This window comes from Camelus bactrianus, chromosome 2, assembly GCF_048773025.1.
Source record: "Camelus bactrianus isolate YW-2024 breed Bactrian camel chromosome 2, ASM4877302v1, whole genome shotgun sequence".
Lineage (NCBI taxonomy): Eukaryota > Metazoa > Chordata > Mammalia > Artiodactyla > Camelidae > Camelus > Camelus bactrianus.
The window spans coordinates 81,985,022-82,095,118 of record NC_133540.1 but is presented as its reverse complement, the minus strand read 5'-3'; the positions used below and the strand labels follow the sequence as shown (position 1 = coordinate 82,095,118).

The window sequence follows — 110,097 nt, the reverse complement described above, 5'->3', positions numbered from 1 at the left end:
ATTTAGCCTGCTTAAAAAAAAAAAACCCAAAGAAACTTTATAACTAATACACTTTGAAAGAGAGAGGGTACACAATTTTATCAGCTTAACACAACTATTTTTTATCTTCCAATTCTTGTATATATGCATATGTATATTTTGTAACACTGACATAACAGCACATACATAAAATATTTCTCCATCTGAGATTATATATTTTTCAATGACCACATGTTTGGTATAATCATCATTTTTAATGGCTACCCATGAGTTAAATTAAACCACATAGAACCTTGCCTAGAACATTCGGCTAGCTGGTATCAACTAATTATTTTATATCAAGGTCAGGAACCATGGCAACCTCCCCTTCCTCAATCCATGAACCCTCTTGTGATGTACCAAACGAAGACCCTGTGATCACCTATCCTTTCCTCTGCTTTGCTTCTTTCTCACAACGCCTGTGGTTTCTTCTCTTTCTCCCGACACTGCTTTTTGTCTTCCGCAATGTTTTAACATCTCACTCTACCATCTTTCTCAGCTGATTCCACCGAGTCTTCCTTGCTTCTTTTTATCAAAATGTTCCTATACCTTCAACCTTTCACAGAATGCTCCCTCATCATCTTACTAAAGTCTGGATGTCCCTATCTAATACATCCCTTCATTGAAATCCATAATAATACTGAGTCAGAATTCTTCCAACTCCCAATTAAAAGCTTCCTAACATTTGTGTAGTCTTCCAACAATTACTACTGCACAATAGTATAAAAACATTACACTATTTTTAGTATATAGGCTCATGTCTCTACCTATACCACATATTGCCCCTCCTAATTCTAGCCTCTAGGTACTCCCCACCTTAATTGAGGTACTAGGCACCTGCTCAAAATAGACCTCTCTACCCGACTCCTATCTTTATTGTGGTCAATTTCAACATCCAAGTGGATAATCCACATCTAGCCTCAATTCTTCAAACTCATAAATCCAAATGACTTTAACTTCTACTCCACTCCCATTATCTCCTATCTGGACTGTTGGAAGAACCTCAAAATGATCTTCTTTCTCCAATATTGATGTCCTCTAGTCCATACTCCTGCACCTCTAAGTTCAAATATCTCTAATTTTCCACACCCTACAGAAGAGGTACTTAATCTACAGCCTAACAACTTGGATAGAAAAAAAAAATAGTCTTTATTTCCACTAACTTTTAACAGAAACTTACTATTTCTTTCCATTATAAAATAGGCAAAACAATAATAACCCAGTAACATAAGCTGTATCAGTGACTGTCACTAAGAGAAATAACAGATTTTTAAATTTCATTTAACAGCTGTTATATATGTTACAAAATATATTCATACTCACTACAACTTTGAAATTCTGTTCATAGACTCATTGCTATATCCTGTTATTTAATACGTTAAAAGAGAAGCACATTTATTACTACTTACAAATTTCAAAATATTTTGATACATATGTCGGTTCCTGTATAATTATATGTATTTTGTTTTATGCATCTAAAAACATTATGAGAAGTTCATAGCCTTTACCAAAGAGCCAAAGATGGCCATAGGCATGGCATAAAAAGAAATTAAGAGCCCTTCACCTGTAGGGTAAAGACAAAATCTATTTTCTAGATGTAAAAAAAATTTCATGATTATCTTCTATTTTCCATTTTAATCTCTCATCTTGGGTTCTTTTTGTTATTCTTCATTTTAGTTTTTTTAAAAGGTGCTTTTAGTGCTCTAAACGTTACAGTGCTCTAAACACACTGTAATGTTGCATGCACAAGTGAATCCCTCTGCAGGGAAGTTCTTCCCTCCTTATCACTTCAGCAAGTTTCCATTCTTGAAAACTGTTTTACCAACTGAGCATATTCTCAGTTTGTGCATACTGAATTTTCACTAAAATCTACTCTCATTGTTAAATATATAGTTTAAAAAATATAAAACAATACTTTTTTTCAGTATTGTGGCAGGCAGAATTCTAAAGTGGTCCTTCAACATCTTCTGCTCTAATCTCACTGTGAATACAATAAGATATTATACCCATGCTTATGGAACATTACATGGTTAAAGGAATTTTGAAGACATGATTAAGGTTACTAATCACATGACTTTGAGTTAATCAAAAAGGAGAATTTTTTTTTCCAGGTGGGTCTAAATCTACTCCTTTAGAAGTAGAGCATAGTCTCTTCTTTATAGCAGAAAAATCAAAGAGATTCCAAGTGTTAAAAAATGCAGTACTCCTGGCTTGAAGATGGAGAGGACCATTTGTCAAGAATGCAGGTAGCCTCTAGAAATTGAGGGTAATCCAAGCTGACAGGTAGCAAAGAAACACAGATCTTAGCCCTTCTGCAGTGAACTTAATTCTACCAACAGCCTGAATGAGCAGGCAAGTGACTCTTCACCACAGTCTCCAGATAGGAGCCCAGCCAAGTCCACACCTTGCTTTTAGCCTTTAAATACAAAGCCGAGAACAAAGCTAAGCCCACCTGAACTTCTAATCAACAGAATAAAAACAGATAAAAAATGGCTGTTGTTTTAAGTGATTAAGTTTGTAGTAATTTGTTATACGTTAACAGAAAATTGACAAACGTATAGAAATTTTGTTTATAAGCCATTTTGAACAATCTCCCATGCTCATTTTTTTAAACATTTTTTATTGATTTATAATCATTTTACAATGTTGTGTCACATTCCAGTGTAGAGCACAATTTTTCAGTTATACATGAACATATATATAGTCACATTTTTTTCTATATGAGCTACCATAAGATCTTGTGTATATATATCCCTATGCTATACAGTATTATCTTGTTTACCTATTCTACAATTTTGAAATCCCATCTATTCCTTCCCACCCTCCGCCCCCTTGGCAACCACAAGTTTGTATTCTATGTCTATGAGTCTGTTTCTGTTTTGTATTTATGCTTTGCTTGTTTTTTTTTTTAGATTCTACATATAAGCGATCTCATATGGTATTTTTCTTTCTCTTATTGGCTTATTTCACTTAGAATGACATTCTCCAGGAGCATCCATGTTGCTGTAAATGGCATTATGTTGTTGGTTTTTATGGCTGAGTAGTATTCCATTGTATAAATATACCACTTCTTCTTTATCCAGTCATCCGTTGATGGACATTTAGGCTGTCTCCATGTCTTGGCTATTGTAAATAATGCTGCTATGAACATTGGGGTGCAGGTGTCATCCTGAAGTAGGGTTCCTTCTGGATATATGCCCAGGAGCGGGATTCCTGGGTCACATGGTAAGACTATTCCTAGTCTTTTGAGGAATCTCCACACTGTTTTCCACAATGGCTACACCAAACTGCATTCTCACCAGCAGTGTAGGAGGGTCCCCCTTTCTCCACAGCCTCTCCACAGTTGTCATTTGTGGATTTTGGAATGATGGCCATTCTGACTGGTGTGAGGTGATACCTCATTGTAGTTATGATTTGCATTTCTCTGATAATTAGTGATAATTGAGCATTTTCTCATCTGCCTATTGACCATTTGTACTTCTTCCTTGGAGAACTGCTTGTTTAGGTCTTTTGCCCATTTTTGGATTGGGGTGTTTGGTTGTTTCTATTAAGTCATATGAGCTGCATGTATATTCTGGAGATCAAGCGTTTGTCGGTTTCATTTGCAAAAATTTTCTCCCATTCCGTAGGTTGTCATTTTGTTTTACTTATGGTTTCCTTTGTTGTGCAGAAGCTTGTAAGTTTCCTTAGGTCCCATTTGTTTATTCTTGCTTTTATTTCTATTGCTTGAGTAGACTGTCCTAGGAGAACATTTTTGAGATGTATGTCAGATAATGTTTTGCCTATATTTTCTTCTAGGAGATTTACTGTACCTTGTCTTATGTTTAAGTCTTTGATCCATTCTTAGTTTATTTTTGTGTATAGTGTAAGGGAGTGTTCTAACTTCATTGCTTTACATGCTGCTGTCCACTTTTCCCAACACCATTTGCTGAAGAGACTCTCTTTATTCCATTGTATATTCTTGCCTCCTTTGTCAAAGATTAGTTGATCAAAAGTGTGTGGGTTCATTTCTGGGCTCTCTATTCTGTTCCATAGGTCTAATATGTCTATTTTTGTACCATACCATGCTGTCTTGATGACTGTAGCTCTATAGTATTGTCTGAAGTCTGGGCTTTATTCCTCCAGCCTTTTTCTTTAGTAATGCTTTGGCAATTCTAGTTCTTTTGTGGTTCCATATAAATTTTATTATAATTTGTTGTAGTTCTGTGAAATATGCCCTGGGTAATTTGATAGGGATTTCATTAAATCTGTAGATCGCCTTGGGCAATGTGACCATTTTAACAATATTGGTTCTTCCAATCTAAGAGCATGGGATATCTTTCCATTTTTTAAAGTCTTCTTTAATTTCTTTCATCAATGTTTTATAGTTCTCCATGTATAATTCTTTCACCTCCTTGGTTAGATTTATTCCTAGATATTTTACTACTTTGGGTGCTATTTTAAAGGGGATTGTTTCTTTACTTTCTTTTTCTGTTGATTCATCGTTAGTGTAAATATCTGCAACTGATTTTTGAACATTAATCTTGTAACCTGCTACCTTGCTAAATTCTTTGAGCAGCTTTAGTAGTTTTTGTGTGGATCTCCTAGCGTTTTGTATATATAGTAACATGTCTTCGGCATACAGTGACAATTTTACCTCTTCTTTTCCAATTTGGATCCCTTTTATTTCTCTCTCTTGTCTGATTGCTCTGGCTTGGACTTCCAAGACGATGTTGAATAGGAGTGGTGATAGTGGGCATCCTTGTCTTGTCCCAGATTTTAGTGCGAAGCTTTTGAGTTTTTCACCGATGAGTACTACGCTGGCTATAGGTCTCTCACATATAGCTTTTATTATGTTGAGATATGTTCCATCTATACCCACTTTGGTGAGAGTTTTTATCATAAACGGGTGTTGAATTTTATCAAATGCTTTTTCTGCATCTATTGAGATGATCATGTGGTTTTTGTCCTTTCTCTTGTTGATGTGATGTATTACATTGATTTGCATATGTTGAACCACCCTTGTGTCCCTGGGATGAACCACACCTGTCATGATGTCTAATCTTTTTTATGTGTTGTTGGATTCTATTTGCTAATATTTTGGTGAGGATTTTGGCATCTATGTTCATCAGTGATATTGGCCTATAATTCTCTTTTTTGGTAGTGTCTTTGCCTGGTTTTGGGATCAGCGTGATGGTGACTTCATAGAATGAGTTTGGGAGTATTCCCTCCTTTTCATTCTTCTGGAATAGTTTGAGAAGGACTGGTATGAGTTCTTCTTTGTATGTTTGGTAGAATTCCCCGGTGAAGCCATCCGGTCCTGGACTTTTTTTTGTAGGGAGGGTTTTTAATTGCTATTTCAATTTCATTTCCACTGATCAGCTTGTTCAAGTGGTCAGTTTCTTCTTGATTCAGTCTTCGTGGACTGTATGTTTCCAGAAATTGTCCATCTCCTCTAGGTTATCCAGTTTGGTTCCATATAGTTTTTCATAATACTCTCATATGATATTCTGTATTTCTAATTTATTTGTTGTAATTTCTCTGTTATCCTTTCTTAGTTTGCTAATTTGTGCCCTCTCTTTTTTCTTCTTTGTGATTTTGGCCACAGGTTTGTCGATTTTATTTACTTTTTTTAAAAAATCAGCTTTTAGTTTGATTGATTTTTCTATGGTTTTTCAAATCTCTATTTTATTTATTTCCTCCCTGATCTTTATCATTTCCTTCATTCTGCTGCCTTTTGGGGTTTTTTGTTCTTCTTCTTCTAGTTCTTTTAGTTGGTGGGTTAAATTGTTTATTTGAGACTGTTTTTTTTTGAGGAAGGCCTGTATTGCTATAAACTTCCCTCTTAGCACTGCCTTTGCTGTGTCCCATAAATTTTGTGTCGTTGTGCTTTCATTGTCATTTCTCTCAAGGTATTTTTTAATTTCAGCTTTGATTTCCTCGTTGACCCATTGTTTTTTTAATAGCATATTGTTTAATCTCCATGCTTTCCTCTTTTTCCTCCTTTGTTTCTCTGTTGTTGATTTCTAGTTTAATGGCATTGTGGTCAGTAAAGATGCTTGAGATAATTTCTATCTTCTTAAAATTGTTGAGGCTTCTTTTGTGCCCAAGTACATGATCAATCCTGAAAAATGTTCTATGTGCACTTGAAAAGAATGTATATCCTATTTTTGGGGGGGGTGTAATGCTCTGAAATTATCCACCAAATCTAATTTTTCTATTGTATTATTTAGTTTCTCTGTTGCCTTGTTTATTTTCTGTCTGGAAGATCTGTCTAGTGATGTTAATGCAGTGTTAAAATCTCCAACTAGAAACCTCCTAGAGGAAAACATAGGCAAAACATTATCTGACATACATTTAAAAAATTTTCTCCTAGAAGAAATAAAAGCAAGAATAAACAAATGGGACCTAATGAAACTTACAAGCTTCTGCACAGCAAAGGAAACCAGAAATAAAACAAGAAGAAAACCTACAGAATGGGAGAAAATTTTTGCAAGTGAAACCGACAAAGGCTTGATCTCCAGAATATATAAGCAGCTCATACAACTCAGTAAGAAAAAAATAAACAACCCAATCCAAAAATGGGCAGAAGACCTAAACAAGCAATTCTCCAAGGAAGACATACAAATGATCAAAAAGCACATGAAAAAATGCTCAATATCACTAATTATCAGAGAAATGCAAATCAAAACTACAATGAGGTATCACCTCACACCAGTCAGAATGGCCGTCATTCAAAAATCCACAAATGACAAATGTTGGAGAGGCTGTGGAGAAAGGGGAACCCTCCTACACTGCTGGTGGGAATGCAGTTTGATGCAGCCACTATGGAAAACAGTGTGGAGATTCCTCAAAAGACTAGGAGCAGACTTACCATATGACCCAGGAATCCCACTCCTGGGCTTGTATCCAGAAGGAAATCTACTTCAGGATGACACCTGCACCCCAATGTTCATAGCAGCACTATTTACAATAGCCAAAACATGGAAACAGCCTAAATGTCCATCAACAGGTGACTGGATAAAGAAGAAGTGGTATATTTATACAATGGAATACTACTCAGCCATAAAAACCGACAACATAATGCCATTTACAGCAACATGGATGCTCCTGGAGAATGTCATTATAAGTGAAGTAAGCCAGAAAGAGAAAGAAAAATACCATATGAGATCGCTTATATGTGGAATCTAAAAAACAAAAACAAACAAACAAAAACAAAGCGTAAATAAAGGACAGAAATAGACTCACAGACAGAGAATACAGACTTGTGGTTACCAGGGGGGTGGAGGGTGGGAAGGGATAGACTGGGATTTCAAAATTGTAGAATAGACTACACTGTATAGCACAGGGAAATATACACAAAATGTTATAATAACTCACAGAGAAAAAACTGTGACAATGAGTGTGTATATGTCCATGAATAACTGAAAACTTGTGCTGAACACTGGAATTTGACACAACATTGTAAAATGATTATAAATCAATAAAAAATGTTAAAAAAAAAAATCTCCAACTAGGATTGTATTCCCATCAATATCCCCCTTTATCCCTGTTGGTAATTGTTTTATGTATTTAGGTGCTCCTATATTGGGTGCATATATATTAACAAGTGTAATATCCTCATCTTGTATCATTCCTTTAATCATTATAAAATGTCCTTCTTTAACTTTATTTATGGCCTTTGTTTTAAAGTCTATTTTTTCTGAAATCAGTACTGCAACACCTGCTTTTTTGGCTTTTCCATTTGCATGGAATATCTTTTTCCATCCTTTCACTCTCAATCTGTATGTGTCCTTCTCCCTAAAGTGGGTCTCTTGTATGCAGCATATTGAAGGTTCTTGCTTTATTATCCAGTCTGCCACTCTGTCTTTTGACTGGAGCATTTAGTCCAATAACATTTCCAGTAATTAATGATAGATGTGTGTTTATTGCCATTTTGAACTTGTCTTTGCAGTTGACTTGGTATTTCCTCTTTGTTCCTTTCTTCTTCCTTTTGTGGTTTGGTAATTTTCCTTTGTATTATCATGGATTTTACTTAGTTTTTGTGATTCCCTTGTAAGTTTCTGGCTTGTGGTTACCCTTTTCTGTAACTCTATTAGCCCTCTACTATATCTCAAACCCATCTTACCGAAAACAAAAAAATTTGTAAAAGAAAGAAATAAAATACTCTAAGAAAAAAAATACTTGCTTCCCTATCCCACTCTTAATGACTTAGATGCCTTCTTTTACAATTTTGTGTTTATTTTATTTGTAAATCATGAGTTATCATTTTTCCAGTTATGAGTTTCTCATATCTGTAGCATCCTGCTTCTTTTCTATTTAGAGTAGACCTTTCAATATGTCTTTTAGCATGGGTTTAGTGTTGCTAAACTCTTTTAGTTTTTGTTTGTCTGTGAAATTCTTTATCTCTCCTTCTATCCTAAAGGATAGCCTTGCTGGATAAAGTATCCTAGGCTGCATCTTTTTTACATTCAGGACTTTGAATATATCTTGCCACTCCCTTCTGGCCTGTAGTGTTTGTGTAGAGAAATCAGCTGAGAGCCTTATGGGGGTTCCCTTGTAACTCACTCTTTGCTTTTCTCTTGCTGCCTTTAGGATCATTTCTTTATCCTTGACTCTGGCCATCTTGATTATGGTATGCCTTGGTGTGGGTCTGTTTTGGTTCTTCCTGTCTGGGACCCTTTGAACTTCCTGTACTTGGATATCTGATTCCTTCTTTAAGTTTGGGAAGTTTTCAGTCATGATTTCTTCAAAAACCTTTTGAATTCCCTTTGATCTTTCTTCCCCTTCTGGGACCCTTATTACGCGAAGATTGGCACACTTTATATTATCCCATAGGTCCCTTATGTTGCTTTCATTTGTTTTTATTTGTTTATCTTGCAGTCGTTCTGATTGGGTGCTTTCTGTTGTCCTGTCTTCTAGGTAACTATTTCGTTCCTCTGCATTATCTAGTCTGCTTTGCACAGCCTTTAGATCCGTTCTCATCTCAGTCAATGAGTTTACCAGTTCTACTTGGCTCTTTATAGCTTCGATTTCATTTTTGACATATTTTATATCTCTAAACACTATGTCTTTTAGTTCCTTCAGTACTTTGATCACTCCTTTTTTTAAATCTTGATCTAGTAGGTTATCGATATCTATTTCATTGATCATTGTTTCAGGGAATTTCTCTTGGTCTTTTAATTGGGAATGGTTTCTCTGCTTCTTCATCTTGCTCATCTCTCTCTGGCACTCTGGCTTACAGAGTATCAGTTATTTATTGTGGTCCTTAAAGGAGTTTATTTATTTATCTATCTAATGCCTATGTAGGGATAAAAGTTAAAAAATAAAAAAGAGAGAGAGAAAGAGAGTTTTAAAAGAAGGGAGAAAAAAAGTTGAAAACAGTGTATAATAATTATAGAGGTGTAATTTGAATCAGACTAGCATTCAAGTTGAGACATCTTTTTTAAAAACCCTTTTAAAAGAAGGAAAAAAGATCAGAAAATGATATTTGAAACCTATTTATAATCAATAACAGGAGATCAAAGCCAAAAGAAATAAAAATGAAATCAGGTGGATTTTAAAAAAAAAATAATATAAATACTTAAAAAAATTTAAAAGGAATTAAAACTAGAAGCATATACAATTGTTTATAAAGAAAAATTTAAAAAGGAATTAAAACTAGAAGCATATACAATTTTTTAGAAAGTAGAAATTAAAAAGGTAATAAAAAATAGAACAGGCAGAAAAAGATATGATAAAGAGGGAGTTTTGAAAAATGGGAGAAAAAAAGGTTTGAAAACAGTGTATAATGAATAATTGAAGAGCAAGTTGAAGCAGAATAGCAATCGGGCTAAGACGTCTCTTAAAAACCTTTAAAAAAGGAGAAAAGAGGAAAAAAAACATTTGAAACCTGTGTATAATCAACAGGAGGTCAAAACCAAGAGAGAGAAAAATGACATGACGTGGATTTTTTAAAATAATAATATTTTTTAAAAGAAAAATTTAAAAGGGATTAAAACTGAGAGGATATATAATTGTTTGAAAGGTAAAAATTTAAAAAGTAATGGAAAATACAACAGGTAAAAACAGATTTTTTAAAAAGGGGGGGAGGGGGTGTTCTCCTGGAGACTGTGTGCTCTTACGGAGAAGTCTTTCTGTCTTCGCCCTGTTTCGCGAACTCAGCTTGCTGTTTTCATAGGCCCTCTGTTGGCGCCCTCATCTGTGCTGCTCCCAGTGCCCGTCGCCAAGCAGATCGTGCCTCCTCCCAGCACAGCATTCCTGCTGGAAAAGCGAGGGACCACCTGCCATCTCCCAGTGCCTGTTGCTCCGCAGCTCCACGCCGCTGCGCGCTCCGACCCAAGTCAGCGCTCCCCAGGCGGACCCTGGGAAGACTGCAGAACAGCCCCGCCGCTGCTCCGTGTCTAAATTCAGCTCGTTTGTCCTGGCGGCACGAACTCTGCAAGGCACCACGGCAGAAGGATCCTATCTGACTGCGGCTGCAAACAAGTCACTGTCTGGCCTTTGAGGGTGCCAAGCCCCCAGGCGCAGATTCAGGCCTGCAGATTCACCCCCCACCCCCACCTGGATGCCAAGTGCTGGAGGATATGGCAGCTGCACCTGAGCCCCAGCTCTCCTCACCAAAAACCTTCCGTGGGTTTTCAGAGATGGGGTATGCACCCTTCCCCCCAGGGCACATCAGCTGTGCTGTTTTACGGAGAGCCCAGGTTGTTCTGCCCTGTGCACCCACTCATCCACGTTGCGCAGCACCCTGCAGTCCCCCAGGGCTGCCTCAGCGCAGCCGTCCCTGTCCCCGTCCTCTGCCCGCTCCTGCAGCCTGTCCTGGCCCCCAGCTCCCACCTCGGGTCTCGGGCTGGGTGTTGCAGGGACCCTCTGTGCCCATTTAACTTAGTTCTATCAGTCAAGGGCTGCTCCGTACAGATCCGAGCCTCGGAGGCTCCCCCTCCTTCCCATTGGCCTCTCCGTTGGAGAGGGGGAGACCCAGTGAATGAGCGCCAGTCCTCCTTTGCGCGTCCCTCCCTGCGGGACCGGTTCCACACTGTTTTGCCTTTTCGTCTCTCTTTTTGTCCTTTCTCCTACCAGATTTTTGGCATCTTTGTCTTTTGAAGAGGACAATGCTCTGTTGGAGTTCCGCAGGTGCTCTGGTTGGCTGGGTGGGTCCGTGGATGTGAGTCTTGGTGTATCTGTGGGAAAGGCTGAGCTACGAGCGTCCTACTACTCCACCATCTTGGCCCCATCTCCCCATGATCATTTATTAATTGTAATTATATGTTTCTGTTTTGCCAAAAACTTCTTTTCAAAAGAAAAGAGAAACTGAAATATGAATTTAAATGTTGATTGTCAAATTGACTAAAGGAAAGATTCACCACATGTTGAATGTCAAAGTGTTTGCAGAGGTGCTGATAAGTGCATTCATTCAAAGACATCACAGTTTCTGGCCTCAAATCTTTCACTATCTAACAGGAGAAACATTTTGAAATTAAGCAAAACTAAAACTAAATGCCTGCTTGAAGGGAAAGCATGGGTCGAGGGTTGTTTGGTTGGTAGGGAAATTAAAAGAAAACATCCAGGAGCAGTTATCTTAGAATGTAGGCTTTCAGAGTCTACGGACCCTGTGTAGTCAGATCCTAACTAAATGACTTGAACCTTTCAGTGAGGTGGATTTTGAATTGAGAACTGCACTACAAAGAAAGGAAACAATATTTTAGGCATGCGGGCAAAGACACAATGAGGAGAAAAGGATCTGATCAACAGAAAAGGAAACTCAAAGACGCTGCTGTAGCTACAAAGGAAAGCGCATGGAGAGTCAGGGAAGCCCTTGAAAGAGGCAATGGCACAAATATGTTTTCATTTTCCCACGTTAAAGCTGGATTCCCCTTTAAGCAGACACAAATGAATTACTGGGCAGACATAATGAGTACACGTACCACCGCAGCAAGAAAAGTGAGTCAAGGAAACCCACTACGGAAATCTCGGATCTTGTTTCACACTTGCCTCTGACAGAAATAAAGGCAGGGCCTTAAGACCAGACTGTACTGACTCAGAACAGAGTGCCATCTCTTGAAAGACAAACAAAAACTGCTCCAAGGGTGTTGCTTAGGTTTTGGGCACAATATTATTTCTCATTTAATTAGCCAGAACCAGGAAATTCTTACTTCCTGCAACAAAGATTCTCAAGTGATTCTTTACCTCAAACCATACTGTTGGTTAAAGTTTACCCATCCCAACTTGTTAAACTAGTTTATTTTAAGTCCTTAAGTATTCTCTCTTTATCCAGTTTCCAAGTCTGAAAGAATGCCCAGGATGCTACTCATTTGACAAGAAATCACAAAGCAGCACAGAGGCAGAAGAGTCTGCATTCTCAACGGCGTATGATGTACCAGTAAGTTTATTATTTTTTACATTTAAAAGACTTGTTTCAGATTTGTGGTTTCCAATTCAGGAAATTATTCTGAATTGTAAATTCAAAAGTTTTTTTCTCTATTGTTGAAGAAAATAACAACAGTAATGTTAATATTCTTATTTCAGGAAACAATGCTAATGATTTTTTATTTAAGATTTGGTAAGTTTAACATGTTGGATTTTAATTGGAATATTTAATGTGAAAATGACATAATCACAGAGAAAGGAGGAAAAACAGAGAGGCTGAGGTAAAATTGTGTAAATTTGTAGGTGTGGAATGATGGAGAAAGTAAGAAGGTGTTTTCTCACCCTCAACTCAGAGTTTAGAATACATAATGCTGTTTCTGATCTTTCTAAATTATGCATTTGATACACTGAAAATGGAAGAAATACATAAGTTGTATAGAAAGTACTGTATTTTAATCCCCATTGTGAAACTGATAAATGTAAGTAAAACTTCAAAAAATAAGAATTTTAATGTCCTTTGAGAAATCATTTGCCTTTTAAAATAAAAAATTAAAGAACAATATAAGAATAATTTGTACATAAGACTATAAAAAGTGAGAAGCAAATACTTCTAAGATTTTTGTTTTTAATGTATTTGGAAGGAAGTCTCTAGAAAATAAATCTTAAATGTTTTTAGCCCCCACTCCCCTGTCTGATCTATTCTGTATTTTTCTACACCTTGAACATTAATTCTTCATATACAAATATGATGTTAATGAGTGCAAGTTGCTCAAGGTAATAAGGGAATTACAAATGTCTTTTCTAATGACTTTTAACTAGAGTTGCACTCTTTTCTTCACTGGTAATAATATAATATTGTATATAAAACTCAATAAAATACACGTGGATTTCTGGATCACAGTCTCCCCCATTAGTTACAATTCCTTATAATCATTCAAAATGTTCCCCTTGAATGACTAGCTCAGGGGCAGACCATTTGACTAAAAATGTTCCCCCTTCTCCCTGCTCACCTTAGAGGCACAAATTAAGGTTTAGGTTGCTAAAAAACAAATTAAACAAAAACAACTTTTCACATTTAATTGATATTACTTCTAGAACTAGCACCCATTAGGATATTCTTTTCAAATGGACAATAATAGAAACAAAATGATAATTACTACTACTATTATTTTTATTTCAAAATATCTCTAATCTGCAGGGTGAAAATGGTGATTCCACACCAATAAAGAGAATTTAGTTAATCTATTTTTTGCTCTTCAGTATCTTTAATAGTCATGCATTTACTCAAGAACTGCTATGTACCAGTCACCATTTTTGGCATTGGAGGGATAGGGATAAATAAACATACAGTTTTAATTCAGTTTCTTTTAAGGCTTATGTAAATGTCAATTCTGGTTAAATGTTATAGCTGGTTAAAGGCAAAATAAATCTACCAGAAAGGTAAGGAGAGAAATGAAAGTGATGTAAAGGGAGAGAGACAGGAAAAATAGACTGAAGTAAAAAGCTGGGAAAGTAAAAGACCTTCATCTGGTCAATAGACTAAGGAACCATTTAGACCTCTCCATTCCTATTACTTTCCATTTTCAAGATTTTCAAAAATTTTCCCTCCAGATCTAACTAAAATCCTTAAAAACTCGATGGTCCCAATCCCTACTCAGATAAATTTTTGCCATATTGCCTTTGGCTTTCTTTGGCTTTGAGGCTCACAGGAATAGTAAGGGATGAGTGTGCTGGGCTGAGTGGAAGAGGTGTTGTTGAAAAGCTATCTCTACTCTCCATGGATAATCCATGCCCCAGTGTAGTTAAGTCTCAGAGGGTTTTCTCCATTTGGAATATACAAATAACCCTTTATTTATTAGTTCTTGTCACCTGTGACTATTATGAAGAAAATATATCATACTTTTTGTTGTGCCTGCCAGTACCAATTAGAATGCCTGGCACATACTATGTTAGTTGAACGATTTAATTGTTCATCAAATTTACTTGGGACTAATTCCCAACTAACAACTCATCAGCTACTGGTTGTTTGGATTTTCCTCATTAACTTAAAATTCACTTACCTAGAATTCATACTACCTTTAAAGACTCTTTTTTACACAGAAATACTTTATTTTTCTAGTAAGCCACTCTGTATTTAGACATAGTGATATATAGAGTTGTAAATATATTTATAATACTTAGTCCTTTTTTTCTTTCTTAAAAGTGAATAACTATGAAACAGATTCCTTGAATTATTGCATTCCTACAATGAGTTTCTAAAAAATTGTACAATTCTCTGCCTCAGAAATATCTTCTTTTTTAAAAAATTGAGATATAATTGACATATATCATTATAGTTTCAAATGTACCATATAATGATTTGACATTAGTATATCTTGTGAAATGTTCACCCCAATGTCACACTGACACCTGTTATCATACCTAGTTACAAATTTGTTTCCTTGTGATGGAAATTTTAAGATTTACTCCCTTTGCAATTTTCAAATATACAATGCAGTATTATTAACTGAAACCATCATGCTGTACATTACAACCCCATGACTTATTTACTTTATAACTGTAAGTTTGTACCTTTTGACCCCTTTACCCATTTTGCCCATCTCTTACCCCAACCTCTGGTAACCACCAAGAGTCTCTTCTTGTAATAACACCCATTAGTGGATTTTAAGTTATTTCCCACATTAATTGTTAAAATCAAGTTTGGATTTTATAGAAATGGCATAAAAGGACTCTGTCAAGTGAAAGCATGTCACTGTAGAAAACAGTGACTTTAATGACTTTAATTTGAAAAGCAAACCTGTCATTATAATGAGAGGCTTCCCTCAGCTTCTGTAATAGCATCTGAGGCTCTAGGAATTCAGCATTGTGAATGTACTCCTAGGACTGGATGTAAAACAATGAAAAGATAGATGGCCCCCAAACTGAATAAGAGTAATTAATATCTCTGAATAGCATAACTTCAAGTTTATAAATACACTTAAAGCTTTTTCAGAACACATACATATATTAAACATATATACCTAGATGTAAGACATGTATACACGTAGTAAGACTTAAGACACTATGTTTTACCTATGATTAAGTAGTTTACAGGAAAATGCCATGATAAATTGTTTTTAATTTAAGTGGCTTCTATTTTTAAAATTTTTCAATCATGTTAAAATTGATACATTATAAATAACACTGTAATAATGAACATCCTTCTGGCTAGTTTTTGCACATATTCAAAATTATTTCCTTAGGATAAATTATCTTCTGCACTTTCACAATTTCTGGAATGTGCTACATCCAAACATTTTTTTCATTGAATAGTGTCTATATCCCTGGAAAATTGAAATATAGTTCTTTCTTCAGAACACAGAATTTTTTACAGCCTTCTCAAGGGTTTATTGTTGAGGATTTAGTTTTTGTCCTCCTCACTCCTCGATGCCACCCCAGATCATTACTCTCCACACCCTTGTGAACTGTCTTGTTATGTGAAGCTCAAACAATGCTGCTCACCACCCCTTTCCTTCTTCACTACTGTCCTCATAGACCCATGATAATGCCTTCTACTTATTAAAGACTGACACTCGCCTCCCTATCTCATTCTCTTCTCCAAGTCTTACATTTACCCAAGGTAGCCTCAGTTCCCATGTGGTTGACTTCCAATGTTCTCGTCATTTGTTCCCTTAATTATCTCATCTCTGTAATCTTCTCTTGAAATATTACTTTCATGCCCACACCCTAGATTTTGTCATGACTTGCAGTTATTCTCTCTGAATCATAACTTTGGACAACTATCACTATCCTAACCTTCCTTCTTACAGTCTTAGTTACTTCTAATGCATAATGCATCAGCTTTTAAAATTATTATTCATTGGCTCTTCCAATCTATGAATTCTTCATATACTTCAGCTGTCATCTCCACCAAACACACACGCACACACACACACACAGAGTCATCTTTGTTCCTCTTGTGATCCTTAGATTCATCATTCCAACAAATTCAATGTCTTAAATTCCATTTAACTCTCTTGTCCCATATTTCTTTTATCATTCATACCTGGATAAATTCTACAGAGTCTGTAACTATCTGAACAATGGCTCATCTCTGCCCAGACAGACCACTGAGGAACACTACAAATGTGCAGGAAGTGCCAGTTCTTCTGAGCCCTCAGCTCCACGTGCTATTTCTACTACCTTCCTTTAGTCTATATTCCTGTTTTCCACAATGACTATTTTCAACTTCTCCAGCCTCCTCAAACTTTCAATTCTCATCACCTGTCCTCTCATGTTTCTGCTACTTCAAGGAAATAATGTGGTGATCAGTTAGGTGAGAATTCCTTCAACTTCCTGACAACAAAGCAACAAACCTACTTACATCCATTCATACTCTCAAGAGGATGCCTACAGTTTGTTCAAGTTCTCCAATCTATTAGGTTGAACCATATGAAAATGTATATGACCACTTTGTCCTACACAAATAGTACACAAATATGTGTGAACTTAATAGTTTAGGATTTATGATCCTTCAGATATGCTCTCAACTCACAACTTCAGGACCTCTACTGGCTAGTTACACCATTGTAAGTATACTCAAAACTTACCCACTCATAAGGAAAAATGTTCATCAACCCCATACACCTTGATAACTTGTCTCTTTTCCTATCCATAATCTAATTCATGAAAAAAAATGCTGATATCCACTGTCTCAGCTTCTCAGTTTCAATTATTCTCCAAACCCCTGATGTTTGGTTTATAACTCCACTATTCTGTTCCTTTACCTGTCATGGTCATCGTGATTCACTACTGCTTAATCTAATGGATATTCTAAATTTTTAAATCATATTTGATTTCCAAACACCATTTGACACTGTGGATCAATCTCTCCTTGAATATCTTTCATCCTTTGTTTTCATATCATACTCATTTTCCTCCTTATTTCCTCTGTGGTTTTCAGGCTTCTTCATTTTTTGTCTATCTCTTAAAGGTTAGCCTTCTTTAGGATCATTCTCTGAGTCTTCTACTATTTCAACTAAAAAATATTCTTGAGCATCTACCACATTCCATGTGCTGAAAATACAATGATGAATTTGACAAAGTCTTGGCATTTTAAAGTGGTAAAGTAAAATTGCCAGATTGAAAGGAATGCATATTTAATGGAATATTCATGGTAAGTTAACCTACTCCTTTTCATATTTGTAACATATAACTTCCAATTTGTCATCTGACTTTTATTTATGAAAAGTTGATACATAGAAGATTTGATGCTATTGTTAGCTTGCCTTCCTTTTTAAAGTAGTCAAATTATTTAGTTTTTCCCTTTGTAATTTGTGCCTCTATATGTCATTTTTAGGAAATGGAGCTGTCATTCATAAATATGATGACAAAGAGTCAAAATAAGCCAAGATCATGAGGAATTAACTTGTCTAATCTCCTAGCTCCAAGAAGTTTATAAGCAAAGGCAATAAATAACTCAAAACAGTGAAAACTATATACTTCATATAAGTAAGGCAGTTTTTAAAAGGAGAGTTCTCCTCCTCATGTGATGTTTAAATAGGATAAATTTATTTTAGTTTTTTTGAAGAGTGTTGATAAAATACAATACTTAAGTTTCCCTATAGGAATAAATAATGTACAATGATTATTTTATAGACTTATAAAAGAATATTTTGTAGCCTGAAAGTACTATTGCCTAATCCATCCACAATGAATCTTGTTTCACAAATTGACAACACAGGCTATATTCTTCTTGCCAGTTCATTAGTCATCTAAGGAGAAATGCCTTCCAAATTTCCTAGGTATTGACATATTACTGAGCTAAAATGTAATCTCAATTTTCATGTTTGGTAAATGAACTCGACAGAAAACTTCAAATCATACTTAGGGATGATAGAGAGTAAATACAGAGAAAATTTTTTACGCCAACCAAGTAACAGTAAGATGAGCTCAGTGCTATTTCAACAATAACATAAAAAGGTACTCAAGTATTACTAAAGACAAGACTTGTAACTGAGCACGCGGTAGACGCACAAAGGAAACATGATCTCTGGTAAGTGGAAGAAAGAAAACAGTAAGTAGTAACAAATAGGATACAATTTAGAATTTAATCAATATTTAGCACAGGTATAATCAATGTACTTTAGCAGCATTATCTAAAAGATCAGTACTCACATTGCTAGCAATGTATGAGATGACTTTAGGTAGGATTTATTTTATATTAGAGAATATTTTATATTAGAGGTATATTAGAGAAGGTAAACTACTATATCAAACTCAGTATTTGGTAGGTATCATTGCTTAGGGGTTGGCTATCTTAAAATACGAGTCCATTTTAAAAATTTAAGGAAATCAATTTAGGGGTATTAGTGTTTATGGCAAAAATTGTGGTGATTGAAGCTGAAATTTGTAAAAAAAAAAAAAACTTTAACAATTCAAAGAAAGAACAGTTAATTTCAAGCAGGACAGAAAATCAACACTTAAAATAGAGCATTTGGATGAGGTCTCAGAGATAAGTATATTTTTTATAAGTAGGGAAACAGGTCAAGGCAATTCTAGGCTGGGATTATTAGACTAAGAATGTAGAATGCCTCCTTAGTTAATGTAATAGGTGTTTTGTTCTCTTTTGTTTTGTTTTTGAGTAGGCTGATAGCCTCAAGAAGAATGCAAAACACAAGCCCCTCTTTTTAGAACAAATGCTTATTTTATCGGTTTATTATAGAGGGTATTTACATGCTTCAGCAGTCATAAAAAATGTATCACAAAAAGGCAGGAAAAAATTCTACGAATAATTTGATTTTTAAATTTCAATGTTGCTATTGCTATTGTCACTTTTTTTTTTTTCCTGGAGAAAAGATGTTTACACTGCACTAAAAAAAATTAAGTTTTCCTTTGTTTTTTGGTGGGATTTGCTCAAGTGTGATGTTTTTGTTTTTGTTTTTTTTACTTTTTTTATTGAGTAATAGTTATTTTTAAATGTTGTGTCAAATTCTAGTGTAGAGCACAATTTTTCAGTCATACATGAACATATATATATTCATTGTCACATTTTTTTCTCCATGAGCTACCACAAGATCTTGTATATTTTTCCCTGTGCTATACAGTATAATCTTGTTTATCTATTCTGCATTTTAAAATCCTAGTCTGTCCCTTCCCTCCCCCTGCCCCCTTGGCAGCCACAAGTTTGTATTCTATGTGTGAGTCTGTTTTTGTTTTGTATTTCTGTTTTTTGGGTTTTTTTAGATTCCTCATATAAGCAATCTCATACGGTATTTTTATTTCTCTTTCTGGCTTACTTCACTTAGAGTGACATTCTCTAGGAACATCCATGTTGCTGTAAATGGCGTTATGTTGTCAGTTTTTGTGGCTGAATAGTATTCCATCGTATAGATATACCACCTCTTCTTTATGCAGTTGTCTGTTGACGGACATCTAGGCTGCTTCCATGTATTGGCTGTTGTAAATAGTGCTGCTATGAACATTGGGGTGCAGGTGTCATTTTGAAGTAGGGTTCCTTCTGGATATATGCCCAGGAGTGGGATTCCTGGGTCATATGGTAAGTCTATTCCTAGTCTTTTGAGGAATCTCCATACTGTTTTCCACAGTGGCTTTCCTTGCTTCCCTATCCCACTCTTAATGACTTAGATGCCTTCTTTTACAATTTTGTGTTTATTTTATTTGTAAATCATGAGTTACCACTTTTCCAGTTATGAGTTTCTCATTTCTGTAGCATCCTGCTGCTTTTCTATTTAGAATAGCCCTTTCAATATTTCTTTTAGCATGGGTTTAGTGTTGCTAAACTCTTTTAGTTTTTGTTTGTCTGTGAAATTCTTTATCTCTCCTTCTATCCTAAAGGATAGCCTTGCTGGATAAAGTATCCTAGGCTGCATCTTTTTTTCATTCAGGACTTTGAATATATCTTGCCACTCCCTTCTGGCCTGTAGTGTTTGTGTAGAGAAATCAGCTGAGAGCCTTATGGGGGTTCCCTTGTAACTCACTCTTTGCTTTTCTCTTGCTGCCTTTAGGATCATTTCTTTATCCTTGACTCTGGCCATCTTGATTATGGTATGTCTTGGTGTGGGTCTGTTTTGGTTCTTCCTGTCTGGGACCCTCTGAGCCTCCTGTACTTGGATATCTGATTCCTTTAGGTTTGGGAAGTTTTCAGTCATGATTTCTCCCAATACCTTTTCAATCCCCTTTGATCTTTCTTCCCCTTCTGGAACCCCTATTATACATAGATTGGTATGCTTTATATTATCCCATAAGTCCCTTATATTGTTTTCATTGTTTTTTATTTATCTTGCAGTTGTTCTGATTGGGTGCTTTATATTGTCTTGTCTTCTAGGTAACTAATTCGTTCTTCTGCATCATCTAGCCTGCTTTGTACAGCCTTTAGGTCAGATCTCATCTTCAGCAAATGAGTTTACTAATTCTACTTGGTTCTTCTTTATAGCTTCTATTTCATTTTTGACATATTTTATATCTCTAAACACTATTTCTTTTAGTTCCTGCACTACTTTGATCACTCCTTTTTTGAAATCTTGATCTAGTAGGCCATCAGTGTCTATTTCCTTGATTGTGCTTTCAGGGGATTTCTCTTGATCTTTTAATTGGGAGTGGTTCCTCTGCTTCTTCATATTGCTCATATTTCTCTGGCACTGTGGCTTAAGGAGTATCAGTTATCTAATTCTTCTGGAGACAGTGTGCTCTTAATGATTTTATTGAGAGGTCTTTGTGTCTTTGCCCTGTTTTGTGAACTCAGCTTGCTGTTTCCAGAGGCCCTCTGTTGGTGCCCTCGTCTCTGCTGCTCCCAGTGGCTGTCAGCTAGCAGACTGCGCCCCGTCCTAACACTAGGTCAGGAGCTGAGCTCTTACCCGATGGGTGGGCGGGTCACTCCCCCTCCTGATGCCACAGTCAGATGCTGTGCACAGGGGGAGGCAGGTGGGAGGATTGCACCCCCTCCCAGCACCATGGTCAGGTGCTGCATTCCTACCAAGAAGGCATGTGGCCGCCTGCCCTCTCCCAGCGCTGGGTGCTCCGCTGCCCTACGCAGCTGCCTGCTCCACCTCGGGTCAGCACTCCGAAGGCGGGCTCAGGGAAGATCACGGAACAACCCCGCCCCTGCTCCATGCCAAATCTCAGCTCCTTGTTTGTCTTGGCAGTGCAAGTTCTCTGAGGTGCCAAGGCAGAAAGATCCTATCTGCCTCAGGCTGTGAACAAGTCTCAGTCCTGCCTAGGTTGCAGAGCCCCCGGGTGCAGATTAAGGTCTCGGCCCCACCCCCACCCCCACCCAGGCCCTGCGCACAGGAGGAGATGGCGACTGTGGCTGCACCCTGCCTCTCTTCTTGCGAGAAGCGTCAGTAATGGCGCAGGTCTGAGGAGACAAAGTCTACGACGTCCCTCCCCCCCAGGGCACACCAGCCATGTTGCTTTGCTTTTTTGCAATTTATGGGGGACTGAGGTTGTTCTGCTCTGTATCCCCTCCCAGCCGCAGTGCGCAGCACCCTGCAGTCCCCCAGGGCTGCCTCAGTGCAGCCACCCCAGTCCTCCGTCTGGCTCGGGTGGCCTGTCCGGCCCCAGCTGCCAGCTTGCGTCTCGGGCTGGGTGTCGTTTAACTCAGTTCTGTCGCTCAAGGGGTGCTCAGGGCAGATCTGAATCTCAGAGGTTCCCTCTCTGTCCTGCTGCCCTCTCATTTTAAGAGGAGACACCCAGCAAATGAGCACAAGTCCTCCTTTATCACTCCCTCCCCGCAGGACTGGTCCCGCACTGTATTGCTTTTTCTTCTTTTTTCCTTTTCTCCTACCAGATTTTTGGCGTCTTTGTCTTTCAAAAGGGCAATGTTCTGTCAGAGTTCGGCAGGTGCTCTGGTTGGCTGAGTAATTCTGTAAATGTGAGTTTTGGTGTATTTGTGGGAGAGGGTGAGCTACGAGCGTCCTTATACTCCACCATCTTGCTTCTCCTCTGCTACTGTCATTTGTAATAATTACTGCAATTAAATATTGTTTTGGCAATAACTACCTGAATTTATCAATTCTTTCAAGTTTATACAAGTGAAATCTTCTATAATTCTTGCAATTCAAGCTAAAATACCAACTCTCCGGTAAAATGTCCATGTCTTCTCTGGAAATTCTCTCCTTTATTAAAAACTAGTAAGTTAAAATCCAGATTACTGAAATGCTTGCAATACAAGATAAAGTTTAGAGCACATATCATGGAAAAAAAAAAACTGGGTTTGGGGCCAAGTCTGATAACGGTAACAACAAGTGAGCGCTTGCTATCTCTTTTATTCTTAGAATATCTCTGTAGGGATCATCTGTATTTTACAGATTAATAAACTCAGCCTCTAATAGATGAGATGCAAAGTCATTCTGCCTGAAAACAACCAGGCCCTTTCCACCATACATGCCACCTCTCTTCAGACTGCTGCGCCCAAAGCAACCTCTTAAAGAAAAAAGTAACGTGAGAGAAATACTCTTATTTTCTGTTGAAGACTATGTGAGATAAACAGGATTGCTAGAAGAAGTGAAATATCATGTAAATGCATAAAATATTATATAACTTTGTCTTCAAATATCTTTTTAAAAGCCTGACCCATAATAGTGAACAATGCATGCATTAAGATGCAATCCAATAAACAGGTAACTTATCAGCTTCTTTCTTGCCCATGAGATAACAGTAACCTAGAGAAAACTTTATTATTGTATGATAGATCACATAAAAACCAGATTATACAGGTGAGTGGGATACTGAGAAAACCATCTGGGAAATTAAGAGAAAGTGGGAAACTCTTCTCTTAATTATCTAGGTAATTGTCTTAATTCTTGATTTCCTTTTCTCAGACTGATTCTGACAAATTGTAGAAGGATATGCCTAGAACCCCATCTTTTTGCTCTATATCCTATACTCCCTTCACTTAAATTTTATTGTCTATGCAGAAAACACAACAATGCAGTTCAATGAATTAACCAGAATTTATTGCCCACTTTGGGCCAAACACTGTGTCAAACATTCCTGTTGTTACAGGAAGAAAGGCAGAGAAGACAGGCATAGAATTGACATAGAAAAGGCACAACTGGGGTGGGAGATGGGTTAGTGGGAGCTTATGGATGCTCTCTTCTGATTATTTCTTTCTCAGTAAAATGAGATGAAGGCCATCAGCTGAGGGTGAGGATGAAGGAAGAGTTATTGGAGATTTGAGAAGAGAAAGTATGAAACAATTGTTTCTCACACTAGAAGAAAGAGAGAGGAACTAAATTAGTAAGATCGCCAGGAAGCACTGAGGGCTAACTAGATGTTAGTGATCCTGTGTTTAAAATGAGACTCATAAGCATGTTGAGCATTTTTTCCCAGCCACATTTATGTAAATGCAAAGTAGTTAGAAAGTTGTATTTAACCAGGGTTGGAATTTTGCTACATGATTATGACAAAGTAAGAGAGGACTGCAGGACTGAGGGTGTACACCAGGGAATGAGTCCAATGAGGGACCATAGGATTTATGGTACGTAAGAGGGCAATGCGAACACGAGGGTGTTGGGAGACAGTGAAAAGATAGTAGGCTCAGTCGATTTTAAGTCCCAGTGGGATTGAAGTCAGGGTACTAAGACAGTGAGCTCGAAGGATAAGTGGTGGAAGTTGAAGAGTTAGATGATTAAAATTTAGATCATGGAGAAATTGAAGCTCTTGGTAATGGCTAGATACAGAGCCTGAGTATGAGAGTGGGCAGCTGAGGCAGAGAGAAGGACAAGGTCATTGGCACAAATAGCCAGAACAGAAAATAGAATGTGAACAATACAACAAAATAGACAGCAACAAAGCTGTATAGGAGACTTCAAGAGAGTTGCTAACTGGGGTGGGACTGTGAAAGGAATTAACCTTTAAAGGAAGGAAAAGGCATTAGAGCAGAGCACTGAAAGGTTTCCAGAAATGGAAAATCTAGCTGCTGGGGAAAAGGAGGTTAAAAATACAGAGGAAGAGAGGACATTTTAGGCAGAGGAGATGTTGTGAGCAAAACAGGGGTGGCTGGACGTAAGGAACAGAATAGCACATGTGAAGGGAAGAGAACTCAAAAGTTAGACACAGCAAATGGAGGACTTTTCTTTTAAAATGTAAATTAAAATAGATAAACAACAAGGACCTACTGTAGGGCACAGGGAACTACATTCAATTTCCTGTAATTAGCTGTAATGGAAAAGAATCTGAAAAATATACATGTGTGTATGTATATTTATAAGTGAATTGCTTTGCTATACACTTGAAACTAACACTGTTAATCAACTACACTTCAAAAAAATAAGAATATAAAAAAATGTAAGTTATATCACATCCTTTCCACATTTAAAATTGTCCAGTGGGTTCATATAGCCCTTAGAATTGTAACACCTTGCCGTGGTCTTCAGACCCTATGATTTGGTCCTTGCTTGTCTCTGGCTAAATTTTCTCTACTTTTCCCTGGACCTGCTGTGATCCAGCACATTGGCTTCGTTTCTTTCATGAACTCAGCAAATTCACTCCTGTCCCAGCTCTAGGAATCTCGTGACACCTGGTTGCTCTTTCCCCAATTCTTCTGGAAGATGTTTCCTCACTATTCATCTCTCAGCTCAAATAGCATCTCTCAGGGGACAACTCCTTGTTACCCAATTAAGCAATCTCTTCCCCCGGCCTCCAGTCATACTCTGTTCATTAATGTGTTTTACTTTCATGAGTTGAAACTTACTCTTCAGCTTGTTTATTTTCATTTCCCTTCCACTAGTCTGTGAGCTCCATGAAAGCAGGAAACTTGTCTGTCTTGTTCACCATGGTTTTTCCAACAACAGAATCAGTTTTTAGCATATAATAGGATCTCTATAAATATTTATTGAATGAACAAGTGAATGAATACCAATCTAAAGTGTTTACAGTCTATGTAATAATAAATATCTGAAAGTGTTTGCACATTATCAGAACTGTATATTTAGAAGATAAATTCTGGCTGCAAAATTGTAGAATGTGTTTGAAGGGAAGTTATCATAGGAGATAAAGAGATCTATTAATGGCTACTATTATTGTCCAGATAAAATACATTGAATGCTTGAGGTAGAATGGTATTAGGGAAATGCAAAGAAGGTACAAACAGGAGAGACAATTCTAAGGTAGACTGATTAGGTGAAAGAGCTATGGAGAAGGAGATACTCATGATTTCAAGGTTCAGAGAGTGGGTAATCTAAAAAAATCTGAATAATCTTATTAATACATATATTTGGGTTTTTTTTTAAGTAAAAGGAGGTAAAAGGAGAGGGGAATAAGAAATAAATGACTAAACTGGAAAGAAAGTGATAGAACAAGACGGGCAGAGGAAACAAGTAGAAGGAAGAAAAGAGACAAAAACCACTATGGGACAGCAAAGAAAAGATCACTGAAGATGTGGAAAATTATATTTTTTTGTATTATAACTTTTTTTGATTTGTAGATAATACATTAGCTTGTGTTTTAATGTTCAAAGAAGCCCTGCCTCCCTGTGGAACTCAAAATTTGTTGTTAAATAGCAGTGGGAAGAGACATGATTATAAATAAATGATGCTTAAATGAAAACATTAGCAAGAAGGAAAATATACTAACAAAACTGAAATAGTATTAGCCAAAGTGGGTGGAAAGTACTGCTCTGGTCAGTTATTTTCGACAGCCCAGGTCAATGGTATATGCATTCTTTTGGATCCTCATCAGGTATTAATTACCTCAGTACTCTAAAATCCCCTTCAAGGAACAACTTTTCCACAGAATTTCACCATGTAAATTTGCATTAATGAGCAGAGCTCTGAAGAGTAGCACTCTTTGACCTTTATTCCCTTTTGAACTATTATCAACTAAAACAAGTTATTTTAATTATATTCTAATTATGACATCCATCAACTTTTCATTTATGAAACATTATGTCATTCTTATTTGCCTAATGTGGGGTTATGGAAACAAGACACACAGCTTGTCAGAACACGAAACATAAAAAGGAAGCACAGATCTTCATTTAATCTTTTGCACAACTTTTAATATTTCTACCTACATCACAGATTTAATGAAAGTCTCATCGAATTTGGTGGTACAATTAAAAAATGATCATCATCATCATTGCTAAGCCACTGTTATTATGAATAATGACATCACCGTTTCCTGATATGTGCATATCAACTTTCTTCTCAAGTTGTGCTGTCTTCTTTAAGCAAAGAATTAAAATCCCCAGCTAGATGATTCACCCATCTTGTCTTGACTTAAGTTTTGCCATACCCATTATTTTTGTCCAGTAATTCTTTCCCCATGGATGCTCTAAAATGTGCTCACCACATAATGCCTACTTCTGAATCCTGTGATTACTCTTGAAGGTTCTGGTGTCCTCCCTTTCTCCAACCGTGGAATTTTTTTTTTTCAATCTGCTGGAACTCTCCATGGGGATAAGCAGGGCTTTGCTAGGCTCCCAAGCTTCTTCCCTATCTCTGTGTAGTTTGTGCCAGTGTTGCCACTCAGATTCTCAGGTTGTGGACACCGGTTCTCACCTCTTTCTTTCATGTGCAGTATGTCCACCATCCAGCACACACTTTCCACCAGCTCACTCCATCTATGTAAAAACTCCTTGCTATCCTTTATCAGCTGTTTTTGATAATATAGATAGTAAAATAACAAAAATTCCTAAGTCCTCACCATGTTTTATTTACTGTTCTAAGTGTCCTTCCATGTGATTCATTTAATCTTTTCAACAAATTCCACAAGGTTGGTATTGTTACCCCCATTTTACCAACAAGGAAGCTGAGGCACAAAGAAGTTGAATGATTGCCCAAAGTCCTGCAGTGGGGAGTTGGGATAAGAACTCAGTTGGGCTGGCTGCAGAACCCACACTCTTAACCACCATGCTGAGCAACTTCTTTTGGAGACCATGAGCCCTTCAAATCATATGGCCATTGCTGTGGCAGAAAGAAATTACCTTATTCCTCATCTTTGAATCATCGAGTGACAATATTTTAATTAAATAAAGCATTTAGAAAAAACTCCAGGAAAAATAAAAGATGTTAGGGGAAAGAACTTGAAGATGTACCTTGGTCAAATATTGTAACATTGAAAGAAAATGGCTGACACTGAAAAGAGCAGAAAGAGTTCTTTCCAGTCTGCTGCACTTTGGTTCAATAATCCCCTAAGAGAGAGTCTGGATCATGAGCCACTTGGAATTTAAATGAAGGTAGGGGAGGGATTAAAAGGATGACATTTTTCAAAAACACTTTGACTCTTTGTGAATGGTTTTCCTGACTGACTTGTTGAATAGGTAGTTTTTGTTGCTGCTCTTCTTCACTTTGGCATGAACATTTCAAAGGTGAGGTCACTTATATTTTTCTTTTATTTGAATGCCATAGGCTTCTCTAAGGCTGGATATTCCTATCCTACAGTGAACCTGTTTATACTCATCTTGTTGGGATAGTTTGACCAAAATTAAATTCTCTCAATCAGAAGGATTAGGGGGAGGGAGAATTCAGGAAGGAAAGAGGGAAGAATTGTCCTTTAGAGATTTTTAAGTACAAAATTTATAATTATATTTTGATTCCGTAAAAATGCTTTATTTCTCCTCCTGCTGTTTTTGAAGCAATTCATCTCTAGCAAAACTCTCTGCTAAAAACAGCTTTTGTGTTGCAAATACCTTATACCACATTACTCTAATTAATAGACAAATATTTACCAAGGACATATGAGGTATAAACTCCACCAGTACGGAACAATCATTGAAATTAGTCATTGAAATTAATCACTGGTTAAGTTAAACTTAGGTGAGCACTAAAATAAATCAGGGAGCAAAAGTTATTTTCATTTTTTAAAAAACATCTAGGAATAAATATTTTAGGGCATGTCTGCAGGGTTAAGGAAATGAACTCAAACAATTTCTCTTTTATGGCCTATCCATAAAATGGTAATTTAGTCACAGTGATGTTTCTGGAGTTAGAAGTGGAATAGCTGAACAGAAAACCATATCCTTTTGATGATGAAAATTTTGTTGCAAAACTAGCTCCCTCTTTAAGAATGCTCTTCTGTACCTGATACAGAGTGGAGGACAGTGAGATGATGGGTCCAGCATATTCAAGCTTTAAAGAATTATTATTTTTCAGCCATTATTTCCTCCAAAAAGAAATCATTAATCCTCTGAAATTCTCTTAGAAATTTTCTTCAAATCTGGCGGCAATTTTTGTACACTGTGCTCCTCCTTTAAAAGACTCTAAGTTCCTTGAGAGGAAGGCTTATTGAAGACCCTCCTTTATGTTCCTCTGTGTTTCGTACATAGTAATGATCAATAAATATCTACCGAGTTAACTATTACTCTGCATTAAATTCACTTCTATTCTCATTCATAAACTCTACTTCCTCAAATAACGTCCTTGAGAAATCCTTGTCCTTGTCCTTGTGTTTGTATATGCTGTTCCCACTGCCTGACAATTCCTCCTCTTCAGCCTTCAAGGCCCAGTTCGAAGGACAGCTTCTCTAAGGCAAAACCATTTGTACCTACTCATCCCCCCATAGCATACTGGGTATAATTCCATTATGACATCTATCATTTGTATTACAGTAGTTACTTAATATGTCTCTAGATTGTACGCCTTGAAGGTGGGAGACTACATCTTATTCATCTTTGAATCTTGAGCAGAAAGTGGCACACAGAAGAAACTCCTAAATTTCAACTGAATGAGTTCATGACTGCCCATGATCTTCTATTAATACAGGTGATAAATATGTTCACCAGCTCTTGTCTATGCCCCAGCAGGATCTCAGCTCTTCTAATGAAACTTCAGATGTTTGCTGATTGTGATACTCTTGTCATGCCACCAACCAAAGAGTAGCAAGCCAGAGTAACTTTAGATCCTTCCAGAAACACAGCAGAACTCAGAATTGGTGCTACCTGAGATACTTAAGGTTGATAGTTCTGGAGTGGGGAAACTGCCTTTAGCTTCTTTTCTCAGATACAGATGCATCCCTACTCCTTTCAGATCATTGATACCCAAAGGCACACCTCAGTTAATATCTTTAATTTTTTAAGAAGGATCTATTTTCCACTTTGGCAGTACTAGATACCAATCCCAGAAAAGGCAATTCCTTCTTCTTCTCTTCCATGTCTAATTTTTAACTGAACAAGAGCCAGTACCTTTAACTTTCAGAAGCATAATCCCATTCAGCTCTCCCGTGGATCAGATCCTCCTAGACAATCCATGTCAGTCTCACCTCTGTCACTGTTTAGACTTGGTCTCTAGACTGTGGGCCCTGACATGAGGATGGAGACAGAGCTTTGCCACATCTCCTTGCTTTCAAAAAGTTTTCCTAAATACCATTTACAATATCACTTTCATGTTTTTTTGCTATGTTTGCATACTACTGATACTACTAGTCTTAATATTTTTCTTTAAGTTGATTCATTATTTACTCAAATAAACATGGCTTTGCCCTGTGCAATATTACCTATAAAAGTCACAAGTTTAAAATCTTATAACCTTATGAAACGATACTTGTTATATCGCATCAGTGGGTCTCATGTCGCAGAGTTCCTGAGTCCAGAGTCCTGAGCTATCACTACTTATTTGTTCATTATATGAATGAGCTCTTCTTGGTTTGTGTATTATTTCTTCCATATAGTTCTCTATTTCCTATTCTTCAACCTGCTGTATTTTAGATGTTCTTCATACGCCTTACAGACTACATGTCCTATAAATCGGGATGATGGATATAAGAAGTATGAAAAGAGCCCCAAAGCCCAAGTCCTAGTTCCAGCTCCTCCACTATTCAACTCTGAGGTTTTAGTAATCACTCTGAGCCACTGCCTGTTCAAGCTAGAATGAGGAGTGTCCCAGATGCCCTCACTCTTTGAGGCTATGATCTGAAGCACATGAACCAAATATATGGCATTAGTTCATTTACAAAGACAAAAACATTTCAGAAAATATTTCACAAAAATATATCTAGTATAATGGACCAGGAAACATAGGAAATAGTACCCAACTGTAGTGTAATTCTGACTTTTAAAATCAAAATATAAAGTAAAATCTTAATGAGATTTTTGACAGTATTTTGTTCTAATTTTTATAGAAAAATATACTTAAACGTCACTAAATGCAATAAGGGCTAACTAAAAATTTGGGGGAAAAAAACTTATACCAAAACTATGTGAAACAAATTCTAGTGTTTAAGTTTTGCTTTTAATACACAACTCTTTCTCAAAAGGCCATCAATACGGGACAGAAGAAGTTGTTCATTGAAACCATGGACGATTGCCCTTATTATCACAGTTGCTGTGCTGGTTCTAGCAATAATCATCGGGCTGCTTGTTTATTATTTGGCATTTGGTAAGACTCCATCTCACTGTATTATTTTGAAAATTTGAAGATCTAGTCAATTTATTTCAAAACCTTAATATGACAGAAAACCTTTATAATATTTTTAAATGCAATTTTCATTGCAATAATAATTTGCATATGTATACACACTTTGTATAATTCAATTTTCACATAAATTTGTCTACATTTGGGAAATGATAATTCTTTATGCATAAAAATTACTTCTAGCATTTTAAAATTTGACTTGGGTCCCATAATATTATCTCTTGAACAATGCAATAGATTCACATCATATGTTATTATATGGTTTAATAATACTGAATGTACCAAAAGTAAAAATACTGTTTTAGTAGCAATTCTAACTTTGAGGTCAACTTGTGGGAATATAATACATTCTATTATTATTACTTAATTAACAACTTAAATTTATGAATTATCACTAACAGGTGATAATTGTGTCAGGCCGTAACTGACAACCATGTGACTATGAGAATGTGTGATCTTCACAAAGGATTCGAAGGAGGTGTTGGCCACAGCTGTTAAGTATTTAATTCCCAGTAGTTTAGCAATTATAGGAGTTTTTTGTATGTCATCCCTTCTGATATTTATACAACTCATACTAAAGAGAAACCATCCACTTTTGTTCTCCCTTCCAGATCAGAAGTTTCACTATTACCAAGCCTCCTTTCAGATTCCCAGTATTGAATATGATCCTGATATTTCAGTAGAACACTCAAAAATTAGGACAGACCTGAAACAAAAAATCAATAATGAGGTAAGCCTGAGCTTTGCTGGCATCATTCCTACACTGACAATACTATTGTGAAAAAGGAGTTTAAAATAAAATAAGAGGCAATGTGAGAACCCATCAAACTGCACCTATGTTAGGGTTGCCAGACAAATATAAATGCCTAGTTAAATTTTAATTTCCTGAAAATATTCTTCATGCAATATTTTAAACATGCTTATACTAAAAAATAATTCTTTTTTATCTGAAATTAAAACTTCACTATTTTTATTTGCTAATACTGACAATTCTAGTCAACATTTTCTCAGGAAAATTGGAAAAATACATTAACAAAGGATAACTGCACCATAGACTGAACAAGGCCAACAGAAAAATAGCTCAAATATCAAAAAAAAAAATTAGAGTTATCTAGAAACATAACAATCATTCAGGCACAAACAACATTACCACATATCATATATTAAGCACCTACTGTGTGTATGACCTAATGTGTGTAAGACCTGATACATTTCCTATTAGGCAACTTATATTGAACATTCATTCCTGAAAATATCCCACCAAAACACACAGACTAGCTTTTTAGTTGTATACACAGCTTCTACTGAGCCTAGCATGGACCAAGGATGAAGGATCATTTTTATCAGGTTCAGAAATATTTCTTTAGCCATTTTTCAACCCAATACCAGAAGCGGATGAAATGAGTTGAAGGATGCAACTGAGTGGGATTGGCATGACTTCAAAAATACATCTTCAGGAAATTTTGATTAGGGGGAAAAAATCAGAGCAGGATAAAAAATATTTTGTTTCAGGAAGCAATACACTGAATTAGAGACAGTCAAAGCTTTGAAGTCAGAACATCTAGGGTCATATCCCAATTTTACCCTTTGTCAGCTTATCAACTTTGGGAAAGCTATTTAACCCCTCAAAATTTTTACTATAAAATAGGGATAATTTCATCCACTTTCCTGAGTTATTCTGAAGATTAGTTAATATTGTGAATAAAAAGCATTAGGGGGGAGGGTATAGTTCAGTGGTAGAGTGCCTGCTTATCATGAACAAGGTCCTGGGTTCAGTCCCCAATACCTCCATTAAAAACAAACAAACAAACCTAATTACCCCCAAAAAATAAAGTTAAAGTAATACAAAGTATGAAAAATTATGTCTAAATAAACGTTAGCATCTGTTTCCTTTACTTTCTGAGAACTTTTCATACACCTCTCCTGGAGCACTTAACACTTTGTTACATCATTTTATTTTCTCTGTCTATGTCCATCTGGATTGTGAAGGGATAAGTCTACTTATTCTTGTGCCTGTCACAGTGTGTGCCACATGGTGGGGCCATAAAATACTTACTAGGAGATGACTAGCAAATGAATGCCCACTTCATTAGTATTGGTCCTGTCCTCTAGAGTATAAGTGGAAACAGCATAAAGAAGGGAAGTAGATTAATTTGGATCAGGAGTTGGCCAGTTGTTTCTTTAACGCTAAACAGTAAATAGTTTCAGCTTTGCAGGCCAACTGGTCTCTCTGCAATTACTTAAATCTGTCAGTGTCATGCAACAGCAGCCACAGACAACATGGCAACAATCTCTGTGGTCTAATAAAACTTTATGATGGACACAGAGTTGAATTTTGTAAAATTTTTAGATGTCACAAAGTATCATTCTTCTTTGGATTTTTTTCAACTATTAAAAATTGTGAGATGATAAGCCATACAAAAACAAGTGGCTGCCTGGATCTGCCCTACAGGCTATAATTTGGTGACCCCTGATTTACACTGTAAGTTATAGTTTTAGCAAGCATTTTCCCAGAAGAAGCAATTAAAGCCAATACCTAAAATGAATTTTAGAGACTTCTTATGGAGTTCAATAATCTAGACTTTATATGCTCACTTGCCATGGATAATGCATAGTTCAAAAAGCTGTGTTTTAAGGGGAAACAACAATAAAACATAAAATTGGAAAGAGAATGGAAGGCAAGCAGAAAACATAATAATATATGTAGAATATGAAATATAAATATTATATATAAGTATATATAAATGTATGTAGGAAATCTGGAAGTACATATGCCAAAAATGTAAATAGAAGATTCCCTATACCATGATTTTGAAATGATTTGAAGGCTTTTCATCATATTTTGTTGTATTGCTTGCCTTTTTTTTAAATTGAAGTATAGTCAGTTATAATGTGTCAATTTCTGGGGTACAGCATAATGTCCCAGTCATACATATATATACATATATTCATTTTCATATTCTTTTTCAGTAAAGGTTATTACACAATATTGAATATAGTTCCCTGTGCTATACAGAAGAAACTTGTTTTTTACCTATTTTTATGTTTAGTGGCTAGCATTTGCAAATCTTGAACTCCCAAATTTATCCCTTCCCATTCCTTTTCCCCCAGTAACCATAAGATTGTTTACTATTTCTGTGAGTCTGTTTCTGTTTCATAGATGAGTTCTTTAAAGTTCTTGTTTGCTTTATATAACTTTTTTACAATAAATATGTATGTTTTTTCACATAAATATGCATATATATATATATAAAACTATTGCCTTAAAAAGCAAATGTCCCTTCATAGTCAGAAGAAAAACACATGACCATTCCTTTTTTTAATAAGTATTGATTTCTCAGTAAGTTTATGCTCATCAGCCTATCCAATATGATGTGACAAGGCACTTCACCAGAGAATATTTCACCGGTCGAATCAGAGGAGTCAAAAACACCTGTTCAACATTCACTCACTTTCACAGTTTGGCAGCTCTTCTCTGCTGATTTGTGGAATTAATTATTGAGACTCAGGTTCACATAACGTTTGGCATACGATCAGTCATTCTTCTAAGAAGCCAGCTCAATGAGTCAGTGGTAGTAAATAGGTCTGTAAAACCACAGACTCTGTAATAAGCTGTGGTTTTAATAAGAAATAATTTCTTCTAGGAATTCATACTACAGAGAAATTGTCCCATATAGGAATTCTAAAATGGTATACAAATGGCATATATTGTCTTGTCTTATTTATAAGTAATGATTTAATGCATTTTTCTTGATGACTATATTTATAATAAATATTCATTCATCTTTTCCCCATTTACCACAGGATCCAAACATGGCCTAAAAACTTTTACTAAAGCCTAAAAAACTGATCTTTCAATCATATCCATGAGGTTGATAACTAAGCTTGAATGACAGTGGGTGCTAAGTCCATTCATAGCAAGTTTTCAAAGAAACTCAGTCTCTGCACTGGCTTTTGAAATATACAGCTTAATTCAACTCTTTATATCAACCATCTCTGACCATGTGACAAGCTATTCAACATTCAATTACAGGGATGGCCTTTATGACAACAGGATTATGCCTCAATGAGCTTTTTGGGGATAGCTATAAACAAACTTAGAAGTAAATGCTGTTTGAATCACTGCAAGTTTTATACAAGCATTTTTATGATATATTGAAATGTGTGACATTCATATTTAACAGAGTCCTTTACTGTTGTTTTTTTTTTTCCTTTTCTCAGATAGATAAAATATTTCAAAGATCCAGTTTAAATCATCATTACATCAAGTCTCATGTTGTCAACTTTAGGTAATCACAACTAATTACATTATATGATGAAAGGCGACTTTGTATTATTTAGTTATTCTTCAATTATTTGCTTTGTGAATACCAAGGGCAAAAATAATTTTATACTATCACATTTAATTGTTATTCCTCCTGAATGGAATACCTATAGGGAGAGAGTTTCTTAACTTACGTAGAGATGAAATATATTCTACTGGTTGTCTCTTTAAAGACTTTTGCATTTCAGTTAAAAATTCTTACAATCACTAAAAATTCCTCTCAGTTTTACAAACATTTTTAACAATAAACAGATGTATGCATTTTTTAATCAAGAAAAACATATATACAAAATTCATGAATTTAACAAGTGGTCTTGATTTATTTATCCAGAAAAAAATTCTAGAATTCTCAGATATTCTCCCCTCCCTAAATATGACCAAGTTTTATAAGCAGGAAATAATTCAGGTATTAACACCTACATGATACAGAAAGGGGAAAATCCATGACAATACAACGTATAAAATATTTATGTTGCACTTTCTTGAAGATATAACTAATATTTAAATGAAAAGTTATAAAATAATAATTACTATGGCTATCCCCTCACTCATTTATTCTGGAATTTTTTTTTTCAGGTCAAGTAATGAAGGTTTGAAAACGGATGTATTGCTTAAATTTCAGTTTGTTTCTAATGATGCAGACACAGTAAAAAGGCAAGCTGATAACATTCTGCTACAGAAGTTGAGATTAAATGAAAGCTTCTTGAAGACAGATACTTCATCACCTTATCTTAGAGGCAAGAAATACCATTTTTCTTCCCTTGATACAGTTTATCATTTTAACAATCTTCTTATCTACGGAGAAATCTTCTTTATTTCACCATAAAATGAAACCACTTTTCATTTTTGTCTCTTACTTGGTAATAAATAAATCCCCACAGAATCAACACCAAAGATTATCTTTCTTTGGTTAATACGGAAACAATCATAAAATAAGAATTATATGATAACTCAAACAGTAGTATTTCTTACTTTTTTAAAGAAGAAGTCTTGGTCAAATTGTTTTAATTAATTAAGTATTCATGTGATAAAAACCTACATTTTGCCACTGATACAGTAACCCATAGTAACCCATATATAGTAACCCATATTTCTGTTGCAATACTCTCTCCAATCTGAATTCAGAGTGTAAGAGTGGTGTGGGCAAAGAAATTACAATATGTGAGGCACAACATGATTTGGCTCCAGTGAAAGGAAGTATTTTTTTCTTACACTCCCACAACCCTTCCTAAACACAAAGGATAGGATTGCCCAAGGGCGTGGAGGGGATAAGGAAGACAAAGATGCCAGACTCTGAAAGTACCTGTCTCAAACATAAAAACACCATCTCATTTGTAACACAGACACTTACCTGGGTGATAGATGTCTGGGGTCTAAGATTAAACAAAACTAATTATAATTCTTAGACTATTGTTAACCTTCTAGATTAACTTTGAAATTGTCATATTTTACCAGAACAGTGTAAGTTGTGAAATGAGATTTAAAAGCTGACAGATAATTACAAGTTATAAGTCTTCCCTAGGTACTCTTTCTCCCAAATTGTTCCAGAGGGCTAGAGCAGTTATATTATGTTTAAAGATGAGAAAACTGTATCATGGTTTTGGGCAAAGTCAGAAAGAAGAAGAAATAGCCTGAAGATAAGAAGTCTCTGTAAGTAATGTTCAACATTCAGTTTTGCTAGTCATGCAGATAGAACAGAGTAGACTCTGAATCCAACACACCGGGCTTTAGATACTAAAGACAAGAATTCCTGAAGGAAACATTTTGTTGAAGAGATGTAAGTATGTATGAAATTTTTGTTTTTAAAAAAATCTAATTTTGATTTTCAGCTCCCATTAAGCCAAAGATTAGAAACTTAAGACTCCATCATTTTTGGATCTATGCCTCACCCCCCACCCCCACTCTGTGACGTTAGGGGACTTAGGTCGTTCAGTGTTACTTGATCAGGTTGGTCCATGAAGGCACCTGCTGGTGATCCATCCATCACTGGGTCTTCACTTGCCTGTCTAAGTAAGTTACTATTAAGACATTCCTTATCCCCAGGGAATGGTCTCCTCAGATTCATAATTTATCCTGAGACTTCTGTGCTTCCCAAGGGTACTTGGAAATTAATTTGTGTATTTTTAAAATTTTACTTCTCTCTGCAAAAAAATTGTAATTCCTTGAAAATAGGAAATGTATCTCTGTAATTACAATCATATTCCCAAGATTAGCAAAGAACTTAGCACGAAGCAGGAACTTGGTATTTATAAAGTGTAGTATTTTTAACTCTAAATGAACTCAGTCTCTTGAAAGTGGGCATGAAACAAAAGCAGTCTTCTAAAATTAATAAATACCACAGAACACTGAGGAATCCAGAATCATTCTTTTTTTTTTACATAGGGTTTTAAAACTACGCTTAAAAAAAAAAAAAAAGAGGGGGAGAGGTTATTACATATAAAATTTAAAAACCAAAAGTTGAGTTTCATAGGGTAAGAGAAATCATTAAAATACACAGTGTATAAAGAAAAAATGCACAGAATGCACTTCAGGAGAGACTGCAGAAACCAAGACTTAGAACACAGAAGACCTGTGACCCAGCAGTAAATGCAGTTAGAGCAGTTCTTGTTTTGCAAAATGAAAATAGTCACAACAGTGGAATGTATTCTTTAGGAAAATGTTTAAAAAGTTTTGAAAAGTACAAGTACAAACAAATTAATATAATGTATTATTTTATGGACTTTCTCGGGTATCTTTAAAAATGCTGATACGGGGAAGCTGAAGAACTGGGAGATTGTACCTTTCTAAGAATTGTTCACTTCTTCTAGCTTGTCCATTTTATTGGCGTTAGTTGCTTGTAATAGTCTCTTATGGCCCTTTGCATTTCTGTGGTATCAGTTGTAACTTCTCCTTTTTTGTTTCTGATTTTATTGATTTGGGCTCTCTCTCTTTTTTTCTTGATGAATCTGGTTAAAAGTTTATCAGTTTTGTTTGTTCTCAAATAAACAACCTAACCTTACAACTAAGCAACCAAAGAAAGAAAAACAAACAAAACCCAAAGTTAGCAGAAGGACATCATAAAGATCAGAGCAGACATAAATAAAATAGAGACTAAAAAAAATTATGGAAAAGATTAATGAAACTAACAGCTGGTACTTCGAAACAATAAACAAAATTGATAAACCTCCTACAGTCTGTTGGGTGGTGCCAGGTCTTGGGGCTAATAGCCCAAGCAAGATGTCAGCTTCCAGGAGAGCTTATGCAGATGAATACTCCCTGATACGTTTGACACCAGCTTTTATGCCCCGAGGGTGAGCCACAGACACCCCTCACCTCCGCAGGATACCCTGTAAGACCAGCAGGCAGGTCTGTCCAAGGCTCCTACGAAATCATTACTTTGGTCCTTGGCCCTGGTCCACATGAGATTTTATGTGCACTCTTTACAAGTGAAGTCTCTGTTTCCCCCAGTCTTGTGGAGCTCCTACAATTAAGCCCTACTGGCCTTCAAAGCCAAATGCTCTGGGGGTTCCTCATCCTAATGTCAGGTCCCCAGGCTGGGGTGCCTGATGTGGGGCTCAGAACTCCCACTCCCATGGGAGAACCTCTGCAATATAATTATTCTCCAGCTTGTGGGTCGCCCATCCAGGCAGTAGAGAACCCAAATATATCAAGTGTGCCCCTCCTACTGTCCCGCTGTGGTTCCCTCTTTATGCCTCCAATTGTAGAAGATCTTTTTGAGTGGGTTCCAGTCTTTCTAACTGATGTTTGTTCAGCAGTCAGTTGTGGTTTTTTTGTGTTTGTGAGAGGAGGTGAGATCAAGGTCCTTCCACTCCACCATCTTGACACGATCTCTGAAACAGAAGTTTACTAACACGTATACATGGGAGGTAACTAGGGGAAAATGAGTAACTCAGAGAGGTGGCTTAGAATTCAGTGTTAGCATCTTCACCAAAGAACAGGAAATTTGTGGAGAAATGGCAGGACAAAAGAAAGCAGTTTTTGTCTTCTAGGAGCAGAGAAAAAGGCTAGTTAGTAAAGTGTGTTATGCAGATTCCTCTGGTGCCCTCTCCAGGCTGACAGGGTCTAAAGTTTTCCCCAGGGACTAACCTTTTTCCTTTCTTGTAGAGAGGAAAGGAGGGACACCTTGGTAATTTTATGTCCTGTTTTTAGGCAACTAGGGAACTCACAGAAGGCTTTTCTTGTATCTGCTTCTTCTCAATTACTTTCAGCTGAAAATAATTCTTGTGCCAAAGAGGCATTCTTTTGGAGTGGCATAATCTGTTACCCTTCACACTCTAGGGAGGGTATAGGTGGTAGTCTTTTTTAAAAAATAATTTGAGTCAATTATGCTTGTTTTTTTCCACAATGTATTTAAAATGTATTAACTTTGCCTCTAACTCTATGTGAATTATCTGGGATCAAAGTCAAATAAATGTGATATTACTTTTATTCACACAAGCATAACCTAAAGCTTTTGAATATTTTAAAATAATTTTTCTAGTCTCAAAGTTTTCAGCCAGTGGCTCTTTTACCTTTTAAATTTAGTAGTATACTTTATAGCAGTTTTTATTTAGCATAAGAATAAGTTAACCAGAAATGTTGTTTTTCCTATTTCACTTAACCCATTTTGTGGTTTGTTTTCAATCAAATACTGTGCTATCTTCTTTAGCCAGATCAAATATCCCACACACTATTCAACTAAATTTTATTTTAGGCAGGAAAGTGAGAACAGGAAAGAAATCACAACAAATCACAAATTTTAAAAAGCTGACTAATACTCTAAATATCATACAATCCAGAAAAAAGATTTTTTAATTCATTAATTACCTCATATATCTCTATAATATCTTACTATTTTCCCCTTACATTTTCTTTTTGGCTGTATACTCTGATCACCTCTTAAAATATCAATCTTTTTTTTAACATTTTCTATAGAATAAAAAGATAACTCAAACTTTCTACCAGTATGCTTGATTTTTAAAATATTATTTTCAAATAATTATAGACTCATAGGAGGTTAAAAAGAAATTTACAGAGAAATCTCATGCACTTGTACCCTTCCCCAGCCTTCCATAATACAGTACAATATCAAAACTAAGAAACTGAGATAGCTATAATCCACAGAGCTTATTAAGACTTCACAGTTACATATGAGTTCATTTATATGTGTCTTTGTGTGTACAGCTCTATGCAATTTTATCACACATGTAGCCTTGTGTGACCACTACAATCAGTATATACAACTGTACAATATCAAAACTCCCTGATGTTACCTCTTTAAAGTCATACCCATCTCCTCTACCCATACTTAGCTTCTGCCAACCACCAATCCATTTTCCGTAATTGTATTATTTTATGAATTTCACATAAATAGAATTATGTATTTTGTATCTTTTTGAGATTGACCTTTTTAGCTTAGCGTAATTTTTTGAGGTTCATCCATGTTGTATGTATTAATAATTTTTTCTTTGTTACTGCCAAGTAGTGTTCCATAGCATTCTACAGTTTAACCACCTATCCACTGAAGAGCATTTGGGGAGTTTCAAGTTTTGAGATTGAAATGAAGCCCAGTGAAGCTGCTATAAGCATTCATGTACAAGGTCCTTCATGAAAATGTCTCCATTTCTCTAGGATAAATGTTGTAGAGTATAACTGCTGGGTTGATAATCATTTTTGGATTTGAAGGGAACAAACAAGCTACTTTCCAGAATGGCTATGCAACTTTGCATTCCCATCAGCAATATATGAGTGAACCAGTTTCTCTGTATCTTTGCCAACATTTGATGTTATCACTGTTTTTCATGTTAGCCTTACTGATAGCATTCCTACCTAGACTCTCTACTATTTAACTCATATTTTAATAAATTGGTATGGCATTAATGAATTAGATACAGTCATCCTTCCTGGCAAGCAATATCCTTCCCCATGGCAATGATTTTATAATTATGAACCAAGATTTTCCCAGGGTCCATATATTGTCAGAAGAAGAGTTTAATTTATATCTAGGCCTCTCCTTTTTGTAGGATTTTATTTATTTATTTATTTATTTATTTATTTATTTATTTATTTATTTATTTATTTTATAATTTTTTCAGAGGGAGGAAGTAATTAGGTTGATTGATTGATTGATTGATTGATTGATTTTAATGGAGGTACTGGGCATGGAACCCAGGACCTTGTGCACGCCAAGCATACACTCTACCACTGACCTATATGCTCCCTCCTGTAGGATTTTATTTAAATTAAGAATTTCTTGATTAATTCAGTTCCTCCCAACCAGAAATATTCATGTTATATAGGTGGAGTATTTTAAATTATACTTGTTCCATTGCTGAGCAATCATCTTTTTTTTTTCCAGATATAAATAAAGTACATGCAGAGCATATCCTGAACAGCTGTAAGTTCAAGAATATTATCAAGATGCATAAAATTCAAATACTTTAAAAATATTTCCATGTTTACTATTCCCCAAAAGTATATAATGTTTCTGAATGGATACATAATTTAACTCTATCATGGGGAAAAAACTGTTGCTAATAATTGGGAATGTCTATGTGAATGTACTTGCTGCTCTCCTCATAAAAGTTTCGCTGACTTTTTTTTTTATGAATTCCCTTTTATCTTATTTACTTATTTTTATTTGGTTCATTTTGTTAAAGCAGAAAATACTGCTTAGAATTTAATGACACTCTCTAACTTTAATATGTGAACTTTGACATTTATGCTGTAGTGGTGTAATGACTGTAATACTAGACAAGTATTTTAAAAGAGTACAAATGGCATTTTTCTACTGTAAGTAGTGTACATTTCACACTAAAAATTGTCAGGTATCACTACAGTAAACTACCTACAAGAACCGGACCCAGCAAAGTATGAAACAAATTTTAAGTTAAATTGCGGTACGTATATCAAGGAAGGTGTTTAAATTTTTTTAAGATAATCCCTTTTTCAATGTGAATAATCATTTCTGTCATATAATTTTGATTATTTTAAGGTTACCATCTTTAACTATGTGCCAAAAGTACCCACACACAATTATAACTCCGGAAATAACCATCTAATTCCCTTCGACAGGTTGCGGTTTAGGGAGGGAGTTCCCGTCCATGGAAAGAATTGCTAATGGTAATGTTGCAAAGAGAGCTGATTGGCCATGGCAAGCCAGCCTTCAGGTGGATGGTGTCCATTTCTGTGGAGCATCTTTGATCAGTGAGGAGTGGCTCCTGACTGCTGCTCATTGCTTTGACATGTAAGACCTCATTCTGTACCAACCAGATCACCAGTTTCATCTCTTTTTCTCACCTTCACTTCCTATAATTCTTATCCCTCTTTCACTGATCATCTTAGGCCCTAAAATGGTATTCATAATTGTCCAGCAGACTTATAAGAAGCAACAATTACTGAAGAATAGTAAAAAAAGGAAAAAACTTAAAGAGTACCTTCAGTTCCAACTGCATATATAATCTCCAGCAACCTCAACTTTAAAAACAAGTCAACATTGCCAAAAGTTAAAGGCATTCACCAGTTTTCCTGAGATATCTTGTGGATTAAAAAAAAAAACTCAGTTAATAGTATCCCAACTTACAAACTAATATCTGATTATCCCACTTGAGTTATCTTTGGTGCTGTGCTTTTATTATTTGTATGCCTTCTGAAGATTTAACATATGAGACACTTGGAGATAATAAAGAGATACAGTAGCCCTAGAGAAATTCATATGAGATGGGGAAATATTCTGGATAAAATTTTATCTAAAAAAGAAAGGATGCAAAAACAATATATAAAGTTTGGCTCCAATTCGCTCTCTCTCTCCCTTTCTCTTTTCTTCCCTCCCTTCCTTCTTTCCTCCCTTCTTTCTCTCTCCATAGATATACATACATTTATATAACTGTGCATGGCTATGAGTGCACAGGTGGGTTTACACATGTCTAGTTTTTTTTTTATTTATATTTTTCTCAACTAATCGGAATTACTTTTACAACCAAAAATGGCAATAATACATTGTTTCCTTAAAAAAATACCAACTTCTCATCAAGGAAGGAGAGTAGTTTAAGCTATCTTAGTATGGGGGAATATGTTATCAGCTAAATGAAAGCAAAGCAGTCCTAAGGGAGAGGCATCAAATAGAAGGTGGAAGGATCCCAATCAACAACCACCTTAAACAATTTGCCCTTCTCCCACCCTTATGTCCCATGCTCATCCAGAGTCCTGGGCAACTTTAGATCAGAAATGATCTAATCCAACCATAATCTTTTAATCTGTAATCAGTTACAAAAACCCCAAACTCTGGATGGCTAGTTTTGGAACAACTCTAAGCCCTCCACTAATGAGAAGAGAAGTGCAGTCAATTATCATTCACGAAAACTATGCTGCCCATAAGCATGACGATGACATCGCTGTGGTGAAGCTCTCCATCCCCGTCACATTTTCCGACGACGTGCACAGAGTCTGTCTCCCAGATGCTACTTTTGAAGCCTTGCCTGGGAGTAAAGTGTTTGTTACTGGATGGGGAGCACTGAAAGCAAATGGTGAGTATCTCAGCAGAAACTCCCAAGCAAAAAAAAAGAAAGCCTATCCCCCACTGGAATGGAGATGTAAAATAGGATACAAAATCAAAATATAGAAAATAAGAGATGAAGTCAAGATGTCCCATGACGTACATGGCAAAAACAAGAAAGAAATCCAGATATGGTGAACTATGAAGGCTGCTATTACTATTACATAGTATCTATGTTAATTGTCTTCTTTATGGGGTATTTTGGAAACTACATAGTCATAACTTTCTTTCCAAAAATAATTGAAGCATTTTTTCACATGATTTTTTCTTTCTGTTGCTGAATATGTAGAAATTCTGCTGTGGCTGCATGATACTTAAAGTATCTGATTTACGAGCAGTAATAATGATAAGCTTCTGTAATGTGTCATATAGCTAAACAGAAACAGCCTTAAACAAGCAATCTGAATGGCGCTCCTGATGCCAAATATTAATGGGGCCCTTCTGATGCATGTATCTATGGAACAGTTTTTGAGCCTGAGAATTTATAAAGTTGACAAGTATGGCATTTTATGACACTTACTAATACACAATGAATTGCAAAGACAGACCTTTAGATCCTAATGTAAGTTTCCAGTTCTTATGTTTCTTGGTTGGACTTATTATATACAATTTAATTTACTCTTGAATTTCTGATTCTTGTTCTAGATGCTTATTATGACACTTTAGTCTTATTTATGTACTTGCTCAGGGTATACCTTTTACCTGAGTCTTTATCAGATGGTAGTTAGCATTTTTTAGTAATAAAGTACTTTTTAAATTAAGGTACATATATTGTTTTTTTAGACATGATGCTATTGTATACTTAACAGACTACAGTGTAGTATAAACATAACTTTCTATATGTGCTGGGAAACCAAAAAGTTTGTGTGACTTACTTTGTTGCGATATTCGCTTTATTGTGATTGTCTGGAACCAAACCTGCAGTATCTCTGAGCTATGCCTATAGAGCTGTGTCCTTTGTGGTGAGGCAGATTTCCAGATAAGGTAAACTGTCACAGATTACCCCAGGTGGTGCCAAATGCCCCGGCTTTAAATCTAACATTTTCTCCCATTTAGCTATGTGACTATGGCTAAGACTCATAACCAGGTGAGCTTTGTTTTCCTCATTTGAAAAAGAGAATACTCATATCTATCTTTGGTGGCTGTTGCTAGGATTAAATAAGACAGTGAGTAAATGTGCCAAGCATGGTACATAGCACATGGAAGACATCCTAAATGAATAATAACTTACATAAATAAATAAAACTTACATCTGAAGACTGTAAGCAAGCCTACAGCCGTATAACCTCAAATACATGTTTTATCACTGGTCCATCCTTCTCAAGAAACAACAATTAATTATCATAAGCAACAATGTGGAAATTGTTCACCTATTTATTTTTTTCTTCTCTAGGTCCCTTTCCCAACACTCTGAGAGAAGCTGAAGTAGAGATCATAAGTAATGATGTATGTAACCGCGTTAGTGTATATGGTGGTGCTGTGTCATCAGGCATGATATGTGCTGGATTCTTGAGAGGAAAACTAGATGCCTGTGAGGTAAGAATAGACTTAAATTTGCAAAGTGAATCTGTTAACAGAGATGGCCTTCCTGAACACAGACCAATGACACTTCAAGTGACTCTATGAAATTAAATTGTGGAGAAGAGAGTATAAAATAGAGGGAATGGAAGAACCATAATAGTCCTTGTTTATCACTGTTTTGTCCAGAAACATATGTAAAAAATAATCACCAGCTGCAAACTAGAGCTCTGATTAGAGAAAAAGACTGCAAGCAGATGACAGAAACCAAGTCAGAAAGACACAAAATCACTGATTCAAGCCATAGTCATATCCAATAGTTAGGTATCTAATTCCTCTAATTGTAAGGCACCATGGGATGTGATCTGCAGTAGTAAAGACACAAGACCGTGGGACCCCCATAACTACCTCAAACAGGATCATTTCTCTTATTTAAAAAAAAAAGTTCGTAAGGGGCTTCCACATAATACCTCTTTTAAATGAATAGGCTCATTGCTAAAAGATAAAATTAGAAGTCATTTGTCTAAATTTTGGGTTAAATATATGGGGAAGTCCTCATGATTCACACACTCAAATCAGTTCACTTGGCAGCAAAATCCTTTCTGTAATAAATGGTGCTCATTTGTTTGGATTGCCCTTTGCATATCTTCCTCCTCTCAAACCTACTGCAGCAGTGATACAGCCTCCCAGACACCTTCCTATCAACTAACGTGAGTGGAACAAGTTGAGATTCAAATTCAAAGCAAGAGACTATTCCTACCTAACAGAGTTAGGAGAGGCTTCATGGAGGAGGTGACGTTTAGGTGAGCCTTGAGGTTACCACTTATGTAAGAATTGGATGCCTGGACTTAGGTTCAGTTTGTGACCTCTATTGAGAGGAAACTACACAAGGATAAAACTGAAAACTTAGCTTTATTCACACTACTTTCCAAGTAAAAACATTAATAAAGATAAGCAGAGATAATAAGATAACAGAGCGTTAATAGATTTAATTATCATATTAATACTAATGGTAAGTAAAAATAGTTAGGTTTTCATACTTCAAAATATCAATTTATTAGACAACCAGATTCCGATTAACTCATGTTTCTGACATTCCTTTTTGTATGACATTGATATTTTTTCTTCTTCTTTCCTCCAGGGTGATTCTGGGGGACCTCTGGTTATAGCAAATGATAGAAACATCTGGTATCTTATTGGAATAGTAAGCTGGGGAATGGACTGTGGAAAAGAAAACAAGCCTGGAGTTTATACCAAAGTGACTCGTTATCGGGACTGGATTAAATCTAAAACTAACATCTAATGCAGCAATCACCTCTGCAACCAAAGTGCAAACGTCATGTGTAGTCTCTAGCAAATTGTGTTTAGTATGTACTGTGATGTGTATTGTCATCAGGTTTCAGATGCAAATAACCATGATCTGACAGCTCTTCCCTCAAATGTGAAGAAAGCAGGCTTTCTTTCACGTCACCTGAAGTGTTTTGCTGACCATGAGCAAACAAGATACTGTTAATGCCACAAAGATCTGCCATTGCTAAGGGTATCTGATTACCTCCTGCCTCACCTTTCTGTCCCCACTACACACTTCCTGTTTTAGAATAATCCAGCAGTTTAATCAGATAAGTACTAGCTGGCTAAATACTCTTTATTTTTCTCCTGACACAGCACCTTGCCCTTCCCTAACTCCACAGTATTTATCTTCCTTGTCAAATAATGCTCATTAAGAATCTGTAGGTCCACTGTACCAGACAAAGCAAGATAATTCGTCTTGGCCAATGCTAACATAAATGATGGAGGGGCACTAGACACGGAACCAGGACATAAGAGGTGGCACTACTGTTAAGTCCTTTCCCCTTTGCCCTTGGATGAGCATTTAACCTCTTTCTGAAACTTGAAAAAAAATTGACATTTACATTTATACCCAATAGTGAAGATTTTAAACCCTTTAAACAACTACACTAATGTTGACTTTGGAACAAGAAATAAATCCTTGGATCAGATAGAAGGAGAACTGGAAATACTGCCTAGCGCCGGATTTTGTTCTAAACTATGTAAGAATGTCTTTTGGTATTCAGAAAATAAAAGCAGTTCCTTGGACTTTTTGCCAGATGGGAAATGAGAAGAGGCAAGAACTCAATGAAAGAAGTTGCTTTTCATCTCTAAGAACAGGAGAGGTGCACCCTTCAGTAGCTCAGATCATAGAGCAGAGGACTGTAGACCAGACGTGTGTAAAAATGGGAGAGGTTCCAATCCTGGTATAAATTTACTTTTCACTTCTGTTAAATTATTTGCTAATGTAGTTTATTTGCTAAGCAGTTTTATTTTCAATCAACACCAGAACAATTAAGGGACATACTGAATGAGAAGCCAATATAAATAATATATTCATAAATAACTTACATGAGAAGCCAATATAAAATTAGAAATTCATAGACAATCTGATAAAAGATCTGGAGGAAGACTTTATTAGTATAATATTTAAATTCACTGTTAAAATGATAGGCATTCTTTGAAGAATTATATTTATAGAGAATATTTAAAAAAGAAAACATCTTTGGAATGGTTTATTATATAAAATAGTCAATTTCATACACATTTAATGCATATTTTGTGGCACTGTACATTACTATGGACTAGTGTTAAACAAAACTCAAAATTTCCCTGTGCATCTAAACCTTTATTTGCTTCCCCCTTCCTTTTATGAATAATTTAGTTAATTAAATAACTGTTATGTTAAGACTTGAGTTTTATATCAAGAGTCTCTTACCTCATATATTATTGTATACATTAAAATATATTTATAAAAATAAACTTAAACTCATTCTCTTTGAATCATCACTGTATGGCAGAGCTTCTCAACCTTGACACTGTGTCAGTAATGCCAAGATAATTCCTAGTTGACAGGGAGTTAGAGGGGCGGCAGCATCCTCTGCACTGTAGAATGTTTAGCAGCTCTCCTTCTCTCTATACACTAGATGCCGATAGTAACCCTATCAAGTTGTAACAAACAAAAATGTATTCAGACATTACCAAACGTTCTCTCAGGGGCAAAATCACCCCTCATGGAGAACCACTGTCATGGGATCAACACTCAGAGGAAAAGAGTCATTGTGAAAAATTTTGTACCCACAATTTCCTTACATGAGTTTGGGAATATCTTTCTTCTCCCCCTTTATATAATGCTGATGCGTTGAAAAAGTTTAAAGACCATCCATCATGATCAAATTCACATTTAAACAATCCTAGTCAAAGTAAGATCACTTGGAAACTGAACCTGGTTGGAGAAAGGCAGTATGAAGGCTGAGTTGATACAAGCAAATAATTCACGTCTAGATAGATGGATGAATGATAGATAAATCAGATAGACAGACAGACAGACAGACAAATATAGATGTAGACAGATCTTTCTATAGAGATACAGAGATCTCTACATAGAGGTATCTATATAAATCTGTATCTAGAGAAAGAAATTTGTCAATTGGATTGTGCAATATGTTAACTAAGAACTTAGACCAAATATGTTACTATGCTGCCATCTCCTGGTCTATGTTATTTTTAAAAGATATTTTATTATAATTTCATTTCAAGCTATAAATTACGTGATCTGTTTTCCAAGCATAGAGTAAGACAAAGAAAAATCTGTCAATCCTGCCCCAATTTTTCCCTAAAGCAATTCAAGTTTAAAGTTTTGTGTATCTTTTCACATTGTTCTGCTTATATAAACATAAACAAATGTATCTATTCATTTATAAAAGGTTTACCCACTTTTTTTTCCCCAAAAAGACACCATTTTACACACATACGCACACACAGAATATTTGGGATTTTGTTTCTGCCAAGATGGTAAAATAGCATAGCATACAAATCAGCCAAATCAGGTAACTGTGGACTAAAGAGGTAAATGTGTACCCTGGGCTAGGAAATCAAAAACCCAGGTGAGAGACTGGGCGATCCAGAGCTGGAATACGGAGGCAGGGCAGGTGGCTGATGCCCAAAGTGGGATAAATGAATAGCTGAAAGAAATTATTTTTAAGTTTTACTCTGTGTCCCCCACCACCCTGCCTTGTCTTATATTGCTCTGGACAAAGTTCACCTGTTTTTCATACCAGAAACTAAACTCAGCAATCCAGACTACCAGTTTTGGAAGTATCAGGGTCAGTGCTTATGAAGAAGAGGAGCTTTTAGACAAGGTGGCAGTGAATCAGCTGCTTTCAGAAATTCTTTTCCTCACCCTCACTCCAGACCTCCAGCACTGGTGGATTCAAATGTAAAGAGTTGGTTTCCTCCCAGTGCTGCTAAGAACCTAGCTCTGTAGCTATTGCTCCTGTGGCAGGCCTTGGCCTGCAGAGGAGAGCCACCGCTGAACTCAAGCCCCCCTCACTGGCTCATTCCTAATGCCTCTGGATAAATGGCATGGGCTTTCCCATGGTGCTTAGTCAATCTTCAGCCTGCTACTTAGCTGTGTCTACTTTTCCTCTGCAGAAGATAAAGGCTTCTTTGTCACTCCTCTCACATTTAACTGATTTTAAACAGCTCTCAATTTCTCCTTATCCCAATGCAGGGCAATGATGCAATTTAGCAGTAACCAGCCAATTCCACTATCTCTGTAGGCATTTCTCCTTCTTACCTTTTAGGTGACTGAACTATCACACCTGCAATGATGATGCCTTTACCAGGTGGTTTTCCCAGGTCACTGCAGCTGTCACCTTATGCCAGAGATTAACTGTGACTCACGTGCCACTCAGAATCTCTTCTTTACTCAATAGTCAGGGAAATGAGTTTGTTGGTCCTTAATTTTCTGGCTCCCAAAGTGGGATCTGAGGTACAAAAGATTTATTGGGGGAAATTTCTGTGAAGAAATTGAGATACATGCTGGAAGAGGCAAAGAGACCCTGTAGGATGCAGTTCAGGTCTGACATTTGTGTAGAAGACGGGGAAGGAAGAAGAGTTAGGTAAGAAAAGTCTCACATGGCAGTGCAGGTCCAAGACAATTTGGCCAAGCCTATCGGGAATCCTCCAGTTAAAGTCACCCATCACAGAAGCCCCACGTTTCCTAGGAACATGGCTGCCTTAACGAGCCTGCTGTGCTTGGTCAGAGGCTGAAAGAAGCTTGTAAGAAGCATGACCAGTATGAGTGCTGAGGCGCACTCAGAGCACAGCAGCTGGGGCATCTGCCAATTAAATTCTCCTAAATAGAAGATCCAAGAGGCACATTTCCCCCATCAGCACAACCATGGATCTCTGCCTAAATGTGCACAAAGGCAGACTCCAGAAAGGATTAGAGACATAAGTGAGAGGGAAAAAAATGATTAATACAAAAAAAGGAAGAATATCTTTGTGACATGATAAGGGATAAATTGTTAAAAGCATAGGGAATATTAATGTAAGCACCACCTTCCCCTGAAAAAATACATGTGACCATTCACTGCTTCTGTTAGGTAAATAACACCATGGGTAGAAAGGAAGAAGATATTTAAAATACTTAAAACTTAACAGGTAGTGATATCTAGACTATACCAAATACTCTTGCAAATCAACAGAAAAAAGAACAACCTCATTAGAAATATGGGCAAATGATATGAAAAGGCAAGTTATAGCAAAGAAACAAGAATATAAAACAAATGCCTAAAGAATTAGTATTCATAGAAACGTAATTAAAACAAAAGTAAGGCACCATTTTACACCAAATAGACAAATAGAATAATGGTAAGTGTAAGCAAAAATGTAGACCCTTCGTGGACGGCTGATGTGCTAGCAGTTGATTATAGTTAATTTATATATACTAATGTCCTATGACCCCAAAATTCTATGATATCCCATATCATGCACAAAGTCACTTTCAAATTGTTTCCAAGTACTTTTTTTTCAGATTAGATCATCTGGAAAGGTTTTAATTTTCCCATATAATTTCAAGCACAAACAAAAAAATCAAGAACACAGCAAGTTTTCATTTGCAAGAGTTTAACTATGAGAGTAAGAGACTTACATAGAAGGAAAAATAAATGTTCTCAGGTAATGCTGCTAACCTTCACAGTCCTCAGAATCAATGACCCATCTCTAATTGCTGAAGGAAGGAGAGAGTATTTTCTCAGTTTGAATAAACTTCTCCAGGTTGTTAGAGTAAGAAGTAAAGGGTCATCCTAGCATTCTATGCAAAATAGATGACATAGATTTTCTCTCTCAAAGGTTCAGGCAGAAGAAGAAAACAGGTTTTGTACATTGATCTTTTAAATAGATTCTCATAGTTACAACTAATACTTGTAACTACCTGCACTAACTGGCAATTTTGGTTGGAATAAATACATTAACACATTCCCTTCTTTTTGTTTTAATTAAAAGTGTGGACAGTATAAGAGCTATGCCTATGATATTCCTTGATCATTATCCAAAATATGTCCTTTCTTTTGCATGGAACAGGGTAAAGAGTCTCCATAAATCTCTAGGGCACTAGCTTTCATAGGGACCATCTCTCAGGAGATACAGATATGCTGAGTAAATGGGATTCCTATTATGCCCTACTCACTTCATTCAGAACTGCTTCAGTATGATATGCTTCATGTATTTAGTTTCAGCAAAAAAAAATTCATTTAGAAGAAATGGTTTCCCTGCTTCATATAGCCCCCCCCAAAATGACTGTTGTAATTCATTGTTTTAAGAGGACATTTGTCATATTTTTTGATTTAGTCTAATAGAATAGGAAGAGAGGTGGGGTATAGATTCTTACATAAATGAGGAGTAAGACTTTGAAGAGAATAAATGCAGTTCATGACAATTCAATGGATTTGGGAAACCCAGGAATGGATAGAGGGAAATTCAGGAATAACGTTTTGTTTAGTCATATTCAGTTTGAGATGTCAGAGACAGATCTACATAGGACTATTCCAGGAGGCAGAACTTCAATGCAGAAGAATTATAGTAAATATGTAAATGCATATATTTCAAACTGTGGCAATGGATTAGAAAACACAGAAGATGAGTTCCGTGATATTCAATTTGGCAATGATTTCTTAGAAATCAAAAGAACAGGGAACAAAAGAAAAAATAGATGAACTGGGCTACTTCAAAATTTAAAAGTTTTACACATCAGTGGACACTATCAACAGAGTGAAAAGGCAACCCAAGGAATGAAAGTAAATATTTGCACATCATTTATCTAATAAGGGATTCGTAGCCAGAATATACAAAGATCCTCTACAACTCAACAAGTAAAAAACAAATAACCAAATTCAAAAACGAGTAAATTACTTGAGTAGAATTTCTCCAAAGAAGATATACAAATGGAATAGGTACATGATACACAGCTCAACATCACTAATCATTAGGGAAATGCAAATCAAAACCCCAATGAGATATCACTTCACATTCATTAGGACAGAAAAAAAAACAGAAAATACTAAGTGTTGGCAAAGATGTGGAGAAACTGAAACCCTTGTGTATTATTGGTGGGAATGTAAAATGGCATAATTTTTATGGAAAACGGTATGGCAGTGTCTTAGTCCATTCTGCTGGCATCTATAACAAAAGTACCATGGACCAGGTGTCTTAAACAACAAATAATTATTTCTCACAGTATGGAGGCTGGGAAATCCAAGCTCAAGGCACTGGCAAATTTCATGCCTGGTGACAGTCTGCTTCCTAGTCCATTGGCCATCTTCTGGCTGTCATTTCACGTGGCAGAATGGATGAGAGAGCTCTCTGGGGTCTCTTTTATCAGGATACTAATCCCATTCATGAGGGCTCCACCCTCATGAATTTATCACGTCCCAGAGGTCCCACCTCCTAAGACTATCACACTGAGGGTTAGAATTTCAACATATGCATTTTGCGAAGACACATTCAGTCCGTAAGAAGTGATTCCTCAAAAATGAAACATGGACCAAATTAAACATATGACCAATGATTCTACTTCTAGGTATATATCCAAAAGAATTGAAAGCAGGACAGATATTTGTACACTTATGTTCATAACAGCATTATTCTCAATAGCCAAAAGGTGGAAGCAACTCGAGTTAATTGACAATGAATAAAGAAAATGTGATATATATGTATGTACAATGGAATATTATTCCACCTTTAAAAAGGATATTCTGACATACACTACAACATGGAGGAACCTTGAGGACATTATGCCAAGTGAAATAAGCCAGTCACAAAAAGACATATCGTATGATTACGCTTACATGAAGTACCTCTAAAGGTACCTGAAGTAGTCAAATTAATAGACATGAAGTAGAATAATGGTTGCCAGAGGCTGCGGGAAAGGAGATATTAGGAGTTAGTGTGTAATGGGTACAGAGTATCCATTCGGAAAGATGAAAAAGTTCTGGAGATGGATGATAGTGGTGGTTGCAGAACAATGTGAATGTGCTTAATATCAAAGAAATATACACTTAAAAATGGCTGAGATTGTAAATTTTGTGCTCTCTATACTTTATCACAGTAAAAAAAAAAAAAAAAAAAAAAAAAAAAAGAGGGAGAAACAGAAAAGGAGGGAAGGTTGAGAGAACAAATAAGATGGCCATGTCAAGACTGAGCCAGAGACTAGAGTTTTTAGATACAAGCCAAATAATTCGGGAGCTGTGAGAACTAAAAGAAACAGAAAAGGATCTCCCTTGACCTTTGCAAGGAGTATAGCCCTTCTGACACCTCATTTTCAGACCTCAAGTCTCCTGAATTGTGAAAGAATAAATTTCTGGGTTTTAAGCCACTCAGTTTGTGTTAACTTGTTACAGTAACCTCAGCAACCTAACACAATGATGCAGGAGGCAAGGTCATCAGCTGAGAGTGATAAGTGAAGGGAGTTGAGGAAGAGGAGAGGTGAGAAAATGTTGTCCAGGAGTGTGGGAAATCGAGAGGCCTAGGAACTATAAAATGACAACCTACACTAGGAGCCCACTTTAGGACAACAGAACAGAGACTTAAAACTTAGATCAGTTTGTGTGTTTTTCTACAGGCTTGTTTATCTGCACAAGGGTGCAGGGGAGGAATCACAGAAAGTTGTGTTCATCCAAGGTTATTTTGTCACTGAGAGGGTACAAAGTGAAAGAGAAGTAAAGGAGTTGACCATATGTGTAAGGAAGGGATTTTAATGAATTTTTAAACTACTCTAATCTCCAAGTACCCAAAACATACCCTGGCACATCACAGGAACTGGAAAAATATCTACTTAAAGAATTACTGAATGCCATGATGTTTAACATATTAGGCGTCTCTGAAATAACCATCACACAGTAGTCTGAGCAACCATGTGCAGTGACTCCTAAGCTGTGTGATACTTTTCAACTGTCCATTTGCAGTATGAGAACACTTGTCTCCTTGGGTCAATTCTGTAATTTCCCCTTAGCAGAGAGAGGCCAAAAATATTGGATGAAGAATATCATTCAGAGAAATATCTTGCATATCACTCAAGAAAGGTATATTGCTATTGTCTCATGATATAATCCTTATGCATTGCAACCGTTTCCAGTATTTCACTATTTCATACTCAACCAGTTAGTCCTCTACCCTCCAGGAAAGAAAAAGCTAAAAAGCAGATGACTTCAGGGCCGAAAGAGAAGTTCTGAGCAAACCTCCTGCCGTGTTCTGCCCTGCTGACATTCAGGGTAGCCATCCTTGGATCTCAATACAGTTTCCAATTCAGTTCTTACACATGCCAGCTAGTGTGGGGGTGCATTCTGCATGTACTGTTTAATTTTTTTCTATAATAACCTGGAAAGCTGTTGTTAATTCCATGAAGAAGCTAAGATGCAGAAGGTTTAAGCAGCAGCTATGTGGGGAGCCAGGATTTACAGAAAGGTGTATCTCCCACCAAGTCTGGGCTTTGTCTACCAGGCCTTCTGCCGCCCACAACAGAAGCTGTCATTTATTACCAGATAGCATGCTAGGCAGTTCCACATACATTGCTATCATTTAAATCTCACAAAAGTAATGCACATAACCAGCTCAGTTCATGTAAGAAGAAACTGATGTTCAAAGGATTTAAGTAGCCTGTCCAGGTTCACATAACTTTCAGGGCATCAGTAGTCCATTCTAAGTCCAGTTTCCTTTCACTATTCCATGAAGCACTGTGTCAGGAAAAACAGCAGGGAAGGGAAGAGGAGGGAAGGGGAGGGATGGGGAGGGGAAAGGAGGGGAGTGGAGGGGAGGGAAGGGAATGAAAGAGTGTAACCATGTGTGCTCCTTGTATAGTTCAATAGAATAAGTTTCACTAAGTGTTTCTGTAAATAAGAAAATAAATGTGTATAAACTAAAGGCCTAACAATAATAATGCCTAACGTTTCTGTAGTGCTACCATTGCACAAGGCGCTATTCTAAGCATTTTAAATTTATTAACACATTTACATTTCAGCCTACAAAGTAGTCACCAATATTATTCCTATTTTACAGACATGGAAACTGCTAAGATTTGAACCCTGGCATTCTGATTCTAGAAAGTCTATGTGCTTAAAGCACTATGTGGTACTAAGATGATTTCAATTGTACTTTCCCAAGCGATGACCCCTGAAAACCTTTATTTAAAGTAGTGTTTCCCTTTAAATGGGTATCATTTGGTTGTAAGATTATAATCAAGGCTAAACGCTAAGTATATTCATACTTCATGTAGCTGTTAAAAAGAATAAGGTGGATCTGTGTCTCTTCTAAAAGAACTTCTAAAAACTAAATAAAGACCAGATTGTACAAGGATGTGTGAAGTATGATACTGTTCAATTAAAATATTCATATATGTTTTTCTATGACTATATGTGTGTGTCTGTAAATGCTTAGTATGTTCTATAGAGATGGACCCTCGTAACACTAGTTGCTTCTGAGGAAACTGAAAGGAACCATGATTAGGACATGGTCAAAAAGAGTTTCAGCCTCATTTCTAATGTTTCAATATTCACAAAGAGTTGGTAATTCATGATGTCTCACTGAAAAATTACTGAAAATAATCTTTGTTTCCCTGATCTCTTTTGTTTTCTTCATTCTGATAAATGTCTCTCTCTCCCTCTCTCTCTCTTTCCATATACACACACAGGTATTTAAATACATAGAGAGATATATGTATAAATATATATTATATAAATATAAATTAAATATGCATTTATTACCTTAAGTCATTTTAGGAAAAATCTAGTTTGATATGAATTTATTTGTATGTACTCTGAGAAGTAGGTATTTTAAAAAAGAAAAATGATTATGTATTAATAAATTCACTATACCCTGGATACATGAAGATAGCTGTTGTTTAACAAAAATTTTAGGAGTATTTCCTGAATCATATTACAAATCTAAGTTTTAAGAATATCTGATTATTTTTATTGAGAGCTTTTATGTGAAGGTTTCTTTAAGATATTTGTATACCTACAAATAATCTTCTTTAAACTCTTAATGCCAGTGCATTCCTAAGGTATTTCTCACTCAAATCCTTACAACCAGTTTCTTCTCCCTTAAAATTAGTCAATACCAAAAAGAGAAATACTGCCTTCTTGTTGAGACTACACTGTCTTTGGGCTGTTTTCTTCGAGCCATTCTATGGGTTGAGGCGTCTCTGTTCAGACTTGTTGAACTAGTTTCATTTCAACTACTTGTAATGTGTTTCCTTATTTCTTCCAGCTGTAGATCTCTGATACTGCTAGAGATTTCATATAGTTGACTAGAAAGTTGAGCTGAGTGGATGCAGATCTCTTAAGATCAGATTCTTCCCCCCACAGATGATGTATCGGTAAGTTTTGTTTAATAGTGGCTTGTTTGTTCTACTGTCTGTCAGTGCCTAGATTTCTGGTGTGGTGTGTTGGATCCTGTGAGGCGTCCTCAATGGATTCAATCTGCACAGGATGTTGTGAAATTGTTGGAATTATCTCTACAGTTAAAATCAATTACTTTGGTATTAAAAATCATTATTAACATTAGTTCATGTTGCCAAGTTCAATAGTTGGGATCTTAGAAGAAGTTAATGAAAAACTATATTACACTGTGTCCTGATTGCTTCTGATTTGACAGGGGTTGGTGGTGAGGGAGAAAGGTGTTAATTTGAGAAAAGTCTCCTTTCAGCAATCTGACTAAAGTTAGCTTCTGTAACACTTTCCCTTCAGCTGTTTTTCCTTGTACCTTATCGTCAGTCACTGGAAATTAATGCAAATTGGGAGGTCAAAAACTGCAGACACATCTGCCTTCACCATAGACATCTCAGGACTTCTTAGAGGAGAAAAGAGACAAGATCCAGACTGGGGAAAACATGTTTTACTGTCTAAAATCTTTCCTATTAAATATTAAAAAACTAGTTTTCAAGTTTTTTTTCAAAATAAGGTTTGCTATATGTAAAGGAAAGAAAAAAAATAAGATTTCTTGGCATAATCTTTGATACAATTAAAATAGTGATTTTAAACATCCATGAAGACAATAATATTTCACCACTGCTTAGATTTACGCCATTTTCAAAACATTTTTACGTATGTTATTTCATTTAATAGTCGGGACACCCCTGTGAGATCAGTAGAACAGGTATCAGCTCCCATTTTAAAGAAAGAAATCTAGGGAAACAGAAGTCCAAGGGGCTTCCCTGTGTCTACAGAGCTGCATAATGTCAGAATCAGAGAGCTGCAACCCACAGCTCCTTAAGTCCAGCCTTCCGGGACTCTTTCAGCCTCTCTACATGGCAAGGATTCTACCTGGGGAATTCACAGATGAGAATTTGACACTAGATAGGTAACTAAGTTGTCAACTTCACTGGGCTTCCTTCCTCCATTAATAAAATGCACATTTGGATCAGTTCTTTAGGGGGCACCTAGTAATTGCCAGAGGGTCTCTGAGATCCTTAGACAGGGTCTGCAATGCTTCACACACAATGTGGCATTCCATAAATATTTGTTAAACAAATTAATGAGTAAACGAATGCAAACGTCTAGAATTAATGCTTTGCTTATTAAAATTCATTGAATTTGAAAATGCATACTCCATGTCTATGGAAATCATAATATTGTAAAGGAGTAGTTCCAACCACTCATATTTCACATTCCCCAAATAATCCATTTAAAATATCAAGTCTCACGACTACAGACAGTAAAAGTCTTCTTTTCCGATAAGTATTTATGTGTCTATAGAAGTGTTTTAAGTCTAAGGGAAGTAAATTTTAGGAATAATATTAAGGGTCAGTCTCATTTCTCAGGATATCCATGGCACTTGTTGGTTGAGAAAAGGGATAGTGGGAAACACTGAATGTTATGGCTTCTTTAAGATAAACTCATGGAACATTAATCCAGGATTTGGAGGATTTGCTGAAGATGGCAGGTCACACTAACAGGCAGGCTTAAGGATTGAGGCAAAGCAAGTGCTTAATAATTACTACAACACCCTGTGTCTCACCTACACTACTTCTGTGATGTGTTTTACAGTTGTGCTCACTATTCTTAACACTCTATTAACAAGAAATACATGAAAACCTTCTTAAAATATATTTGATTCATATCTTTGCTTTTCTGTTCTATTGAAACTTGATCTCTTTTCTATGATTTATGACCCTCTTCTCTACCATTCAGAGATAGTCTTTAGTGTTCCAACTTTGCTGTGAATAGCCATTTGCATTTGCCTTTAGCAAATTCATATCCCTACTTTTTCCTACAAATGTATTAGCTAGGTGATACATTTATTTAAAATCTCAACTATTTCTCTTATAAAAGATAAAATATCAAATGACTCATTCATCTGAGATTGCTGTTCTATTCCCAGAAGTCTGGCATCTCTATCGCTCATTCTTTTTGGCATTGCTTAATAAATGCAACAGTTAGATTTTTCCTTGTCATTAACCTGCTTTAGAGAAAAACTCCTGGGAAAGTCTTTGCAAGTATTCACGTTTTACATTTTAATTTCATTTTGAATACTCATTTTAATTAACTTGTTAATCTGCCAAGTCCATGCTCTGTAGCACTCAAAAACTTATGTTCAGAGTTAAAGGCAAAATAACAAGGTAAAACTTCCATGTTACTTACTGATCACTAAACTTCATATAAATTATCAATTAAATTTTCCTGTTTTTTTAGTTTTCAGCAGACTCAGCGCTTTCTAGGTGCCGCAAATGCACTACATTATATTAGCTCATTTAATTTTCACAGTTCTATGATTAGGTACTATTATTATCTCCATTTTATGGATGAAAAAGTAACAAGTTCTACATCACAGGCTAATGAGTAGAAGAGCTGGGATGTGAAGCAGTCTGGAGCCAGAGCCTGAGCTTAACCATTAGGATATCCTGTTTTTCCTTCTTTTTGATAATTTTCAAGAGAATATCACTTCTTGCTTTTTAATTTAAAATTTGAGTAAAAAATTTATAATGCTAGTCCCTCAGTAGGGCTTTATCTATATTCATATCATTGAAATTTAAAGACTGGTTTGTAACATCTTCTTCTTTTTTTTGCTTTTCTTCTTTTCAATTGTCTGGCAAACGGAGAATAATATATCTGTAGATAAAATAGGGAGGCTGGCAGATATGTATATGAAGTACTTGGAAATGGAGATGATAGGAATTTGTGTTTGGGTAAGTATATGAATCTATATTGGGTAGTAGTTTATTTGGAGTTATTATAATAGCATCTACCATCTATTAATCTATTTACAAAATATGCATCATTTCCACACATTATCTCATTTATTCGTTACAATACTATAAGCTAGCTATTGTTACCCAACTTTATAGAAAACGAAAGCTGTCTGCAAATTGACTTATTGAGCTTTAAACCCAAGCTATACACACCATCCTACCCCCAATACAGTCATACTTATGTCTCTGAAACATCTGGGCAATGAGAAATTAATCTGCTTGGGATACAAAAATAATATAAGCAACATTTGAATAGTATACTACTAAAGGCTTTCACCTTCATTATCAGAGTGGCTTGGTTATGAGTGGTACAGATAGATTTGAATTCAGACAGGTAAGGCCTCCCTCCAGCTCTGTAACCTGTGTTAGTTTTCCTCTCTGATCTTCAGTTTCCTTCCTCTTTAGGGAAGGTGGTATTAGGCCTACCCCATCAAGCTGTGGCAACAAATACATCAGATAACTCCTATGAAAACTCCTGGCCCAGAGCAGGAATTTGATACCTGCCAGAGTGTTACATACACTCACTTCAATGCCTCACATCTCAGGGCTGTATTTATTATCACCACTTTATAGGCAAGAAAACTGAGATTCAGAGAGGTTTCATGAACTTCTCAAGATACACGTTAAAGAGTTACAAGCAGGGAATGAAGTCAAAGTCTACCAAAAGGTAGGGCAGATCTGCAATTCAGAAGGCCCAGAGAAGATCTGTCCAGGCAGGTAAAGACTTAATGGAAATTTTAAAGAAACTCTTTGTCTTAGAAAACTCCTGTGTTTTTGTGTACTGTTACATTATTACCACAGTCACAACACTTTGACAGCAGCTGTGCAGGGTTTTTCCCCCAAGCAATTCTCTAACACCAGCTGGGTATCCTGTAATTCATTCAATTCTGACACTAACCAGAACTAGTGCAGACCCCACAGGTTAAGGGCTCAGTTCCATAAAACTGCTCCTGCCCCTACTTAAGATGTCAATCGCAAGTCCCATCTGTTATCTGTGCTCCTGACTGACTGGCTGTAAATTGGAGCTTCCCCCAGTCCCTTCCTGCGATTTGATCAATTTACTAGACTGGCTCACAGAACTCAGGAAAACAGTTTACCTACTAGATTACCTGCTTATCACAGAGGTTACTAAAGGATATGTATGAACAGCCGTATGAAGAGATGCATATGGCAAGGTCTAGAAGAGTCCCCAGTGTAGATTTTATCTTCATAGAGCTGGGGCAGACCCTCCAGCACACAGATGTGTACACCAACCCAAAAGCTCTCTGAACCACATACTACTGGGATTTTTATGGTGGTCTCATCATACAGGCATGAATTATTATTAACTCATCTCCAGCTCTCTCCCCTTCCCAGAGGATGGAGGAGGGGCATTGGGGCTTAAAGGTCTAAAATTCTAATCATGGCTTGGTCTTTCTGGTGAATAGCCTCCATCCTGAAGCCAGCTAGGAGCCCACCAAGAGTTACCTCATTGGAATAAAAGACACGGCTATCACCCAGGAAACTCCAAGGGATTTAAAAGCTCTATGTCAAGAAATGGGGTCAAAGATGAAATATTAGAACAAGAGATGTTCCTAGTGTTCCTATCATTTAGGAAATTTTAAGGGTTTTAGAAGCTTTGTGCCAGAAACTGGGGGTAGAGACCAATGTATATATTTTCTATTATTTTATCATTTTTAACTCTCATTTTTGTTACCTTAATGGAAACTTACTTGTGCTATTTTTAAATATTTATAGTAAAGAAGCGTACAGTGCTTCACTATTAGCTTTCATATGGCACAGATTGAGACAAAAGCATTATAGGTTGTACCATGAGTTGCATAAAGGTAGAAACCATGTCTTATTCATCTTTGCCTCCCTAAGCCTTATATGATGAGTTAAAACATAACAGAGGCTCCATAAAAGGTTGTAGAAATAAACAATAGTTGGTAGATGAATGGACAGATAGTCGAATGAATAGACATATGAACATGTGAAAGGACAAAGGAGGAATAAGAAACTTTCCAATAGCTGATCAATTCTTAGTAGTTTTGGGGACATATTTATGATTTATATGCTCTGACCCAGGCATTTGTATACAAACAATTCATTTTCCACACATGCACAGCGTGCCAGCCTAGACCTTAACCTCTAATCTGATACATAATTTTCAAACTTTAATAGGTGGGGCTGCACCTTGTGTCAAAGGTGTGTTAGGGCTAAATCAAAAACACACATTACACAGGGTACTCAGAAAAAGAAAATGAGAACCCCAGAAAAGACAAGACTCTACTTCTTCACTTTTCTAAGGAAATGCCTTCACTGTGGTCCCAGGGATGGAAATTGAGCACGCTGGCAAAAAAAGAAGTGTAACTAAGAATTCTGAGTCCCCTGAATTCAGGTCAGCCTGAATCTCTTCATTATTTTCTAGGGGAAATTTCCTTTGGTATTTGATTCAATTTTGCATCTCCCTCTTCGCCCCACCCTCACTCCCATTCATATCTGGGAGTTAGATACAGAAGGAATATCAGAAGTTTTCTTTGTTTCTTCTTTTTATTTTTAACCTCCTGACAATGAAGCATTCCATGGAGCACTACAGTGGTGTAAACACATACAGAGCCATGTTTTCAAAACTGTGTTCTGTGGGCCATCAGAATCCCAGGAAGTATCACAAGATATGGTGATTTAAAAAAAATACATTTGGAAAACTTTTATTTCAATCCAATTTGATAAGTAGTATTCAAGTATCTACTAAGAGTCAGATAATTAGATGTATTAGGCACTGGGGTTGTATCAGTGAACAGAACACATACAAAACCAAGGCAGAGATGCTGCCTCACATTTACCCCTTGTAAACCCATTAAAGGCTCTAAGATTTTAAATAGTGAGAATCCTATTTAACCTTATTTAACCCATTTTTTCCAAACCTATTTATGGGAAACCTCTCTTACCGCACTATTTGGGAATACTTCTTGAGAAATGCCTCAGTGCCATATGTGACTTATTCACTGTCTTCAAGATCTTTCATAATTGGGGTAAGAGGACACATGTACACATAATATTTCAAGAAATAAAATATATAGGGAACACGTGGAAGCATGAAAAAAAAAGTGTCAAATTAAATGAAAGCCTCCAAAGTATACAGACAAGCCCAAATATGATCATTAATTTTCTCTGCAAATGCCTGCTTTCGTAGCCCCCTTTCCTTCCTCCTCCTCTCCTCTACATGACCTCTACCACTGTCAGGAGAGGGATAAGGGAATCCTAAGTTTTTGAGAGTTCACAAGAATTTAAAGCTAGTAGAAAGAAGACGTGAAAACAAAAACAAATTCAAGACTGAACCACAATGGAGAAGGGCGGATTCTCTGATCAGAAAACCACCTCCGCCTTCACTTTATAAAACTCTTCACCTGCCTTTTATGCTACTTGAAATTCCACACGTTACTGATTTGGGTTAAAAGGAAGCCTATCCTGTAAAAGGAAAGAAAAAATCAGTCTCAAAAGGAAGTTTGGTATCACAGAGAAAGAAGGGCTTCTGAGAGCGGTCAGAGTTAGTTTCTAACTCTGCATCTGGCTGTTTGAATTGAGCAAACTGTTCACCTGTAAAATGAAGATAAATAATTTTACTGACAAGAGTGTTTGCAGGGTAAGATCAACAGGCCCTGAAATTCAGCACTTAGTAAATAGTAGCTCTTGTTCTTATCCCTTTTAGTACTAAATGGTCATTCTAAAATAGTCACAGAGTACCCAGAGACAGATATTTACATATCAGAGGATATTAGATCACCACAAAAGATTGCTTTTTTGTAACATACAACTGAGTTCAGCAACTCAGAGGGAATGACAATTTTCATTGGTGGAAGGAGAGTTTGGCACTTTAGTTCTATAAGAACTTTCCCCCAGGGATGGGCATCAGGCTTGGAAAAGAGGAGCAAAGTTTTCTGCACCAACTGACTGCCCAAAATTCAATGCATTTAGCACCTTTGTCAGTTACATTTGGAGTTAAGTAGACTTGTAGGTTGGCCTGGGAAGCTAACCAATAAATTCTTTTTCAGTCAGATAATGTATCTTAAACTTCAAAAAACTGTCCTTATGAAGCTTTATGGGAACATAACCTGACTGTAAATTGGCATTTATATAATAATCTCATGTATCTACATTTGTATCATGATAACATGCAGCTACAAGAAAGCAGAAAAATAATCCTGAAAAAGGAAAGATTTAGAGTTTGGAGATAGAGTGATAAAGGGTTGACTGCAAACTGAGCCAAAGTTGCTGCCTTCAGGGGAGTTCCTTCTAGGAAAAGGAAGATCTATGTGGAGTAGGGGATTGATGATGTCTTTTAACTCAAGTCATCTTTGAACGCACAGATTTAGAAGTCACCAGCATAGAGCTTGGTTCCTGAGGAAATAAATATCCCAGCTCTGATCATTAACAATTCATACTGTTTTATACAATCTTCAGGGTGTGTATCTTTTGGTTTTTAAGACTGCAGAAAGCAAAGACACAAAATTACTCATATTATCACCATGTTTTCATTGATAACATCTTTAGAAAAAGCATGTCATAAATACACCCTTCTAACCCCTGAATAATTAAACTTAATGAAAGTATAATGGGTATAATAAGTTGGATTTCACATAGATTATAGACTGTGTTACTCTGAAAATGTATCATCTATATTTACCTTTTCCTTAAAGGAATGCAGAGTGCTAATCAGGTCATGATCAGGGAATACTTTCAGCTTTCTTCCTACTTTAATCTCCAAGAATTCACTTTGTATTCCCCCAGATTGTTCCTTGAATAAAATACTCTTCTAATTGTATGCTTAACACGGAATTCCCTTTTAATGAAACAGTTCTCCCCTAACCCCACAAAAGTTAGAGGAGATTTCAAATCTCACATGCTTTTTTCTTTGAGGGCTACATATTTCTGCCCATTTTGATGAAAGTTGTAGTATTTTTTTGTTGTGAAAAGATCCCCCAAGATACCCACCCCCCTGGTATATACATTTCTTCTCCCAGTTATTCAAACACTAATCTAGGTGCTGTTGTGAGGAGATTTTGCAGATAAAATTAAGGTCTCAAATCAGCTGACTTTTCAATGGGGAGATTATACTGGGTGAACCTAACCTAATCAGGTGACACCTTAAAAAAGGACAAGGCTCTACCCAGAGAGAGATTCAGGATGTGAGAGAGATTTGATAGGAGCGAGAGTCCCCATTGATGGCTTTGAAGATGGAGTGGGCCACATGGCAAAGAACGTGGGTGGCATCTAGAGACTGAGAGAAGCCTCTGGCTGACACCCAGCAAGGAAACAGGAACCTCAGTTTAGCTTCAAGGACCTGAGCTCTGCCTAAAACGTAAGTGACCTTGGAACAGGGTCATCAATGTCAGATGAGATTGTAGCCCCAACCAATACCTTGATTTCAACCTTGTGCGATCGTGAGCAGAGAACTCAGCCATGCCACATACAGAACTATGAGCTAATGAGTGGGTGTCGGTTTAAACTGCTAACTTTGTGATTTGTTACACAGCAACAAAAAACTAATACATGAGTGTTTGTTTTAGGAGTGTAAATAAAGCAGGAAAAAAAATGCTTGAGCATCTCCACTTACAAATAGGCTAGAGGCTAGATTCCAAAGGCTTTACTGAGTACATTTTTTTTCAGATCAGAAGTGATCTATGCAAATCACTAGCAGGACCTCTCCAGAGGGGGCAGCTGATGATGCATTTTTGCCTTCACGCATTGCTTGTTCATATTCACAAAAGCAGCTTTCGTAACTTGGCGTTGCACACCTGTTATATTCCCCAAAGTTCTTCTCAAAAGGAGAAACACTCTGACAACTCATCAGCCCTGTTTGCTGGCCCCTGCTCCCCACCAGATGCTCACGCTGCCTGTATGGCATTTACAGATGTGTCTGCCATGGTACTTGAAGCAGGTGCCCGTGAGTGGTTAATCGCTCTTCTGCTTAGTGCCCCAAAGAGCACTAATAGTGTGAGTTTGTGTGCATCTTGGTGGTGGGGATGTGATCATCTGCTTTCTCCATTTGTGCTACTCAGAGGAACTGTACTGTGACGGGAAGAGAGATTTAAAAGCTTGTACATCTCCTTGAGGTCTAGCCTTTCTCCTCTGGTCCTTTTTCGGCTTTGAATAACCTGAAGACACACTGATAAGATTATCTGAGACAATAAATGGTCAAATAAATGAAGAATGAGTGAGTGAGTGAATAGATGAATATATACAAGATAAATCTGTTTCAGAGTTAAAATGTAATCAATGGAGAGGCACTCTGGCACTGAAAAAAAGTAGTGTTACAGAAGTTAGAAGACATGAGTAGGAGATGACTGCTAGTTCCGTTATATTGGAGAAGTCACTTAATCATCTCTAGGCCTCAGTCTCCTCACCTGGAAATACAGTAAATTGTGCTAAATAGTCTCTAAGTTCTCTTTACTTCCGAATTTAGTTTTAAGCCAATTAAGAGTCTAAGCAATGTCACACCCATGAAACTTCTGTTTTTCATTTTTATGTTCTGGCTTACCTCTTGTCCATCAGAGGACACACTGCCTTTCCATAACCAGTTGTCTAGATTCTTTTTAATCAGTCAATGTGCATTGTCAACATTTTCCATACTCAACAGAATTCAAGTCTCTCAAGTTCCACTAGGTTTATTGGCTAAATGTATTACGTACACCAAAGCTATCAACTCTTAACTGTTTAGGTCCAAACAGTTTTTATCTTTTATGCTAACATTTATATATACACATTTTTATATTAAAATTAAAACTTCCTGTAAATCAGTTTGTTAAAAGTCTACTTAGAGTAAATTACTGCACTAAATTCCATGAAAGAATCAGAAAAAAAACCTTCTGCCCCCAAAGATTTTGGTTATCAACATACACAAAAAGATGAATTCTAAAGAATAGGGATAAATTAAGTTGACTACACTGGCATGTTGCAGAGAAGAATCACTAGAAAATGAGTTAGATGATCCAGGCCCTTTTAAGCCACTTGACTCAAACAAATCAGGTATCCTCTCTCTCAGCCTCTGTTATTTCATATTTAAGGTTGGTATAATTCCTGCCCGATTCTCAAGGATGTATAAAATTCCTACTCTGTACCAGGCCTCTTATTATGTCTTAATGATAAACAGATGAACAAGACTAGTCCAGCCCATCGAGGAGTTCATGGTTAAGTGTAGGTTAACATACGTGCAAACAAAAAGTTAATACAATGTGATCAGCACTACTGTTGATCAAAAGGTGCTAGAGGAAGAGCAGAGAGTTATTTTTTTTTCCCCAAAACTGTGGAAATGTCCTCTAATCCAGAGGTGATGCAATGTGAACTATGCAGCATCACTTTTGAAGTATTCTTGCCAAATGAATTTAATCAAGTCTTTAGATCTAAATTTAAACTGACAGGAAACGAGGGGGATAGAAGAATGAATTAAATGAGATCAAAAGAAAGCATTCATATAAGTCCAGAAATTGGAACTTTTAAAGGACAACTGGCTTGATCTCTTCCACAAGTCGATGTCATTAAAAATTAAGAAGGAAGCAGGGCTCTTTTATATTCAAAAAGAGTTAAAAAACAGCCAAGGTACTACATGGTCCTTGATAATGTCCTGATTTGTACAAACCATCTGTAAATGTAACAGGGACAACAGAAATCTGATGGATTGGGTATTACAAGATGTTGGAGAAATAGCGTTAATTTTTTAAGAGTGTTACGGTATTGTGATTATGTTAGAAATATCCTAATTGTATATAATAACGATTTGGCAAAAAAAAATGATGTTCTACTTTACATTAAAATACAGCAGAAAAAAATAAAGGCATTACAGCAAAAATGTTAACAACTGATAAAATGATATGATGAATATAGGAGTGTTCTATTATACGATGTTTCTAAATTTCTGTGTCTGAAAAATTTCATGATAGTTAAAAAATAACAGATAAAAAGTAAATGAGACAAAAGACTTGAAATCACCTTGTAAACTTTAAAAAGATAGACACATAAAAGAGATTTTTTTGTTAAATTGTTGGAGAAAGAAGGAATGGTCCTTTTTCAAGCATATGTGCTACTTTGGACCACACTGATAAGAGAAGTCAGGACTGGCCACCACAGAGAGCCACCCAATGCCTCTAGAAATAGAAACCAGGAGCAATATCATGGATTCCCAGATACTGATTTTTTAACACCTCCCTTCATGCCAAGATGACCTTGACCAAAACTGAAGACAAATGTCTTCTTGCTGAGAAAGGCAAGCTAAGCAACATGCACTTAAGAAGAACCAGAAAGTCAGTAACTATTTCAATGTGAGAGTAACTGGTGATTTTTCTTTTTCATAGAGAAGTAGGATTTGGCACCCAAAGCAGAGATTTGAAACCATGGATGATTGCCCTTCTCGTTGTGTCATTACTGACAGTGGTGGCAGTGGCCATCGGACTTCTGGCTCACTTCTTAGTCTCTGGTAGGTAAAATATGGATATCATTCAGTTTGATTTCATTTTTCTGTATAGCTTTATTTGCATACACGTAAATTTAATTTCATCTCAAATACTGTTTCATCAGTAAATGTTCACATTGTGAATTTATTTAATCATTTCATCAACAAGTAATTACTAAATGCCTACAATAAACAAGTACTTTTCTGGGCACTCAAGAAATAGCACTAAGCAGTGCAGACAAATTTCCTACCTCCTTGGAGAGCACACTGCAGTATTCTTTTGAGAATCTACACAAAAGATCAAAACAGTAATTATCTGAAATTTACTAGTCATCATAATAAATTTTAATCATTCATTGTATGTTAAGGTGAAAAACTATAATAAATTAGTTATTAAATTAATTTTAAAAACTGGCTCTTTCACTCATCACTTTCTGTCCACTAACATTTCTAGGGAAAAAAGAAAAGCACATGTTCAATGAAATAATGAATTTTGAAATTACTGGTAAAGTAAAAGTACGATGCAATATTATTACTTATTCTTAGAGAGAAAATTTTATTCTTTTCCAAAACAATATTCAGGGATTTTTATGGCCTGATATATTTATAATCACACAAAAGTTCATTTGAGAATTCTCTTTTTATATTGCATCACTGCAGAGTGAAAACCATTTACATTTTTTAGCAAATCTCCACAATAGCACTCTCACACAGATGTATGTGATAAAGCAACTAGTTCAGACTGCTTATTTGGATGAATTTATCTGTTGTCACCTTCTTCAGACTTGATGAGGGACTGAAAACTCTATAGGAGCTTTAAAGGGCTTAAGAACCTAGCTCTGGGCCACATGTTAGCTCTGGTCCTCATGTGACAACCCCATCTGTAGTTGATTCCAATGACAAAAGATTCTCAGGTCAGTTAATTTAATGCATAGAAGCCCCTTTCCCATGAGTATAAGGTTTGATAACAATATGGACTATATAGATTAGTAATCAGGGGGACTGAAAACGCACTAGAGTCCAGAGGTGTCCCTAGGAAATAGGCCATCGTGAGGTCCCCTTTATTTCCTAGGTCCGTCTCTGGGAAACCCATTGTGTCCTGCCTGAGCTAAGCTCTCCAAGGAGAGAGGATGTTTTGTGGTTGCTCCACTCTGTCTTTAACTCTGTAGATTTCTTGCCCCACCAGGGCTACACTTCTAAGATTCCTCAGAAGCATCCACTGCTCTGTTTTTTTTACCTTTCCTGAGAGGCAAGCAGAGATCTGACTGATTCATCCCTGTGACACACTGTTCTCATCTCCAACCACACACAGTTTTTTCCCTGCCTTTCTTTTCATGTCTTTCTTAGTGTCTTTCTCTCCCATTATAAATCAAAATTTACAAGAACATTCATTTACCTCTACTTCCAGTATAAGTTATATATACATTTCACCTCAGCAAGAAGCAATATAGTAATTAAATGTTCCAGCTCTAGGGCCATTTATCTGGGTTTAATCTTGAGTAGGCTACTTACTAGTTGTATAGCACAGGGAAGTTATTTAATGCCTCATGCCTCACTTTTCTCATCTGTGAAATGAACGTGATGTCAACCTTAGACAGCTTAGTAAGAATCAAATGAATTAATACATGTAAAGTGCCCAGAACAGAGTTCGCACATGGTAGGCACTGAATAAACATCAGCTGCTATTATTAACATAGAACATTAATCACTATTTTATTATGAAACTAAATTAAAATCTCAGAGATATATTCAAGATTTCATCATAGCCCCATTATAGTTGAGCCTCAGATCCCAAAATCTATTCCCAAACCACTTAATTTCCTACTTTTCCTTTTCATCACAGGTCAGAAAGTGGAGTATTATCACGGCACCTTTAAAATTTCAGACCTACGAGTCAACAGTAACTCTGGACAAAATAGCCCATACCACCTTAAGGACTTAAGGGAGATGAGCGAAAACTTGGTAAGTCAGATAAAATTCTATTACAAAATAATGCAGGTAAAGGGATTTTGTGCATCTTTTCCCTTACTATTTCCTAAAACATGACCTTCAGACACTTGCATCAGAATCATCTTGTAGAGTCCTAGGCCCCACTCCAGACCTCCTGAATCAGTGTCTGATGGGATGGGTAGGTGGTGATAGGGGAATAAGGGAATCCATATTCTAACAAATGACTGATTCTGATAAACCACTCTTTCTAACTCAGCCACCTCATCTAAAAGTGAGAGAACTGAAGCCAAGGCATCCCAGCCCACTGCTCCCCCCTTCCACCACAATAGTACTCAAATGGAAAACTCAACCATACCGGAAGTGATTATTTCTAAAATCACATGCCTTTTTTTAGTAGGGCCATATCTTAAGATTTAAAATACTTTTAAAATATATGTGAAAGGAAACACGATCATCAATGTTCATTTTATCTCACAAACATACTAATTAAGATGAAAAACCCAGATCTGTTGTGTAATGCTCAAATGAAGTGCTAACAATTTTGTTTAAACTAAAATACAGGAATGCCCCCCAAAAGAAAAAAGTAAACCCAATTGTATAGTAGTTCTGCTCAGGATGTCTGTGAACCCTCGCTCAAAAACAAAGGTCAGGTTAACTTCCTTGAAAAGGAAGCACAAAGCACAGATTTGTCTGCAAATGCTATTTTCTAAGGTGCTCTGAATATAAAAGAATGGAGGATATATGTCAATTTATAAATGTTAATTATTGACTTGGGGGAATGAGACTGTAAGAGAGAACAAATGTGCATAATTTAATGAGAATTAAAAATATAGATTATAAGCTGCATCTATGGTGTTGCCAGAAATATGTTGCAATGATTTCTCAAGGAATGCCAGAAAAAACTTGGATACATACTCCAGTACCTCTTTTATCCCTTTGATCCTGAGTGACTCCACATAAACTCCATAATATAAAAATAATAACAATAAATTAATTAATCCATTTTAGTTGAAAAGATACACAATTCTTTAACAATGAGGAATATTTGTAATTTATCAGGAAAGTTTAAAATCTGTTTTCTTTATGTTTTACAGCCAACACTGTTGTTTAAGGCTAACTAAGAAATATTTTTACTGAAGTACATGGATGGACAGGAATGCAATAGGTCTTTTAAAAGAAAGAGAAAGAAATGCAGAGGTGAATCTGTAACATTATGTGTTTGGAGGTGGACTTTGAAGTTTCCGTAAAGCATACATTTCTAGGAGTGAAAGAACCTCAGGTGCAAAGGCTGAGTTAGGTACTGACAAATCATCATCATGAGGACGTACAAGGCCCTTCTCTAGCTGTCATTACCTATTTCTTCTCCTTTATTCCCATAACCCACTATCATTCACCTCCCCCTGGCAGGCAACCATTCTGTATTTCACATGTATTCTTTTGTTTGTATTCAGTCTTGCAAAAATGTATTTTGTTGTTTGTGCACAGCACATGCTTTTAACTTATTCTTTGTGTTATAAATTACTTGTTTTAGTCAGTTTGGGCTGCTATAACAAAGTACCATAGTTTAAGTGGCTTACAAATAACAGAAATTTATTTCTCATAGTATTGGAGTCTGGAAGTCTGAAATCAGGCATCATCATGATCAGGTTCATGGCCCAATCACCTCCCAGAGGCCCTACTTCCTAATACCATCACATTGGGGATTAGAATTTCAACATATGAATTTGGCAGGAAACAAATATTCAGTCTACTATTATCATTTTGCTTCACACTTTTTTACTCAGATCTGTTTTTTAAGCTCTAGCTATGTTGATAAATGTATATTTAATTAATTGCTATTAACTGCTACATGATAAGTTACAATGTCTATCCACCATATTTTACCTCCTGTCTATCATCTCAAGAAACGCTGCACTAAACAGCCTCCTACTTATCCCTGGAAGCAGAATTACTGGGTCATCGGTGTGCACACATTTAATTTGACTAATTGGTGCTGGACTGCTCTTCAAAATGGCTGAATCAGTGTGTACTCCCAACTGCAGTGCATGAGGATTCCTGTGTCCTCAGGTCTTTGTCAGCATTTGGTAATATCTGGCTTTCTAATTCTGGCAACCTAATAGGCATTACGTTGTATCTGATTCATGATTTAATTTGCATTTTTCTATTGTGTATTTCAATTACTAATGAGTCTTTGCATCATTGGATATACTTGTTAGCCATCTGGACTTTCATTTCTATAAACTGCCTGTACCTTTCCTTTGCCTTTTTTATTAGACTTGTTTTATTAGCACTGCTTTGCAAGAATTTCCTACATTTTTGAGGTATGAATAGTTTGTTGGTAGTAGACATTGCACTTACCCATTCTATCATTTATTAATCTGGATCATATGTCCTTCATAAAATAACAATTCATAATTTTAAAGCAATCATTCATTAATTTTCTTTGCTTTATGGCTGTGTTTTTAAAGCTTTTTTTAAAGAAGTTATTTCCTCTTTTTAAGTCATAAAATTATTTTCCTGTACTTCCATCCATTAACTTTTTTACTGAAGTATAATCAGTTTACAAGGCTGTATTAGCTTCTATTAACTTTATACTTCTTACCTTTTACACAAGGGTTTTAATGCATCTGAAGTTCACCTCTGAATGTGACGTTAGGTAGAAACCCAAGTTTTATTCTCCATATAGTGAGCTAGTTTTCCCGATGTAACTAACTAAACAATCTGTCTTCCCAATATATGGTATGATTATCCAGCTCTTGACATTTCTTGGCACCTGACTCTTACAGTGAGGAGCCATGATCCCTCTCTTCAAACTGTTTCCCATCTCTTTGGAGAGATGAGAGTAACACACATGAAAATGAACAGCATGACGTCATATAATTAAGGACTTAATTGTATGTTGAGAACAATAGTGAAGAAGAACTTCAAAGAAAAGGAAGATTAACTAGGGTTCATATGGTCAGGAAAGGTTGTGTGTATTTTAGCCGTTTAAATGGGACAGGTTTTCCTCTCCCTCCATTCTCCACCAATTTACCTTTACGAGAATTACAGGAGGAGTTCATACCTCATCCTGAACCACTCCTGTTTATTGCTGCTAAATCCCAATTAATAAAACCAGATTCTGCTCTCTGCCCTATGTGGGTGCTAATTAGACAGCCAAAAAGACAGGTTGTAGGTCCTGTTCTTTCTCATAATTTGGGATTTACTGATTTGAATGCAAATAGAGATGCAAAAGTAAAATGAGTTCATGCCCAAATACTGCTGAAATCCATTCCAGTTCACTGAGAAAATAGCACAAACCTATCTCCTCTTTCATATCATTCTTCAGGGAAGACTCCAGTAACCAGACACCAGTAATTTATAATACTCCCAGATAGGTAGGTCATTATCATTATTATTATAAGTTTGAGTAGGATCATTGACTGAGGGAGTACTTCATTTAGAGAAATGTATTTCAGAAATATTTTTAAATTATATGATCATTACAAATATGAAAGTTATAAACTTGTTACACCATAACAATAGCAAAGTTAACTCAATAAGCACTCAATTAGCTTAGCACACTAAGCACCTTACCTGTATTATTTCAGTTAATCTTCAAACACAACCTTATGAGTTAAGTACAATTACTATCACAATTTTATAGAGGAGAAAATCATGGTACAGAAAAATTAATTCACCTAAGATCACAGAGTAAACTATAGTTAGGATCTGAGATTACATGTTCTTAATACATTTTTGCCATCCATTAGAATCATCTGTGTGAACTTACTTCCCATCTACCGTCCCACAAAATATCAGAAATCAAATATTATTTATTCCTGATACATTATTCTCTTTCAGTTACAGTTGATCCTTGAACAACATGAGTTTCAACTGCATAGGCCCATGTAAAATGTGGGTTTCTTAAAAAATAAATGCGTGCTACCGTACTGCATGATTGGTGGTTGGCTGAATTTGTGGATGCAAAACCAGGGACATGGAGAACCAACTATAAAGTGATATGCAGATTTTCACTCCAATCCTCCATAGTGTTCAAGGGTCAACTGTATACTATTAACATGTGCCAATGACCACCATCTGAATTAACAATGGCACCAGTTAGGAATTTTCTTAGGGTTATCTCCCAGGCAAAAAAAAAACTATTCTCCCTATGTCCAAGGCAGTTCAAAAGTTTATCTTCTTTGTACTCAAAAACACCAGACACAGGGCTTGAAATGATCCTCAAAATGTCCTTGGGACTGTGTGTCTAGAATTGTAGACGCAAAGAACTTGGGAACAGAAAGTGATGCAAGGAGATACTGTAGTTTAGGAATACTCTCTAAAGGAATTAGAAGACACTGATGACTTAGTTCTCTAAAACAGGAAGGTCGTCTCCTGAGAAAAAGCAGCTGGGTCAAGATAAACTTAAATTAACAAAGATATTAGACTGTCTATAGTTTGGAGTTGCATAAGATTAAGAGAAGTAAAAGAGACCCAATGCCTGGTGTAATGCTATGACCCTATGCCTGGAAAGGAGATGATATGTGAAAGCTTTGAGAAACAAATAAGCAGAGATTATCATTAGAATTTTGCATTCAGAGGTTAGAAAAATTGGTTGTAGAATGTGACTGAGTTCTTACTTGAGAGCTCAGACTTACATTCATCTTGTAATTGAAGATTAGCATGGCTAAAAGAGAAATATGTGCACCTTCAATGTGTTTAATTTGAATCCTGAAAGAAAAAGCTAATTGATATATTTCATATCTAATCTGCAATATAACACTGCAGAAGGAGGCATTGTTATCCATAGTTTATACATAAGGGAAATAAGCCTCTCAAGTTAAGATCCACAGCTAGTAAAGCATGGAAATTTGGAGTCATATGAGTAACTCCAACATGTGTCTTTCCACTAAATTGTCCTACTTGTCAGGAAGAGACTCAGCTATGCTAGAAAGTTCATTTCTACATCAGTTCTTCTCCCATTTAATTTTTAAATCCATAAAGATCATAAATCTATATACTGTGCTGGATCACTTTTACTTAGCCAACACATTGGGATTACTTATTATATAAAAATGTCTTCATCCTTAATTTCTTCATTTCCTTGTATCAGTTTTTTCTACTTTATTGGAATATAACTGACATATAACATCATGCAAGTTTAAGGTATAAAACATGACGATATGATACACTTACATACTGAAAAATGTCTACCACTATAACACCTCCATCATGTCATATGATTACCATTTCTTTTTTTGTGATAAGTGCATTTAACGTCTACTCTCTTAATAACTGTCAAGTACATAACACAGTGTTATTAACTATAGTCATCAAGATGTGCTTTGAATCCCAGAACTTACTTATGTTATAAGTCTGTACTCTTAGATCAATATTTCCCCTAGTTTTGGTAACTACCGTTCTACTATCTGTTTCTGCTAGTTCAGCTTTGTAGATTCCACATATAACTGATAAAATGAAGTATCTGTCTTCATCTTTCTGACTTATTTCACTTAGCATAATGATCTCAAAATCCATGTTGTCATAAATGGCAGGATTTCGTTCTTTCTCATGGCTGAGGAATATACAGCTGACCTTTGAAAAACATGGGTTTGAACTTCATGTATCCACTTATATGCAAATTTTTTCATTAGTAAATACTGTAGTATTACATGATTCAATCCACGGTTGGTTGAATCCGCAGATGCATAACCATGAATACAGAGAAAATGTTTACATGAATAAACATTTACATGGTGGATACGAAGGGCCAACTATGCATTACATGAGCAAAGAGGATCAGCACCCCCAACCTCGAAACTGTTCAAGAGTCAACTGTAGAAATATACACTAATCTTCTTTATCCATTTATTTGTTGACAGACTGATTGTTTCCATATCTTGGCTATTGTGAATAATGCTGCAATGAACACGGGAGTGCAGATATCTCTTTAAGACCCAATTTCCTTTGGATATATACCCTGAAGTAGAGTTACTGGCTCATACAGTCGTTTTACTTTTGATTTTTTGAGGAAACTCCATACTGTTTTCCATAGTGGCTGGACCAATTTACACGCCCATCCACAGCGTACAGGGTTCATTTCATCAAAGTCTTGTAGTTTCAGTATTCAGATCTTTCACCTCCTTGGTTAAATTTATCCCTAAGTATCTTACTGTTTTTGATGCTATTATGAATGAGGTTGTTTTCTTTATTTTTTTCAGATATTTTGTTGTTAGTGTATATAAACACAGCTGATTCTGTATATTCAGCTTTATTGAAATCATTGATTAGTTCCAACAGTTTTTCGGTGGTGTATTTAGGATTTTCTATATATAAAGTCATCACCTGCAGATAAAGATAATTTTACTTCTTCCTTTCTTATTTGGCTCCCTTTTATTTCTTTTTCTTGACTGATTGCTCCAGTTAGAACTTCCAGGACCATGCTGAATAAGAATGTGAGAGTGAGCATCCTTGTCTTATTCCTGATCTTAGAGGGAAAGTTTTCAACCTTTTACTGTTGTTAGATGTAAGCTGTAGGTTTGTCACATACGGGCTTTATTATTTTGAGTTATGTTCCTTCTGCATGCAATTTGTTGAGTGTTTTTAACATGAAAGTATCTTGTATTTTGTCAAATGCTTTTTCTGCATCTACTGAGATAATCATATGATTTTTATCTTTCATTCTAGTGATGTGGTGTGTCAAATTTATTGATTTGCATATGTTGAACCACCCCTGCATCCCTTAATTATGGTGTGTGATCCTTCTAATGTGCTGTTGAATTTAATTCACTAATATTTTGTTGGGAATTTTTGCATCAGGAATATTGTTCTGCAGTTGTCTTCTTGTAGTGTCCTTACTTGATTTTGGTATCAAAGTAAAGCTGGCCTCACAAAATGAGTTTGGGAGTGTTCCTTTCTCTTTGATTTTTTAGAAGAGTTTGATAAGGATTGGTATTAATTCCTGTTTGGTAAAATTCACCAGTGAAACCGTCTAGTCTTGGATTTTTTTATTTTGGGGACGTTTTTGATTACTGATTTAATCTCCTTACTCATTATTGGTCTGCTCAGAATTTCTTTTTCTTCATGATTCAACCTTGATAGATTGTATTTTTCTAGGAATGTATTCATTTCCTCTAGGTTATTCAATTTGTTGGTGTACAGTTGTTCATAGCAGTCTCTTACAATCCTTTGTTTTTTTGTGTTATCAATTGTAATACCTACTCTTTCATTTCTAATTTTATTTGAATCTCCTCTTTGTTTTTTCTTTTAGATAATGTAGCTAAAATTTTATCAATTTTGTTTATCTTTTCAAAAACACAACTCTTAGTTTTGTTGATCTTTTCTATTGTTTTTCTGGTCTTTATTTCAATTATTTCTGCTCTTATCTTTGTTATTTCTTTCCTTCTGCTAACCTTGAGCTTAGTTTGTTCTTTTTCTAGTTTTTGAGGAGTAAAGTTAGATTGTTTATTTGACATCTTTCTTTTTCTTAATGTAGGCATGTATCACTATAAACTTCCCTCTTAGCACTATTTTTGTTGCATTCCATAGGTTTTGGTATGTTCTGTTCTATTTTCTTCTGTTTCAAGATTTTTTTTCCTTTTGAGTTCTTCTTTGACCCATTGATTGTTTAGGAGTGTGTTGTGTAATTTCCACATGTTTGTGAATTTTCCAGCTTTCCTTCTGTTAATAACTTCTAGTTTTATACCACTGTAGTCAGAAAAGATACTTGGTGTGATTTCAATCTTCTTAAATATTTGCTAACATTTGTTCTGTAACCTATCATATAATCTATCCTGGAGGATGTTCTGTGTGTGCTTGAGAAGAACATATATTCTGTTGCTGTTGCGTGAAATATTCTGTATATGTCTGTTAGGTACATTTGATTTAAAGTGTAGTTTAAATTCAACATTTTCTTATTGATTTTCTGTCTGGATGATCTATCCATTGTTGAAAGTGAGGTATCAAAGACCTCTACTATTATTATATTGTTGTGTATTTCTCCCTTCATATCTGTTAGTATTTGTTTAATATATTTAAGTGCTCTGATACTGGGTGCATATATATTTATGATTGTTATATCTTCTTGATGAATTGACCCCTTTATCATTATATAATGACTTTTTTTGTCTTTTGTTATTATTTTGGCTGACACTCTGGTCTATGTCAAATCTTAAGGGAGAAGATAAGAATAGAAACAATTGTCACAGAGAGAGAAAGGAGTTTGAAGGTTATACTTCATATGTATGTCTAGCCTAAACAGTCTGTGATTGAAGGAAGGATGTGGATGGATGTTTTCTGAGAAAAGTTTTTAAGAAAAGAAGTAATATGAGCCATCTCTAAACTTCCTAATAAAGTTGTAAAAGTAATACAGTCTCCACTCTGATGGATAACCTATTTAGATTATCATTCATCATTTAGGCATATAAGAAAGACCAAGAGAAATTATTCTCCCTCTCTCTCTGATAGAATAATTGAAGTTAGAGATTTCAAGGACAACACACCTGGAGAGTCTACTTTCCCTTGCATCAGGCATTCTGGTTTAAATGTCTTTAGTACAAATTTAAACAGATACATATTAGATATTATTCTTTTTTAAAAAAGTAATTCAGAGTCTAGGTTTTTGTGGTACACTGAAAGTTAATAATTTATCTCTTAAAACCTTCACTGCAAACTTTTTAATTCTATGAATTTACTTTGCCTCTCAGTCTCAGGAATATAGAACAATTTACGATAAGATTATTGAATATATTGTTAATTGCTATATGTGACTAGTTCCTCACAGACGTTTGTCTATTTCTTTCTGATAGTCTTCAAGAAACACTGAGGAAAGACAAGTGCAATCAAATAAATAAGTCTGATAACATCACATAATGTCACAACTGATTTGGTGATATTATTATCTCCTGGCTTAGAGTAATCAGAAAGTCAGACTTCCACTGCACTTCACCCACATACCCACAGACCCCATATGACAGTGGATCCAACTGCCCTCTCCAATAGATACAGCGCTGGGTTCAAAGCTGTGAAAGTTAAAAACAAGAGTTTGGTGAAAACAAAGTGCCTGGATTTCCAAGAGATCAATAAACCTCAAAATCCTGTGAGCACCACCAGTACTCAGATTGGCCATGTTCCATATAAGCTTACAGTAATGATTCACAGCTGACTTCTTGAATCTTGGGTTTTATCAAAAATCTAGATTTTAAATAGTAGATACAGTAACAACTTTTAAAAGCTTCAATAAGAACCATCAAGATTATGGTGCTTATTTTTTGAGGGCAAAGAATATGGGCTGCCTTTGGAGAGGGGCAATCATTATATACTGCTTGCTGCATGTCAGTGGGTAGGAACTCTTAGTGAAAATCCACCTGTATGCTCACCCTGAGATCAACTGACTCACTGCTATGTCACCTCGGGCAAGCCACTTCCTTATTGATATAATAATGCAAATTATCACAGTATTCACTTCAGAGGGTTGATGTGAAAAGCAATAAGATCAAATACAATAGAGTTTCTGCTTGGTGTACAGGCAGCAGACAACATTGGTAACTATTCCCACTGTTGTAACTATTGTAGTCTCACTACAGAGATTACTGAACATATTACTGAACACATCAACAAGGAGAAAAAAATTCCCTTTGAATAATTCATGAGCAGTTTTCTTTTTTCGCTAGGAGCATTAATCTCATTAATTAAGCTCATTAAAATCTCTTATAAAAGTTTCCTGGTAAATGTAAGGCTTTTTAATAAATAAATTCTCACTTTCTTTTATTAATTCATTCAACAAAAGCATACTCTACTTATTGTAGAGTATGAAAAGATAACTTTCCCTATTCATAAAGGGTTTATAGTTTAGTAGAGGGAATAATATATTTGCATAAATAACTGCATTAAGAAGTAGATTACATATGAGGAGTAAGAACAATTAAGACAAGAAGTGGAAAGATTACTCTGAGGTTTAAGGAATAATCTTAAAGTAGGTCTTATCTGAAATAGACCGTGAAGCAGAGTTGTGATTCAGAACTGCAGAGCTAGTAGAATGGGAGGGGGCTACAGATCAAAGGAATAGCCTGAAAAGGGCAAGTACCCAGGAAAACAAGAGCCATGCCTGAAAACAAAGCTGCCAATCATGCAAGGTAATGGTTGTGTTGATGGGTGAGGGGGATCAGTGACAGACGGGGGGGGGGGGGGGGGGGGGGGGGCCCTTGAACATCTGACTCTATGACCAGAAGCTCAAATGCAATTGTGCTCTAGTCTTTATTTCTACCTTGAGTTCAGCCCTTAGAGTAAAGCAACTTCAACTGAACCTTACATAAGGGTAAAAGTGTGTTGTTGGTTTTTTTAAAGAATCTCCTATACCATCCTCTGTATTCTACTCTTACTGTAATTAGCAGAAAGCAAGAGGATCTGAATTTTTTTTCTCAGCATGTTTTTGGCTTTAAACGTTTAGTTCTCAGGGGCTCAACTGGTGTGATGTTGGAAGAAACTGCCTTCACGTTCCACTGTCCAATCTTCAGTGGCATATCTCTCTGAAGTTTGTGGCCTAAACCCAGAAACGCCCCGATGCAAATAAAAAGACTGCTCTGAGAGGAGCCAGCTGAGAACCATCTATAGTGAAAGGCGGGCTACGTGTGTGAACAGTGTCAGTTTGGGAATGAGAGCTGAAAGGCTGGGCGCGTCTGTTTGTTTGAGTTGAAGGCCTCTCCCTAACTCTTTCATTAAACACCCAACTAACCTTCAATTGCCCTCTTAGAACTTAATCTCAGTGCAACTTCCAGCACTTCAAAATCATCAAACATAAAGAGGTAATACCTTGAAAGAGGGTCTTTTGTTCAATGTTTGGAGACTAAGTTCAACTACAAAACTCTACAAATGCCACCAAATAGGAGGCATGATAGATTTATAAATCACTAACTGTATTAGGTTATGTATAATAAATTTATAACAAGCTGGCACACAGCTTTAAAAAAAAAAGTGTGCTTCGAAATTTCTGAGAATTTAGAATTAGAGTGCTAAAGTACTGGCAGAATGTTTCTGATGAAATAGGCCTTAATCTGCCAGGGAAACATTTCTAAGGGTGTCTCAAGAGAGCTAGTTCATAATTAAACTCCATTCAGCAATAAAGTTGATGTTCATGTTTTCTTTGATTTTTCCTCTGTTGTAAATTCCCTTAATGTAGGAACCCTTTCAGCCAGTCTGTACCCCAGTATTTCTCAAAGTGTTTTCCCAGCTGCCTGAATCACTGGGGCCTCACCCCAGGCCCAACCAATGAGGCTTTATTCCAGGGGCTGGGTCCTGGAATTTGAATTATAGGGAAGAAATTTCTATACTTCTGTGATTACTGGTTACCTCCACCTAGATTCTGCCTATGTTATTCTTTCAGCTCCTATCTTCCCAGACACCTGAACTATTCAGTGATGGAACTGACACTGGGGCTAGAGACTCTTCTTAGAAGGCATGTTCCCTGACCAGTGATGTCATTCAGAGTCAAAAACTTAATCTAATACTTTCACCAACAAGTCACAAACAGCCAATGGATCAATTGTGGGTGGAATTTCAGAGGATAATTACAAGCCAAACTTCTTTAAATGCCCAACCATTATTTACTTTTCTTCCTTTTACTATTGTTCACTTTTCACCCTGTTGTTTTCTGTTAGCCTTTTCTTTTCTTTTGGATTCCCCTCAGATACTGAATAATAAAACTGGCTGAGAGTATCAGAAGAAAAATGATTAAAACAATGTCACTCTTGCGAAAACATATCTTCCAAAACAATTTCATTTCTGACATATAAACCCCACACTTCTTCAGCCCATTTAAGCTTTCCCTATTTAAATATAAATAAATGTATATTCTGGATACTAGCAAATTCTCTATTTTCTCAATACTGTCTTTGATCTAAAGCTCAAAAATATATTACCAAATATATCTTTAAAAGTTTTACACTTTATCTTCAAGTCAATCAACCATTTATTTTATAACTTATTGTTATAGATTCTATGAAAGAAATTAAAGAAGGAAGTAAAGTGTACATAACATTTAACAAGGAGGTTGTGTGATTCATGAGAAGAGATGGAACTACAGATAGAAGACCTAGGTTTAAGTTCCAGTTTACTAATCCACATGATGCCAGGGACATATTTCACATAATGTCTCCAGGTGTCAGTTTCTTCTTCAAATAAGAATCAAAATAATTCTTGTACCATACAGTTATTGTAAGTGTTAAGGGGGATCTTCAATATTTTGTTTCCTAATGAATGCCTGATAGTGGCTAAGGAAATCACAACTTTCTCCTTGATCTCTGAAGCAATCTTCCCTTTATTTTTATTTTTTTGGGTCTTTCAAAATGAGATTTGGTTTTCCTGCCCCTTCCTTAGAGATTTAGGACATGGTTTTTGCACATCTGGCTCATCTACTATCAAATATGAAGCACAGTGCCTGCATGCACTATTGCCACCAACTGGTCACTAGGGGTTACTGCAAGCCAAAATCTGGGTGTGACAGGCCACAGCCTCATGATGCCTTGGCAGGCAATTAAAATTCTGAGCAAATGGACCAAAAACAGTATCATTTCTTCTCCTTCCTTGTTGACATAAACTGAGTAATACAACTTTGACCTAAACCTGCAAAACCACCTTACTCTTTCTTCGTCTCTGACTTACCCTAGGGCTCACAATCAACAACAATTAGAAAATTGTTGGCTCTTTCCTAAATCCCTAATGCCTCTTCCCTCTACTTACAGTCAAAGACCTGCAGAGAATTCTGAGACCTGTAATGCCAGGATGGGGGCTAGGGAGCCCCAAGCAGTTTACTACCAAAATACACCCAGCATTTTACATGTGTTTAATCTTTAAAAGCCTATGAGTAGCATATCAAAATCTTTGTTTTAGAGGTTAGGAAACTGAGGCTTCAGTTGGTTCAGTAACCTTTCCAAAGTCACCCAGTTCATGAGCAGAAGGAGAGGCTTCAAACCCAGTACTGAGCCAAGGTTCTCTCCACCATCTCTCAAGGCCTCCCTCTGTGTCCCATCTCTCTCTACATCTTTCTACTTCATCTTCTACGGAGTTTTAGGAAGATATCTCCTACCCTAGATACCTATGCCAGCATATTAGAGTCACCTGGAGAGATTTTTACAAATATGAATGTCTAGGTCCCCTCCAGACCATTTATAATCAGAACTCTGGGAGAGGGGCCCCAGCATATTTAAGTTTTGTTTTTGTTTTTCTTTCATTTTGCAAATGATTCTGTTGCACTACTATATTGAGACCCACTGGTTTAAATAATGACATTACTCATGTTAAAAATTTTTTCTATTGCTTTAACATTTAATCAGGGGTATATTCTTACTATAAAATATCTTATTAACATATGGTTTCTCTCTTATTGTAATAATAGGTGGATGAGATATTTATAGACTCGGCCTTGAACAAGCATTACATTAAGAACCAAGTAGTCAGACTGACGTACGTATGTTTGGGCAAAGGTGGATTCACAGCCTGGAGGGACCAAAAAAGGCAAAGGAGACAGAAACCCTCATATATTGTTACCTCTTTGGGCTTGGCTCTTGGCTGTATTTCTCATAAATATTATCTCCACAATAGTCTCGAAATATAGGATTGACCACCATTTTGTAAATGCAGAATTCAAGACTCTGAGAGGTTACGTGATATGTTCCAAATTCCCCAAGTGACAGAACGAGAATTCAAACCCCATCAACTTGTTGTAAGTCCTGGAACTACCAGAACCCATGGCCTTGAGGAAATCCAGCAGCATGTTACTGCATGCACCAAGCTGTATTCATTACACATGCCATTTCAAAAATATTAAGAAGGCAAAGCTGACCACAAAATAGGATCATGAGTCTTACCTCTAACGAAGCCCTAGTGACAGGAGGCATGCCTAAACAAAAAGATGTTCCTGTTTTAAGGAATTTATGCTTGTTGTGGTAGAGGGGGAAGACTCATATCAGTTGCAGAAATTGCTCAGAGGTTTCAATTGTGTTATATGGAAAGTATATAGCAGAACATATACGTAACAGATGCAAATCTATCCAGTATGACTCATCTTCTTAAATAAAATGAATATATTCAGACATGCTTATTTGAAAGAAACAATTATGACTTTTCTCACCAATAGACTAATGCCTCATTGGCAGACTCACTCCAAGTTCCTTAAAGCTTTACTGAGTTAACTAGTGCCCTGCAGAAGGATTTTACAATACACCTGGATAAATTCTACAATATTTAGGAGACAGAAAGCATATATTTGCTGAAACTTTCTAAATTTCATGCCTTCCTTTTCCAAATTCTGACCTGCCATAACATTCTAGCCAAGTTATCACAGTTTTATTAATACCTTTGAATTTGTTGTCATTATCACTATGTAAGCTTTTGTGTGGGTCCAGAGAAATTCCCCCTGGTAAATAATGTTTTCCTTCTGATCTGAGAAGAGGGAAAAACTACTTGGTAATTTGTTTACCAATTTACTATAAAATTCTAATTACTTATATCTTCACATTCCAGAGCCTAAGTGAAACACAATATCTAAAATATCTTCTAATTTATATGATTTCCTCTTTTTTAACTGAAGGATTCAGGAAAATAGGCCTTTAGTGCTTTTTAGATCTTGGATTTTTTGAAATGTAAAAGTAAGAGATGGCAGATCAATACACAGTTTTCCATTTTTCAGGGACCTTTTATTGTTTGGTTTTTCTAGTTTGAGTATGTAAAAATTCAACCACACATATGAAGGAACTTGAACCTGTTTACATGAAAAATTTTCCAGAAATGGACATGTTTAATCTGGAGAATACTCAGAGACCAAAAATATTGCTGTCTTCAAATATTTTATGTAGAAGAGGGAGTTTATGTTTTACGTATGTCCCAAACGGCAGACCTAAGCCAATGGAATGGAAAATGCAGAGAGACATATTTCAACTCCAAATGAAGAACTCTGCTAAAATGAGAGCTGACCAAAAAGAAATAGCATGTTTAGGGAAATGAATTTCCCATCATTTTAATTAGTTTACTGAGGTTAGACGAGCACTATGTCATGGAGGTGACTATGATTATCAGATGAGTGACTGGCCAGAGAGACCACTAAGTTTCTTCCAGGCTTCAGAGTTTATGATTTTGATGATAACATTTTGGTGCTTGAGTCTTACTCAACTACTATAACAAGCCTTCAAATTAATGGGGAAAATGCACTCAAAACATAATGAAAACTTGCAGAGAGAACATATGAAATGACCTTGAGTCATAGAGTGACATATGAGTGTGATGATCAGCTCTTGACACTTTCAACAATTAACGCATAATTTAGTAGGAGAAAATACAGAAAAGAGCATAAGATATACTTGAAGTATTTTTTGAACAAGTACCTTTCAATCGTGTGTCGTAGTCCAGAGGAAGATGGTGCAAAAGTAGATGTCATTATGGTGTTCCAGTTCCCCTCTGCTGAGCCAAGGGAAGTAAGAAAAAAAATCCATCGCATCTTGAATGAGAAGATAAGAAACACCAGAGCCTTGTCAATAAATGCCTCATCAGTTCAAGTTAATGGTAAGCAGCTACCTTTCTATGTGATGTGAGGTTCTCTATTAATTCCATTTTATGTCTAATCAAACTTTATATCATTATTTCCATTCCACATAATACCTAGAATTCAGACGGAAAACTTTCAATTTAAAAAGTGGCATTTAAAGGTTTTATTATTCTCTGATGAAAGTATGTCTGAAGTTAATTACTAAGTGTTTTTTCCTGTAGTAATTGACTGGCACTCACTCAAAATAAAACCAAATGTTTACCACTAACAGAGAGGTAATCTGACCCAGCCATGGCCTCCATGACTAAGCAAGTGAAAACACCAAGTATTTAGCAATAATTGTTCTTCTGTTTCTAAAACATAAACTCATTTGTTGCCTTTTAAAAGTATGGATAGCTTCTGTAAACAGTGAGATTATGAAGTTAGTGTGAACTTTTTTTTCCTCTGGGTACTTGGGAAAATAGTAAACCAACTTTGGAGCCACTAAAGCCATCTTATAAGTAATGCTTTAAAAATCACTAAACTAGGGGAAAAAAATCATTGGAAACATTACTGCTTCTCTAAAAAAAAGAATTAATATTTATCAAAGTCCTTTTCTATGCTCTTTACATGCAGCATCTAATTTCTATATTCTTGCAAAGTAGGCAAAAAGCACCTTTGTAGATGTGAAAGAGAGGCAAAAAAAAAAATTAAGGATTCCAATAATTAAAAGGAGCAAAGATTCAAATCCAGATCTCTAATTTCTCAAGAGGCTTTATGAAAAAAGGGCTCTGTGGTTGAATACATTTTAGAAATTCTGTCTGTAATATTCACCCCTAGGAAATTCATCCCTTATACTAACATATTAAAGACTCTGAGGAGTCCAGCTAGACAGAAACCTGTTTATCCTTGTCCATTAAGCTGTTTCCATAAACATCTACTTCCGGGAGACAAGTGCAGATTTCCCCTACAAATTCCAATGGACACTGAGAGAATCAGAGTTAAGTGTGACTAATATCAGATATGAAACAGAATGCCCTGCCCTTTCAGGGTATGGCTGACTCTTTAAGAGGAAACCTGACCAGGAAGCGAAATTTTGAGGGGATGGGATGGGCAGGAGTTCGCTGATGAGACAAAGAGTCAGCTATTCAGGGAATAAATCTGGAGACCTCTCCCAACTCAGGAGGGAAGAACCTGTCAAAGGCTTAATCCACCTTCTTTACTTTTTTGCTTGTGGGGAAGCAAATGAATCAAGGTTGTGAAATAATGGAAGTTCTGCTAAGTTACATGATGTGTTTTATGCAATTTCTGATAACCAGTTAATTTGCCAGGAACTTAAAAGCCTGAGCTTGAAACCAAAAAAGAAGCACAAAATGGTCATCAGCTGCCTGGGCTTTTTGTTTCTTACAGGCTCAGTTTGTGACCTGCAGTGTATTTTAATGACTGAAGTAGAGTCAAGGGCAGGATGTGCTGATGGAGAACCTGACTTGAGAGTTACCTGACTAATTCTAATTCCACTGAGTCACCACAGGACCATCCAAATAATTGGCCCATGCATTGCCTCCATTTTCTCATCTGTATAATTGCAATGATAATGTTTGTTATTCCTGAAATCATAGAAATACCATGAAGATATATGAGAAAATACAGAACACAGTATGGAACATATAGACTATTACCACTTAGAAAGCTAGTAAATTGTGCATATGCTTTGGAAACCTGAAAGCATTAATGTGAGTGATTCGTCGTTAAAAACAAAAAAAAAGTGGGGGAGGCCTAGAACACTGAAGGTCTCCAAATTTCCAGATGTAAAAAGAGCAGTGTTTACCAGAACTTAGGAAAGGCTCATTTAGTAGAAAGATCAGTAGAATCCTCAAGGCAATTCTTATAGACAAAAACATTGCTCTCCAGCAACACTTAATTTGAAGGACTTCAAGCAAATGGAAAACTGCAGAAATTCTAGACCAAGTCTAGAAATAACCCTCTAGCCCAAGATTTATCCATAATTTGTCAAGAATCTGTGTTTTTGTTTTGACAAATAACTGCATGGTGTGGGTCCCTTATGTGTAATATGTCAAAGCAAAACTAAAATCAGCTCTTTTGCACTGCAAATGCCAAGGCTGTGAAAGGGCTACTTACTGCCTACAAGTTGTTGATGTGGCTCCACTTCCCATCATGTTACTTGTTGCATGTACAGCCCTGGATACTAACCATTTGACTCTTAACCCAGACATGTGTTTGAGGGTCACTTTCAAAACTAAGGTGTTAATGTTTCTTTTCAGTCCCAGGCATGCAAAGTAAAAATATTTGGTCAAAGTTAGAAATCTTCAACAGCAGTTACCTGTGTATGGATAGTTTACCCCTAGGTATAATCATTCTCCCTAAAAATTTTTTCTTTAAAAATCCAATTACAGTCCCAACCATTGCACTTAACCCTGGAAAGGCGTGATTTGTATCTTGCTCAAACTAAGCTGAAGAAGTTTTAACTGAAGAGTTCTAACATTATACCATTTTCCATTTTAATGTATTACTAATATGTGGCATTAAAATACCTCATTTTATTGCACTTCCCCTTATTGCACTTCACAGATATTTTGTTTTTTATATTTTGCTTTTTGTTTTTGAAGGTTTGTGGCAACCCTGTCAGATAAAGGTCAGCATTTTTAGCAATAAAGTGATTTAATTAAGGCATCTACATTTTTTAAGGCATAATGCTATTGCACACTTTATACAGTACAGTATAGGGTAAACATAAATTTTATATGCACTGGGACACCAATAAAAAGTGACTTTATTGCAGTATTTGCTTTATTGTGGTCATCTGGAATCAAACCCATATACATATATATGTATATGGATATGTGTGTGTGTGTATGCATATATATCTGCAAGGTATGCCTGAAGTTTAAAAAAAAAACCAAGAAATTTACTACCATAATAAAACATTTGACAGAAAACTGAGTTCCTTCCGCAAGTAAACACTGAGAATCTGTCCTGACCAATTGATTCTTCACCATATAATGGTTTGGACAAACCTTTAAGGATATTCTTAAATTGGATTATTTTCAAAAGCTCACACTTTGTAAAGTTCACCATCACTTGTTTCCCAAATGAAATTTATAGAAGGTAAGTAGAAGGAAACATTCTTACTGTGCACAATGGGAAATTAGATGCAGAGAATATGAGTTTCAGAAACACGGCACTGGTAGAAATAAGTAAAACAGTCTAGCCTCATTATACTCATTAAGTCTTTTTAATTTGAAAACCATTACAATTTTCATGCAGACTTCCACCAACTTAAGTTTAAATGTTTGTATGTATTTTATCAGATTCCTAACTCTGCTGGAAATTGACAGATTTTAATCTTAGATTCTGTACAATAGTTGGCCTTTACCAATATTAAGCAGATGTTTGATAAGAAGACACAACAGGTTTAGAACTGCATTATAAATATAGTTTATGTGGGCATTTTGTTTCTTTTTTTTATTCCCAAACCATTTGACCAAAGAAAGGCTTATATGAAATCTTAAAGCGGGCCTGTCCTGTTTGTGGCTGGGTGTGAGCCTAAAGATCCCATCTAGTCACTCCCTTTCTCCACTTTCTCTATCTCCTTAAGGAAAATCCAAAGAGGCTTTACCCTGCACCTTTGGAGAGCCACTGTTCTGTATTAATGCAAACTACTCATGGTTTTGATCATCCACTATTTGTGTCTTAATTACTCACTGCTTGAGGTATTATTCACCTAATTCAAGGTTGTCTATGAATTTCTACAAAAATTGTACACCTATTCTGTTACATCAGGTAGCTATTTTCCTGACTGATCCATATGCTCAAGTGTCTAGAATCCATAGTTAGTCAGTATCCTCTGATAATTTCTGGTCATTGAGACCAACCAGAAGAATATCAAATCATCATTCTTTGTTCTATTTTGTTTTTCAGCAGTGAGCTCATCAACAGGGAAGCTAACTGTCCAAGCATGTAAGTCTAATTAGCTTATAAAAACAAGTTCAATTTCCATATCATAAAGGACAGTATCTTCAAATATTAGCTCAAAATTTCCCATCCATGTCCCACATTTTCTTTGGGAGAAAATAACAATTGGGCAAGAGATGAAAATACATCTCTTCTAACTCTGAGACTGATGTTTTTGTCATGTTCTAGGCAAATATTTTACATGGTGGAAATTTGGGGACAATTTAAAGAAATTATATATTTCTGATTTTGAATAAATGGGCTTGCCTTTCTAATTTTTTTAAATGCTATGGAATACGCTTTATGCTGAGAAATAAAATAATGAGAAAGTGAAACATGGGGAGGAGATAGCCCCAATTATTTGTGACTGACCTATAAAATGCATTAATTATACTCATCTTCGTAGTTGACAGCAGCTCCACTCACTCACTTCATATCACTGTGCCCTAAATTTTGAAAGTTTTTATAGCAGTGTGATGAATTTGAGCAAAGGTGTTCGTTCATTTTCATCCGTGTCTTGCAAATACACTATATATTTTTATTCATTCATTCTACAAATATCTTTAACATCTACCAAGTGCCAGGAAGTGAATACAAGTGTGAATGAGACATGATTCCTCCTCTAAAATTAAGAGTTCAGAGGTAGGGGAAGACATAAATAAATTAGAAAATGTTAAAAACAATGTGATCAGTGCTATGACAGAGAAAGTACACTATGCTATGAGAGTCAGTCACAGAGTCAACTAACCTGATCTTTGTGGGCTCAGAAGGTAATTCCTGATACAAGAGAGAGGAAAGACCACAAGTCAAGTGACAAGTGGGATTAGTGTCCTGAGCAGGGGATGTGGTATGTAAAAATGTCTTCAGAAAAGCAAGAACATGGTCATTTCTTATAAATGAAAAACATGAGTATGGCTGGAACAGAGAATGGGGGTTTGGCAGGGGGCATGGGAAAGGGGTGTGATTAATAGTGATCAAGGACCAGAACCATGCTGAAACATTTCGATTTTGTTTGGAGGGCAATGAGAAGTCACTAAAGGATTTTATACATATCAGAAAGGTCACTCAGTTTTCAGTGTGGAGAGTGGACTGCAGGGGCAAGACCAGAGGCAGGAGGATGAACCGGAAAGCTGTTGCAGTCCTCCAGATGAGAAAAATGGTTGTCTAAACTAGAGAAATGTGATGGAGATTTCTAAAATGACTGGCCACAGTGGGGGTGTAATCAGTACTGGTAAAATAAATTTCCCCTTTTGATACTTCACTTATAGGAACAAGAACTGAACCTACCATATTTTCTTTATTAGCACCATGCTCCAAACAGGCTTAATTCTTAGCAGGAACCCTAGGCAGCAAACTAACCTCTGATCTGATGCACATAGTACATTACATATTTATTTCCACCAATAGTGAATGTGATGTTTATATGGAAACATGGAACCCTCCATCCTGAAGAGTGAGACTGGCCATGATACATTAACTCAAGCGCACCTTAGGAACTAGTCAGAAAAATGTATAGGAGAAGGAGTTCCAAGGAATTGGCAGTTACCTCCCTAACCAGTTCTTCCTTCAGTCGAAGAGGACTTCAAAGTAACATGATGGGCTCACCTAAAGCTGAGAAACAGTCATCTTAGTAGGAGCTCCCAGAACATCTGGATAATTGATACTGCAAGTCCTCAGGACACATACTTTGTGGTGTGTCAACCCTTTGCAGCCTTACATAGCTTCAGAAGGCAATATATATATCCACATTTACAAATGGGGGGAGTGAGCAAAACACCAGCTATCAGGAAATACAGAGGATGGATATTAATGTTGTGCATGTTTATATAATGACAGATGTAAATATTGCATGGCAATACTCTACTAGTCTCTCTGTGTGAAAGATTATTGAGATGTTTCTTATGACTTAATGATCTCATGTCTTTCAGGTTGTGGTAAAAGAGTTGTTCCATTAACAGTCAACAGAATAATGTCCGGAGACCTTGCAATAAAGGCTGCCTGGCCGTGGCAAGCTTCCCTTCAGCATAACAATATACATCAGTGTGGGGCCACCCTGATTAGTAATACGTGGCTTGTCACTGCAGCGCACTGCTTTAAGAAGTAAGTGATTGATGTTAACTTGCTACTACTGCTAAAAAAAATTCTGAGTTTTATCTTCTGAGTAATAATGCCCCCAAATTCTACTGAGGTAAAATGAGAAAAACTTTTCAGGTTCATTTCTAAAATAATTTACACTAGCACTTATTTGGAAAGTCAGTGGGGTTATTATAATCATTATCCTAGTGTATACTGATCAGGTCCTCAGAGTTTTACATAAAGAAATTGTTTAAAGAGACAGAAGTCCTAAAACAAAATATTTACTAATAACATATATAATTAATTCTTTCTCAAACAATCCTCTTAATACTAGTGTCTGTTTCTGCCAAAGATTTGGGCCAGTCTCAAAATTATCAAATTAATTACAAAGTGAAATGAAAATCTTCAGTGGACATAGGAAGTTGATAATGTGATAATGGAGAATTGCTCAAATCAAACCTATAGTTTTGACATATGAAGATCTAATGGAATTAGAGCAGTTCACAAATCAAAATGAAAAAATGATCAGGATGATAAGGACAGGCACTTGAAAGAGATTCCTTTGAGTGACAGATTATTAAGAGAGGGTTTTGGGCCACCCAATGAGACCTTCATATACTATGACACCTCTTGACAATGGTGCTACAAAGGGCAAACTGAAGTAAAGAGAAAGTTTCATGTACTTGTTTGAATGAACAGTTGACACTTGATTCTTTATTCATTCTGAGCATAGTTACAACATAAATTTTATTAAGTAAAAGATAAAAGTGACTGTTTTTTTCATAATTTTAGTTTTACTTTAAAGAGAATAACCAGTTGGATTTTTACGTTTAAAATCTCGGATTTCTTCTAGGTAGATTCACTTTATGGCCTTATTTTCTAGTATCGATTATCATGGTGATAACAAGAGCTTCCTGGGTATTTCTGTAAAGCAGGTGGAAATAGAACTTAGTAGGTAAAATATTGCCAGACAGTAGGGGAGCTGGATCTGATCTCTGCAACCTTGGGCAAATTATTAAACCATAGTGTAATGGGAAACAGATGGACTAGATCATCTCAAGATCCTTTTGAGTCCTATAATTTTGACTTTTGATAGCACAGTAAGTTCTGCCTACATATGAGTCTAAACCTATATAGAGACTTAGATTCTTAAAGTGTGAAAGACATGAGAGTTCAATAGGTCAACATAGTAGAAATAACAGAAATCCCTTAGTCAGGTGCCTAGGTTGGGACTGAATATCTTAAAATAATGGAGAGCTTACTAGCTCCAAAGTTAGGCGATTTTGTGGTAGATAGTTCTGTGTTTGCAAATACCTTTATAACACTGAATACCAAATCTGCCACCTAATAACTTTTATCCATTGATATTTGTTCTTTCATCTGGAATAAAATGGATCAAATTTATTTCTTCATCCATTGAACAGCTGTTTCTTAGTTTCTCTTTTTCAGGCCTTATTATACATTATAAAGTAAGTGAGAATCTCTAAACTATATGTGAAAATAAATATTCTATTTTATTTCACAGCATCAACTTTCAGATGACCTCAAATCTTGGTTCTTCTCTAAATGCTCTTGATTTCTGTCAGTGTCTGCCTTAAAATATGCTTCGAAGAACTAAATACATCTCTCAAGACAGATAGTATGACCAGTGTCTTAATGACAAAATAAAATGGGAAGACTTCTGGAAAAAATTAAATAATATAAACTGAATGCAAGGGTAACAAGTAACTCAGTAAATAAACAACTCTATCCAAAGGATGATGATCAAGAATTGTTGAAATACTGAGGATATTTTTAACGGCCCACTAAAGATCTCAACTCTGCATCATGTCCTAGACAGAATATTTTCTGGGCTTGGCACATGATGTAAAAGTTATGCTTATAAAGTAGCTAACATTCTCTGGAAAGGAAAATCAATGTGTGGGTAAGAAAGTCAGAAATTTCAAAAGGATTTTAATTATGTTAGAGTAATAAGCAATAACTAAATGATGAATTTAAGCAGATATAAATATAAGGTTCTAACTTGAGTCAAAAAAAAAAAAAAAAAACTAAGTCTGTCAGTACGGAAAGCAGGTATCGGCTTTAACATGTAAAAATTGCTTAGAAATTTTTGCCACAAGATAGTCCACTGCAAATCAGTTGTTTACAAAACTATATTGTGATTTAGACTGCATTAAAAGAAATGTAGAACCCAGAATAAATAAGATGTTAGACTCTGCTTTGATTAGATCGTACCTGCAACAGTGAATTCTGCCTTGGAAAACACACTTAGGGAGAACCTGACACAGTGAAGTGCTTTTAAAAAGTTTTATTCCAATGTATATTCTTGCCTTCTTTGTCAAAGATGAGAATGTCATTCTAAGTGAAGTAAGCCAGAAAGAGAAAGAAAAATACCATATGAGATCACTCATATGTGGAATCTAAAAAACAAAAACAAAAACAAACAAACAAAAACAAAGCGTAAATAAAGGACAGAAATAGACTCACAGAGAATACAGACTTGTGGTTACCAGGGGGGTGGAGGGTGGGAAGGGATAGACTGGGATTTCAAAATTGTAGAATAGACTACACTGTATAGCACAGGGAAATATACACAAAATGTTATGATAACTCACAGAGAAAAAAATGTGACAATGAGTGTGTATATGTCCATGAATAACTGAAAAATTGTGCTGAACACTGGAATTTGACACAACATTGTAAAATGATTATAAATCAATAAAAAATGTTAAAAAAAATTTAAAAAAAGTTTTAGATGATAAAGAAAGGTGATAATATATCCAAACAGCCTTGCCACTCAACATGTGGTCCACAGACCAGCAGCATTCACATCACTAGGAAATGTGTTGGAAATGCAAGAATCTCAAGCCCCACAGAATCAGGAGCTGTATTAAAAGGCTCCCCAGGTTATTTGCACACTAAAGCTTGGGAAACACCATCCTAGGAGGCAAACATTTTATCCTGAGAAAGCCTGTAGAGATGGTAGTTTTATTCATAAATCTGAGGCACTTTCTTATGGAAGAGAATTCAGGAATCAAGGAAAGACTTGTCAGCTGTCAGAGCTGCTCAAAGATGAAGGGATTGCAAGGTGAAGAAAAGGACTTTAAAGCAAAGAAGACATCCCCATCTGCAGAAGGGTTCGAGCACAGACTCTCGTCAAGTGATAGTGTTCCTGTAACAATGATGACTATTTATTAAGCTCAAGGATGCTACAAATATTTGGTTAGGTGCTTAAGATTTGTTTTGTATAATTCTTACACCCACTTCACTTGGTAAATCCTGCTTATTAGTAAGCCCTTTTTCACTAAAGAAAATCAGTGAAATAACTTTCTCAAGGTCTCAATGTTAAGAGATGGTGGAGCTGAACACAAGCACGTCTTCCTCATGGCAAGCCCCATTTTTTAAGCGTTATATCTGTGAGGACTGAATGACTTCTGAGGTTACTTCATATTATTGCAGTTTAACATTGAGTGAACACTTGAAGAAATCTCATCACATAATTGGTTATTTTTAAGCTAGTAATCAACAAAATTTTCAGATCCTTTTTATAGGAATGGCTTCCAGATTAGGTGTCACCATTTCAAATTTTTATAAATTATTTGGTGATCTAAATATAGTTTAATAGTCATCATTATTAAATTGCATCTTGTTGATTTGGGCCCAGATTAAAAACGTACAAAGTTTATTTGTAATCTTCACTTAGTATCTTTCACGTCAGGTGTATTTTTCAGGTTTGTCATCCTCAAATGTAATAAACACAACCTGTATTAAGCAATATCAGGGCACTGTTTGAAAGCTGTAAATAAGCACTCTCATTTTGGTAAATTCAATGCAAGTTCTATCCTTTGCATTTCCAAGTTTAAAATACTTAGATTTATGGTAAATTCATCCAGGCATGACTAAGTTGACCAGATCTGTACCAATAAAACTCAAGAAAGACTTGATAGTTATTTTTATGTACAAAAGCAATTTTGTATAAAAACAAAATTTTAAATTGCCTTAAGAATAAAAATAATTCCAACACAATTAATAGCTGTCAAATTGGACTTAAATCCCATTGATATGTTTATCTTCTTCTTCCTATGACTAAAGCTACCTGTTAAGAAATAATTAGGTTGAGAAATGAGTATTCATACGGGTATCTTTGCTTATCCCTCATGGGGATGTCAGTTCAATTATTTAGTTAAGGAATATTAGTCTTGTTACTAATGAATAGATTTTGGTGAGAGATGGTATCCTATAAAGAGTAGTGAGAGACAAGCCGACTTGTGATACTAGGCATATAATTTAATACATCTAGGCCCTATTTTTCTTAAGTATAAACATAAGCTTTAGTAGATGACCTTTCCAATCCTTGGATGTACCATGATCCACCAGCTTCTCATCCAGTGAATTCCCATCTCACTTGCATAGTACCTAAGCGCTTTATTCATGACCTATAAAACACTCTAAAATCTGGCCCCTGCCTACCTTTCCAACCTCACCCCCCACCTTTCTTCCCTTGTGCCATGAACCATAGCCTGTTTGGTCTAAGCCCTTGGGAAGTTTGACTGGAAACTTGTCTTCCTATCTTCTCATAGCTGACTCCTCGTCAACCATGTCTCAACCCAAATGCCACGCTCTCAAAAGAGACTTGTCTAATTACCCCCTTGTATTCTATCCTGTTGCCCTGTTTTATTTATAACCCTTCTCACTGTTGTAAGTTATTCATCTGTTAATTTGTTTTGTTCTTTATCTTTCACTGCCATCAAATACTCCCACCAGTAGAGAATTTTGTCTTCTTCACCACTTTATCTCCAGCACTTCAAATAAGTTTCAGCACAACACAGATGTTTAATAGAGATTTGCCAAAAAAATAAATGAATAATATTTTATGTGCTTTACAGTTCTAAAACTCAATAATTCTGTATTGGATTTCAGCTCAAAGATACTGTTTGTGTACATTTTACCTTTCAAAATGTTAAGAGTAAACTATATTTAAGTGGTCAAAGAAACCTATCATTGCAACCAAGTATTTCAGGATGAAATTTTCTCTTTTATTAGCCTACATGTGATTACTGTAACACAGTTCATATATTCTGTTCATTTCTAACCTTTTCCAGGAAAGCAAATCCAAGTCAATGGACTGTTAGCTTTGGAACAACAATCAACCCTCCATTAATGAAAAGAAGTATCAGAAAAATTATTGTCCATGAGAGGTACCACTCCCCAGCAAGAGAGTACGACATTGCTGTAGTGCAATTCTCTCCCAGAGTCACTTTTACTGATGACATCCGTCGGGTTTGTTTGCCAGAAGCCTCTGCGTCCTTCCAACCAAATTCAACTGTCTATATCACAGGATTTGGAGCACTCTTCTATGGTGGTGGGTGTCTCAAAATGGATCACAGAGCACCTAGCCCTATTTATGGCAGTATGATTTGATGCACATCAATATTATCCTGTCAGATTTTCTACAGTTTGTTCAGATTAGTTAGGGCTCCTGTTTTGCAAGTGACAGAAACTCAACTCAAATTAACTAAAAAAGCAATAATAAAATTGCAAATTTTGCCCTTATAATTTGGAAGTCAAGAGATGAGTCTGCCTTCAGACACAGTTTGAGTTTGTATGATGTCATCAGGCTCTGAATCTCTGAGTCTTTTCATTAATTACTTGGCTGTTTTCTCCTAGGTCGCCTTCATATAGAGGGACTCTAGCTCCACATAGTGGCAAAGGTGGCCAACAGCAGCTCAGTGTTTATGTCATCTTCACCTAGTTGATGCTGAGGGCAGAACATGTCCCTCTCTTTGCCAGAACCTACTTAATTCCTGAAATGGTTTCTTATGGCCCAGGGGTACTCAGATAGACTTGCTAACTCAAAGACTCACTTCTACATCTGTACAAAGAAAGGCAGGTATGTGATTGGCAGCCTGGTCAGAATCATATGAAACTAGAGAAAGACAGTTTCAAAAGGGAAGATAGAAAAAAATGTTCCCTCTAACACTAAAATCTATGTGCCATTCTCTATGCAAAGCCAGGTATGCACTAGGTGTGTTGTGATCTTCACACCCACCTTCACTCCCAGACTCCTTCACCTTGAGCCCATCTCTGTGAGCCTCCTCTCTCTTTTTTTCATCTCCTCTTCCCCGTAGTTTGCTCCATCACTCATTTTCACTTTCCTCAGTCACATCATAAAATTTTCCTTTGTTCAGCTCCGATCTGCAGTTGTAGCATAATATGCTTCAGAACCAAACAGACTAATTAAGAGTGATCAGGGATAAGATTACTATAGAGAGAGAAATCGTCTCTGCTAACAAACCTTCCGTTGCCCTCTCAAAAATGATTTAACTTAGTATACTAACTCAATCTTTTAAGAAATAAAAATGATTTCATTTTTGAATGTTTGTGGGGCATACTTAGTCAGACACACTCTGGATTCTAAAATCTGGTCCAGGTACATACATATAACAATAGTGAGAGGGATTCTTGAACTCTGGGCTTGAGAAGATAAGAAAGGGCTTTCTGAGAGTAACATCCATTCACAGAGCTCTAGACAATTTATTTATACACAATAAACTCTGAAGAATAAACCTTTAATTCTCATTCTCCATTAAGGAGGCTGGTTTTAAACACTGAAATTACTTTGTTTTTCCTTTGTACTTTGTTTTCTTTACTTTCTATAAGGGGAATCCCAAAATAATCTTCGAGAAGCCAGACTGAAAATCATAAGTGACGATGTGTGCAAGCAGCCACACGTGTATGGGAATGATATAAAATCTGGAATGATTTGTGCTGGGTATCTGGAAGGAACTTATGATGCCTGCAGGGTAGGTGGAGAGAGAATATTCTGATATCATTAAAAAAATGTATCTGTCTCAAGAAATATTTTACGTTCTTTACATTAGTAAAGTACAGATATCTTATTTCAAATTTTTCTAACTGCAAATTTCACAACACAAGCATATTTTTAAATGTTTTATTGAGCAAAATGAAATAAGTGAAGAGTTTCTTTGATGCTATCAAATAAACTAACCAATGAAATTTAATTTGCTTAACAGCAGAAGCCCAAAAGTTCATAAAGCAGAATCCCTTTCCTTAAAGAGCTCACATCTAGAAAGAAAACAATCATGAACAATGAATTCTGATGTGATATTATAAATTACATAATGGACAAATTTTTTATTAATGTGTAGTTGACTGAGAATATTGTGTTGGTTTCAAGTGTGGAGAACAAATATTTTTGGCTTGAAGGGAACATTTTTGGAACAAGTATTAGAGAGATGAAGCCTGAAGCATAAATAGCACCCAGTTATAGAATAAGAGAAGAATACTATAAAAAAGAGAAAAGGCATTGCCAAAATTATGAAGATGTGAAATTACAATTCATATCTGAGGCAATTCCAAGTAATGTGATGGGTCTCAGCCTGTGGAGGATGGGAGGTGAGATGCAGTTACAGTCGACCAGGTGGATCAGTCCCTTTTCCAGTGCTCCCCTCTATTGTACAGCATCTATTCTGCGTGAATATTTTCTGACAAAGGTGTAAAGTGTTTTTCCTCCTGGTGGCACTTGCTTTATGAGATTCTTAAAAACTCCAAGGAGGTGATTCTCCATGGTGAAATGACAGGAACTGGTTTGTTATCAGGTGGCAGAAAGCCGTGCCCAGAGTCCCACAAATTACACAACACAGACACCTCTGTCAAAAAAAGAGCAGCAAGTTTTGCAGCATCTGGTAAGATGGGTAAGGGCAGCATCTGGTCCATATCTAGCTTCAGTTGCTGAGAACGTAGAGGGAGGCAGCTGGAATTCAGGGAATCCAAAGAGAGGTTCATGCCATGACAGACAAGTGGAAGGTGGTGACCAGAGTGCAGGAACACACCAGACGTGGGAATCTAGGCAAACGGGGAGATTAGTGATAAGCCTCAGGGAAGACTGGTGATCATAAAGTGCTTTCACTGGATTGGGGAGCTGAGGTAAGATTCCTGCCCCCTGACTATACAGTGAGTAAGTAATAAGAGCTCTAGTCATAGAAAATTGGGTAAGGTATTGAGGAAATGACTCGGGCACAGAGCTCTAAGACAGGAATACAGTCACTGCTACTGAGTACATGGTAAGGGACCTAGTCTGACAAAACAGAAGTCTAGGCACCCTGCTTAGAGTCAGAAGAAATCCAACATCGGCTTGACAATCTGTGCTGTATATGTGAAATTTTAAGAATAGACCGTAAACATTCTCACACAAACACACAAAGTAACTGTGAGGTGATGAATGTGTTAATTAACCTGATTGTGGTAATCATTTCACAAAGTATATATGTCAAATTATCATGTTATATACTTTAAATATATATAATTGTATTTTTAAATTATTTGTCTATAAAGCTGAAAAATTTTTAAAAATTAAAATGTTGAAATTGAACTGAGGCCTTTATAACTTTTGAAATCCATGTTTCAATTAATTATCCTATAATTGGTAATCTATACATTTACTACCAATAATAAAGCATGTGGTTCATTAAAATATCTTAAGTAATAAGTTATATATTTAGCTTATTTTCTTTTTCTTTTTTTCTTTTCAGGGTGATTCTGGGGGACCTTTAGTTGGAAAGGATCTTAAAGATACCTGGTACCTCATTGGAATTGTGAGCTGGGGAGATAACTGTGGTCAAAAGAACAAACCTGGAGTCTACACAAAAGTGACTTATTACAGAAACTGGATTGCTTCAAAAACAGGCCTCTAATTCCCTATACAAGTTAAACATGGAGAGCTGTATGCAGATCATACATGTATGAGAATCCAAATATTCTGTGGATGTAAGTACAATGAAGTGAGATTAAATGACATGATTTAGTTCAACACTGCTTTCATCAATCAAAAACCCATAGCCAATTTAAAAAAGATCTAAATCTGTAAAGTAGTGGATCAATTTAACCTGGCCTGCAGCTCTTTAAATCATGCAAGCTAGAATATTAATGAGGAGTAGTGCAAATTTCTGAGGACAATCCACGATATTTTTAGAATGTCTTTGTTAGGGGTGTCCCCTTAAGTGAGAAACTTTTTAAACTCTGAGTTCAGGAAACCCTTATATAATTTTCTATTATTTCTCCAGAGCTCACAAATACTTCTTTTTTTTTCTTGTTCTTCCAGATTTTCCAAAGAGATTTCCCACATTTTCTATTTATAACCCCATTGAAAGGATCCTCATTTAAAAACAAAGTTATATCTAGGAAACAAAGTATGGTGATAAATCAAGCCAGAAATCTAACTTTTGTCAGCTGTGAAACCTCCCTAATTTCTTGGTGATTCTTTAACATATATACACACACACAATATACTTAACTTCAGATATACCCAGAAAAACCTGATTAATGAGTAAATATATATAGTAATTAGCTAATCAAAACGTATTTTTGTTACAGAGGGGAAAGGTGATGGTAGTTTTATGAGCAGTCCCGAAACAATGGCACAAAAATTGGACATTTTATAGATGCATTTATATATTTGGACCACCAGGAGGCGTCCTTGTACATTAATGCCTAGAAAAAATTGAGAATTTGCTAATATGTTGAAGAATTAATGAGCATTATCTTTCCACATAGAAAAAGTTTATTCCTTTGTATTACTGCAAACAATTATCTCCTAAGGCTTGCAGCAATAGCCTGACTATTTCAACCATGAAAACTAGTTTAAAAAAAATTAAGAAATGTAAATTTTGAGGATTACCATACAGAACACATGAACAAAGTGATCTGAAAGAGCAAATAAACCCCCTAGGTAGTGTTTCATGAAGACATTAGGACCGTCAGGCTCATGTATTCCATTATACAATTAAATGAAGATTTTTGTGGAAACTGTTACTCTATGTCACAAGGCTAGCTAAACATCAGGGTTACAGGCAGGGTGTCATTTACTTACGTGGTTCAAATATAAACCAAACCAGTGGAAAAATCACTTTGTAATAATTTCCCCCACGTGCAACTGATAAGGCATGAAAATAATCCTAAAATAATCTAGAAGAGATTTAAAATTTATTCATCACAAAAACTGTTCCGTAACTTAGACTCACAAAATTTTAAAGCTTAGGAGAGACGACATGTCACATGCGCCAACATACTCATGGTTCAGAGAACTGAAGGCAAGGAATGTAAATGACTTGGTGAAGCTGTAGGTAATTTGTATCCCCAGCGGTCTTCATACCCAGGTGCCAATTTTACATGCCCTTTTCCTTACAAAGTATCTTTATGATTGTCTATATTTATTGAATCATCAGTTGTAGAAAAATTACAGTGAGTTCTATGAAATGTTTTAAATTAAGAAACTCTTAAGAATTTTAAATTGGCTTGCTGTCAATTTTCTGAACTCACTTCAAGATAAAGTTGCTTCTTCACATGTAAAATTATACATACACATATAAACTATTCAGTATTATGATGGTAAGATATAATTTTGATTTCTAGTGTTAAGATTCAAGAAATTATCTTAGAGGTAAAACTTTGCATTTGTTTTGTGCAATATTTAATTCTGGGTCACATGTAAATGAATACCACTGTATCATTTAAAATCTAATAATAATAAAGTTGGTGATTGGAGCATTCTACAAATAATATCACTGAATCTGTGTTAGACTAATAACATGAATCTTTTTCTCAAATGCTGTTAAAACCATATTTCTTTTAAATAAGTAGTTTGGGTCACTCCGAAGCAAGATTTCTCAACTCAACTTTCTCACTTTGGACATTCTGGCCTGGATAATTCTTTGCTTTGAGAGTTATCTTATGGACCGTAGAATTTTAGCAGCACCCCTGACCTACTAGATGATGTAACATACTCCTTCTCCCAAAATTATAATACTCAAAAATATATCCAGACATTGGCAAATGTCTCCTAAGGGGAGACTTATCCCTGTTGAGAACTATTGTTCCAAAGGAGCTTGATTATTTTCAGAAATGCCAGATCTATCTCAAAATTAAGACACTAAGTGTTCAAAACCTACAAACTCCTAGTCAAACTGTATGTTCACTATCATGTTCCTAAAAGAAACAGCAGAATAAGTGTTTTTAGTCAGTGGCTATTTCAAATACAGAGTGATCTCCACACACAGTGTGCTTAGAGAGTCTCTCTCCTACCCTTACCTTCACTATATTCATGGAGCACCATTAACCATTCCAGTAAAGACAGGTTTTCTATGAATATACCCTGTAGTAGAGTTTTTCCATCTTGACAACAATCCACAGTAAGAAATATATTTTATATCATAGCTCCATAGATACGTAACAAAATCCGTATGTATTAGAAATTGAAACGAAAGTTTCATAAAACAATACCCACCTTACTAAATACAATAAAATCTAATATTTTCTATTCTGTTTCATTTTTTAAAAATGCTTGCTCCACCAACAAAATTGATTTCACAACCTAACCTGCAGTTCCTATAGAACATTCTGGAATAATCATTCACATTATTAACATCATATTGTTATTATGTCACCTGCTCCCACTGCTTTCCCCATCTTTAATTTATCTCTACTCTATCCATTTAGCAAACTGTCGCTAGGTTATGATACTATTCAAGAATGCTACTCCCATGGACTCAAATCTTCACTGATTTTCCCTTTGCCTGACAAACTGAGTCTAAATCCATGTCACCATAGCTTTTAAGGCCCTTTACAATCTGCCAACAACCAGTAAGTTTTGTTTTACTTGTACTCAGTGCTCTTATAACACTGAATGTTACTCTTTATTTCTAGAACACGTAGATAGTAGGTCATGCAATGTTCTCTTCACTCTATGAGATTTAGCTCAATTATCACCTCTACCAAGAATACCTTTATTATTCCAGACAAAATTACTCTCCATCAAATGTTTTTGTTCTTCCCCTAGAGCATTTCTCATACTTTACTGTGTAATATTTTATGTACATTTATTATCTCTAAAACTATTCTAATTTGTTAGGCTAAATGTTGTTTTATTCATCTTTGTATTCCCCATAGTACTTAGTACAATATTCTGTATATACTATGTTTAGTGAAAGAATAAATTAACAGAGGCTAGTTATGATTTCTATGAAGGAAACACACCTCAGTTCTCAGTTGTTAACTGCTTTCCAGGGTCACTTTCTTTACACTGCTTTCCAATCTGTGCTGGTCCTGCTTTGCATGTTCTTGAATGTTTCTAAAGACCTCCTGCTCTCTGCCTACACCAGAAGTAATCAAGATACAGTAGGGCAAGGCTTTGACCTTTCAGGAGACCTTCTAAATCAAAAACTTTTCCCCATATTCTCTTAAATGAGCACATCCCAAATTCATAAGAGAAAGTTAGAATGGAGCGTGGAGGAGCCCATTCTAGGTGAGGAGTCACATCACAGCTGAGCACAGCTCTGTTTCCTCTCTCCCACGCTGTCTGAGGCAACAAACACTACTCATAGTGCAGAAGCACAAACACTATTTCTGACTTTTCATGAAAACCACTCGAAAAACACCTTGCCCTCACACTGCCTTTCACTGGGCCATTTTCAGAACCTAACCATCAAATAGGAGATAATTACACCATCTCCTACTTGAATCAAATTCTTTATTTCCTTCTCATTTAGATGCCTCTGAAAAGAAATCAGATCAACAGCTTAGAGCCCAGGATAAATAATAAAACAAAACAAAACAAAACAAAAACAGACTGGATTCCAAGGTGAACTGGTAGCTTCTCCCTGTTCCATGACTACAGACTATTCCTAATCCCCCAAAAAACTATCATAGTTTTGAACATTTTTGTTCAAAAGTCTTTAAAAACAAATAAGGATGAATCAGAGGAAATGTACCAGTATTACTAAAAACAAAAACAAAAACAAAACAACTCAAGTGCATGCTCTTTCAACAGTGAGAATTGTTATCTTTGTGTCAAAAGGATGTTATTGATGCATTTTCATGATTCCAAATGACCTCAAATCCTGTTCAAGTATACCTCTCTACAATCACATGTTTCATAGATTAGTGAAAGAGTTCAACACTAATACAAAGCCTGGCCATTGTTGCTCATTTGAATCAGCTGAATTATTAAATATAGGTTCAAATAATCTTTTAAACTATTTGTAAAAGATTATACTACCAAATCACACATTTGATGGATAGCATGCATGGAAGCATAACATAGAAGTAAACAATGTGAAATGAAACAGAATTTATTTGAATTCCAGTTCTACAGCCTACCAGCTAAGCCACTGTGGGTCTGTTATTTGAACTCTGTGATGGTTAGTTTTATGTATCATCTTGATTGGGACACAGTGCCCAGATATATGGTTAAACAATATTTTGGATGTTTCTATGAGGGTGTTTTGGACTATATTAACATCTGTTCCACGCTTCTGAAAGAGAATTGGCAATAAAACTGTGTAAATTTAAAGTATACAACATGATGACTTGATTATATATATATACATTGTGAAATGAATACCGCATTAAGTAACACACCCATCACTAACATGTTTATCTTTTTTTTTTTTGTAGTGAGAACACTTAAGATTTACTCGTAGAAGATTTCAAGTATACAATACAGTATTATTAACTACAGTCACTATGCTGCACAGTAGGTTGCCAAGGACTGGGGAACAGGGAGATGGGGAGATGTTGGTTAAAGGATTCAAATTTCAGTTATGAGATGAGTAAGTCCCAGGAGCTAATATGCACCATGGTGACTCTAGTTATAATACTGTACTGTATACCTGAAAGTTGCTCCAAGAGTGGAGCTTTAATGTTCTCATAACAACAATGAAACGGTAATTATGTGAGGTAAAGGATGTATTAATTAACCTTATTGCAGTAAACATTTTGCAATATATGTGTGTCTAATCATCACACATACATGTTAAACTTACACAGTGTTACATGTCAATTATGCCTCAATAAAACTGGGGAGAAAATCAGTAGACTGTCTTGAAATTAGCAGAAAATACATAGAAAAAGAAATAGAAAAATCAACCTATTCAAAATAACAATAAAAAAATCCCACAAAACCAAATCAAGAAACTTTGGATCAAAGCAGGAAAAAACCAAGTTTCATAAAAGGTTTATGTAACTAAAGATCTAGTAGGACTTGCTATGGATATTATAAGTAAAACAAAAAACAAAAAAAGTATTCTCAAATACCAACCCCAAACTGAAGATCATAAGGGCAAACACTCTAAATTACAAGGATTTGGTTTGTAGACAATCCTGTGTAGCTTATTCTAGAAAAGACAGATCCAGGGGTTTATTAATTCAAATATAGTTAATAATTACTCAGTGCTAGATTGGTACATTTATTAATGTTCTATCAAGATTTTAATTAACCAAGATAATATCAGTGTTGTAAAATTCACTGAGAAGATTTCAGCATACTCTATACTTGAGAAGACTTAAGATAGCATAGGAAATAACTTTCTTGAAATATTATCAGTGCCAATGCTTTCAGGAAAATTATTTTATATAATATTTACTATTCTTCCACAGTTATTTTTGTGTCCAAGTTTTCTCATTCTTGATTCAATTTCAGTAATTTTTTTTCAGAAATTTATTTTCTGGAGACAATATTTTTGGTATAATTTCATGTATTCTTATGTCTTCTGTATCTGCTGTTACATTATTGTTCTCATTTTTTAAATTGTTGAATATTTGGTGTGTACTTTTTATCAATACAAATTACCCTCTTTATCTTGGTTAATGCTGTTTTGGACCTCTACCCTTGCCATCTCTGTATAATTTGCCTGCTATCTTTGTTCCTTCTCTCTTCTTTAGCTTTCTTTTTGTTTTAATTGTGTATCTGACAGTGTACAGACTTCTGATAACTGGACTTTCTTTTTAAAACCATCAGAAGAATCTTTGCCTTTCACTACATCTGTTTAAACCATTCATGTATATTGTGTAATTTTTATGTTTGGTATAACTCCTTTACCTTTTTTTTCTATGATTTCTTTCTTACATTTTCTGACTAATTTTTAAATTATCTATATTTTATTCCTCAATCACACACCCATCCCCAGACCAATAGAGACCTTAGTAAATATTTCTAATTACTTCCCTTCCTTTGTGGGATGTTTTCTACTTCTTATTAATAATGGTTTATTCATTCTCTTTAAGACATATATACATTGTTTCCTTTAAGGCATGTAAAAATAAAAATGAAAAAAGTTTTATACTAATATTTAATGTAATTTTATCTCCCCAAACACCCCCACTCATCTCATCTAATGAAATTTCCCCCTCTGCCAGAAGCCTGATTTGTGCTCTTGCAGGAAGCCAAGGTGGTTCCCAACAGGATACTAAAAAGAGCACATACCATGGGAATCTGTATCTATTATTTAATCGATTCTAAGGCCCTTAGAGTTTTAGATTTAGATTTAGATTTAGATTGCATAACTATACATATACTCAAAAAAAACTACTTTTAAAATACTATTATATATTCATTAATATATGATGAGACATTATCTCTGACTTTAAAACTATAATTAAATTCCTTCTAACTTATCATCTTTGCTATCTTTCATGCCATTAATGTTACTAGAAAGAATCTTCTATACAATAGTTTAACATTTAGCAAGTACCAAATTCTTGCAGGATGTTTATATTGTCTTTAATACAATTTTAGTATTAATTTTAAATACTAATTCATGGTCTTATTACTGCTCAAGAATTCTATTAAAATGAAAATATAGATATAAAGATATGACAGTGGAAAAAACTATGTCAATCCCATATCACATTCAAATTACACCTAGTCATAACCTGAAAAGAATATACTTCATAGCAAACAAACAAACAAATAAACAAAACTCAAAAAAACCTGTGAGTTCTTTGGATTTTTTTCTTTACTTGTCAAGAAAGTGAAAATATATGTCAGGTGATATTTCCAGACATCCTCATTTCACTACTGAATGCACAGGATAATATAAGGTATTTTTTTAATAACCTGTAACAATCACAATGAAATCAGTTATTAAAGAAGTATCTCCAGGAAGAAAAAACAAAAACCCGAAAACCCTTGTCTTGATTGTAGGCATCTACCCAGTTAAGATGTTCAGAACAAACCAAATAGTACTGCTGGCTAGGCCCTCTGGGTTGGCAAGACAAACCCACATTCAGAATAGTAGTCTATGCCTGTGAGGAAAAAATAGCTGGTCTTTCTAGGATGGAAGGGGTCCAATGTAGTCAACCTGCTTCCAGGTGGCCAGTCAGTCTCTTTGAGGAATAGTTCCATCCTGTGGGTTCAGTGTTTGTCCCTGTTGATGATGGGTTGGACATTCTGAGTTGGACTGGTGTTGACAAGAGGGAGTCTATGCTGTTGGGCCCACATAGGGCTTCCATCTGTCCCTCTGTGGCCATGCCATTCATGTGCCCATAATGCCAACACTTAGTGATACTGGTCTAGAGTGGCCAACTGTGCCAGCCTGCCTAGGATTGAGGAGGAGTCCAGAATGCTAAAGCCTGGACAGTCCCAAGCAAAACGGAACGAGCTGATCTCCTACTGGTCCCTCTCTCACCAGCACATTCCCAATGGCCTTGGTAAATGGTGTATTATCTGGATCGTCCTGTGCTTTCTGATGGGCCTTGAGATAATCTATTCATTTACTGTGCCCAATTCTCAGTTTTTTAACCCCTTGGCCTCTACTGTCTCCCAAAAAAAATTTGGAATTTTAACTTTGCTTAGCATGGGCCACTGCTTTTTCCAGACTTCTAGAAGCCATGCCAGCAGCAAGTTTAAACCATTTTTTAGGCATCTTGTCAGGCGTTATGTCCTATATACTAAGAGATTGCTTCCAAATCAAGAATCCCTTCAATATATCCAGCCTTATATTCCAGTTCCCTTGATCAAGCACCCTTGGAATCTACTCAAGCACAAAGTATTCCCACAGTCCCTACCAGTATTTGCTGCTAAATTTTTGTAGCCCCTTTGGTATGCAGATTTTTTCCTCTCTCTTCAGGCCTGACACATTCCCAGATGGCTCTATTGTGACTTGGTAATAGGCCTGGCAGCCAGGAGAGAAGATGCATGCAGCTCCTGGAGAGGAAAGCTATTGTCTTGTGGGGAAGAGGCCTCTGCAGTGTCCCTGCAGAATGCTAGCTCTCAAAGGAGAAAGGATCCACTTCTGCAGACTCAGAGGCCCAAAAGAAATCTGCAGAGTCAAAATCTTCAGGGACATCTGGCCAGATAACTACATCCTACATATCAGGACCTAAGTTTTACCAACCAGGGCTCTAACTTTGGAATAACAGATCTGTCTCTGTTGGATATTCAATCATTGTTGGACTTCAGCCACTCTATCCAATTCTGTGCTTGGTATTCAGCTTTTCCTGCTCATCCACTGCATGAAATGAGGGCAAGCTGAGGGAACAGACCTGGAGGAGTCAGAGTGGGCAGTATGTTAAAGTAACTAAAGGAAATTCAGTGGATAGAGTATAGAGTGTGAGAAGCAGGACAGGAAAGGAAAGTGAAAGGGTAGGCAAGGTCTACATGCCGCAGAGATCTGCCACCCACGTTAAGGAGAGTGAACTCTATCTTAAACACAAGAGGAGCTGCTGAAAAAATTTTAAAAGGACAGTGACATAACATGTGTAATGATCATTCTTGTAGCCATGAAGAATGGACTAGAGTGGAGAAGATTAGAGGCAGAAAAGCTAATCAAGACTGTAGCAGTAACTCAGCTGAAAAATTACAGTGGCCTGGAGTCATGTGGTGGCAGTGGGTACAAGGACAAGGGGGAAAATGGGTTCAATAAATATTTATGCACATTAAGACATTGAGAAAAGAGATGGAGTCAAGGTTGACACCCAGATTTCTAGTATGAGAACCAGGGTGAATGGGAGGTGACTTGTAGAGACTGAAAATAGTGGAGAAGCAGATTAGGAAGAAGGAGGACAAAGTCATGCAGACAAAGCACAAGTGAAAAGATTAGGCTCCCAAGGGAGGACGAAAACCTCTTCCACTATAATAGGAAGAATACAGGCAGATGTGTAAGATTTACAGATACAGTAGCAAGTGAGGGAGAGTCCATCTGAAGATGTCTATCTTTTTCTCCAACAGTAAAACTGTAAATCATCTGTTGAAAGCAAAGGCAGGGAATAAGGGATGGAAAATAAATATTTGGGGAAGAATAGAGAAGATCTGAAATGTTTTTTATAAACACTAACCAAGGAAATCTGGCTGAATTGCTGGGCAGGGCAGTTTTGAAGAGCCAGTTAAGACCAATAGGTATAAATCAATAATGAGATCAATTTTAAAATAGATACTACTTATAAGAGTTACATGTATTCATACTGTTCTTGCTATCAACTAAACAAAAAATCACTTAAAGCCTTTGGGGGATATATATTGGATAATTTTAATTTGAGTTTATCAATCAAAACTTTCAGCTGATGAGATGATTTATGTTGAATATCAATACATATATTTATTTGTCCTGATTGCTTCTCTGACTGTAGAGAAAAAATAAAATAGTCAAATTTGCATATGTATGTAGGAAAATGGAAATTACCCCTTTAGGGAAGAAAACAGCTCTATGCAGCCCAAG

The 110,097-nt window shown here is 36.0% G+C and overlaps 2 protein-coding genes across 4 annotated transcripts; both read left to right on the top strand.

Annotated features, from left to right (window-relative positions):
* Positions 1-11,991: 11,991 nt before the first annotated feature.
* On the top strand, positions 11,992-48,108 carry LOC105078906 (transmembrane protease serine 11G-like). The gene is made up of 10 exons (XM_045504701.2): positions 11,992-12,379; positions 30,559-30,680; positions 31,328-31,446; positions 34,938-35,005; positions 35,617-35,777; positions 41,378-41,416; positions 42,094-42,265; positions 43,285-43,544; positions 44,967-45,109; positions 46,233-48,108. The coding sequence occupies exons 1-10, from the start codon at positions 12,369-12,371 to the stop codon at positions 46,392-46,394; spliced, it is 1,257 nt and encodes a 418-aa protein (XP_045360657.2). The 5' UTR covers positions 11,992-12,368; the 3' UTR covers positions 46,395-48,108.
* An 8,463-nt stretch (positions 48,109-56,571) lies between these two features.
* On the top strand, positions 56,572-102,184 carry TMPRSS11A (transmembrane serine protease 11A). Of its 3 annotated transcripts, XR_006719140.2 has the most exons (11): positions 56,572-56,795; positions 67,997-68,118; positions 69,938-70,056; positions 83,417-83,484; positions 85,421-85,578; positions 89,480-89,518; positions 91,441-91,612; positions 96,691-96,950; positions 98,249-98,391; positions 100,141-100,375; positions 100,710-102,184. XR_006719140.2 is itself a non-coding variant. In XM_045504691.2 (10 exons), exons 1-10 carry the CDS (start codon positions 56,785-56,787, stop codon positions 100,300-100,302), a joined length of 1,254 nt encoding a protein of 417 aa, XP_045360647.1. In that variant the 5' UTR covers positions 56,573-56,784; the 3' UTR covers positions 100,303-102,184. The 3 variants fall into 3 exon arrangements, 2 of the variants coding, with proteins under 2 accessions (XP_045360647.1, XP_045360648.1); XM_045504691.2 differs by having other exon boundaries at positions 56,573-56,795; positions 100,141-102,184; XM_045504692.2 differs by lacking the exon at positions 89,480-89,518 and having other exon boundaries at positions 56,573-56,795; positions 100,141-102,184.
* Positions 102,185-110,097: the final 7,913 nt, after the last annotated feature.

Bases quoted from the DNA above. Each gene is read 5' to 3' on its own strand.
- LOC105078906 (XM_045504701.2), top strand. The intron at 41,417-42,093 runs GTAAGTTCAAGA...TCCCTTCGACAG, and splicing joins AGAGCATATCCTGAACAGCT to GTTGCGGTTTAGGGAGGGAG. The intron at 45,110-46,232 runs GTAAGAATAGAC...TCTTTCCTCCAG, and splicing joins GAAAACTAGATGCCTGTGAG to GGTGATTCTGGGGGACCTCT.
- TMPRSS11A (XM_045504691.2), top strand. The intron at 70,057-83,416 runs GTAAGTCAGATA...TTGTAATAATAG, and splicing joins GGGAGATGAGCGAAAACTTG to GTGGATGAGATATTTATAGA. The intron at 83,485-85,420 runs GTACGTATGTTT...CGTGTGTCGTAG, and splicing joins AACCAAGTAGTCAGACTGAC to TCCAGAGGAAGATGGTGCAA.